At 55.5% G+C, this 110,573-nt stretch overlaps 2 protein-coding genes, 1 long non-coding RNA gene and 1 other non-coding gene across 7 annotated transcripts; 2 read left to right on the forward strand and 2 right to left on the reverse strand.

Moving 5' to 3' along the window:
• The first annotated feature begins 21,938 nt into the window (after positions 1-21,938).
• Positions 21,939-51,140, forward strand: PRKCD (protein kinase C delta). 4 transcript variants are annotated; one of them, XM_012771586.3, is made up of 19 exons: positions 22,023-22,151; positions 25,353-25,467; positions 38,075-38,197; positions 39,253-39,452; positions 40,755-40,815; positions 41,001-41,163; positions 41,259-41,290; positions 42,363-42,448; positions 42,675-42,804; positions 43,465-43,565; positions 44,187-44,397; positions 44,503-44,603; positions 44,769-44,942; positions 45,256-45,347; positions 45,932-45,994; positions 47,029-47,167; positions 47,356-47,544; positions 48,178-48,306; positions 50,735-51,140. In XM_012771586.3, exons 3-19 carry the CDS (start codon positions 38,083-38,085, stop codon positions 50,891-50,893), a joined length of 2,145 nt encoding a protein of 714 aa, XP_012627040.1. In that variant the 5' UTR covers positions 22,023-22,151; positions 25,353-25,467; positions 38,075-38,082; the 3' UTR covers positions 50,894-51,140. The 4 variants fall into 4 exon arrangements, with proteins under 4 accessions (XP_075864660.1, XP_075864666.1, XP_012627040.1 ...); XM_012771588.3 differs by having other exon boundaries at positions 44,187-44,283; XM_076008545.1 differs by lacking the exon at positions 25,353-25,467 and having other exon boundaries at positions 21,939-22,151.
• LOC105875068 (uncharacterized) lies at positions 37,212-40,485 on the reverse strand. Its single transcript, XR_001155773.3, has 4 exons — positions 40,349-40,485; positions 39,996-40,093; positions 39,287-39,418; positions 37,212-37,298 (listed from the first exon to the last, which is right to left on the reverse strand). It is a non-coding gene; the product is annotated as an uncharacterized LOC105875068 (long non-coding RNA).
• Positions 51,141-70,802: 19,662 nt separating the features above from the next.
• Positions 70,803-70,862, forward strand: LOC142875406 (U7 small nuclear RNA). Its single transcript, XR_012922763.1, has one exon. It is a non-coding gene; the product is annotated as a U7 small nuclear RNA (small nuclear RNA).
• A 2,594-nt stretch (positions 70,863-73,456) lies between these two features.
• On the reverse strand, positions 73,457-97,675 carry TKT (transketolase). The gene is made up of 14 exons (XM_012771591.2): positions 97,465-97,675; positions 87,785-87,902; positions 86,829-86,942; positions 86,003-86,100; positions 82,516-82,707; positions 80,587-80,705; positions 78,794-78,987; positions 77,924-78,088; positions 76,649-76,805; positions 76,391-76,521; positions 75,642-75,725; positions 75,424-75,517; positions 74,311-74,433; positions 73,457-73,737 (listed from the first exon to the last, which is right to left on the reverse strand). Exons 1-14 carry the CDS (start codon positions 97,569-97,571, stop codon positions 73,562-73,564), a joined length of 1,872 nt encoding a protein of 623 aa, XP_012627045.1. The 5' UTR covers positions 97,572-97,675; the 3' UTR covers positions 73,457-73,561.
• Between the last annotated feature and the right edge of the window lie 12,898 nt (positions 97,676-110,573).

The raw sequence follows: 110,573 nt of genomic DNA on the forward strand, positions 1-110,573 counted from the left end.
GTCCAGCCCTCAAGGAGCCTTGTTCTCAGGGTTGGGCCCAGTGCTTGTGGTCAGGGCAGCAGGAGCTGTACGCAGTGCCTCTGTGAGGACCTTGGAGGAATTCAATGCCAGGAAGGGTATACAGGGCACCCCCTGAGCACCAGGGTCTGCCCAAGGGTCGGTGAGCAGACACAGGGTCCTGGCTTTGCCTGCTCCTCTGGGCACTGATTTGTGCAGAGGGGGAGAGTCACCCGGGATGCCCGCACATCAGCGAGTTTCATTTCAATCCAGCCTCGCATTCCAGAGCCAGCGCTCTGGTCACAGGTGAGTGAGCTGCAATCAGGCCCTCCCGTGGCGGCGTTGGCTCCTCTAGGAGAGAGCACAAGCGTGATACCAGGCAAGCTGCGGTCTAAAAACTGGCAAGGGGAGCTCAGGGGCGGGTGACAGATATTTCTGGCTGGGGAATCAGGGAAGCTTTCCCGCAGGGGATGTTTTTAAGGTGAATCTTGAAGGACAAGAGGGCTTGGTCAAACAAAGGGAAATGCTGGGCAGAAAGGACAGTAGGAAGGAAGGCTCAGAGGAGGAAACTTGCCGAGCCAGTTGGAGAAGCAGGAGTTGGCTGTGGCTGCCCTGGAGTGCAAATGTTCTTCCATCTACCGGTCTGTGGCCAGTGCTGGGCTGGGGGCCCTGAGGACAGCAAGTTCATGGGTGTGGACATGCATATGTGACTGACTACAAATGCAGGTTTATGTGTTCACATGCATGGGAGAAAGGTGAGTGTGCATTTGCATGTGTGTGCAGGCCTAGTTGTCAGAGTCTGCTTTCAGATAGACACAGTGCGTGGGTGCTTGTATACCTGTATATGAATGGACATGCTCGTGAGTTTGTATGTGAGTGTGGATGTGAAAGCGTGAATGCAAGATCACATGTGGTGCATGCAGACATGTATGCCTGCTAGTATACAAATATGTGTGCTGGTCTGGGAGTCAGCCTTCAGGCGCTCTGATTCTGGGTCCATGGCCCCCATAAATGTAATAATGGCTGATGTCGTAGAATCTTTTCTGAGTCAGGTCCCCATGTTCCATGTATCACCTCAATTAATCCTCCCCTCAATCTTATGAGGTAGGCTTATAATAATATATAATGATCTCATGAGTTATTATCCCCATTTTACGGATTACAAAACTGAGATGAAGAAAAGTGAAGTGACTTGCTTAGGGTTACCCAGCTTGTAGGCAGCAGAGCTGGGATTGAGCCCAGGCTGTTGTACCTCAGAGACCCCCTTTATCATTTCCCACAAGCTACTTCTCAGCAGTTCAAAGAGCTCCTGGTGAGGAAGTACCCCTGGCACACTCATGGCTGGCCTGGACCTGGCACAGACTACCTGGAGCTTCTCATGTGCTGGGGGCGGGGGCGAAGGCCTGGGTTTGGGGACCCAGGGCTACATGAGTATTAATGGGAAGGTCACACAGGTGAAAGGGGGCAGCCCTTGTTTATCAAAACACCCAAAGAACTTGGGCCAGATCCTACTGAGGCCCCCAGCCTGGGCATGTGTTACATTTCCTGCCCCTTAGAACAGCAGTCCAGCTGGGAGAGTTGCCCCAGATTCTCCTGACGCAGTTTCTCAAAAGCTACTCACAAGCACCTGCCCCTGCAGACGGCCGGGGCCCCAGTATGGGGAGCAGAGTAGAGCCGGGAGCTGGGGTGTCCCTCCCTGAGCCCTGGCAGCCTGGCAGCTACTACAGCACCATCAGCTTGCATTCTTGTCTTTCTTCTTGCATTGAGGATGGGGTTACCATGTGAAAAAAACTAACCAGGTCACACAGACCATTTTCCCTACCTTTTGGAGATGGACTCATCTAAGCTCAAATACAAGTCACTTCACCCCGAGCCTGTGTTTTCTCATCTGTCAAATAGAGATGATGATAATACTTGCTCCCCACGTGGGTTGCGGTGAGAATTGAATGAAATAATGCATGTGGAGGTTGCCACACTGTCAGGCACGTAGAGTGAGCGTGCCCAACAAATAGGAGCTCTTTAGAGTCGTTTTCATCACATTTGCACCAACAGAGCCGACATCATTTCTCCCTGTGGCCTTGCAAAGGCATTTAATATTTTTAGACCTCCATCTCCCACCCCCACAGAGATTCTTTTGATCTCTTTTCTCTCCCTCCCTCTCTCTTTCTTTGTTTCTTTCCTTCCTTCTTTCCTTTTTTCTCTCTCCCTCTCCTTCCTTACTTGTTAGGCTCACTTAAATATTTTATTGAGAAATAATTCTACACCATAAAATTCGCCATTTTGAAGTGTACAATTTATTTGTTTATTTTACAAACAGACCCTCACTCTGTTGCTCGGGCTGGAGTGCAGTGGTGTGATCACAGCTCACTGCAACCTCAAACTCCTGGCCTGAAACCATCCTCCTGGCTCAGCCTCCTGTGGAGCTGGGACTACAGGCGTGCACCACCACGCCTGGCTAAATTTTTTAGTTTCTTTGTAGAGACAGGGTATTGCTATGTTGCGCAGGCTGGTCTCAAACTCCTGAGCTCAAGAGATCTTCTCACCTTAGGCTCCCGAATTGCTTGGATTACAGGCATAAGACACCACACCTGGCCCCAAAGTGGCTTTAGTATGTTTGCAGAGTTGCGCAACCACCACCACTAACTCCAGAATACATTTCATCACCCACAAAAGAAGCCTCATACTCATTAGCAGTCGCTCCCCAGCGCCCCTTCTTCCCAGCTTCTAGCAACTGCTAGTTTACTTTGTGTCTCTTTGGATTTGCCTATTCTGGATATGTCATGTAAAAAGAATCATACAAAATAGGGTCCTCTCCATCTAGATTCTTCCACTTAGCATGCATTTGCGGGTCATCCATGTTAAGCATGTATCAGCACTTCATTCCTTTTCTAAGGCTGAGTAATATTCTACCACATGAATATACCATATTTGTTTTTCCATTCATCAGTTGATGGACATGTGGGTTGACCATGATAAATAATGCTGATATGAACATTTGTGTACAGGGCTTTGTATGGACATGTGTTTTTAAGTCTTTAGGAGTGGGATTGTTGGGTCTTGTGGTGACTCTATGCTACACCGTTTGGGGAACTGCTAAGCTGTTTTCCACAGTGGCTGCACCACTTTACATTCCCACTGGCAGTGTATAAGGGTCCCAATTTTTCCACATTCTCACAAATACGTATTGGCCATCTTTTTGGTCATAGACATGCTACTGGGCATGAAGTAGTAACTCATGGCTTTGATTTGCATTTCTCTAATGACTAATAATGTTGAGTATCTTTTCATGGGCTTATTGGTCATTTGTATATTTTTCGGAGACATGTCTATTTAAATCCTTAGCCCATTTTTAAATTCTTTTGATTTTAGCCAACATTTACCTATGTTGTCAACATTCAGGGCGACAGGAAGAAGTACACAAAGCCTGGGACTCTGCTTGGGGTATGAAGGCTCTCCCTGCTCTGCCTCCCAGGGCTGTCCCATGGGGGCCTGTGTGTGAAGGAAAGGACACTGCTTCAAAAGGGGACGAGGCACAGACTGGACAAAGGCCTCAAGTTGCAGAGGCTCTGTCTGTGCAATCCTCTTGCCCAGAGGCCTGCCCTGCCACACCTGACACCAGTGTGATCGATACCTGGCAGCTAGAAGCTGACCGGGCATGGTAGCCACCCAGGCCACCAACAAAAAACCATCACCACCCAGCCAGGGCCAGCCACACAGCCCCGAGTCATCTGCAGACAGCTCTGCAGGGGAGTGATGGAGACGGTGAGGCTGCAGAGGCCTGAGCAACAGGACGACAGAAGGACTATGTTCTGCCCCACTACTGTCTGCCTTGTGCATGTCCCTGAGCATCAGCTTTCTTAATTGTGGAATGAGAGAATAATGGCATGACCTGTCGAGGCTAAAATGAGATGACGCATGCAAGGGCTTTGCACAGGTTGGGGCAGAGGAAATGTTCACTGAATAGAACTCATGTTATCTAAAAACTGAGAGGGACAAGATGACCTATAAAGGCTCTTCTCCCTTGTAGAAAAGAGAGGTGATAGGAGCCAGGGATACCCCCAGATCAGATGGAAGGAGCAAAGAAGGGGGCCAGACTCCCCTAGACCCAGCCACCTCTATGGGGAGCAGCTGCCCTGAGTTCAGGGTTACCCAAAAAGGATTTTAGAGGCAGCAGCCCTGGCTCAGACTGCCAGACCATTCTGGGAAGCCCTCTGGCCTCTGTGGCTCTCTGTCTCCACCCCGGCTTGGCCCAGCCCTCCCAGCCCACACCGCAGCAGCCAGGAGTCCTCTGGCTGATCTGCCCAGCTCATGGCCGAGGGGAAATATGTTTCCAGATAGGGTGAAAATAGATCCTTCTCCAAATATATTCATCGTGGCTAAGAAAAACAAATATCACGAGGGAAAAGAGAGCAGGGAGCAGCCATCAGACAAGGCCAGGCCTGGGCAGCTCTGGAGGGGCCAAGCTGCTGACGGGCGGGGCTGGGTTTGTGCGACGGAAGCGTGCGTGTCAGTGTGGGTGTGAGTGTGTGAGTGTGCATGGGTGAGCATGTGGGACAGTAAATGTGGGTATGCATATGAGTGCGTGTGTGTGAGTGTGTGGGGGTGTGTGGGCCTGTATGAGCGTGCGTATGCATGTTGAGTTGTGACCATGTGTGTGAGAGACTGTGTAAGTGCATTTGTGTGTAAGGTGAAAGTACGTGGCCTGTGCAAGCGTGAGTGTATGAGTACATAAGCAACGTGTGGGTGTGGGTGGTCCAAGTGCGTGCACACACAGCAGTCTGCAATGGGTGTGTGAGCACGTGTGAGTGCAAATGTGCACGATTGCATGCCTGTGCTCATGAGTGTGTGAATGGATGTGCATATATAACATGTGTGTGAGTGTATGTGAGTAAGGATGGCTGTGAGTGTGTGTGTGTGTTCCCTGTGTTGTGCAGTGTGGGCACATGTGAGCAAGTGTATGTGAGGTGTACATGCAGGTGTAACTGTGAGTTTGCAGACTGAGTATGTGAGTGTGCATGAGCATGTGTGTGCATGTGCTCCTGTGAGTGGTGTGGTACTTGTGTATTTGTGCCTTCAGTCATGTGCCAGGGGAGGCAGCCCCAAGGGAAGGGAGAATTCCCTGTGCTTAGTCACTCACGGCCCAGACACAGCCAATCTGGGAAAATATTTCAAAATAGACCTGTTTGCCTTCGTCGTGGCAACTTCCTGCTAGCCGGTGGCCAAGAAGTCTTCCTAGAGTTGCAGCTCGGTGGGGACCCCTCGGGGGCATAGGATGTTGGAACCCAAAGGGGTCTTGAAGCTCATCCCACCCCAAAGACTTTATGCTACAAATGGGGAGGCTGAGGTCAGAGTGACACAGCTGTTGAGGTCAGAGTGTGGCGTGGAAGTCGGGCCTTCTGTACCTCTGTCCAGTGTTCCTGTGCTCCCCACCAACGTGCACCTTCTGCCTCCCCAGTCATCATTCATTCATTCAGCAAATGTTTACCAGTCCTTATTAAGTGCTAGGTACCAAACAGGCCTCTAAGATACAGACAAGACCCCTACCTCAAGGAGCTCCCCCACCCCCTTAGTGTGGAGACAGTGTAAACCAATAACCAGGCTGATCAGCTAATTCCACGTCCTGATACGTGCCTGGAAGTCAGGAAGGCAGGGTGATGTGATCCCAAGGCCTACTTCAGCTAGGCACTCAGACCTCTGCAGAGTGAGTGACACTGGGGCCAAAGCCAGGTAGAGGTAGTCCACACCTCACGATTGGGTATCCCGACCCATTTGCAAACCAACTTTGTTGGGACTGATGGAGCAGTCAGGAGTGCCCCAGGTCAGGAAGCCTCAGCACTTCCCCTAATCCAGTTTTGATGGAAAGTGCTGGAGAAAAGCCTCCTGCCTGTGGGGCCTGAGGCTGCTGAGGCCCGGGAGGTACTGTTGGGGGTCATGGAAGAGCTGTCACCTTCTGCTCATGCTCTGAAGCTCTGGTCCAGCCCTCACAAAAACCACAGTGACCACTGATGTTAAATAACAGTGACTGCTGGACTGCTGGCGTTGGCTAACACTTAGCTTGTGTCAGGCACGTAGCAGGTGCTTCAGGAACATCACTGCATTTATTCTCAACATACCTTAGGAAATGGACACCGATGTCACAGGGCAGTGGCGCAGGCTCCAGCCTCTCCATTTTACAGATGAGGGAAGGAAGTTGAAGTAACTTACACAAGGTCATACCACCAGGAAAGGGTAGAGCTGCCATTCCCACCCAAGTCTGTGTGATCCCAAAGGCCAGAGCCCCTGGGCACACACCCCGCCTCTCCCCCTGCCTGACCGTCACATCTCACTGACGTGGGCCCTCCTGGCCACCTGATCCCCTGGGACCACCCTGCCTGTTCTTGGAACTCCAACTGACTTGGGCCTCATGATCTGCCATGGGGCCTTGAATTATGCCTCCATTTTCAAGGGCCACCATCAACATCATTGTCCTAACAGCACCTGCTATGGGCCAGGAGTGTCGAGACCTTGACATGCATGATCATGGTCTTCACAAGAACCTTCAAGGTTGGGCTCAGGCATCTCATCTTACAGCTGAGAAGGTACAGGAACTGGCTTGAGGTCACACAACTGGAGGAGGAGATCAAGTAACCTGGCCCTGGAGTCTGACAGTCCCCCATGCATTCCCCCGGGAGAGCTGGTGAAGAGCTCAGCCTGCTCCCCTCCTTTAAGCCTCCAAATCAGTGACTTCCTCGATTTATGTCACACACCTCGATTTATGTCAATTCGTGCCTGAGCAATGCTGCAAATGACATAAAGTGCCCAACCAGTGAGGTTACCCCAAACACTTGAAACCCCAAATGTTGGAATGGTGAATGCCAAGGGTTCTCCATGTCTGCTCCATACGCTGTGAGAGAATAAACGTAAAATAGATCAGCCCCATCTTAGCCTAGGGACTCCACACAAGGGTCTTGAGCCTTCAAAGCCCATCTATAAACTGCAGGAGCTACCTCACAGGTTTGGAGTCAGGTAAAACCGTGGTAACTTAATGTCGCCTGGCACACAGCATTTACTCAGTAAAGATTTGTGGGCTCATTGGTTAGTTGAAAATTGGCTGCATGACCCTGAGGCGCTGGTGCTGTTTGGAATCTACATGGAGGGGATGGAGATTTCAACTTCCTGGGTTTCCAGAGCATTGCTCAGAGGACCTGGGTCCTCAGCTCTCTCCCCAAGTCCCTGGTGTCTGGGCTCAGCAGACACTGGGCTCTCCCTCTGGGCACAGTAGGCAGCAGGGCAGCAGCACAGGCTCCAACCTCTCCAACTCGCAGGCAAACTGGGCAGGGGAAGCAGCAGGTTTCCTAGCCAGCAGCCCAGCACTGCAGCAGCCAAGGGAGGGAAGTGTGCACTCAATGGGGAAGTTCCTGCTGCAAACACCCAGTTGAGAAACATGGTGGGGAAAATCTATCAGGCTGTTGGTCTCCAGGGGTGGCCCAGCAAACCACTCCCTCCTCCCTTTGTTCCTCTAGCCTGGCAGTGGTAGCAGCTTCTTTTCTGTTGGTGCTACTCTCTGGGCAGCCTCTCCATTCCCTGTATGGCCTTTCCACTCTTTCATCACTTGTGTAACAGTTTCCCTACATTCAATTCCCTCTATTTGAAATACCTAGGATAGCTTCTTTTTTTTTTTTTTGAGACAGAGTCTCACCTTGTTGCCCAGGCTAGAGTGAGTGCCGTGGCGTCAGCCTAGCTCACAGCAACCTCAAACTCCTGGGCTCAAGCGATCCTCCTGCCTCAGCCTCCCAAGTAGCTGGGACTACAGGCATGTGCCACCATGCCCAGCTAATTTTTTCTCTATATATTAGTTGGCCAATTAATTTCTTTCTATTTATAGTAGACACGGGGTCTCGCTCTTGCTCAGGCTGGTTTGGAACTCCTTGAGCAATCCGCCCGCCTCGGCCTCCCAGAGTGCTAGGATTACAGGCGTGAGCCACTGCGTCTGGTCTAGAATAGCTTCTCTTTTCCTGCTGGACCCTGAAATCCAGAAAGGTGAGGTCAGCCCCTTCTCCCTTTGAAGATCTGCCTTCCTCACCTTAGCTCTAATCTTTAGATTAGCAGCCCAGTGCTAATCTTTTTGCCAACTTCCCTCTTTTTTGTATAGTCTGTCTGGGAATGCAGTGAACTTAAGGAACTTTATCAACTGGTTCTCACTAAAGTATTACTGAGTGATACTTGGGTCATACAAAAGAAGCTAGAACCTCACTGGGCCTGTCCAGAGGGGTCTGAGGCCACAAGCTGGAAACATTGCCTAAGATGTCTATCTTGCCTCTACTTTTCCCAAAGGCCAAGCCAAACAACACAGAATGGGAATGTAGCATGAAGAGATTGGGCCCCTCTGCCATAGACGCAGATCCGAGGAAGGGAAGGCCATGAAATGACTGGAGGCAAACAGGCCCAGAATGGGCATGTTCCCCTTCTGTGCACCATGGCATGGGACTGAACCAGGTGGTCCTTGAGGGCCCTTGCTGTCTGATAGTCCACAGATCTAGGTCTCTTAGAGCAAGGACATGAGTTCCCTGGGTTCTATTCTTAATTCTGATCCTCCGTGGCTTTCTGATCCCTCCTCTGTCTGGCCTTAGTGTGTCCATCTGCTCAGTGGAGAGTTTAATCAGGCTGGTCCAAGAGGGCCATGGAGGAAGATCCTGGGAACTGATTTCTCATCCACATCCAGGCCGCACACTCCAAAAGCTCCTTGCAGGAATCTGCTTCCCTCGCCATCCCTGCCCACCTGATATCTTCTCCATTCTGCTGCCCCAGGCTGGAGCCCACCCAGCCCACTTTTCCCCATAGCCCAGTCTTCACGAGCCTGTGAGCCCATCAGCCATGGCCCACACCCCCAGGAGTGATGCCAGCTGTCCAGGGCTCCACGTCTGCCTGGGCTGAGGGGCCCTTTCCCCTCAGAGGACTACAAGGTACCTCTTGTCCTGGGCAGGGGTCCACTTGAGCCCTGCCCCACCTCCCTCTCACTGTGCAGGGCTTCCTTTCCAGAGAGGAAGAGGAGAATGGACCTGTTTCTAGAAAGGTTTCTAGAAAGACTCGAAGAGAGGTGCAGACCCCTAGGAGACTGCAGGTCCTCCTCCTGTGAAAGCTGAGGTCAGGTCCTTCTAAAGCCTCTGCAGGCTCTCAGCTCTCAACCCGAGCAGGTTAAGATGCACCCACTTCCCACATTAAAACACTTTCGAATCACTTTCTAGGAGTTGAAGTGTGCTGTAGATGACAGGTTGTCCTAATATTACACTTTGCAGACATTTATTTAAACATGCAAGAATTTCAAGCTTCCTCTGACTGAGTTCTGACCCTGTGCTGTGTGATCTCAATCTACTCTTCAAAACATTGCTCTATTATTAAGCCCATTTTATGGGAGAAACAGGATACGAGAGGTCCTGCACCTTGCCCAAGGCCACACAGCCAGGGTGTGTGGCAGCACGGGTATGGTCCGCTTTGCCTCTGCTCCGGTGTGGGTCTCTCCCCACAGCCTGCCCTCTACCAGTGCCTCTCTCTCCCACCCCGTTCCTGGCTGTGCCCTGGGGTCCCTGGGGCAGGGGCTTCAGGCCTGTGGGGCTCAAGCCTCATGAGAAGAGCTCAGGGCTGCCAAACAATCTGACCTGCCGGACCAGAGCCCGCCTCCTGGCCCAGTTAGGAGCTTGGGGCCAACACCAAGGACTCCTCCCCAGGGTGAGCTGCAGGGCACATGGTTTACCTGCCAGGAGCCCGGAGGTAGGAAAGCAAACACCATAAATCATCAGGAAGCCCGTGTAAATATTTTATAGCTGGGACAGTAAATAATGCAGTTCTTTGGACACGCCCAGCCCAGTTCATCTGTCCCACATCCAGCACCTAGGACAGTCTAACTGGGCCCCTCTTCTACCTTGTATTTAAAAAAAAATACCGTGGCCCAGTGCTGGTGGCTTTCACTGTCTTCACTGACCAGCCCTTGCTCAGGCCTGGAACCCCTTTCTCCCTTCTCCTTCAGGATTCGCCTCGTCCAGGAAGCTTTCTTTTATTTCCTGGGAGGGGTCAGGGGTACCTCTGGCTCTCACAGTCCCTGGGCTTCCCCCGTTTGGGCTCTGTTCACTCTGTGTGGTCATTTCCTGACTGTCATTATGATTCCTGGTGACTTGTCTGCTCTCCCTCTGACTGTCAGCTCCAAGAGAGCAATCGTATCCCTAGGGATGGGTGCAGAGTTGGGTACACAGTAGGTGCTCAATAATGCTGGAGGATAGAATAAATGATCTTGCTGAATCCTTAAGTAAGTCTGTGATGCAGGTGTGGTGTTTATTATTCCAGTCCTACGTACTTTACAGAAAAGAAAACTGAGGCCCGAGTGAGGCCTAAGCGGCACCACTGGGATTGCCCTGAGCCTGCCTGACCCCCAGTCTAACGCCTTCTCAGTAACCCATCTGGGGATTTACCTCTTCCCCCTGAGACCTCAAGTCCCTTTGTTTCTGCTCAGGGAGGCTCTCAACCCCTCCCACAGGCTCTGGCATCCACCGGGGACGAATCCACGGCTCAAATGGCTGCAAAGGGCAAGGGAGAGTCAGGGCTTTGTCCTCGACCTGGGAAGCAATGCACAGTGAGCACCTTGGGGGCAGGAGGCCGGGTAGGGGGACCCGTGCTCCCCGGGCTCCAGAGCAGCTCTGAGAAGACAGACGTCTGGGGAGGGTCTTGGGCCCCGGGGGAGCCGGCTATGGACCGTGCTCTGACGCAGCAGCCCAGGTGCCTTCCATCCAAAGGCACCGCGCTGCTTTGAGGCCATGTCCCTAATCAGGCTATCGCAGCCCCACCGGAACCTGAGACAAGAAGACAGATGATCCTGTCTGCCTTCTCTCCATCCTGTGTCAGGCATTGAGAAGGAGGACAAAGAAATCAGGGCACAGGCAATGTGAGGTGGGACAGGACAAGGACACTTTTGCACAGGAAGCCCTGGCCTGACCCTGGCCTCAATCTTCAGCAGGAGGTGGGGTGTAGAGGCAGGGAAAATGGTTTTGACTGGTGTGTCAATTCCAGCTGGTTGCCAATGGCTCCCTGGAGCTGTGTTCAGAAGATTCTGAGCTGTGTCCCTCCAGATGCACCAAGAAGTACTGTGATCAATTAGCAGTATCTGCTTCAAGCACAGTAGCCCACTTTGCCAGCCCTTCCTTCCCCCTCTCCTCAGCTCTCAGGACAGAGCAGGCACTCAATAAAGGCTTGCAGGTTCATTGTTGATTACTAATAAGAGCAGTGCAGAAGTCATTTGGAGTTAGCATTTACTGTGGAGAGGAGAAGTAGGAATCTGTGGCCTATTTACTATTGCATCTGCAAGAGCCAGGAAGGAAATCACCGAGAAGAGAATGGGAGAGAATGACAGACAGCAAGTAAGAAGTCAAATGCTTGTAAGAACTTCCCGGCAGCGCAAACTGAGACCCTGAGCCCAGGGACAAGGGAAGTCATAGCTTAGCCCACAGTAGTCAGCAGGGACCAGGAGTTTTCCAAGGCAAATCCCAGAGATAAAACATGGCAAGAGCCTAGGCAGTGTGTCTTGTGCTGCAGGAGGCAGGGCCCAAGCAGTCTATGCCCAGCAGACTCAGCCAGGCATCCCCACTGGGCCCAGGACAGAGTGAGGGGCACACGGGTCTTGGGTGGACCAGCCCTCACAGAGCTTCCCAAGCTGTGGAGGAAGAATCTCGCAGGGGCCAGAGCAGACGAGGACAGACAGGCAGGGGTTCCCTCTGGGCTAAGAGAGTCTGGGGGTGTACCTGCCCTTGTTTCCCCTAGTCTTTCACTCCTGCTGGGACACTCCCATGAGGCCACACAGACGGGACAAGCCTCCATGGTTGGAGAATGAGCCTGGAGGGGAGCATTGTCCAGGGGCAGCTGCCAACACCTCCGAGTCAGTCGCTTGTCTCACTCCACCCAGGCCAGTTACCAGCTGTCTCACCCTTGCTCCTGCAGCTTTAGGGACAAGCCGGCCTAGTGCTTGTGAACTCTGGCCTGGAGGTCAGAGCAGTCTGGGAGCGAGGCCCAGCTCGGCCACTTCCCAGCTGTCTGACCATGGGCATATCATTTAGACCCTGGGCCTCAGTTTCTCCTACTGTTAAATGGAGCTAATGATGCTACCCACATAGTAGGGGCTTTGTGGGAAGTATGTGAGTTAAGGAACATCAAGTGTTAGTTCAAGTCCTGGTAGGTAGCAAGTGCTTGATGTGTGGGGGCTGGAGTCACCATTCTTATTTTGACTCTAACCTGCGACTAAATTTGAATTACTGTTCTTATGATTCTAATCTGAGACAAGCCCACACTCTCCACACCTTCTGCAGAGTTCAGAGTTGACCCAGACCCCCAGGGGACCCCTACCCAGATCGGTAGGCCTATAGGCTGGTTGGGAGCCCTACAGCTGGAGCTGGGCTGCCCTGAACCTGAAGGCCTGGTGCAGAACAGGAGGGGAGGGCTGGGCTCCCTGCAGCGCTGTGGCCCTGGGCCTGCTGGGCTTGGGGTGTGGGCAGAGTGACCATCCCAGGCCACCCATAATTACCTTTCGGCAGAACTCTGTGGTACGAGGCAAGGACAGCAATTTTCAGGTTTGATTTTGATGCCCAGACAGTGCCCTTGGGCAGCCTCACACCAGCTGGCTGCTGCCAGACAGGGACAAAGGTTGAGTTTGGCAGGGAGGAGGCCCTTCCAAGGAGGCTGACCTCTGAGTACAGGGTCCAGGGTTCAAGATCCCATGGTCCCCACCCTTTGCCCAGGCCCTGGGGCAGAAGCTGTTCTGGGGAGCCCGGGTAGTGGGAGAGCAGATGAGCACTCCAGGGCCTCTGAAACAGCATGGAGCAGGAGGAGCCAGGAGAAGCACAGTGGGCTTTCCGTCCTTGTCCTCCTCTGCTCTGTCCCCCTCCCCTCCTCCCCACAGCTGCTAGGCCTTGGTCTTATGTGGAAAGAGGCTGGCACGGCTTCTATTGCAGTGGTGTGGAGTGAGGGTGTCTCAAGGGCAGATTCTGAGCCTGTGCCATATCTGGAGGCCACGCATCCTGGCTTGCTCACACCTGGCCCTCCTTGCCTCCCAGCCTGCTCCCCCTACATCATGCTTCTCACGGTGAGAATGCATGCACAGATGCATCCTTGCACACTCACCCATCAGTGACAATCAGGGTGATGATGAAAGAAGTGGTGTGACTTCCCACCCCAAACTCCTCCTTCCTATAGCAGCGAGCAAGGCAGGGACCCCAGGAATCAGGCTCCAGGGGGTGGGAGGGGAGAAAGATGGTGGGTGTCTGTGTGTTAATGGACACTCAGAGGCATTAGCACGCAGGCCTGCCCCAAACTGCTTCATCATGTGCTGCTACTCCTCATTCCCTTGGGCACATTCCTACCTCTGTGTCTGATCCCCCATGGCAGAGCCTGGGTGTCTCTGGATCCCAGAGGGGCTTCTGGGTGCAGGGAGCCCTGGAGGTCCAGGCCAACCCCATCCAGCTTTACTTCCGTGGAGCTGGCCCTCCCAGCCCTGCCAAATGGAAGCCCAGGGTGCTGGGAAGCCAACAAACATGCAGTCTACAAATGTTGCTGAGCGCTGTCTCTGGGCACAAGGATGCCACCATGGGAAAGTCGGTCTTCCACTGAGCACTTACTGTATACCTGGCCCACACAAGGTGGGGGTTGTGTGTGTGGTGGCAATAGGAGTGATCAAGAGGGAAGGGCATGGCACTCAAGGGGGTGACCCTGCAGGTAGGGAATGAACAAAGACATACAGGATCTAAGGCTCAACTGCCAGAATCATGGCACCTGGAAATCCAGAGACCTATAGGCACAGGTTCTAGGAATGGAAGGTCTTCAAAGATGCCCCAGCTCCTCCTGCACTCACCCATAAGTCTGCTGGCCAGAGTCCCAGTAGCCCATGAATAAGGGCTGAGCCAGCTAACAGACCAAAGGTCAGGGGGCAAAGATTGGTGGAAAACTCTCCCTGGATTCATAGCATCTGTGCCCTTTCGTGGGGAAAATTTTGTGCTCCCAGAGCAGGCTGTCATCGGCCTTGGCACTTGCTTGGGATAAGGAAGCTGGGCATGTGGGCAGGGGGAGGTCTCTGAGTTTCCACCCATCAGGCATGGACATCACGGGCATAGGGCAGGGCACTCTGGTCCCCACCCTATTGGCTACAGGAAGCATCAGTATGAATAATCAAGGCCATGCCATCCTTTATTCATTCTTCTAAAGGTGCCTGCTGCCTCCAGGCCTTTTGCCTTACTGTTTCCACGGCATAGAGTTCTTTCTCCAGATTTTCCCCCTCTAATGTCTGCTTGGAAAAACTTTGTTTCAAGGCTTCATTTCCCATTGTCTTCAGCACAGGCCCAGGGTTTTGCATGGCATCCAAGGCCACTAAGAGTATGTATCCCCAGCTGGTCCTGGGGTAAATGCCAGCAGTAACCAGTCTCCTGTGAGTCCCATGCTCTAGCCTTCAGGCTTGCCTCCCTGCTCCCTATTATCAGCTTTGGATGCAGAAGTTCATTACCCTTGAGTCTTTGCTCAGGCTGTTCCTTCTGCCTAGTATGCTGTCTCTGCCCTCCCCCACTGCAGCTGAGGACTCCTCCTGTTCTTCCTGGCCCGGCTCCAAGGGCACCTTTCTGATGGAGCCGTCCCTGCTTTGTCAGCTCCAGCACAGGCCCAGCACACAGTGGGTGCTTCTAAGATGACTGCAGGATGGAAAGAACAATGCATTATGTTCTATTCTTGGCACTATTTGAATCCATTCATTGCTGGCAAGCCACTTTGCCTCTTGGAACCTTAGTCGCCATGTGCACAATGGTGAACTGGGGCCTGGCTGGCGTGGGGATCGGTGTGTGTGTGTGGGAGGCTGAGCAGGGGGCCAGGGCAGAAGGCCTCGATCAGGGTCTGGGAGCCCTTTACCCTCTCACCCTCTCTCTTGAAGAAAGGCTTGTGCCTGAGGGAAGAAAGTTCCTTTTTTCCTCCCTTGTACCACAGCTGTGCCGTGCACACTCACGCAGCACCCCCACTGTGGCTGTGGTTTGGCTGCTGCCTGTCTTCTCCAAAGTCTGGGCATGGGTGGAAGCTTCCTTGGGGCCTTCTCTGGATTCCAGTGGCTTGGCGTGGGTGGTGTGGAAGGAAGGGGCTTGAGGAACAGAGGGAAGATGGGGCATTTCCACTACCCCTTCCCCCTACTTCCCCCTGCCACACACACACACACACCAGCTGGCACCCAGGTGCACACACATGAACTTAGATTCCACAGAACACTCCCACCACAGCCTCTATAGCCCAGCACTCAAACCCACTGCTCCTTCCCCCCAAGTTTCCTCCTCAAACTTGCAGCTCTCCCTCCATAGAGGCACCCCAGGGCGAGAAGCATCCCCCATGCAGAGGAGCTACCCTCCTACTCGAGCAGACAGATCAGCAGGGTTGCTCTGGCAACATGAGGGAGCTAGTGTAGACATCAGCATGAACTTCCCAAGTATCCAGGTTGTGAAACCTGAGGGCAAGGTGAAAGTCTAGTTCATCTTCTTGGTTCCCCCAGACCTCCTCTACATCTGGAGACTTCTGTGATCCTGGGCCTGGTACCTGAAGCTGAGGCCTCGGTCCCAGTGCCTGGGGAAGCCTGGCATGGCTAGAGGGGAGGTGTAAGGGGCTCCACATGGGGCCCCCCTGAGGGCTCAGATTCTGTACTCCAGCCCTTGACCAAACTCCACCCCTATCCAGAAATTCCAGCGCTTTCCCTGCCCCCGACTGCTCCAGGTTGACTGTCCAGTACCCACAGGCCCTGAGGGGCTGGCCTGGGAACTGGCTGTGCTTTTGGCCCCAAGGGCTCACCATGCTGCTGCCCAGCCCTGCCTGGTGGCCTGGCCGGCTGCCTAAGCATTCTGGCCAAGATGGCCACAGATGTGCCCATAGAAGCCTGCGGGCAGAGGCAGGGCCCTGGCGTGTGAAGGTGGTGGGGTAGGCAGCAGCCTGAAGGCCAGACTGTCCTCGGGGCAGGCTCCTCCCCCACCAGCCTCGGCCTCAGCCCACTTCAGGCTGCTGGACATTGAGGGAGGAGGCATGTCTCTGCTCGGGGAGCTCCTGGCCTGGGGAAGGTGGACACAACCAGCCCAGCTGTCTCTTTCTAGAGCTGGGTGCAGGGCTGGGCCCTCTGCATCTAACATTTTTGTCTATTAATATCTTCAGGGCAGCCCCAAGGGGTGGGGATGTTGCAGATGAAGAAACTGAGGCTAAAGGAGGCTGGCACTTGCCCCAGGTCACACAGCCCATAGTTGTGGAGACTGCATGCTGGTCCTCCCCACGCTGGAGCCCTGCACTCCAGGTGTGGTCCATGCTTCTGGAGAGGCCCCAACAGTGTGGAGTGGGACGGGGGAGGGCTCATGGGAAGCAGAGGAGCTTCTGGTTAGGGGCAGGGATCTGGGAGGCTCCATGGGCTGGCAAAGAGCTTGATGGAAAGGCTTCCAGGGGCAAACAGCCTCAGCATAGGCGGGGGCCCTGTGGGGGGCAGCAGGGATGGCAGGTGGGTTGGCATAGTATTCTGGTGCCCAGGGCCTCTCACACCCCTGAAGGACCTGGGTGGAGGCTGCTGGCTGTGTGGGCCCCTGGCTCAGGCTCTGCTGGTCCAACTGGCCCAACCACTTCTCTCTGGCACTGCCCGTTGCCCCTGCTCACAGCCCTGCCAAGAGTTGTTGGCAAACCCTGGGTGAAGTCTGGGTCAGGGGCCTGGGGTCTCCCAGTCCTGGTCTCAGGGCAAGGAGGAAGGAATCCTGAGCCCCAGGCTGCTCTGCTCAGACTTTGAAGGCTTCACAGCCACCTCCTTCAGAAAGTCTGCCTTGGTCGCATCCTCAGTAAAACAATTTCCCATAAACAATGACAGTGTGGAGGGCAGGTCTGAGGAGATGCATTATCTGTGCAACTATGGGAGATTTCTACTTTCCTCTGTACAGAACAGCCAACATGTGTCATTACTTTTCTAGAATTCTGTGACTCTCTCTCCATCTCTCATACCCCACCCAGCCCCTGTGCTCACGGTCTTCTCAGAGGTGCCCAGCTAGGAGGTGGGCTGCGGTGCCCTGGACCACCCTCACGCCCAGGACCTCGGTTGCGCCACACATGAAACCGGCGTGCCCAGGTCTTCCTGACTTCCCTGAATCCGAGCGAGGTGCAGAGCGAGGGGCTGCGAAGGGCGAGGAGGAGAGGCGAGGAGGAGAAGGCGCCGCCCGGCGCCCAGGGCCCAGGTGGCGACGCCCGCCCAGTCGCCAGGTGGCTGCGGGACCGGGAATAGAGCCGGGAGTTTTATAGTGGGGCCTGCGTCACGCGGCGGGCGGGCGCCTCCGCCCGGCTCGGAAAGGCTTCCCCGGGGCGGGGCGGGGCGGGGCCTGGCGTGCCGCGGCGGAGCCGTGCCTGGGGCGCGTGTGCGCGCACTGCGGGGACCCGGCCGCGCCTGCTGTCCTTCCCACCTCGAGGGGCCGCGCTTCATACTCCTGGCCACCCCCAGCCCCACTTTCCAATAAGGCCAACTGAGTCACCGGAAGGCGAGGAAGCTAGTGAGCTCGCGGCCCTTCCCCTGGGTGACTGAACCCTGCAGGCCGCGCAGTGTGAGACCCGGCAGACCGGAGCTGAATGAGTGGGGGAGGGGTGGGCGGGACAGGGGCGGGAGGTGGAGTCTCCTGGGTCTCTATGTCAAGGGATAGCAGCCATTGGTCCCCACCACACACCAATTTAGGTGTCAGGGGGCAGAGGAGCCTGGGAAAGGGGACTCTGGCAGGGGCTGTGGTGGTCAGCGTAGGAGCAGTCCCAGGCTGCACACCCTGTGCGAACCACAGGAAAGCTCTGTGTCTTGCTCTCCCAGGTAGCACCTTCCCTTGTCTACCCCCCAGTCCTTCTCAAATTTCACCCAAACACAAATGTGTTGAGGAAGGAACTTGGAGACTATTAGCCCAGCCTCGCTAACTTTGCTTGGCAGTTAACACCAATATGGGTTGAGCTTTGCTCCTAGTGTCTCAGAAGCTGATCTCTTCCATCCTCTCAACAACCTCAGGTCAATGTTATCATCCCTATTCCACAGGAGGGAGCTGAGGCACAGTGAGGTCACAGTCCAGGGCAGGGCCAGGCTGTGAAACCTCACCATTTCAGCCTCTGGGCCTGGACTTCCCCACCATATGGCACTGCCCACAAGGCCACTGCCCTCTGAGCCTTTTTTGCCTGCCCCTCACCTAGTGCCTGAGGCTGAAATTCCTGTGGATGACAGTCTTAGTGCCTGAGGCCTGGGCATGTTCCAAGTGTCCTTCCCACCACACTACCCGCAATGGGATCCTTCCAGGCTCTGCTGTCCCCAGCAGTTGCCCTGGTGCAACATCCCTGCTGACCTGGGCCAGAAACATGAGCCCACTCTCCCTGGGCCAGGCCAGTGCTCTGAGTGTGATGAGGATGGCCCTGGCAACCAAAGCTTCAGAGACAAGGATGGCAACACAGAGAGGCAGAAAGAGAGAGAAGGTACGAGAGGCAGAGAGGCCAGGACAAGGACCAAGTCTTGGCAGTGATCAGGTGGGGGGGCCCCGTCTCCCTTCAGCTGGGTGGGCCTCAGGGACATAAAGAGGCTTTTTCTAGATTGTTAGCTGAGTCCTGGACTACCCATGATGGGGTCTTGGGGCCCCCCAGGGTTCATGACTTTTAGACAGAGCAGAAGTGGCAGCAGTCAGGCTTCTCCTCTAGACAAACTTCCGGGGAGCCCACAGAAGAACAGCCCTGGGTGGATGCTGTGGGTGGGAGTCCGGGTACTGCCTAGTGCCACCCCTGGCCCATGTCCTTGGCTGCAAACCTGGAGGAGGAGAAAAAGAAAATATCACTTCTGGCAGCTGCTATGAGCCCAGCCCTGTTCAGAGATTTACACCCCACATCACAACATGAGAGGACATCAAGGGCTCTTTCAAGGCTGACAACCTGTGACTTGGCACAATGACCATGACTATAAACCCTGGCCAGTGTGGGCCAAACCTTCACCAGGTGTCCACCCTGGCTGAAGGTCCATACATATCATCTCACTTAACCCTTATTCAGCCTCCAACATGAATCTGCCATCAGCCCCTTCATAGGTGAGGACACTGAGGCTGGGAGAGGTGTGGTCACCTACACAGGGTCACACAACCAAGGTTTGCTCCCAGGCCTCAACAGACCCTTCTTAGGTTGGTGCTAGGCAAGTTATGGGAGCACAGAGGCCAGCTCATCTGGACCCTGACCTGACCTATCCAGTGTGGCACCCAGAGGCAGCTCCAGGATACAGAGTGGCTCCTGCCAAGCTTGGCCCAGACTCTCTGGACCTCACACAGACCTGTTCTCCCTGGGAACCCTTGGAGCCAGGGCCTGTTCCTTGAAGAAAGCTCAGCTTCCATCATGGCCAGCACAGCCTTAGCCCCTCTGCCCCTTTCTGAGTATGTCATACTGCCCCTTTGAATCTCTAGAGGAGAAATATTGGCTGAGGCCAGTGTGTGCTTGCAGCCCCTGAGCTCATGAATCTGTATAATCCTGAGAACCAAGAAAGTGCTTCCTGTTATCTAACCAAATCCTTCTTGTTCCTGTAACAACACTATACTCTAAGGCAGTGGTTCTCAATAAGTGATAATTTTGCTCCCCAGGGGACATTTGGCAATGTTTGGAGATATTTTTGTCTGTCACATGTTAAGGGGAAAGGTACTATTGGCATCCAGTGGCTATAAGGCCAGGAATGCTGCTAAACACCCTGCAATGCACAAGACAGCCCCCTCAACGAAGAACGATCTGGCCCAAAGGTCAGCAGTGTTAAGATTGAGAACCCTGATGGGCTTTGGAACCAGACAAACCCTGGTTTGAATCCTGCCTCTTCCAGTTACTCACTGTGTACTCTCAGGCACGTGGCTTCACCTTTCTCTGAACTTCAGTTTGCTCATCACCAAAACTGGCACTAAACAGTGGCCCTTACCTCTTGGGGTCTTGAGGACTATTTAGACTGCACACATCCAGCACCCAGCACAGAGCCTGGTACTGGGTCGCCCCCATCAGTGATAACCATTATTCTTCATTTCTTTTTTCTAAGACAAACTGTGGGGTGTGGGAACAAAGGTCTGGTGGCTGGACCTAGAGCTCCTGAGAGTCAGCTCTCCCCCTGCATAGGGTGGGACTATTGTTTATGTTAAGGGAGAGGCTGGGTTGGTTACTGTGGACCTGAAGGAGAAGCCAGAAAGGAAACTTGATCCCAAGTGGACAAAGGTCACCTGGAGCTCACCTATACACCCTTCCCTCCAGCCCAGCCCCAGGAAAGCCATGGAGCATGGTAAATAGGGTGGGATGGGACTGGGACACAGAAAATGCTAATGAATATAGTCTCGTAGCTCAGGGAAGTGGCATGGATTGAGCATTAGGGCAGAGGGGCATTTGAGTGGACACAACCAAGACAGGTAGGGATCTGGGGGTGGGTGGGAAATGGCATTTGGGCCCAGGGAAAAGCATATTCAAAGGCCTGGTTGTGAGGAGAAAGATGTCTTTCCCAAATGGCAGTCCAGTATGGCCACAGGGGACAGCTTGCTGGACAGAGTCGATCCCAATGGGAATGGAAGACAGTCCTCAGGGTTGGGAACCTGGACAGTAACAGGTTTTCAAATTGGGTCATCTCTCCTTCCTGGGTGTAGGGTACCAGGGCTGCTCCCCCATTGTGGGAAGAGTCATTGTGTTTTTTCTCTCTCCAGCCCAGACTCTTCTCCTCGCACCTAAAACAGGATTTGGGGAGCCACACCTCTGCCAGGGCTCTCCATGCCCAGAGGTCTCACTGGACTCTTCCCATCCTGATTCCTGCAGCCCGGAACCCATCTGGTCTGGCCTCTCCGCATCCATCTTCCTCAACCTCAGCCCAGGGTCCTCCCACCTGAGGTGGCAGCCCCTCTGCTCCCCTCCAGCCTGTCCCAGCCTCTCCTCTTCCCTGGGGGAAGCCCACTTGTGCCTGTCACCCTGCCAGGTTGTAACCGACTCTGCCACCTTCCCATTGCTCCTTGAGAAGACCAAAGTCCTGGCCATGGCCTGTCTCTGTCACAGCCCCTTTCTGAGTTCAGGCCTCCTCAGGGATTGTCCCCAACTTACATCCCTTGGGTCTCAGCTGGGAAGAGCCATCTTGACAGAACCCCATCCCCTCTAGGTGGGAGGCCGGGGACCTGGAACCCTGGTTTTTGTCTCCTGGGAAGTGACATTTCTTTGGGTAAGTATTGGCTTGGCTTTCTGAGCTTTGGGGGAAGGAGAGTGGACTCCCTGGACCTCAGTTGGTACCCAGGCTTCAGGCCTAGGGGACACTCAGTGAACGAATGAATGACTTATGTATGACAACCAAGTTCCGAGTCTGGAAAGGAAGCTCAGGAGCCTGCCAGAGGCGATGGGGAGCTCTCAAAGGTGGCGCAGGAGAGCGAAGACTGGGAGATCAGGTTCGGGACCCTCCCGGAGCCGCGGGACTGACAGCGAGAGCCCTGGGTCTAACCAGCTCCCTCTTTGGGGCATGGCTGGGACCGGCAGGCCTGGCGGCGGACACCGCGCCGGGCGCGGCCGCGCTCCAGCCAACAGGAAGAAGGAGCGAGGCCAGGCGAGGCTGGCCAGCTGGGCGGTGGAGAGTCCCGGGCGTGGGCGTGGGGCGCCGGGGAACCCCCGCGGGCGCCTCCTCGGCCGGTTGTGTATGGGGGGCGCCGCCGCGGGCCTCGGCGTCTTCCTTCGTAAATGGGGGCCCCTGCGGGGGCTGGCTTGCATGCCGATGGCAAGCGGGAGGCGAAGTGCGCCGAGGAGGGCAGAGAGGCCGGGAGACCCACCCCCGCAGAGAGAGGCGGAGACACCCGGTACCCCGCTCCCAGCTGGCCGGGGCGGGGCCTCGGAGGGGCGGACCCTCGGGGGCGGGGCCGGGCCGGCACCTGGGTGAGGTCGCGCCGCCCCGCCCCCTGGCACTTCCGTGTGCCGCGGCGCCGAGCGAGAGGCGGCCGCCCGGAGCCCCCGCGCGACCCCGGCATCCGCCCGCCGCGCCGAGAGCCGGCCGTACCTCCCCGGCCGCGGGGCCCGACCCCATCGGGCCGCGCCGACCCCGTCCGTGCGCCCCGGAGCCGCGCGGGGAGCCGGACCCCCGCCGCCGCGACCCTCGGCGACTGGCCCCGCGCCCAGAGGTGAGTGAGAACCCGCCCGGGCGCGGGATCAGCGCTACCCGGAGGGCGCGCCGCCCTCCCTGCCCCCTCCCCGCTCCGGTCCCCATTTCCCGTTTCTGAAACTGAGAAACTGAGCTGCGGCCAGTGAAAGTCCCGCCGTGCGCCGAGACTCGCCGGTGCCTCTGTCCCTTCGTCCGTTTGTCCGTCCGTCCGTCTGTCCGTCTGTTAGGCAGTGGGGGCTGAGACCTTTTCGTCCGACGGCTCCCGGCCCCTCTACCCGCCTGTGTGTCCCCCGCTCCTCCGAGGGGTCTGTGCGTCCCTCCCGCGGGCCTGTGTCCGTCCGTCTGCTCCCACCCGCTGTGTTCTTCTGTCCGCCTCTCGCAGACCCGCTCCGTCGGTCCCTCGCCCTCCGCGTGCTCCATCGCCCCACCCCCACCCGGCCGCCCCCTCGATCCTGTCCTCCGGAGCCGCGCCCCCGGCCCACGCTCGCCGCCCCCTGCCTGTCCAGCCTCCTCTCCTTTTCGACCGCCTAGCCAAGGCCCGGCCGCCCGCCGGGCCTCGCCTCCCTCCTTCCCTCCCCTGGGTCCCAGCCGGCCCGACCTGCGCGGCGCCTCCTCCTGCTCTCAGTCTTGGAGCCTTTCTCCGTCTCTCGGTCGGTCTCTGGGCTGGGCGTGGCTTCAGTCTCAACCATCCTCCTTCCCGCCCCTCCGCCCCTCTGAGCCCCCAGCCCTGGTGGCCCCTACCTGGTGTGGCCGTTCCGTGCCCCCTAACCCAGATGCCGCCCCCCGTGGGGGCCCAGCCAGTGGAGGGGAGGACATGGAGGGAGCACCCTCCTCGCTGGTGGTGGAGCGGTAGGAGGTGGACATCAGCACTGCTCCCACTTCCCCAAAAGAGCCCCCCTGAACCCCTACCTAAACTGGGACGGAAGGATTTGGCACGGATTGGGGTGCCCTACCCTCTACGCAGGGACTCTGTCTCCTGGTGCTGAATTGCCTGTGTCTTGGCTTGTGGGTATGTTGCGTGTCTGTGTCTCCTGTGTTCTTTGGCACTGTGGGACTTGCCCCTGTGTGTGCATGTTCTTTTCCACATGTATGACTTGCCTGTGTGTGTGTACATCTGCTTGTGTGTCCTGAGGCTTTGTGTGTGTCCTTTGCAACTGTGTGTGTGCCGTGGCTTGGTGTGTTCTTTGTCCCCTCTGCGTGTGTGTATATCTTTGCCTGCCTGTATCTGTGTCCCTCTGTGTCTGGAAGGTTCAGTGTAGCACACTGGGTGTATCTTGGTGACCAGCTGGCCATGAATACATTAATCTGTTAATTGTGGGAGCCCCTGGTGTTGGGGTCCCAGCTCACCAGGCTAATGTATGAAAATGTCTGCATGAGTGTATTTATGGGCATGCACTCACATGTGGTTCTTCTTCTCCCTCTGCTACTAAGCTGCTGTGACCAGACAGACCTGGTCACCAAGGGAGAGGACTGGTCCTTGGGTTTCCTTGTTCTTGCTGTTGACCAAGCTGGGGTGTGGCAGGCAGGCCAGCAGGGGCAGCTGTGTGGCATGCATGTATGTGGCTGTGTGTGTGAGGCGTGGGGGTGTCTGAGTGGCTGTGCCTGGCGGTGTGGGGCCACGGTGGGAGTGTGTGACTGGTGGCAGACACATTCTGACTGTATGAAACTGCCAGGGTGTGCTTGGGGAGTGACTGTGATTGTGGGGAACTGAGAGTGCTTGGGTGTGGGTGTCAGCAGCAGGAGGGGGTGTGACAAGGTGTGTGGTGACAGTGCCAGGCGGAAGGTGAGAGCCCAGTGTGAGTGTGAGCACGTGGGACACTGGGAGGGTGTGGTGTGCACGCAGCACCCTGGGGAGGTGGTGAGAGCCAGAGGGCAAGTCTTGGAGTTTGTAGTGTTATGACCAAGACCTCGGGCTCTGGGCACAAGACAGACCTGGGCTCAAATACTTGCTGTGCCTATTAAGAGTAGGAGACCCAAGCTAGGCCTCTCAAGGCTGAGTTATCTGCAGCATGGAAAGTTGTTGTGAGGACTAGAAGTCTTGTGCCAAAGGTCCTTTAGCACAGCCTTGGCCCTTAGTGAGAGTACAGCACATGCTAAGTCTTATTTGGTGACCACAGCCCAGCTGTATGGTCCCCATTCTCCTGGGAGCTGAGGCTAATGAAAGCCCAGAGAGTTCCCAACCCAGTTTCCTGACTGTGATGTGTCTGTTGCCCCCTGTCATCCCCTTGACCAGGCTGCTTATGGGATGGAGGCCGTGCTGACTGAGCCCCCAGGACCCAGCCCTATTCAGCCCACATGACAATCCTTCCCCCACCAGGGAAAAGAGGGATGAGGGGTGATTTGGAGCTGTGACTTCAGGGCACTGACACCGTTTAGCTGGCACAGCTAATTGGAGCTTAAATTAAAATTAGAAATAATTTAAAGTACAGACAAAAAAATTAATAAAGCCTGAAAATGCCTTTGTCCCCAGGGAGTGGTGATGGGGGTCCTCAGCTGTGAGAGGGGCTCACATCTGGGGAGGAGAATCATTTATGGAGGCCTGGCCTGCAGAGAAAATGCTCAGGCCTTTCAGCCAGGAGACCCAGGGCACCTCGCTGCCTTTGCCATTCCTTCCTTCCAGAGTCTCTCCAGACATCAGTTTTTACAACTGTGTAATGGGCACAATACTGATGTAAGAATCTCCTGAACTGTAAGGTTCAAAACAAGGGATAAAAAAATGTCGCTATCCATTTGGCACTCTCAGCGTGAGTCCAACACAGGAGCTGGCGTGGCACATCACTGGAGACTTGGAGCCACCTGGGGAGAGGGATGCTAGTGTTGTCCCCATTTTCAAAATTGAGGCTCGGAGGAATTGCCCCCGGCCATAAAGTGCCCAATTTCATCCCAGGCCTCCTGAGCCTGCAGGGCAGCCTCCCGTAGATGGCAGGGTTAGGAACAGCTTTTGCTCTGTCTGTTGGCCTACTCACCAGGCTGGAAATGTTCTGAGGGCAGGGACACAGTGTTCTCTACCTCTAACATGGAGTGGACACATAGCCGGTACCCAGGAAAAGTTGGGCCCAACACCCCATTTCTAGAGAAGAGAAAGCCAAGTCCAGAGAGCCTGGGGTCTCAGGGCCCGGCGAGATGGAACTGGGCTGTGTCAGCCGTGCTGAGGTGGGCTGCCGGGGAGAGACTGTTTGGCAGTTCCTCCCAGCTCAGCTGTTTTCTTCTGTTCTTATAGGTCTGCTGAGAACTGGCCCAGGCGAGGCGAGCAGGTCTCTTTCTCTTGGTGGTTGTGTGTGGCAGCGTGGCAGCAGCAGCAAGGGCAAAGGACAAGCAGGAGCCGGGAGCCCCAGGTAGGACTGAGTCCTCTTCGACAGATGGATAGTGTGCAGGAGTGGCCTTCCTCTTTGAGCTCCTCCCCTTCCACTGTGGGGCCGGATCGGGTGGGGGACATGCATGCAGAGTCCTTGATCTGGTTGTGGGGCCTGGGTGCCCAGTGGTGGCAGCCGTTTGCCCTGCCTAGGAAGGGTCCCTGCCCACGAGGAACTCCCTGCCTAGAACCTGGCTCTGGCTCAGGGAAGGCTTTGGCCTTGGAGCTCGGAGGACTGGGGCCCACCAGTAGTTTGGAGAAAAAAGTGGTGACATGTTTTTGTCAGTTAGAGAGAAGGTGGCATATGAGCCAAGGGTTGAGGGCAGTGTATTAGCTTTTCCATGGCCTCTGGTATCTGCCTCAGACTGTCCTGATCATCCCACAAGGAAACTGAGGTTCACCCTGGGCCCACAGTGGTTGGATGCTGCGCGGGAACAGAGCGGGATCCCAGCTCCTGGCACAACTGCGCTCTCTTCCGCGCCCCAGCTCCGCTAGCCTGTCTAATGAGGGGCTCTAAACCCCTCTTTCCAGCCTCCAGGTTCAGAGGGGAGCTAGCCACAGCCTCAAGGAAGTGCTGGGGAAGGCTGCAGTCTTTCTGAGGCCCCTCATAAAGCTAGAAATCCATCCCTTTGGGGCCAGCCTTGCCCTCTTGACCTCCTGTCACAATGAAAACACCACAGTGAGTTACTCACTGGTGTCCGGGGCCCCAGTGAGCGGGTTTCTGGGGTGAGGTGCGTGCTAGGAAACCTGGAGCCTGGCAGTGACAGTAAAGGGATGGCAAAGATGGTCTTTCCTGCAGGAGTCCTCCCGATCAACCCCCCACGCCCACCCCTGCAGGCTGTCAGGCACCTATAGGTCTGGGGTGATGGCGAGTAGACCTGAGAGGGCTGGGCTCCCTAGGCCTGACTCTGGGCAGGGGGAGGTCAGGGCCCTTACCCCTGGGGTGGAAGCAGGGGCAGAATGAGAGTAGGGAAGTGGCTCACGCCTGTAATCCCAGCACTTTGGGAGGCTGAGGCAGGAGGATCACTTGAGGCCAGGAGTTTGAGACCAGCTTGGGAAACACAGCAAGACCCTGTCTCTACAAAAAAACAAAAAATTAGCCCATCGGGTCATGGTTGGGCACACCTATAGTGTCAGCTACTCGGGAGGCTGAGGTAGGAGGATCGCTTGAGCCCAGGAGTTCTGAAGCTGCAGTGAGCTATGATTGTGCCACTGTGCTCCAGACCAGGCAACAGAGCGAGACCCTGTCTCTTAAAACACAACAACAACAAAAGATCAGGGTCTTTACTGGGCCTTCTGTTTATTCAGCCCACCCCTAAACCTGGTGGGGAGGAAGCCAAGTGCCCTTGGCTGTCTGAAGGCCTCTGCCACCTGAGTTCAGGGGAGCCAGCCTTCCTGGCACTCAGTGTCTTTCCTTAAGGAGCTCAATTCTCCTTGGAGCCAGCCCACTTTCAACCCTCAAACATCACCTGTCTGGCAGGTACAGACATGCATGTGCTCATACAGGGCTACAGAAAGGCAGGCCACACTGGGCATGCATACCTGCACACGCACCACACACATGGGCACACAGGTGCACAGGTACCTACACGCACCCACCCACAGACACACTGAAACACATGCGCAGATGCTTACCTTGTTACCGTTGGCATCCATGAATTTAGACACCAGCCCCCACACACACCACACTGTGCCTATTCTGGGTCAGGAAGGGGGACCCAGGCACCTGAGGGTAAGGGTCCAGGTGTGGCTGTGATCACAGGGACTCGAGGGGGGTGGGCCACTCTGGGAAGTGAGCTCTGCCTAGACATTCAACAGCTACCTTGCCAACCTGGCCCAGGGCCCCAGCCGACCAGGGCTTGACATTGGAGATAAGGAGGTGGGGGAGCAGGGGCTGGAGGGGCCATGTGAACTACAGTGACACTGTGTGTGGCTGTTGCCACAGAGGAGGAAGTAGCCATGGACCTGAGGTGCTCATATGAGGGTGGGGTCTTGTCAACTCCTCTGGCCGCGTAGCGTCCGTGCCTGGAGAGAGTGGGGCTGCTGGGCTCTGGAAGCTGGGAAGCAGGCAGGGCACTCTTCTCCTGGAGTGGTCTGTCCACTTCTCAAGGCCTGGGCCCAGGGAAGAGGCCTGTCTGTCCGAGTCGTTTCCGGAGGCTCACTTCCTCTGGACTGCCCAGGAAGTGGTTTCAGAGTGGGACCTACCATCGCCCTGCGCGTGGCCTGCCCTCCCCCCTTGCCTGCCCAAGGAACAGTTTCTGGCCGGTGGGTTAGGCTGACTGACCAGGCTTTTCCTTGCAGAGCTCTGCCTTGTTGTGGGCTCTAGGAGAGGGGACAGGGCTGAGGCCGTGACACCCCACACACACCCCCAAAGCCTGGCTCCGTCCTGCTCTGGGACTGTGGGCCTTGGCTCAGGAGTACTGGCTCTGGTAGACATGCCCCTGGGAGTGGTGACGGCTGGGCTGCATCTCAGGGACTTGGCAGCTCCGAGAGCTGTGTGAATGAGCCTGGCAAGTGGCTTTGCCACTCAGTTCCTCAGGTGTCCGCTCTGACAAATGAGATGATGATGGCATCCATCTTCATGAGATCGTGCTGGAAATAACAGTTACTGTGGGCCGGGCGGGGCGGCTCACGCCTGTAATCCTAGCTCTCTGGCAGGCCGAGGTGGGTGGATTGCTTGAGGTCAGGAGTTTGAAACCAGCCTGAGCAAGAGCAAGACCCTGTCTCTACTATAAATAGAAAGAATTTAATTGGCCAACTAATATATATAGAAAAAAATTAGCCGGGCACGGTGGCGCATGCCTGTAGTCCCAGCTACTCAGGAGGCTGAGGAAGCGGGATTGCTTGAGCCCAGGAGTTTGAGGTTGCTGTGAGCTAGGCTGACGCCTCGGCACTCTAGCCTGGACAACAAAGCGAGACTCTGTCTCAAAAATAAATAAATAACAGTTACTGTATGCAAAGTAGCTGGCACCACTAGCACCATGCTTGGCACATTGTTAGTGTTCAGTGAGTAGAAACTGTAGTTATATAAAGCACTTAGTGCCTGGCTGATGGTGACTATTCAAAACAAAGCAAGTGGCACCAATAGGGGGTTAGTATTGTCACAGTGCCACAGGGCCAGGAGGCTGCAGAGCCCACCTGACTGAGAAGCCAGGCCTTTGGCTCCCTTGTCCCCCTTAATCTGCCTCCAGTGGCAATGCCAGAAGGTGGGGAGTGCCTGTCACTTCAGTAGGTTCCATGTCCTCTGAGGAGAAGAACTTCCAGGGGCACAGCTCCACCCACCCAGCAGCCCAGCCCCTGCCTGTGCTTCTCCCTGTCGCTCCCTTTCAAAGGGAGAAGAGCAGATGCTGTGACAAGTGCATACGGGGCAGGGAAAGCCGTCTGCAGCTGCCCGCCGCCCCTCAGCGCTCCCCCCGGCCCTTGGCCGCTCAGAGGCCAGCCGTGGTTTCAGAGACTGGCTGGGAGTGAGGGGTGGGTGGCGGAGCCCTCCTGCCAGCCCGCCTGTCCTTCTGGAGTCAGCCTTTGGGCCGGGGGAGGGGACAGGCATCTGGGATGATGAAGAGTGGGGAGAGCTAGAGATGCCCTCTACACATGTCCTTGACTCATGGCAGCTGGGGCAGGGGCCTGCCTGTCCCAGGGACTCGCAGAGGTCAGCCCAGTAAGGGTTGGGCGAGCACTGGCCTTCACTGTTTGGGGCCAGGAGGCTGGGGTGTGGCATGCAGAAGCACTAATGACAGTGGTGGGGGTGGGCGAGGGCTGGGCTGAGTGTGAGGCAGGCTGAGATTCAGGGGGAGCAGGGCTTCTGGGGGCATCAGATGGACTGGGCTGAAGCCTTGCTCGATGCTCACTGGCAGTGTGCCCTGGAGCCAGGACGGGACTGCTCCTCAGTCGCCTCCTCTGTGAAAAGGGCAGATCAGGGGGTGTCCTGTGAGACTCGGATGATGGGAAGCAGCCCTCGTGTGGGGTGGGGGGGCAGGAGGGCAGAACAGCAAGCACTGGGGCTCCTAAGGGGGTAGGAACTGGCTGTTCAGGGAACCGGAAGGGGTCGTTGTGGCTGGGCACGGGGTGAGGGAGGGCAGCCCAGAGTGAGGGAGGGCAGCCCGGAGTGAGGGAGGGCAGCCCGGAGTGAGGGAGGGCAGCCCGAGGCAGGGAGGTAGTGGGAGCAGCTGTGTGGGGGAGGCCGGGGGAAGGGTCTGGGCGTATCAGAGGGGCAGTGGCGACAGGGGGTGGCAAGATCTGCTTTACTGCGTTAAAAGCCCCATCTAGTGACTGGAGCCGAAGGACCGCGGGGCTAGAGTAGAGGGTGGGCAGCAGGGAGCTGGCAGGAGCAGAGCCCGGGGACATGGCGGTGGCCAGGATAGGGCAGGAGGTGGAAGAGGAGCGGACGTGCGGACAGACTGCACATGCAGGGGCTGGCAGCATGATGGTCTTGCTGTGTGGGGAGGGAGCTCTGTGAGCTGTTGTGGCAGTTTGTGTGCCTGCGGGGTCATTCATGTGGTGACTTTGGGAGGCAGATGGGGCCATGAGCCTAAGGTACAGGAGGGTCTGGGTCTAAGGTGGAGAACTGAGGGTCTAAAGCCTGGGCTGGGGAGGAGAGGGCTCAGCAGGCCTTCTCTGGGGAAGTCCGAGAAGCCCCAGGCACAGGGCTGAGGTGACTGTCCCTCGAAGGTCCCTGGCAAGGCACCTAAGAGGACAGGCTTGCGGTGGCTGAGCTGCTGTTTTCATAACAGCCCCGGAAGCTTTGGATCATGTCTATGGCCATGTTGGGTAAACAGGTAGAGTGGAGCAGCCAGTCGCCAGGGCCCAAGGCCGGATCAGATATCTGGTGGCGTGGGCTGTGGGCCAGGGGTGGGGGCGGGAAGAGGCTCTCAGGGTCCTTCAGTATCGGGGCTGGAGAAACCTTAGAAGTCCCCACTGTCCGGACAGGGAGTGTGGAGCCGTGAGATGGGCAGCAGCTGGCTGGGCTCTGCCAGTGGGCTCGGGCCACTTCACTCAGCCCTGTCTCTTCCCAAAGCAGGAGGCCACACAAGGCACCCCACAGTGGGGTGGCTTGAGCCTCTTTTTCCAGTGATTCAAGGAAGTTTGGAGGCCCCTATGGCTACCAGAGGCAGCTGCAGGAAGGTGATAGGGCAGGTGGAGAGAGGGCCAGGTGTGAGGATGGCAGTGGTGACATGGACAATGGCGGCAGCTTGCATGTGTTATCACTGCCTCTGTGCCAGGCCCTCTGCTCAGCACACCCCCTGGGCAGGGCTTGATTGCCCCATATTAGAGATGAGATACCAGGGCAGCTTGGCCAAGTTCTCAGGGCACCCAGGGCCCCACGTCTGAACTAGCTCTCCAGTTCCCCGGTCCGCTGCCCGGCGTGGGGTGGCGCACCACGGGATGGTGCTGCCTCCCTCCAGCTTCCTCGAGATCCCCGAAGTAGGGAGGCATCGTCTGGGCCCTGCCCACCTCCCAACCTCCCGGGGGTGGACGGCAAAAGGCTTAGTGGCCATATTGTCTTCTCCCAAACACAAAGCAATGGTTTCCTGTTGTGAGCCATCAGGAATACCACGGGGCCTCTGTGTGGGAGAGAGAGGGCTGAGGAGTGGGACCCATCTCCTGGGGGCTGACGGAGGATCTGTTCCCACCCCAAGCATGCCCTCGCCCACTGGAGGCCAGGTGGCAGTTCCAGGACTCACACTGGCAGAGCTCTCCGCTTCCCCGGGTCTGCCCCCCTGCTTTGTGGCTTTGGCCGATTTGCTCAATCTCTCTTTCAGTTTCTGCACAGTGAGGCTGGGGCTCACGGGGCTCATGCGTGCAGTGGGGGCATGGCTGTCCCCACCAGCACAGGTTCAAGCCCTCCCCTCCTCCTGTGCACCTGGCCTGTGACTGCCACCTGTGACCCCCAACCTCGTCCTCAGCCTCCGCTGACTTCCCCTGAGGGGCCCTGCGGGCAGGCGGAGGCCTGCCCAGTGCTGTGCCTGACCAGCCCACTCCTTCCTTTACACACTTTGGACTTTGCTCTGGACCAGAAGGGACTTTCTCCACTTGCCCCACTGGGGACACCCAGCCTGGCCTGACACCCAACTGCCCTTCCTGCCCCTCCTCCTCTCCCCATCCATTGTGCCGGGGACTGCACGTGGGCTTCTTGGTGCCAGACCCTAGTCAGGCCTGTGGGTTCTTCCAGACGTGTGTGTTTATTGCTGTCTGCCTGGAGCGTCTCTGTGCCATGTTATGGCTTGTGACACCCCACATGCGTGTGGATGTGGATCTTGTGTGGCTGGGTGTGGTCTGTGTGGGCCTGGATGTCTGCCGACACGTGAGAGCCGGTAAGTGGGAGTGTGTTTCTGTGCGTGCCACTGAGTCATCACAGGAGTGTGTACTATGCCTGTGGCTACAATGTGTGTGTGTGGGGGGGGGGTGTCCAGCTTCAAGTGAGGCTCCCATGTGTTTGTGTTTGGGTGTGCCCGTGTGTGCACACGTGTGCAGTTATTCTTGGAGAGGCCCACCCTGGCTTCTCACAGAGCCCCCTTGTCCTTGCAGGAACTGGCTCTCCGGCTCCTCCATGAAGGAGGCTTCGGTCCTTTCTCAGGGGTACCTGGAGCCTTCCCTCTGGCTGAGCCCAGGGTTTCCTAAATCCCAGGGCTAGTGGGGTGACTCACGCCTGTGCCTCGAGGGCTGTTCCCCCAGGAGGTCCTACCCCACACATGGTGGCAGGCCTGGGCTGTGAGCCAATGACAGCCAGGTCTAAGTCCTGCCCCTCTAGCCCTTCCAGACCCACTGGCAGGGTGGGCTGGGATGTCCCTGTTAACCCCTCAGATTGAAGGCCATCCAGCCCATGTGACCCCAGCCCCTGTCACTCCCTACCACTCACTGGCTGGGTTGAGAAAAGCTGGGGAAGACCTGGGGCTGGGGTGGGCCTTTGGGGCCCACAGCTCCCACCCTGTCATGTACAGAATCATGGCGCCATGTGGGTGCATTTTCTGGGGAAGAGCACCTCCATCTTTCATTGGATTCTTAGGATAGTGCAACCCCCTTTGCAATTGCCAAAGGTACAGTAGTGCTGCCTGGGCCCACTGCTGATTCTGTGGAATTCCTGCGGGCTTGGGGGCCTGGCAGTGGGGTTTCTGAAGTGCCCTCAGGAGCCAGGGCTGAGGAGGCCGAGCTAGGGGCAGAGATACCACCCAGAAGAAACCCAGGTCCTCAGCATGAATGAGCCCAGATACCTGCACAGGTTACCTTCCTGGGAGGTGGGGGGATCCTCCAGGCTGGCCTTTTGAACTGCCTGGAAGGACACATAGGAATTAAGGAGGAGGACATTCTGGCTGAGGGAACAGCATGGGTAAAAACTCGGGGACTTGAATTGAGGCACATGGCCCAGGGGTGGGAGTTGAGGCAGAGAGCAGGGCAGGCTGGGGTCTGGCTTTCTCCAAGGGCAGTGGGAGTCTAGGAGGTTGCAAGCTGGAGAGGAATGGACGGGGGAAGAACCAAGGGTGATGACAGCTGGCAGGGACTGCTGGGGAAGGGGAGGAGGGGCTGCTGTGTGTGTAGGGGAGGGGACGAGAAGCCCCTACCTGGGGATGAGGTGCCAGCCCTAGGGAAGGGCAGGTATGAGGAGCTCTGGGACTGGGCTGTGAGCTGAGACCATAGGTCTGGTTCTTGTCCTAGCACAGGGCTGGGTATGTGGGGACTGGCTCATGGGCTTTCGTGGAGGAGCCTCGAAGGGTCTAGCCAGGCCCTCGCTCCCACCTCGTGTTCCTCTTGCTGGCCCATTTCCTGGGTTGTGAAACCCCCGTGGCCTCCCAGCCTAGCCACCACTGCCTGCCTGCCTGGCCTGGCAGTTCCGCCATGCCTAGGCCCCACGCCCCGCCATGCTGCCAGGGCCAGCCCGGCTCCCTCCTGCCGGTCACACCACCTCCCACTCCCCATCCTGCTCCGGCCTCTGTCTCCCCCACCCCTCTGTTCACCCCTCAAGGCAATGCAGGCTGGATGGTGGCCTCCCCGCACGCACGGTCTGCGTTCTTGGAAAGGCTCCCACCTGGCTGCCACCTGCCACCTAGTCTTGCCTGGCAGCAGGTGGCACCTTTCATGGGCAGGTGCCGGTGTGTGTGGGAGAGGCCTGCATGAGGTGGCATGGAGGCATACCCCGCTCCCCAGGGGCTCTGTTCAAGGGAGCCAGACCCCAGGCCCACCGCAGTCTTTCCTTGCCCTTGCTTTGCCGGCCTCAGCCTGCCGGCCTGGTGTGCCTCCCACAGACACAGGCGCTCCCCAGGGAGCCCTCCACACCCACTCCCTCCCCCGCAGCGCGGCCCAGACCTCTCCTCTCCCTCCACTGTGGCCTGTGAGCAAGACTGAACCCAACGAAGAACTGGGGTGGAGGGGACCAGGCCAGGTCTGGGAGCCAGGAGGACCTTGGCCTCAGTTTCCCCTCTGTATAATGAGGAGGTGGACATGTCGGTCTCTGAAGACCCATCTCTTGCAGACATTTTGGCTGGTTGGCTTTTATTTTTCATCCTTGACAAAACTGTTATCAAATAAGTTATATAGAAAAACTAGAAAATGCATTCCTGGTCTTGATGGCACCCCTCGGGCCACGTCTCCCATCCTAGCCTCCTTTGTTGGAACATGCTAGCACATGCGGGGATGTACAACACACATACTTGTCCACCGGGGCCGCGCTCTGTGCCCCAGGAGCTCTGACCTCACAGTCTTTCTGGTCACCTTGAGGCCTTGCCCGCTGCCTTGCACTGGCTGGGAACAGATTTCCAATTGCCCTGCGGAAGGTGACCCGCCTACTCTGGCCTGGCCTAGCTACCACCTTTCCTTACCTCTGGGCTGCTGGGCCAGGGCAGGGTGGGCAGTACGGCCAGGAGACCCTCATTCCCTCGGGCTGGGATCCAGCTCAGCCAAGCCTCTAGGTTTTAGGAACCCGAGCCTGGTCCAAGCAGCTGGGACAAGAGGACGAGACAGCAGTTCAGGGGCGTGTTCCTCCTTCATTGCGCAAAGAAGGGGTGTCCTCAAGGTCAGGCCTGGGACCAGCCTAGGGGAATGGACAGACAGACTCCAGTTGGCGCAGGGTACTTGTCTCCTGGTGCCCTTACCTCCCTGTTTCCGCTGCCTGTGTGTGTGCGTGCGCGAGTGCTATTTCTGGCACATTTATCTATCTCCATCTCTACCCTTTTCTCTCCCTTCGTCTCTTCTTCCCAACATGGTATACTGGAAAGAACATGGGCTGTAACATCAGACAGGCCAGGATTCAAACTCTTCTACAACTGACTGGCTCTGTGACCTTGCACAAGTCACTTAGCCTCTCTGAATCTCGGTTTCTTCATCAGTAAAATATCCACCTCCTGGCCCTGCACAGGGATAAAGTAGATAATGCAAATATAAGGCTAATCTGGTACATTGTCCGCCTCAGAAAAGAACCGTCCTTCCTATAAGTGGGGAGCTGAGATTCACACCCAGACGTTTTCATTCTGAGTCCAGTGCCTGGACTTTTTAGGCCTGGCTCTGCCGCGGGTTGGTGAATTAGGAGAATGGAGGTTAGGAGCCCACGGGCAGCCAAAACAATCACCCCCACGGAGGCTGTGGGGTCCAGTCCCTGCCACCTCCATGGCCCTGCAGCGCAGCGGTGTCTGGGCTGAGCCAGTGGCCTTCCTTTGGGGCCTGTGGGCCTGGGCCGATTTGCATGGGGGCTATAAATAGTCAGCACACCTTGCTTTTGTGCTGTTGTTTCACCCCGTCTTTCCCCCACCACTGTTCAGACACTCTGCGACGTAGGTGGACAGACTCTGACTCCCTTATACAGAAGGGGGCTGTGGCCCAGAGAGGCCCAGGACCTGTCAGGCTCACACAGTGATGCAAGAATATGCCAGGGTCTGGGCAGCACAACTGGGGGCAGAGGAGGTGGCAGAACCTGGCCAGAGCCTGTGCCCTAGTTTTCGCCCTAGGAAGTTGGGGCTGGGTGATCTAACCCTAGGGTTACTGCCAGGTAGCCCCGTGGTAGCCCACAAAGACCAAGGGTCCCCTGTCCTCGTGGTACTGTGGCCTGGCTGTGCAGGTTTAGGGCTGGGGCCTGGGCCTGCTGTGGTTGTGGTTTTCCCTCCAGTGCCTCTGACTGTGAGCAGCAGCTGCCCTGAGTGTGAGCTGAGAGCGCTGGCAGGCAGCCTGAGCGGCTGGCGGGGGAGGCGGTCCTGGGCTCTGCCTCAGCCTCCTGGGGCTTCTCTGACCCTCGGCTCCTCCATGCAGGCCATCAGGGCTGGCCCCCAAGGGGACGTGGCTGGGAGGAGGAGGTGGCCAGCAGGTGTGTGGAGCACCCAGTGCCCCAGGATGAGCTGCCTATATTCCTGGAGGCTCCGATTCCCTGTCTGAGAGGCAGGATCGGTAACCAGGACTGTCTTCCCAGGCTGTTGGGCAGGTGGACTGGATGGGGTGGGCAATCTTAGAGCACTTAGTAAACTGTGATGGGAGGTGCACAGGTGAGGGGTGGGTATTGCAGTTGAGAGGAGTGGTTGTGATAAGAGGACCCCTCCCTGAGGCCTGTTGGGTTTATACTCACCCTCATCCTACACGGGCTCTGAGTTCTTGTCATCACGACAGGCCTGAACCCTGGCCCCCTGCAGCACGCTGGGTCCTTTATCTCTGTCCACCTGCCCCTCAGCCCTCGTCCTCTGAACACTCAGCAGTCACTTCCTGCCCCAGCGGGGTCTCTAGGTTCTCCAGTTAAGAAGCATGAGGCTGAGCTGAGTCTGCTGGGATCAGGCCCTGGGCATGCAGGCACAGACATGTGACAAGTGTGTGCTGTGCAGAGGGTCTGCCGATGATCGCTCCAGACCCCAGGAAGCATGCACATGAGTGCTCAATGTCTTGGACCCCCAACCAGGCAAGGCAGCAGGAGGAGCAAGACATCTTATACCCTCTCTCCTACACATGCTCGAGGCAAGGCCCGTGCAACTTGCTTTTCACTCCAACATTAACTGAGTGCCCACTATGTGCCACCCACTGCCATGGCCTTGCAGGCATATGCACGCTCCAGCCTGGGAAGGAGCCAACCAGCAGCCCACAGCTGGCTCTCCCTCCCTGCCTGCCAAGAGGTCATGGGCAGCTGGCCTAGCACACAGCACTCATTGCCCACTTGCTGGTCTCCGGCTGATGGCTTTGGGGCCTGAGCGCAGGTGTGAGCTTGCATACCCACCCTCACTCCCACTGAGTAGGAACCAGGCCCCAACTGGTGCCTCCTCTCTGCTCTGGTTGCTGGCCTCAGAGGATTGGCTGGGCCTGCTGGGCTGGGCCGCAGACTGAGGTTAGTGTTTGCCATGAGCTTGTCCAGGCTGGGAGCTTCCAGCAGACCCAGCCACCTTGTGCAGGAGCTGGAGGGAGCCCTCTCAGGGGCCGGGCAGCTGTTGTGTGTGTGCGCACGTCGGGGGGACGTGTGCCTGAATCTGCCCCTGGGTGCCGGCTTACGTTCGGGATGGAGTGAGGACATGTGCGTGCACGCAAGCACGAGAGCGTGAGTTCTCTCCAACATGGTTTCGGAGTGCCCTCGTGTGAGACCTGGGCTGGCAGCCAGTGTCCTTGTAGGTGCCGTGTTTCCCCGAAAATAAGACAGGGTCTTATATTTATTTTTCCTCAAGAAGACACCCTAGGGCTTATTTTCAGGGGATGTGTTATTTTCCCTTCAAAGCCTCAGCTCGCAGCACGCACAGGATGGCCGGGACCCGACAGGGGGAGCTGACCTTGTTGGTGGGGCTGCCCGCACCTTTCCAGTCACCTCTGGGACAGTAGCTGTCACGATGGGGCAGATGAGAAGGGCTGCTCGTCTTCTTTCCCGCTCTGCGATGAAATGCATGGGTTGTGCAGATACTCTGCGTAGCCACGCCCATCACTAGGTCTATTTTCGGGGTAGGGCTTATATTGTGCAAATGCTTAGAAATACTGCTAGGGCTTATTTTATGGGTAGATCTTATTTTCGGGGAAACACGGTAGGTGCTTGCACACCTGAGTGTCATTCATGAATGGCAACCTGAGGAGTCCCTTTGGGGTCACCTACTGGAGTGCCTCTTGTCTTGGGGAAGAGTGAGAATGGGGGAGTGGAGGAGCTGCCCTGTGTGAATGTGCAAAGTGGTTCCCCTCTCTGAAAAGTGGGGGTGTTCATCTTGGCTATGCATGTCTGCCTGAGTAGTTATGAGCAGAAACCCCCAAACTTCAAAAACCAAGAAAGGTTGCATGGGGCAGGGTGGAGGGAGGAGGGGTCACCGTCCCGCCCCCTTGGTGGGTGATGACTGGCACTGGGGTGCAGGAGCCCAGCACGTCCTAGGTACCTGGCTTGGGGTAAGTGTCCAGGGCCACTGTTCCAGCACTGGCTGGCTGTTACTGCCCAGTGGGCGCAATGTCACATCGTCCAGTTTTACCAGGGATGCCATAAATCTAGACTTACATAAAACTTCTCAAATTTTAACTTTGGCAACTAGGACTAGTGCATTTTATGCACCATGTGGGCCAAACCCGGTGGGTGGGGAGCCCTGGAGGAGTGGGTCCCTGAGCACCTCCTGTGGCTGTCCCCACTGGCTGCCTGGCCTCACCCCTCTTTGTGCACAACCCCACTGCAGGCCCCGCCATGGCGCCATTCCTGCGCATTGCCTTCAACTCCTACGAGCTGGGCACCCTGCCGGCCGAGGATGAGGCGAACCAGCCCTTCTGCGCCGTGAAGATGAAGGAGGCACTCAGCACAGGTGAGGCTGGAGGCTGGACCCCAGAGAGGGGCTGGGAATCTGGGCCTGGTGGGAGGCACTAGAGGTGCCTTGCCCTGTTCCCTGGAACCTCTGAAGGCTCCTTCTCTTCCTTGTCCTTGACTCTCTGCCCCTCCCAGCTGTGGACCCACGAAAGCAGAGACCACGGAGTCTCTAAAGTGCCTCAAACACTGGCCAAACGGAACCTTCCCTGGGGCTTGGGGTTTCCAGCGCCTCTTCCATCGGCTGTTTTACCCCACGATTTCCACATGTGCATCTGTGCCAGGCCCTGTGCTGAGCACTGAGAATGCTGTCATGCTCCAGGCCTGACCTGGCCCTGCCCCCATGGGGCTCACAGCCAGACACATGGCAAAGCAGTGAGTCCTGTGACGAGGAAGCCCAGACTCCATCTGAGCCTGGAGTCATGGAGGACTTCCTGGAGGAGGCACATATCACACACCATTCCCTCTTACTTCTGTAACTTAGCGAAGCCCTACTTGTCCCTCAGGTCTCAGTTGATCTGCCCCTTCCTCCAGGGAGCCTTCCCTGATCCTTAGACTGGGTCAGGGCACTTGACCACAGGCAGGTCTAGAACCAGCCTTGTCCTCAGTCTCATCACAGCTGTGACTTAACAGGTTACTTGAGGAACTAGTTGGTTCATTCTCCACCCAGGAGGAGGGATCTGGGAGGATGGGCACTGGGTGCAACTTCTCTCTCAGCTGTGTTTCTGGCCTCTGACACTGTGGCTGGCTCGTGGGAGCTCTCAGCAGCGTTCACTGAGTGGATGCATAAGGGAAGGTGACATTTAAGTGGACCTGGTGCTAATGGGTCACAGGAGGAGGGAACAGCAGGAGCAAAGGCCTGGAGGAGGGACCTAGCAGGCCGCCCTAGAGGCACGACAGGCAGTTCTGTGTTCTGGAAGACACTGGGGAGGCACAGCAAGCCCTCAGGGCAGGAGAGGCCCACAGAGAGGCTCTCAGGGCTGAAGGCTACAGAGGTCCAGGGAGGGAGGGACAGAGGGGCCCTGGCCTGACCTTGCCTGCCTGGCCCCACTGCAGAGCGTGGGAAGACACTGGTGCAGAAGAAGCCTACCATGTATCCCGAGTGGAAGTCCACATTCGATGCCCACATCTACGAGGGCCGAGTCATCCAGATAGTGCTGATGCGGGCAGCCGAGGAGCCGGTGTCCGAGGTGACCGTGGGCGTGTCGGTGCTGGCAGAGCGCTGCAAGAAGAACAATGGCAAGGCTGAGTTCTGGGTGAGGGGCGCGCGAGCCTCGGTCTGAGGATGTGCATGCGTGTGTGTGAGCGTGTGTGCAGGCTTGGCCAGCGAGCACAGCTGCGGGCGCTGGGCCCTGCACTGGCCACCAGGCCAGCTCTGCAGCCGACGCAGCCTGGGTTTGAGTCTTGGATCTCTGAGCCTATCTGTAAAAGGAGGAGCCACTGGGTCAGTTGTTCAGATGAAATGAGCAACCAGATCAAAGGGCTTATTGCAGAACCTGACACGGAGTAGGTACTAAAGAAAGCCATCTTCCCTACTGCGGCTACATTTTCCCTTTTAATTTTGAAAAGGCAGGATATGCACATTGTAAAACATTCTGAACTGTAGGGAAGGGTGTGTCCCTGCCCCAACACCAGGCCACCAGGTCCCCAGGCCCCCTTCTCAGAGGCACCCATTGTTCTGATTCTTTCTGGAATCTTCGCAGATATTCCAGGCCTAGGCAGGCACTGGAGGACAGCAGTGTGATGTTTAACAGGAGGGAAGTGGGAGAGGGAGGAGGCCAGTGATCCCACCCACTCACCTGCTGAAATGGAGACTCTACACATGCCCGTGTCCACCTGGCTGTGTGTTCTCGGCGGCCACAGGACCCCAGCATTGGCCCAACTCCCCTGGGCTTACCTGTGGGGCATAACCAAGATGTCTCCACCAGAAAGACCCTGTGACTACCGGAGGCTCTGGTCAGCTTCCAGCGAGGGGTGACGGGGCCAGGGCTGCACCAGCCCTCCAGAAGTCATGCAGGGACACAGGGGCCCCCGGCTGGACTATCTGTCTCTGCACTCCCCGAAGGGAGGATATCAGTCCCCAGGTCTGGGACCTGGGGGAGGCGAGGGAATAGAGGCTGGGATCCTGCCGTTAAGGCTGTGCCGTCTGTACCAGGAGCCCCCGACATAGAGAAGCAGCACAGGAGCGTTACGATGAGTGTGTCTGTCTCTGCCTGTGGACACGGGGTTAGGTCCCTCCATTCTAAGATCCTTGCCAGGGGGCAGCGGGGGTGGGGGTGGGGAGTTTCCTGTCCTACTTTGTTTCCAGGGCCCTGTGGCTGGGCTGGGTGTGGGCTGGATCCTTTCACTTCCCCAAATGTAATAATACCCATGGGTGCAGGGTGGGGGGCGGGGCCCGGGGGCGGGGCCCTGCCCACACTGGGCAGGCACGTGTCTGGCTTGGCTTGGTGGGGCTCCCTTGGCCTGGGGGACCAACCATGGGGGCGGGTTCTGAGTCTGGCCTGGCCCAGGCCCGCCCTCACTGACCTTATTGTCCCCCCCACCATGGCCCCCAACAGCTGGACCTGCAGCCTCAGGCCAAGGTGTTGATGTCTGTGCAGTATTTCCTGGAGGACGTGGGTAAGACTGCCCCACCTGGGCTGGGGCTGGAGGGCTCACCTGCCTGGTTCAGGGGCCAGAGCCCACACCAAAGTTTAGGGAAGCAGCCCCCTTCAGCAATCTGACCAGGGCCACCCTGGGAGGGACTGCAGGGGTGCAGCCCCTCCCAGACACCGGGGCTGACTTCTCCACTCCGTGGCCCCTAGATTGCAAACAGTCTATGCGTAGCGAAGACGAGGCCAAGTTTCCAACAATGAACCGCCGCGGAGCCATCAAACAAGCCAAAATCCACTACATCAAGAACCACGAGTTTATCGCCACCTTCTTTAGGCAGCCCACCTTCTGTTCTGTGTGCAAAGAATTTGTCTGGTGAGGGCTGGCTTTGCCTGCCGGTGGTGGTACAGGGAAGGGAGCCCCCCCCCCCCGCATCCCCTCATGCACCCCGCCTGGGATTTGCCTTTCAGGGGTCTCAACAAGCAAGGCTACAAATGCAGGCGTAAGTGTCTCCGCAGCCCCGGCGTGTGTACATGTGTGTGCCTGCGGGCGCACTGCCCGCGTGCATTCACGGGGAAGCCTGTGTCTCTGGGTGGGGACAGCCCTGGGATGGCTGGACAAGGGCTCCGTGTACTTGAGTGTGTGCATGTCAGAGTCTGCGTGTGCCGCAGTGTGTTCGGGGAGCATGAAGTTGGTAGGCTGAAGTGGGCCACAGGAGATACTTACACAGAAACCAGCCAAGGCTGCACATCAGGACTCTTTCCGGGAGAGGCGGCTGTGGGACCTCTGCTAGCACCCTCTGGCTGCACGTGCTGTGCGTGGGCAGGGGTGTCTCTGGGCACACGTATGGGAGCACGCCTTTCTCCGTGATGTGCATGCAGGCGCACTGTGGGCTGGCGCTGTGAGCGCGGCCTCAGGAGCCAGGCTGCCTGGGTTTCAGTCCCAGCTCTGCCACCTGCTAGCTGCAGGGCCTTCAGCAAAGTTACTTAACCTCTCTGTTCCTCGGTTTCCTCATCCGTAAACTAAGAGTAGGGTCATTGTGAAGATCAAATGGGATAAAATATGTAAAGCTGTATTTTAAGTGCCTGTCAAGAGTAAGCGTTCAATGTAAGAAGTCTGTTGTCATTGCCACACGTACCTGCTATGTGTGTAGATGTCTTTGTGTTGGGGTGTGTCCGTGTGCACGTGTGAGAGAGCTTAGATGTCTGGGGGCCTGGGACATGGGTGAGGGAGGGAGGGGGTCTCCGCCCTCAGTTCTCTCACCACAGTGCCCCGCCCCATGGCCGCTCACTTCTGCCCGCCCTCCCTGCCCACTCGGACCCCTTGAGCCTTCCCTAGTCTCTGAGACCCTGTGGATTGGCCTGTCCCTCCTGCCCTGGCCCCTCCTCCTTTGAGGGTTGATCAGAGGAGAGAAAAACCCAGCGCTGGGCCCAAGGCCTCTGTGGGGCGAGGGTGTGGGCGGTCAAGAACGGTGGCTTTGTGTGGAGGGCTGGGCTGGGCCAGCGGGCGCCAGCTCACAGCCCCTGCCCCTCCCGGTGCCTTCCATCCCCCTCCCGCGCCTGCGCCTCTTCAAGAATGCAACGCTGCCATCCACAAGAAATGCATCGACAAGATCATCGGCCGGTGCACGGGCACCGCGGCTGACAGCCGGGACACCATAGTGAGGCTGGGCCTAGGGCAGGGGGCTTGGCCAGGTGGGAGGGGTTCTCCTTCTCCCCACACCTCCCCTGGGGGTTCACCCCATCCCCATTTTTCTCAGCCCTCCCTTACCTCTCCTGTGGAGCCCGCTTGGGATCTTGCTGTGCGTGGGGTTGGGGGAGAGCTAAGGGTTGAGGAAGGACCTGGAGCTGGCATGTGACCCTTAACCTGTGGTACCCCACCCCCAGTTCCAGAAAGAACGCTTCAAAATCGACATGCCGCACCGGTTCAAGGTCCACAACTACATGAGCCCCACCTTCTGTGACCACTGTGGCAGCCTGCTCTGGGGACTGGTGAAGCAGGGACAGAAGTGTGAAGGTGTGTGCACCCAGCTCCTGGGCCGGGGGAGGCCACCCCTGCCCACCAACTCCAGCTGCTGCCTCCTGCTGCCCTCGCCTGCCACACTAGACGCAAGACAGGGCCGTGAGCTCAAAGGAAACTCATCGGGACTTGGTGTGGGCAGGGCCTCGGTAGCCCCTCCCCACTGGCCTTACTGGCTCTGCCATTTACCTGCTGTGTGGCCAGGCAGGTGGTTCCACCCCTCTGAGCTGTGTCTTCCAGCATAAGATGCGGGAGAAGTGGGACCTGGAGAGATACCATGTGGGGCAAGTGGGCAGAGGTGCTCACACTGGGCCTGGGGCACACCAACAGGCGCCCGGCCACGTTCCTCTCCGGCCGCCCCTGGCTTCATCTAGGGACAAGAGACAAGAGACACCCAAGGAAAAGCAGCCTAAGTTGTCTCAGACATTCTTTGAAGGGTTTAGAATTAGGTCCCATATCTTTTTCTTTTTTTTCTTTAAATCATGAAAGATCGGAAGTGCTCATGATGGCTTCAGATCCATTTTTTTCCTAAAGACAGGAAACCTAGCAGACCCCCTCAAAGCCCTCCTTTCCCTTGCTGTCCTGCCCTTTCCTCCACCCGCCCCCTTCCCCTGGCCGAGCCCTGAGGCTGACAGCCCCTTTTCTCCCTCATCCCAGACTGCGGCATGAACGTGCACCATAAATGCCAGGAGAAGGTGGCCAACCTCTGTGGCATCAACCAGAAGCTCTTGGCAGAGGCCTTGAACCAAGTCAGCCAGGTGAGCAGGATCATGAGGGCCTGGACACAGCAGTGGGGTCAGGGGACAATGGGGTCAGGGCTTAGCCACCTCTGGGGACCCACTGGGGGGGGTTAGAGCCAGGACCCCATTTCTGGAGGATCCAATTCAAGAATTTAAGCAGCAGAGGGAGGTGGGCTTGTTCTCATGAGAAATTAGTTATTCAAGTAGTTCTTCATTTGAGTGTGACCCTGGGGACCGCAGGATTGGGTGTTGGGATGCCCTGAACTAAGACTGTGCGGTGTGGGTGTTTGGGTGTGGGCAGGGCTTGAGGGATGCCATAGACCTTTAAGCTAAAATTCTCGAATCAATCAGAAATTAAATTAACACAAATAAATTCTATTGAATGGGTGATTGGGAAGGCAGGGTTCAATCTGCAAAATTTCTGTTTGTAATCAGTGCTTTCCAGACCAGCAAGCCTTCTCTGCTCTGTGCGGGGAGAGTGTGTGTGTGTGCACTTGGGCTCACTGCCTGGGGGGCTGGGCTGGGGCCTGCTGGGCCCCATCGGTATTGGGGGTGGGGTTATGGCTGGGGCTCTTTTCTCTGGGCTGGGAGTTCTGACCATGGAATGTCTGTCTGGCTCCCACCTCTGCCCCTCAACAGAGAGCCTCCCGGAAATCGGACTCAGTGCCTCCCGAGCCTGTTGGCATATACCAGGATTTCGAGAAGAAGACAGGAGTCTCTGGTGATGATTCGCCAGGTGAAGCTGAGCCCATTTCCACCATTGCCACCACTCGAGTGCCTGTTCCTGACCAGGTCACAGAGTGGGTCAAGTCCTCCCTCCCGCTGTCAAGGAAGGAGGAACCACCCATGGGTAGCAAGCCTCTTCTTCTCTCCTCTCACCCCAACCAGTCCTGGGCCTCAGGGGAGGGGAGTTGTGCTACTGAGACCCAAGTCTGAGGTGCCATCTCTTGGGCAGACAACAGCGGGACCTACGGCAAGATCTGGGAAGGCAGCAACAAGTGCAAGATCGATAACTTCACCTTCCACAAGGTCCTGGGCAAAGGCAGCTTTGGGAAGGTGAGTGGCTGTGAGGCCCTGGGGCCGCCTAAGGGACCAGGCTCCGGAGCCTGGGGCACCTGCTTCCTTCTGTGCCCTGGCTGGGTGGCAGAGGCTGGGGTCTGTGGGTGGGGCTGGGGCCTTTGCCCCGTCCTCCCCAGCTCAGCATCCCCGCCTGCCTGTCAGGTGCTGCTCGCAGAGCTGAAGAGCAACGGACAGTACTTCGCCATCAAGACCCTGAAGAAGGATGTGGTTCTCATCGACGACGACGTGGAGTGCACCATGGTGGAGAAGCGAGTGCTGGCGCTTGCCGGGGAGAACCCCTTTCTCACCCACCTCATCTGCACCTTCCAGACCAAGGTGCCTCAGTCTCCTGCTGTCACTGCCACACAGCACAGCCATGTGCCGCAGCCCCCTGATGCGGAGGCTGTGTCTCCCCTCAGAACCCCGGGACGGGGCCGTGTCTCCTCTTCAGGCCTCCCAAGGCAGGGCCTCCTCTTCTCCAGACTACCTAAGGCAGGACCATGTCCCGCCCACCCATGGCTCCCAGGGCAGAGTTGTCCCCTCAGCCAGGGCCCGACCCCCTGCTTCGTGTTGGGGCTTAGCCCAGGGGCCCCAGGGAGGGACCCTGCTACCTGTCTCTCTGCTCCTGCTCACCATCTTGCCACCCCAGGACCACCTGTTCTTCGTGATGGAGTTCCTCAACGGGGGCGACCTGATGTACCACATTCAAGACAAAGGCCGCTTCGAGCTCTACCGTGCCACGTACGTGAGTCCCAGTGTCGGGGAAGGGACATCGGCTCAGGGCCAGTCTGTCCTCCACTTCTTTTTCTGTCTCCCTGAAGCAGCCAGCTTGGGCTAGAGCTGGGGTCGGGGAGATTTGGCAGGAAGCCCTGGGTGGTAAGTGAGCTCCGGCTGAGGGTATGGCACCAACACGCCAGGTCCTGTCTCCGCCTTGGGCCTCAGCCAGAGCAGCCTTGCAGACGGTGCTCTGATGTGTGGTCCCCAGACTTGCATTGTGATTCTGTTCCCCATTTGCAAGCCCTCCCCAAACTAACGTGTGTATGTGTGTGCGTGTGCGTGCATGTGTGTGTGTGTGTGTGTGTGTGACGTACACATGTGCATGTCTGTGTAAATGTGTACACCCTTAGGACAGAGGATTGGCTATTGGGGCTTTCCCGCCCAGCCTGCCAGCCCCGCTTGCCTGTTCCAAGATGTGCTTGGTTGGGCCCAAGTTGTCCAGGGAGTTATTTGCAGCATTTCCTGCCCCTGGGTCTCGGGGTGAGGGCCCGATGAGAAGCAGAGGCTAGTCTCCAGAAATCCCAGGACACTGTGTCTCTCTCTCCCAGGTTTTACGCAGCTGAGATAATCTGTGGACTGCAGTTTCTACACAGCAAGAAGATCATTTACAGGTGCAGGGGTCGGGGTGGCAGGGGGTTCTGGAGTGAGGAGGCTCCAGCCAACCCCATTATATCCTTTGAAATGCTCTGAGTGGGGCCCGGTCTATCTTCAGCTTCACCTCTGCTTGGAGTCAGTCTTTAGCTGGGTGTTGGCCCAAACCTCCTATTCTGGTGCTAGAAGTTTGTGCGGCCCCTCAGCTGAGGCTGACATAGCTCTGGGACAAGGGACTCGCTGCCCATGCTGGACGCCATCGGCAGAGAGGGCAGTGCCGACCGGGTCAGCGCCTCCCTTCCTTGGAGCCGTCAGTCTCGCTCAGAAGCCCCATCGGGACAGTCTAGCTTCCACCAGAAAAGACGGCTTCCACAGATTCTCATCCTACAAATTATGGCCCCATGCTATGGTGGAATACTATATAGTCATCCAAAAGGCTGAGGCCATGCTGTGTACTGAGGTGGGATGATGCCAAGATATGTTGTCAAGTGGAAAACCAACCTTCGAGAGAGTGTGTCTCGAATATCAGCATTCAGGTTTTAAAGGTGGAGGTGAGATGCACATTGCAATCCGCTAGTCCATGCTCAGTCACTCGAAGGAGAGCCTGGCAGGGGAGCTTAGTGGAAGATGGACTTTGCACTGTTTGCCCATTTCTCATACTTGTTCCCATGTGAACAAATTATCTACTCAAATGACTAATTACATGAATATAGACATTATCCCTGCCCCTGTGGAGTCAGACAGACCTGAGCCCAGGGCCACTTCTGCTGCCGGCCAGCTAGAGGACCCTGAGCAAGTGAATTGACCTCTCCAAGCCACATTTAGGTTTCAGGGAGGAGGACGGTGTGCTCAGCATTTAGCACACAGTAGGTAGCTTGAAGGAAGCATATTTCTAGCACCTCTTTCTCCTTCTGCTGCCCTTTCCCTTCCCCATTCCCTTGTTCCCTGGGGGAGAGTCCTGGACTTATAGGCTGAAAATGAGGACATGGGGGACAGGGTTGGGGAGGAAAAGAATTGGTCCCTGGTGACCACTTCTCCTGTCCTCTCTTCTTAGGGACCTCAAACTGGACAATGTACTGCTGGACCGGGATGGCCACATCAAGATTGCCGACTTCGGGATGTGCAAAGAGAACGTATTTGGGGGGAACCTGGCCAGCACCTTCTGCGGCACCCCTGACTACATCGCCCCTGAGGTGAGCAGACTCCGCCCGGCCTCACCGTCGGACATCTTGCCTCGATAGGGCGCGGCAGGGAAGGCTTCCCGGGGCAGTGACGTCTGAGCCAACGCCCAGAGGCTGAGGAGGGCTGGCTGGGACTGGTGTTCAGGGGTCCCTCTCAGCTCCGACACCCAGCTCCTGCTGACCTGCTGCTCCCGCCCCAGATCTTGCAGGGCCTGAGGTACTCATTCTCTGTGGACTGGTGGTCCTTCGGGGTCCTTCTCTATGAAATGCTCATTGGTCAGTCCCCCTTCCATGGTGATGATGAGGACGAACTCTTCGAGTCCATCCGTGTGGACACGCCGCACTATCCCCGTTGGATTACCAAGGAGTCCAAGGACATCCTGGAGAAGGTGGGCGCCTTGGGCAGGGCCGGGCGGGGCGGGCGGGGCCGGGGTTGGCAGCCACTCGGCTGTGGGCATGCGACAGCTTCCTGTCTCTTGGAAGCACAGCCTCACTGGTGCTAACACCGTGAGCCTCACCAGGCCTAACCCGTTGGGGCATTGGGGGCAGCGTTCCCAGGAACTCCTGTCTGCGTCCATTCATGGAATCTGCCTGATGTGGAGACTCAGCGCTCAGGGTCAGGAGACAGACCTGAAGCCAAACCCTGGCTCTGCCCACCAGGGACTATCTGGTGACCCTAGGCAGGTCACTAACCCTCCCTAAGTTTCTCCTGGGTTTGTCTCCTTATCTACAAAATGGGGTTATGAGAGAACCTGCCTCACGGAGTTGTTGGGAAGAAAGAACAAAAGAATTGTGCTCACTTCTGTGCCAGGCAGATAGTAAACACTACTCACAAGTCCCACCAGCCGAGTGCCGGGTGTCCCGGCCTAGGCCCGCCGTCTGGGCGACCCGGGAGCATGGCAGGTCGGAGAGGCCTCCTTGGCCGCGCCCTGTGGCGCTGCGGGGTGGGCCTGCTGGGGATTTGCTGAAGCTCCAGTTTCCCACGGTCCGCAGCTCTAACCAGGGTCCCTGTTGGGTTGCAGCTATTTGAAAGAGACCCAAGTAGGCGGCTGGGAGTGACAGGAAACATCAAAATCCACCCCTTCTTCAAGACCATCAACTGGGCTTTGCTGGAAAAGCGGAGGCTAGAGCCGCCCTTCAGGCCCAAAGTGGTACGTGGCCCACCCTGCGCCGCCTTCCAGCCGAGTGTCGCCCACGTCGCTCACACACTTTCCTCTTCTCCCTTCTTCCCTGAGCTCCCCCGGCATGGTCAGTCACGCCTCGCCCTTGCATTCGCACCCTCTCTGTCCTGCTCCCCATTCAGCAAACACTGGGGCCGTCCTCCAGCCACCTGAGCGCGTGTTCTCTCGCACCCCTGTGTGCGGAGGGCTGTGTTTGGGAATCAGAGTTCCGATTTCACTCCCTCTCTCCGTCCATCTGTCCGGCCCATTTCCTGGTAAATACTGGGAATGCCGAGTTCCCGTTGGGCGCAGAGCCCTGTGCCAGGCTGCAGGCCAAGTGGGAGACCAGTCCCAGAGCTGGAGGAGCCCCCAGCTAGTCGGAGAGATCAGAAACTTGCACACTGATGACAATTTGTGGTACAACAGTATAAGAGATGTCACAGCCACATATGACCAGTTGCTATTGGGTGGGTTTGTGAGCAGGAGCCACATGCAAAGAACGAGGTGGGTCTGAGAGGCCCCCTTGGCAGAAGTGGGACTTGCACAGGGCCAGGGACATTAGGCTGGGCACGGGGCAGCTGGAGAGAATGCAAGAGGGATGGTTTGCACAAAGGCCCAGACTGTACAGGGGCCACCAAGCCACCACATGAGAGCAGAGGCAGGTTGGGGCCACTAAGAAGTTGGGACTTTGCGACCTTAGTTCTTCCCTCCCAGTCTCTTTCTCTCCTTTGCTTCCCGTACTCTGTCAGGACACGCTGTTCCCCTGGGGCAGCCTGCATGCCATGTCCCACATTTGTGCTTTGAGGCTACAGAATACATCCCCCTATACCAGAGATCTCAAACCCAGACGCCTCCTGGGCTGGGCATGTAATTAACAGGCTAGGTCAGCTGTAAGCACATCACACAGCCTGTGTTAAGTTTCTGGCTTTGATAGAAGGAGAGAGAGATTCCTTTCCCTACACTAAAAAACACAAGGGAGGTCCGATGACCAGCATCGGTTGGAATGGGGGGCCACTCGCAAGTGTCCAGGGGCTCTTAGCACCAAGAGTAGCCATGCCAGCAAGTGGGCCCAGTGCTGCTCTAATTGCCAGTTTTCAAAAGAAGCTAGAAATCTAGATTTTATATCACATTGCCTGATTTAAAAATATTGGCTCAAATTGCATTAAAACCCAGTGCACCCATCCTGAGCAAGAGCGAGACCCTGTCTCTACTAAAAATAGAAAAAAATTATCTGGACAACTAAAAATATATAGAAAAAATTAGCTGGGCATGACGGCCCATGCCTGTAGTCACAGCTACTCACGAGGCTGAGGCAGGAGGATCGCTTGAGCCCAGGAGTTTGAGGTTGCTGTGAGCTAGGCTGATGCCATGGCCCTCTAGCCCAGGCAACAGAATGAGACTTTGTCTCAAAACAAAAAACCAGTGCAAAGGCCGGGCTCAGTGGCTCATGCCTGTGTTCTTGGCACTCTGGGAGGCCAAGCTGGGAGGATCACTTAAGCTCAGGAGTTCAAGACCAGCCTGAGCAAGAGTGAGACCCCGCCTCTACTGGAAATATATTAAAAAAAATTAGCTGGGCATGGTGGAACACGCCTGTAGTCCCAGCTACTTGTGAGCCTGAGACAGGAGGATCACTTGAGCCCAGGAGTTGGAGGTTGCTGTGAGCTAGGCTGCTGCCACTGCACTTTAGTCAGGAGCAACAGAGCGAGACTCTGTCTCAAAACAAAAAAACCCAGTGCAAGCTAAAATGATTGTACCTGTAGCTTAGTTTGGCCTGAGGGCCACCACCTTGAGGCCTTTCTCTATTAGCATCTCATCATATCCTCAGGAGCAGGGAATCAGCAAACTTTCTTTAGACAGCCTGTTGGTAAATATTTTGAGCTTTACAGTCCAGATGGTCTCAAAGCAGCCATAGACAATACATGGACAAATGGGCATGGTTGTATACTAATAAAACTTTATTTATGGACACCGAAATTCAAATTTCACTCACTTATCATGTCATAAAATCTTCTTCTTCTTTTGATTTTTTCCAACCACTTAATAAAATGGAAGCCATTCTTAGCTTGTGGGCCCCACAAAAACAGGCAGCAGGTGAGATTTGGCCCAGAGGCTGTGGTTTGCTGGCCCCTGCTCAGGAGGTGCCACCTGCCCTTGCCCAGGCCCAGAGCCCCCTGCTTCCTTTCCTCCTCCTCTCCTGTGGGAAAACAGCATGCATCTTCCAGTGCGGGCCCTCTCAGCCGCGGGAGAGGCTCCCTTTCCTGTTCTGCGTAGGGACAGCTCTGGCTTGGCCCAGCCTGGCAGGGATTCCAGCCCTGGAGGTGGGGCCTGAAGCAACTGGAAGGCAGCCCAGGGAACTGGGAGCCTTCGGAGGGCCACTCCAAAGCGGTCCCGCTCACCCAGCCCTGCCCTCTGCTCGCAGAAGTCCGTGGGAGACTACAGCAACTTCGACCAGGAGTTCCTGTCTGAGAAGCCTCGCCTTTCCTACAGCGACAAGAACCTCATCGACTCCATGGACCAGTCTGCATTTCAAGGCTTCTCCTTCGTGAACCCCATATTCGAGCATCTCCTGGAAGGCTGAGGTTCCCAGACACGCCCCCAGCCCACTGAGGCAGAGCAGGCTGGGCGCACCCTCCATCTGCACCCACCACTCCCCACGATGAGCAGCATCGTCCCTGCGGCCATGTCCGCTGCCGCCCCGCCCCCGCCCCGCCCCCAGGGGGCCTCGGCTCCCGCCCGGCTGGGCTCTTATGGTACTTCCTCTGTGAACTCTGTGTGAATTTGCTTTCCCTCTGCCCTCAGAGGGAAATTGTAAATCCTGTGTTTCATTACTTGAATGTAGTTATCTATTGAAAACATATATTATATATATATACACACACATATATATAATAGGCTGTATATATTGCTCAGTAGAGAAAAAATGTTGGGGACTGGTGACGTGTTGATCTTTTTCAAAAAATATATATAAATATGTGAAAACAAAAAAAGGAGCACGGTCTGTTTGAACCACTAGGTTATATTATTTGTGTGTCAGTAAACACCAAATGGCACCAACCTGGCTGCTGGGGCATGTTTGTCCCAGGAAGCTGGTGGTGGCAGCTCCCACGGGGCAGCTCTGGCCTAGAAGCTAACTGAGCTGGGCCTTCATGCAAATGTGTTTGTATTTATGGGTTTCCTCTGGGCCCGGAGCAGAAGGCTTTTCTGGGTGCTACAGGGAGCCCAGGAGTCTCTGTACGGTCAGTCGTGGGACCAGCTGCGGTCCATCTGGAGAGTGAGGGGCCAGGCTGGAAGTGCAGACAAGTAGAAGACATGAGCAGAGGCTTAGAGGCTGGCCCCAGACCAGGGAGGAGGAGGAGTAAGGAAACACAGCTCAGGCTTTGGACATATCTGGATTTAAACCCCAGAGTAGCCAAAAGATGTGGATAGGTCACTTAATCATTGTAAGCCTCAGTTTCCTCATCTGTCACATGGGGACAAGGCAAGGAGACGATAGATGGAACTCCACATCACATTACTGCTTATCCCTGTTTTTGCCACAGAGAAGTCTGTATCTAGGGTCTAGAATCTATTTCTCAGGAGCCCTTGCCTACCTCGGGAAGTGGGGCAGGCAGGGTGAGCAGGAAGGGGGAAATGCTGAGGGACTGGGCAAGGTTGGCGGGCATGCCTCGCACAGGTGAGGAAACTGCCTCCAAGAGGCAGCTGGTGTCCCCTTGAGTGAGTGTAGCCGGGGACAGTGCTGGGGCAGTCATCCTGCTCTGCTGGACACCATTCTCACAACCTCTGTCTCCTGCTCTCCTGCCTCTTCATTTCGTCCCCTCCGCCTCTCCCCTACCTCTCCGTGTTCTCGTCTTGCTGTCTGGGCCACAGGTCTCAGGCAGGGCCCTCTGCTCCGGCCCCTACCCTGGAGGTGGGCGAGGCACTCCTCGCACGTGATTGGCTGGCCCTGGCGGCCGAGCAGCTGACTTCCAGCAAGTTCATTTTTCCGGGCTGAAGTACAAGTTTCCACGACTGGAGAGGGCCGATGGTACGGGGCTGGAGCTGGCTGGGGAGGGGGCTGAAAGGACGGGCTGAGCTCTTCCCAGAGAGCAAGGACGGGCTGAGCTCTTCCCAGAGAGCAAATGTTGCTCTCTCCACTCTTCTTCTTCTCGGGAAACTTTCTTCTCGGGAAACACTCCTGAATCCCTGCTTTGTGTTGGCCAGTCTGGGCACCTGGACTGCAGGGGGCCAGTCTGGGCACCAGGACTGCAGGGGACGCCTCAGAAGTGGTGTCCGTCCCCTCGGGCTCCCAGTCAGGCGGGGGAGACAGGCAGCGTGGCAGGGCTCTGCTGAGGGACACTGGGGCTGCAGGAGCCCAGAGGTGGCACCTGGGGCCCCCCTGACCTCTGCCACAACACACACGTACCCCAAAAGAAGCCCCCATGGGGCCATCCAAAGGGAGGTTAAAGGGAAACGTAGTTGGTGATTGAATTCAGAGCCTCCCACAGCCCTGAAGCTGCGAAGCAGGGCCTTGCACTGGAGCCAGTTTCCTCCCCTGTGGACCCGGGAGTTAGAGGCAGTGGAGGGTGGTGGGAAGAGCATGGAGCCGGATCGGGAGCCTGGCTTTGAATTCCACTTTGCCACCCACACACCGTGTGACCTCAATGAGTTCTTTCATCTGCCTCAATTCCCTCATCTATAAAATGGGACCATTAATCCCTGCTGCCTCGCAGGAACCCTGGCTCTGGGCGCCCCTTGTGGAACTGACACTGATACCCAGTGGTGCCAGGCAGGGCCCAGGAAAGGGCAGGGGCTGAGCCTGTGGGGTTCACCTCAAGCAGCCTGGGACAGGAAGCAGCTGCTGGGGACACTGCCAGACGCCTGGGAGGCTGTGCAGCTCCAACCCTGTTTCCAGCCTCTGGGTGGGCGCCAGGCCTGACCCAGCAGCCTCAGGAAATGCCTCTCGTGGCTGGGCCCTGAGCCACACTTGCGCTGGGGCCTGGGGGCCCCGAAGCAGACGCTGACCCCCACCTGCCAAGTAGGTGTGTGAGCAGCACCAGCTTAGCCCCACTGCAGGCAAGGGCAAAATGGAGCAACGTGCCCCACGTGGTGCTGGGCAGAGAAATGCGGCACCAGAGGGCCGGCCGGGACAGGAGCATGGGCTCTGCTGCCAGACAGTCCTGGGTTCAAATTCTGCATGTCCCTGGTTGTGTGACCTTGGGAGGTTCTTTGCCTCCCAGAGCCCCAGTTTCCTCTACTATAAAATGAAGGTACCTAGGACTAAGATGAAGTGACCTTGCAAAAAAAGAAAAGAGAAAATAAATAATATAAAATTTAAAAAAATATAAATGAAGGTGACTCTGATGATGTCTGTGATGCACGGCGTGGGCTCAGCACACGGTGAGCAGTGGCCATGGTGACCCCACCCTGCCTGCCGCACACTGGACTCCCCGGGCCTTGGACTGGACAGCAAGAGGGCAACTAAAACGCACCCATCCCGTGACCTGGCAGTCCCCTCTCAGGCGGAGCTACCCAGGAGCCTCACCCACATGGCCCAAGAGGCTTGCCCAAGATGCCCGCCACTGCATGGCTTCACTGGGAAGACCTGGAAGCAAACAGAAGGCCGAGCAGTTGGGGAGCTGGTTAAATACTTTCCTGGCGTGGAGATGGTGCACCAAAAACAGCAATTTAGAGAACCAAAGATTCAGCATGATTCCGCCCTGTGGTTCCACATGCCCGCTTGCGAGGGGACCCCAGGTCTGGGGGACAGGGCAGGGCCAGAGGAAGGAAGGATGAATGAGTGAATGAATGGATAGATGGACCGCCCAGACTACAGGCAGTGGCTCTCAAATTCAGTATGCAGTGCATACTGATGCAAGACATATATCCCCTGGGTCAAGTTCTAACTGGCAGGTCTCAGCCTTGGCTGTCACTGGAACCTGGTGCCCAGAATGCCCTGGTATAATTACATGGTGAGCTCTGGAGGGGCCCAGGCAGCAGTATTTTGAAAGTGCCCCTGTGGTACAAAGTGCACCAGCACCAGATGGGTGAGGTCACCAGCACCAGTTGGGTGAGGTCGGGAATCAGCATTCTGCCCGGTCCTCCTGCTAAAGCCAGGAAACGCTGCTCCAAACAGGCCACACCCTGGAAGGCGAAGTCACCTGCCCGTACACCCCCGCCCATAGGCAGGGAAGGAGCCCTGGCCCCCCGGGCCCCTGCCTGTGCGCGGACGTGGGTGGACTGCTGGTGGGCCCAGGAGGCACAGCGGGGAGGCCGTGCCGGGCTGGGCAGCGCCCTCTGGAGGCCGCCAGGGTCGCAGGCGCCGAGGACGGCGCAGACCGGGAGGGAGGGCCGGTGGGAGGGAGCGCAGGCTTTGTGCCAGGGTCTATGCTGGGTTTTTCACCCACCGCGTGTCACTAGTCCCCGGGGAATTATTTCAGCAAGGAGATGCTGGAGGACCATTTTGCTGAGACTCAGAGACTCAGAGTTCATGCAGCTAGACAGCCTGCCTGGCTTTTTTTAAGTTTCACTCCAGCCCCGTTTTCTGGCATCCATCCCAACATTACAGCCATATTTCCCCCATGTATTCCTTATTAAGGCCTGGATAAGCAATACTAGCTGGGAGGTCCCTGTTTCAATAGGTTCTAGTGACAGGAACCAAGGGGCACCCAGCATTTGTGGCGGGGGGGGGGGGGGGGGGGCGGGTACAGGGCTCCAGGACTCCCCACTGCTGCCTCGGCCCCACTCCCCAGGCTGCAGGTTTGCGCATCTGCAGCTCACCGTGCACCTCACTCCCTCCAAGCTGCACGGGACCTCTGGCTCCCTCCTGTGCCCTGCTGTGCCCAGCAGGTGCCCTCGGGCCACTGCCCTGTGTGAGGCTACATGCTGGTGAGCTGCGTTTGGTTTCCTCGAGGTCTTGACCACTTTCCAGGTGCTTTTTTATCTCCTTGGGATGGGGCAGGGGAGATGCACACAACTGAAAACCTGGGCGCTGGTAGCAGAGAAGGGGAGGGGGACAAAGAAGGCCCCCAAAGGTGGGAACCAGGCACAAGTAAGCACCGGCCAGATCAGGCCAGACCGTGAGGTTTGGGCCATCCCTGGGTCTGGTCATCTGCTTGAATCAGCGGTGACAGCTATAGCCCCCATGATTTTAGTCTTCAGAACTTTAATGCCCATCCCCGAATTTGGCTTCTTAAGTGGGCCTTAGAAGAACCCCACTTTCTTCTCTTCACTGCTGAGAAATACATACTCTGAGGCCCTGACATTTGCTGCTCCCCACACGTTAAGTACATGCAAAGCCCAGAGCCTTCTGGGAAGGCGCTTTTCCTTTTTCTTCTTAGGAGAGGCGAGTTTAGCCAACTACTCATTTCACCTGGGATGATGGACGCGCAAGCTGTGGGCGGGGCAGGCAGTGCTGGGCTCTGCTCCCAAATGCATGTGTTCCTTCATGGAGCAGGCGCCTGCTGTTTGGAGTTCGACAGGCATCACTTGGGAGCACCATCAGCAGGCGTGGCCGAGCCTGGCACTCGCTGCGTGTGGCCGAATGCTCACAGCAGTGGCACTCTGGGGCAAGTGTGTGCTTGTGCTTTCCCTGCCTCGTCACCTGCTAGTGCGCCTCACAACAGCCCCCTGAGACTGTTAGTCTCCCCATTTTACCAGTGAGCAGACCAAGGCTCTGAGACTTCAGGGATGTGACCCACGTCTCTGGACAGGGGGCTCCCTAGTTATCTGGGAGTTGGTTTCGTTGTCCTGTTTCCTGCAGAGACAAGCAGAGACAGTCTCCCACAGCCCACCAGGCTGTCTCAGGAACTGTCGGGGAGAACACAAGGGTCCCCTGTCCTGGTCCTCAGTGGCCCCAGGAAGAGAGGTGAGCCAGGTGGCAGGTAGGGACAGCAGAGACTAATTGGGATGGGGCACAGGCAGGCTGACTTGGAGCTGTAGGACCCTTGGACATTATGGATCTCCAGTGGGCATCTCCATGGATTCACAGTCAGGAAACTGAGGCCAGAGAGGGGACGGGGCTGGGCCAGGGTCATGTAGGGAGGTAGTGGCAGGGGGCCACTCAAAGGGAAGAGCCAAGTGTGTCCCCAGCATGCCACCTCTGGTAGAGCAGAAGCTTGGCTTCTTTTCGCCGGCTGCAAGCCCAGAGCGAGCCGGCACACAGTGGGTGGTCAGTGCATGGTGATGAACGCACACACGTGAATGGGTGAACAGGCGGTGTCCACTGAGCGCTTACTGCCCCAGCGCAGTCCTGCCCCTCGCTCTCTGCTCCCCTCCCCCTGCTCTGGTGTGGTGAAAGGGTAGGAGTTGGTAAACGCAGGAGTGGCTGCCCATCCTACCTGTGGCATTAACAGTGGCAGGTGGCCAAAGCCCAGCCTCAGAGTTGACGTCCTCTAGCTAGTGGGTGGCAGAGGCCTGCTGCCCCAGCTGAGGGTTGGGACCGAGTTCAAGAGCAAGGCAGCTGCAGCAGACCCAGCCCATCAGACACCTGCCATCAGTAGTATTGGCAAGGCCTCTCCAATCCAGCTCATGGGTTTTAAATCATGAGTTTAGAAATAGTTAAGCCGATTAGACACACTATGCATCAATAATGAGGTAAAAATAACACAAAAATAACACTTCACAAAATACTTGCATTTAATGAAAAATGGATTTTGTTAGCTTAATTGTTCTTGAATACGCTGCTTGAAAACATGATAAGTTTTTTTCTTAAAAAAAGATACCTTTAAGCCCTGGCTCAGGTTTGTCAATATCTTGACATCAGATGCCCCTGTTCACAGTGGGCCCCACTCATGCTCTGCCCGGCATGTGCCAGGAGGTGGCCGGCACCACAGGTGGAGCCCAGAGACGGATCTGGGTCTGCGCCTGCCCGCCCGTCTTAGCTGGGTGGCCCTTAGCAGGTTCCTCAGCCTCTCAGAGCCTCAGTTTCCTCGTCAGTAGCATGTGCACAATAGTACCTGCCTTGTGTTGTTCTGAGGCCAATTCATGGAAAACTCTCAGTGCAACCTGGCATGCTGTAAGTGCTCCAGAAATGCAAGGATGTTGTTCTTAACTCCATAAACACTTTACACGCCTTCATGCATGTTTGCTTCATAACAATGCTGTACATGTAAGGCATGGCTGGGCCCAGGCTCAGTAACATCCAGAACTATATGGAAAGAGACACAACTTTCCTACGCATCAGTGGGAAGCAGGGCCCTGGAACGGGAGCCAGGAGTGGCTCCTGTCCCCAAGCGCGTCCTTCACTCCCTCTCTCACCGTGGGCCACCAGCCAGCACGAGAGCAGGAAAACAAGTGTCTAAGCTTGATGGGAATAGCAAATGGGTCTCATGTGGTTTTAAGTTACGAAAAAGAAAATTTAAATGTCAAATGCCCCGGTTCTTGGCACAAACTAAAACGAGATGATATGAAAGGCGGTGATTACCCCTGAACGGAAGTCCATGGAGAGCCGCGGCCGCAGCAGCAGCAAGAACAACCGATGGCTGTGACGTGGCCCTTCTCGCCCCTGCCGCGCCTTACAGCCACGCCGTGCAGAGACCCCTCGACCCTCACAGCCTCCTCAGCACGTTGCGAGGTCCTGAGGGGCGCCCGGCGCGGGTGTGCAGCTTGCGCCGAGGGTCCTTGGGCAGCTGCGGTCCTGTGCTGCAGGCGTTCCTAGCGTGTGAGCGGTTTGGCCTTGAAGTGAAGGCTGGACTCACTGGCTCCGCGAGCGTTTGGTGAGCCCGCCGGCATGCGGGCTCTGCGGGCTGCTGGGCAGCTGGTGCAAGCAAGGAGCAGGCCTCGCAGGCTCGTGGGGGCAGGCGCGCCAGCGACTAGGGCACAGGGCACGGCGCGGGCATGAGGAGTGCCCAGCTGGCCTGTGGCGCAGAGGAAGTGCTGGCTCTTCCAGGGAGCGCAGCAGCAACCAAGGAAGAGCTCCTGGAAGAGGGGGCATGCAATCCTGAGACCCGCAGAATGAGTGGGTCCCACAGCTGGACTGGCAGAAGCTGTAAAGTCTGGTGATGCTGAGTGTCGGTGGTCTGTGAAGTGGTGGGTCCCTGCCCGCGACAGTGGGAATGCACATTGGCCCCACTGCCCTGGACAGCAGCGTGGCGCCCTCTGTGCCCACCGAAGACCAGCGACTTTACTGATGGAGTTAGTGCTGGTGGTGGCCTCGGGCCACATGGGCAAGGACATTCATGGCCATGTTGTAGCCCAAACAATTGGAAACCAGCTGAACGTCCTCAGCAGGAGACCCCGCGTTGGGATACTGGTTCGTCCACTTAACTGTCTGAGACAGCTCCCTGCTTCAAGACCAGTGAAATCTCCCACCCACACCGAGGGGAGAACAGTACAGAAGGACAGGTGCTTGTGACGCCCTTCTGAAGCTTAGAATAGCACTGAGCTCAGGGATCAGACTGCTGCATGGGGTGCAGACACGAGGGACTGAGTGTGCCTGGCCAGGACTCGGGCACCTGTCGGGCTGAGAGGCCTGGGAGGTGAGGGTACCCAAAGAGCTTGACTTCTATCTGCAATGCTTTACTTCTTTAAAAAAAATTTTTTTAAAAAAGATCTGAGCTGGTCAGAATGGCTCACACCTATAAGCTCAGCACTCTGGGAGGCCCAGGCAGGACGATTGCTTAAGGTCAGGAGTTTGAGACCAGCCTGAGCAAGAGTGAGACCCTGTCCTCTCCTAAAAACAGATAAATTAGCAGGGTCTGGTGGTGCCTGCCTGTGGTCCCAGCTACTTGGGAGGCTGAGGCAGGAGGATCCCTTGAGCCTAGGAGTGTGAGGTTGCAGTGAGTTACGATGACACCACTGCACTCTAGTCGGGGTGACAGAGCAAGACTGCCTCAAAAAAAAAGTTAAAAAAAAATATATATATATATATCTGAAGCATGGAAGAAAACCATTAGAGTTTTGCAGAGTTTGGTGGAGGGCCTGTAGCTGTTTATTTTAGTCCCTGTGCTTGTCTTTATGTTCCAAATGGTTCATAATGTTTAAAAATGCTTTTTAAAGAACAGGTAGGTGTTCTGACTCTTGACCTGACAGCTGGTTACCCAGGTGTCCTTTTATAATGATTTGTTACACTGTTCTTTTGTTCTATGTGCTTTTCTTTATGGATGTGACATTTCACAGTTTTCAAAAGTTAAAAGGAATGAGTAGGCGAGAGGCTGGGGTCAGGCAGTCCCAGGCAGAGGAGCCGGCCTGAGCAAAGGCCTGGGAGCGGCCAGAGCCGGCGTGCAGCTCCCCTCAGCTGGCCTGCGTGGATGGCGCCTGGCACTGCTGGGGCCCGGCCGGATTTAGTCCCTATTCGCCCTGCCCTGCGTGAGGCTGGATCAAGAGTGAGCTCTCGGGAGGGGGAGCCAACTGGAGGTGAGACAGTGGGTTTAATGAAGTGGTTTAACCACCGCTCGGTGCGGTAAGAGGTGGTTGCTGAGGCCTGCAGGTGCTTGTTATTGTGAGCCTGGCATTTCTTGGCGGAGGTGGCAAGCGCTGGCTGTGCTGATGGAGGAACTTGTAGCAGTAGCAGCTTGACAGCCCATCTGGGCAGAGAGGGTGGAGTGGGCCACGGCGGGGCACACAGGAGCTGGGCCCATGGAGGCGCCACTGCCCGCTCCCCAACAAGCCCCGCAGGTATTTCCGGAGGCTTTTGGAAGGCCGGAGGAGACGTAGCGTGGGCAGGGGTGATGGGAAAGGTGAGAGTTTTTCTGGAGGAAGCAAAAGAAAACTTGAAGAGAAGAGGAAAACGTTTTCTTTCTGCACAGGCGGTGGGAGGCCAGACCAAAGCACTGCGCTGCGGGCCGGTGGGCGCTGCGCCGGGCACGGGGCACCTGGCACAGGGAGGTGCTGGCGACTTCTCTGACAAGGCATCTTACTAGGAAAACAGGCATTATACAAACAGAATAGAGAATGATTCTGCCCCAGACTAAGAAACAAAGCATGACAGATAAAATCGCAGCCCTGTTCCGCCTCCCAACACACACCCACACCCACACCCACCCCCCGTTCCCTCTGTGTCCCCAGAGGGAACCACTTTTAATGTCTGGAGCATCTCTCTATACCACAGGCCAGCGGCATCCTGAACATAACCTAGAGAATTCTTTCCCACTTGTTTTTAAGCTTCAGATAAATAATGTTTGTGCTTTAGACAATCCTCCTGCCATTCACTCCCCCCACATGCTTTCGAAATTGATCTTTGCCAAGCCCTGTAGCTAAAGTGCATTTCTTTTCTTTTTCTTTCTTTCTTTTTTTTTTTGGTAACAGCTTTATTGATATATAATTCAAACACCATACAATTCACCCATTTAAACTGTACAATTTAATGAGTTTTAGTATATTCATAAAGTTGCATGACCCTCACCACGATCGATTCTAGGGCATTTTCATCACCCAGAAAGAGCCCCCACACCCTTTAGCCATCCACCCCAGTACTCCCACATTCCCAACTCTAAGCAACCTCTAATTTACTTTGTCATTATAGATTTGCATTTAAAATAAATGGAATCTTACAATATGTGGCCTTTTGTGACTGGCAAAGTGCCTTCCTTTCCATGGCGTATGGCATTCCGTCATACAAACTTAACACAGTTTATCCAAGTGTAAGTGATGTGGAATTCTGCTTTCAGCCAAGATGAAGTAAAAGGGACAATATTTACCTTCCTGCCTGAAAAACCTAAAAAAGAAAACTCAGACAAAATGGGTGAAACAGCAGTTCTGAAGACACTGCACATCCGGCAGCAAAGCACACCGATCTCTGAGAGCAGGAGCAAAGGGTCCAAGCCCTACCCGCCCCAGCGCCACTGCCCACAGGTGGTCTCCAGGCTGCAGCACGTGGAGGGAGAACCCAGGTGGAGCCCGGTGATTCCCCAAGTTGAGAAGATGAAGCTGCTAGTCCAGGAATGCCAAGGTGACTAGAATTCACGATGTACCCTACGGGGGACCGGAGCCCAGAGAGAGAGGCCTGGAGATCTGCAGAGGCACCTGCTCAGGTTTCCAGCCGAGTAGCGGCCACTGCATGTACCTGGGGAAACATCTGAATGGATTAGAGGGAGCAATCCTTAGAACTCACGCAGGGTTGGGAACAGTGCCAGAGTGGAAAACCTCATAATTAAGGGGTCACTGCATAGAGTACCCAGAGAGGTTTTTGCCTCAGTAGCAGATAAAAATTAACCCTAGACTAAAACACTGTTCTTGTCTTACCTAACAAAGCTTAGAAGCAAGACCCAAAAGGATGAAACTATTTCCAAGACATTTAACCACATCCTAGAACAAAGCCTAAGAATATTTATGAGAATACAAAAAATATCCAGTACCCAGTAAGGTAAAATTCATAATGTCTGGCACCCAATCAAAAATGTTCAGGCATGAAAAGAAATAGGAGAAATATTAATCCATTGAAACTGACCTAGAACCAACAGAAATAATGGAATTAGCAGACAAGGACATTAAAACAGTTACAACCGTATTCCATATGTTTGAAAAGTAGAGACATGCAAGATATAAAAAAGACCCAAACCACACTTCTAGAGATTTAAACTATGATGTCTGAGATGAAAAATGTGTCAGATAGGATTAATAGCAGATTAAATTTTATATTTAATTATTTATTCTTTTTTTTTTTGAGACAGAGTCTCACTTTGTTGCCCAGGCTAGAGTGAGTGCCGTGGCGTCAGCCTAGCTCACAGCAATCTCAATCTTCTGGGCTCAAGCGATCCTACTGCCTCAGCCTCCCCAGTAGCTGGGAATACAGGCATGTGCCACCATGCCCGGCTAATTTTTTGTATATATATTTTTAGTTGGTCAATTAATTTCTTTCTATTTTTAGTAGAGATGAGGTCTCACTCTCACTCAGGCTGGTTTTGAACTCCTGACCTCGAGAAATCCTCCCACCTCGGCCTCCCAGAGTGCTAGGATTATAGGTGTGAGCCACCATGCCTGGCCAGCAAATTAAATTTTAAAGATGAAAAGATTAGCAAACTTGAAATAAAAACTATCCAAAATAAAATCTAGGGAAAAAGAGAATTTTAGAAATGAACAGAGCATGGGGGGGGGGTTGTGGAACAATTTCAAGCAATCTAATATATTTGTAATTGAACTTTCTGAAGGAGGAGGGGCTGGGGTAAAAAAAAATGAGGATATAGTGGCAGGAAATTTTCCTAATTTGATGAAAACTATATAAACCCACAGATCATAGAAACTTAATGAGCCCCAAGCACATAAACACAAGGAAAACTATACCAAAGTGCATAAAAATTAAATTGCTAGGTTGGGTGCTGTGGCTTACGCCTGTAATCCTAGCACTCTGAGAGGCCGAGACAGGCGGATCATTTGGACTCAGGAGTTCAAGACCAGCCTGAGCAAGAGCAAGACCCCATCTCTACTAAAAAAATAGAAATAAATTAGCTGGACAACTAAAAAAAAATCTATATATATAAAAAAATCAGCCGGACATGGCTGCACACGCCTGTAGTCCCAGCTACCCGGGAGGCTGAGGCAGGAGGATTGCTTGAGCCCAGGAGTTTGAGGTTGCTGTGAGCTAGGCTGACATCACAGCACTCTAGCCTGGGCAACAGAGTGAGACTGTGTCTCAAAAAATAAATAAATAAATAAATAAATAAAAATAAATAAATTGCTAAAACCAGTGATAAAGAGGAAATCTTAAAAACAGCCAGAGACGGGTGGATTGCTCGAGGTCGAGGTCGGGAGTTCGAAACCAGCCTGAGCAAGAGCGAGACCCCGTCTCTACTATAAATAGAAAGAAACTAATTGGCCAACTAATATATATAGAAAAAATTAGCCGGGCATGGTGGCTCATGCTTGTAGTCCCAGCTACTTGGGAGGCTGAGGCAGCAGGATCGCTTGAGCCCAGGAGTTTGAGGTTGCTGTGAGCTAGGCTGACGCCACGGCACTCACTCTAGCCTAGGCAACAAAGCGAGACTCTGTCTCAAAAAAAAAAAAAAAAACAGCCAGAGAAAAAGTCATGTTACATGCAGAAGAACAAAAATAAAGATGACGACAAATTTCTTTTTAGTAACAATGCAAGTAAAAGACAATGCAACAACATCTTTAAAGTTCTAAAACAAAAACACTTGCCAACCTAGAATTCTATGGCAAACAAAAATATCTTTCAGCTGGGCGCAGTGGCTCACGCCTGTAATCCTAGCACTCAGAGAGGCCAAGGTGGGAGGATCGCTTGAGCTCAGGAGTTTGAGACCAGCCTGACCAAGAGTGAGACCCCTTCTCTACTAAAAATAGAAAAATTAGCCCTGCCTCATGCCTGTAGTCCCAGCTACTCGGGAGGCTGAGGCAGGAGGATCACTTGTGCCCAGGCGTTTGAGGTTGCTGTGAGCTATGATGATGCCACTGCACTCTAGTCTGGGCAACAGAGCAAGACTACCTGAAAAAAAATTTAAAATAAAAAGTCTTTCAAAAACACGGAGGTCATAGAGTTTTCCAGACATTCAAAGCTGAAATCATTCATCTCCAGCATTTATAAAAAATATTAACGGAAGTCGAAGTCCTTCAGGCAGAAGAAAAGTGATTCCAGATGGAAATATGGATCTACCCAAAGGAACAAAAAGACCAAAACAGTAACTACATGGACGACTGCTGTAGTATTGAAGCTTCAGTGAGGCCTTATCTGAAATTGCCAAGGCAGGCAAATTAGTTCCAGAGGTCACATGATTTAACATTCCATTGTATAAGTAAATGTCATTACTGTTATGAGTATACACAAGACAATAAAACTGTTTGTGTAGATAATGCGATGTAGGAAATCTTCAGCAGTGCATCTGTGCATGAAACTTTCTCAACCACAATAATGAAGTTTTCTCAGATCAATGTATTATCATTTTGCTACTCATTTCTCCAGTTACCTACTCTATTGCTCAGCAGCCATTGGTGTGGCACCTGCCCTGAACAGAGCACCGTGCCTGCCTCTGTGAAGAAAATAAAGATGAACCAGAAAATTACCCAGGCTTTAAGGATTTCGTAATCTATAACAATCTACAATGCAATCTATAATCTATTGCCATAATGGAAGGTAATAAATACAGAGGAAGGAGGGAGATAGTTCTCCCCACCAGAGATCTAAGGAAGACCATTACCTAGGTAACCCTTTGAAGCATGAGAATTTAGAAATATTTAGTTAAGAAAGGCCGCAACTTATTTTTTGTTTGTTGCAATCTCTGATGAACATATTAAATTTCTGGTTAAAATATTAAAATTTCTCCTTCTGCTTGATCCCTCTGCTGTCTTTCACTCTACTATGCTTGAAACTGGAGAGAGTGGGGGGGAGCTCAGCTAGTAAGAGGGGGAGTCTTCTTTGGGCGGGCACGTGGCGGCTTACGCCTGTAATCCTAGCACTTTGGGAGGCCAAGGTGAGAGGATTGCTTGAGGCCAAGAGTTCGAGACCAGCTTGAGCAACACAGCAAGACCCTGTCTCCACAAAAAATTAAACAATCAGCTGGGTGTAGTGTCGTGTACCTGTAGTCCCAGCTACTTAGGAGGCCAAGCCAGGAGGATCACTTGAGCCTGGGAGTTGGAGGTTGCGGTGAGCTGTGATCATGCCATTGCACTTCAGTCTGGGCGACAAAGTGAGACATTGTCTCACACACACAAAAAAGACGCCACTTTGGGCTTGCATGAAGATTTCTCAGATTTGTGGGAGATGTGAACAGGAAGACAATGGTTTGGTTTGGGAGGTCTAGGAACTGGTGGAAAGTCTGATTAATGTTATACCTCGGGTACTCTATGAGTCTATCTTTTTCGTTTGTTTTCTCTTGGTTTAGTAAACCTTTTTGGAGAACTAGCCTGTCTTGTCTGGGCTAAAGAAAGCCACAGAAAGGCTGTGTCTTGGTCATGGGACTTAGTATGAATACCTGTGGAGACACCCTGTTCTGTTCAGCCAAGTTTGGGAAACCCCTGGCCTGAAGGACATGGATTAGGGCGTGCTCATCTTTAGGGCCCCGTCAGCACAGGGCCTTGGTAACGGAAAGTACTCAACAAAATAGTGGTTGGTGAAGAGAAAAAATTCCTCTTCCTGCAAAAGTGAAATAAGAAGTCTCTTCAGTTTTTTCAGACATAGTTGGGGCCTGAATTAATGAAGTTAGCTTTGATTAACTGAGATGTAAGGTAAATGTTCATTCATTCACTCAATAGCTACTTGTTTTGGGCAAGTTCATGTATGAGCATAAAAATGTGAAGTTCCAAATGAGTGATCTCAAATGAATTTTTTGTTGAAGTAAAATGTATATAACGCAAAATTTACTATTTTTAAACATTTGTAAGTACACATTAAGTACATTTCAGGCCGGGCGTGGTGGCTCACGCCTGTAATCCTAGCACTCTGGGAGGCCGAGGCGGGTGGATTGCTCGAGGTCAAGAGTTCGAGGCCAGCCTGAGCAAGAGCAAGACCCCATCTCTACTATAAATAGAAAGAAATTAATTGGCCAACTAATATATAGAGAAAAAATTAGCCGAGCATGGTGGTGCATGCCTGTAGTCCCAGCTACTTGGGAGGCTGAGGCAGGAGGATCGCTTGAGCCCAGGAGCTTGAGGTTGCTGTGAGCTAGGCTGACGCCACGGCACTCACTCTAGCCTGGGCAACAGAGTGAGACTCTGTCTCAAAAAATAAAAGTGCATTTCATTATTGTGCAAGCATCACTACCATCCATCTCCAGAACTTTTTCATATACCCAACTGAAACTCCATACCCCTTAAAAAAAACCCGCTGTTCTCCCTCCCCCTCACCCCTGGCAACCAGCATTCTACTTTCTGTCTCTATGAATGTTTCCTATTCTATGTTCCTCATATAAGTGGAATCACACAGAACTTGTCCTTTTGTGTCTGGCTTATTTCACTTGGTATAATGTCTTTGAGGTATATCCACATAGCATGTGTCAGAATTTCAGAATTTCCTATCTTTTTAAGGCTGAATAGTACTTAATAGGCCTATATCCATGAAAGAAATTGAATTTGAAGTTAAAAACCTTCCCACACGGAAACTTTCCCACAAACCTTCCAGGTGTGGTGGAACACCTGTAGTCCCAGCTACTTGAGAGGCTGAGGCAGGAGGATTGGTTGAGCCCAGGAGTTCCAGGCTGCAGTGAGCTAGGCTGAGCAACAGAGCAAGACTCCATCTCAAAAAAAAAAAAAGTTCCATTCTAAGGTGTTCTAAGCAAAGAAGAAAAAAAAGAAAAAGAAAGAAAACTCCAGCCCCAGATGGCTTCACTGGAGAATTCTATGAGACATTTAAGGAAGGAATAATATCAATTCATCAATTCTACAAATGAGTGATATACAAGATTTTTTTTTTTTTAAACTGGATGTTATAGAGCAGAGGGCAAAATCTGCACGTATCTACTTGTTTTTTGAGACAGTCTCACTCTGCCACCCGGTCTAGAGTGCTGTGGCATCAGCTTAGGCCACAACAACCTCCAACTCCTGGGCTCAAGCGATCCTCCTGCCTCAGCCTCCTGAGATGCATGAATCTACTTAAAGGTAAAACAGGAATCCTCAGAGACATGTTGGGCATGGGACAAGCAGCTTTGGGCTCTCCTCAGATGCCTGGGATTCTGTTTCTTATTTCTCTTGAGGACACCTGGACCAAAGAGGGCAGGGCTTTCTTGTGACCTCTCAGTTATTGGTAAGGGAGCCAGGACTGGAGCCTGGGCCCAAGTCTGCCTGTCTGTCATCCCAGCCCATCTGTGTGTCTAATACCTGGAGATCGGGCCTGAGTATTACCTGAGATGTGAAGAGTCCAGTCCTCTGCAAGGTAGGGACTGTGACGATACCCTGTCTTATCAAGGAAGAAGGAAGGAAGCAGAGGCCCTTCCAATGGGTGAGGGACAGCCTGAAGCCATGCAGGGCTGGGATCTGATTCACCTATGATTGAGGGGTCCTGGTCCCCTGGTGTTCAAGGCCCTTCTCCTGACCTCATTTCACCTCTCTGTACCTGAGTCTTCTGGTCACACTAGATGTTTACTATTTCCCAAATAGGCCAGCCACCCTGCCCACACCCTTCCCCCACAGTACACGCCCAGTCAAAACCCAGTGCGCACTGCAGGCTCGGCCACGGGGCCCTCTCCTCCCGGGAGCCTTTCCTGACCACCACCTCCCAGCCCCATCCAGCTCCCTCTTGCCCTCTTTGGTCACCATTCTCTTCCTATTGCCAAACCGACGTTTGTCTTCCTCCGTCCTAAGTGCTAGGCGCTGACCCAGACTGGGGTGGGAGTAGGAGGCAGGAGAAGTGGGAGGGACGTTGAGGAACTGAGAGTAGCTGGGCTGGGGCTGGGGCGATGGCTTGAGATAAGGCGGAAGAGGCCAAGCTTCATCCACTGGGGAGCCATGGGGAGGAGGATGTGTCTGAGCAGAAGTGCCATTGCATCAGATTCTGGAAGGTTCCCTTGGGCTGCTGTGTAGAGAATGAGCTGGGGGAGGAGAGGTCAAGAGGCATCTGGCCCAGGATGAGGGCATGTGGCACTTGGGATCATTTAGGAAGTAAAATCACCAAGGGTTGGTTAACAGACACAAAAGTGCAGCTGGATAGGAGGAGTAAGTACTAGTGCACTAGAAGGCGGCCATAATCAACAACAACGTATTGTGTATTTTCAAATAGCTAGAAGAACAAATTTGGAATGTTCCCAACAAAAGGAAGTGATAAATGCTTGAGGTGTTGGATATGCTAATTACCCTGAATTAATCATTAAACATTGTATACATGTATCAAAATATCACACTGTATCTCATAAATATGTACAATTATTGTGTCAATTAAAAATTATAACCTGGGCGTGGCGGCGCACAGCTGTAATCCTAACACTTTGGGAGGCTGAGGCTGGAGGATCGCTTGAGGTCAGGAGTTTGAGACCAGCATGACCAAAGCGAGACCCCCATGTCTACTAAAACTAGAAAAATTAGCTAGCTGTGGTGGCTCACGCCTGTAGTCCCAGCTACTTGGGAGGCTGAGGCAGCAGGATTGCTTGAGCCCAGGAGTTTGAGGTTGCTGTGAGCTAGGCTGACGCCACGGCACTCACTCTAGCCTGGGCAACAAAGCAAGACTCTGTCTCAAAAAAAAACAAAAACAAACCAACAAAACTGTTCAGTTGTCCCTTCCCCCCATGAAAACACGTAAAAACATACTTGTTGAATGTTCAGATCTGAAACCACTGAAGGGAGCATAAAAAACATACCATGTACAATTTGGTAGTATACTCATAAACCCCTCCTTTGGTACTTTAATGAAGACTGATGCAGAAACAGACATTTTTGGGGGAAAGCATTTGCCAATGTTGGAAACTGCTGCTCTTTGGGAGGTGAAACCCACGTAAAGGATGGGACTCTGGGCTTTCTCCTACCTGGGGCTTGGATATGTGTTCAGGTGGAGTCAGTACCCTGCTGATGAATTTCTGCTATTTTGAGACAGAGTCTCGCTCTGTCACCCAGACTGGAGTGCAGTGGTGTGTTCACATCTTACTGTAACCTTGAACTCCTGGGCTCAAGCCTCATCCTCCTGCCTTAGCCTGCCCACTAGCTGGGAATACAGGCATGTGCCACCATGACCAATTAATTAAAAAAATGCTTTGGCCAGGTGTGGTGGCTCATGCCTGTAATACTAGCACTCTGGGAGGCCGAGGTGGGAGGATTGCTTGAGCTCAGGAGTTCAAGAAGAGCCTTAGCAAGAGCGAAAGAGCGAGATCTCATCTCTACTAAAAGAAAAAACAAAATAGAAAAATTAGCCAGGCATGGTGGTACATACCTGTAGTCCCAGCTACCTAGGAGAATCGCTTGAGCCCAGGAGTTTGAGGTTGCAAAAGTTTTATTTTTTTCTTTTTACAGACAGGGGTCTCACTATGTTGCCCAGGCTGGTTTTTGTTTTTTGTTTTTTAAAGACTGAGTCTCACTCTGTTGCCCAGGCTAGAGTGCTGTGGCATCAGCCTAGCTCACAGCAACCTCAAACTCCTGGGCTCAATCGATCCTTCTGCCTCAGCCTCCTGAGTAGCTGGGACTACAGGCATGCGCCACCATGCTCGGCTAATTTTTTCTATATATATTTTTAGTTGGCCAATTAATTTCTTTCTATTTTTAATAGAAACGAGGTCTCGCTCTTGCTCAGGCTGGTTTCAAACTCCTGACCTTGAGCGATCCTCTCACCTCAGCCTCCCAGAGAGCTAGGATTACAGGCACGACCCACCGTGCCCAGCTCTCATGCTGGTTTTGAACTCCTGTCCCCAATTGATCCTCCCGCCTCGGCCTCCCAAAGTGCTGGGATTCCAGGTGTGAGCCACTGCGTCTGGTCTCTGTTCCCTTTCTAAAGAACCCTCCCTCTTCTCATTTAAATCCCAGATATTCTCAGATTATTTTCATTTTTTTCTTAAAGTTCCAACATCCATATAGGGTGGCCCTAGGAGAGGATGAGTGAACCATGAACTTGGCAGATTTGGAGGCTGCTTTGGACTGATTTGTGTGTCCCCCCAAATCATATGTTGAAGCCCTACCCCCTAATGAGACTGCATTTGGCGATGGGACCCCTAAGGAGGTAATTTAGGCTAAATGAAGGCCTACGGGCAGGCCCTGATCTGACAGGTTAGGGTCCTTCTCAGAAGGGGCACGGCAGCAGTGAGGGCACAGCGGGAGGCGGCATCTGCAAGCCAGGAAGAGAGCCATACAGAAACCTAGCTGGCCCGCACTTGATTTTGGGTTTCCCAGCCTCCAGAACCGTGAGAAACAAATCTCTGTTGCTGAAGCTCCACAGTGTGGAGCATTTCATTACAGCAGCCCCCGGGCTGCTCCCTGAGACCCCAGTCTCCAGAGGGCAGCAGCAGGACCCTGACCCCCAGGACGGCCCTTTTGTCTTGCCAGCTGGACCAAAGTGCTCGTTCTTCCCAAGGCTGTGCCTGACCTAGGAACCAAAACCAAAAACTAGTGCCAATACAGAGCCCAGGGGGCCAGCCTGGGACAGGACACAGGGGAGCCCAGGCCCACAGGCAGAGGTCGCCCTGAAGGGCAGGAGGCAGGACAGGCTGTTTGGTTTTTCCTCCGTGGCAGGACCTCAACTCCCACCACACCCACCCACCTGGGGAGGGGATCTTCCGCGAGAGTAAGGGGACAGCCGTGGCCCCAGCCCTGCAGCAAGAGGTGTCTGTGTGGATCTCAGCCACGGGGGTTGCTGATAAAGGCTACAGAATTTCCTTTTGGGGATGACGGAGACGTTCTGGGATTGATTGTGGTGATGGTTGCATAACTCAGTGAATATAAAAAACCCCACTAAATTTGCAGTACTTGCAAAAGGTGAATTGTACGGTACGTGCATTATATCCCAATGAACAGCACAACAGGGCTGTTAATGACAATCATGACAAAGTATAACAGCTAAGTGTGCTCAGGCCACAGGCCACGCTGACTCCACCGCCAGCCCGGGCTGCTCCTGGTAGAGCCCTGTGCTTCCTGAGTGCCCGTGGTCACGCAAGCACAGTGCTAAAGGCCACTCGCCCAGCCAGGTGCCTTCATCTAAGAGGAATTCCAACTTCAGGTGTTACAGCTTTTAGAATTTGTCTAGCAGGTTTTCCCGTCCTCACCAGAAACCCCCCTGACTCCAAAAAAAACCCAAATTTCAACTTTGGAGGCCTTCCTTATCTGTCTGGCCACATGCCACCTTGTGGCCATGTGGTGTTGAGAACAGTGGCCTCGGCCTTCCCCTTTGCCGGCTGGGCTGGGAGGGCGTCCGCCAGTACCAGGAACGTCTGTCCTGGGCGATGGTGGGGCCCAGAGGCCCTGCCCGGCTGCCTGTGCCAGGAGGCGCAGCCGGGCCGAGACATGACAGCGTGGGCAGTCTTGGCTTCGCATCCGCCGACCAGGGGCTGAGGGTGGGCATCAGGGTTCTCAGGCTCCCAGAGCGCCCAGCTGCCTGGGCATCTGGCACGTTCAGCACTGGGCACGGTCTACACTCAGTCCTCCCAGCAAAAAGAGGCAGTTTCAAGGGCTCATATGGCTCCTGGGTCCTCAAGTGTCCCAGTTTCCTGTGCCTGTGGTGGCCCAGCACTGGGTCTGGTGACAGGGCCAGGGCCTCAGGAGTCCTGCTGAGCCCTCTCCTCCCTCAGAGGCTGTGTGGGCCTTGGAGAGGCCAGGCAGGCTGGGTGAGGCAGCTGCCCCTCCCACCCCCCTGCTTTGGGTTATCCAGGGGCCCCCACAGCCAACCTGCAGGCCTGGGCAAGTGCCCATGGCTTGGGTGCCCTGTCCCACCATTTGCTTCTAGAATCTTCTCTGCATGTGCCTGTAGGCTCTGGAGATGCACCAGATCTGAGCTCCAGACTGCTCCCATCATCCTGCTGGACCCAAGGCTCTTCTTCAGGGGGCTACAACACCTCTTTTGGGGACGCCAGGGGCAGTAGAGTGGAGGCTACGATCTCTGGAGTCACAGAGACCAGGGCTCCAACCCTGGTTCTGCTCCTGCATGCTGCCCTAGGTGTCACAGGGTATCTTTTCTGAGCCTCGGTGTAAAACGAGGCTCTGTTACCTCGTGTGTAAAACGGGGATAATACTCTTGTGCTGAAGCTGAAGTAAAATGTGTGCAGGCAAAGCACCAGCTTGCAGGGGTGCTCGGTGCAGCCACCTTCACCCCGCCCCAGCTCCACATGGGTGCTCAGTTGGAGGTTCTGCAGTGCCAGGGGCGGCCACCAGGTGGCCATCCCCTCCACCCTGCTCCAGGGGCTGCTGCCTGCAGACCTGTGTGGATATCCTTATTTGACATTAGAAAAGGCATGAGGCTGGGCGCGGTGGCTCTCACCTGCACTCTAGCCTGGCTAACACAGTGAGAAAAATCAGCTGGGGGTGGTGGCACCTGCCTGTAGGCCTCGGCAGGAGGATCACTTGAGTCTAGGAGTTCGAAGTTGCGGTGATGAAGCCACGGCACTCTAGCAGGGGCAACAGAGGGAAACTGTCTCACAGAAACCCCCCAAAGCAGCATTATAATGGTGTAAGGACCCAGAATTCCTGGTTGACAGCCATCCACTCCCCGTGCCCCTTCACTGGCCCCAGGCGGGGAGAGGAATTGCCAGTTTGCCCCCCCCCCCCCCCGTAGTGAGCTTCCCACAGTGCCTGCCCTGGCTGTCCACCCTGACCCAGCCTGCTAGTGCTAAGGTGGCCTCCACCGGTGCTAGCAGGCGGAGAAGAGCTGGCCCAGCGGTGAGGACTGACCACCTCGGCCCAGGCCACTTCCCTGAGATCCAGCTGTGCTAACCCACCCCTGCTCTCTGCTGGGCAGAGCCAAACCTGGCCCGATTTGAAAGGTTTGTTCTGTCCCGATTGTCAGGCAGAGAAGTGGACGTGTCTAAAACTGTGTCTCGATCCCCTGCCCAGTCCCTCCCCCACGCATAGTTTGTGCTCAGCCAGCGCAGGGCTGTGTGCAGTTGGCCTCGTGGGGCTGAGCCCAGTGGAGCCTGAGCCTCGGGGGAGAAGCAGGCTGTGGTCTGGTCACCAGGGCGAGGGAACCCGCCTGGGCGCAGCAGGGCATGGAGGGGTGGGAGCTTGGGCCTGCATGACTTTGGCTCCTGGGCCAGCTATCAAGTGCAGAGTCACTGGCCCCAGCGACAAGGCCCAGGAATCTCAAGTTGAGGGGCCGGTCCCACACACTTGGGATTGAGGACCTCGGGTCTATGGTGCCAGCTGGGAGCGGGACCCTCCAGTTTCTCCTACCACCCACAGGTCTGATGCCAACCCGAGGGTCCCCCCCTTCCCCGGGAGGGGGGCTCCCATTTCTCTGAGATGACTAGGAGGGTATGGGGAGGAGAGACAATGAGGGAATGAACCTCCCCATCCCAGGAGCCCCTGACTGCAAGACTGCAGGGCCTGGGGCAGGTGGGTGGCCCGGAGCATCCTGGACAGCTCCAGATTGAGGCGGCTCCCCAGCCTCCCCTCAGGGCCAGGCTGGCTGGGGACAAGGCGAGGAATTTGGGCTTCAGCCTCTGGCCAGGAGGCAGGCTGCCTCGAGCGTCACCTGGTGGTGCTCTGGGGACAGCAGCAGTTCTGGCGGCTGAGCGCAGACGCGAGGCCCAGGGGAGGTGGTTCCATGGTGACTTGGGGCGCGCGGGTCCTGGCCCGAGTGCAGCCCCCCATCACTCCCTCCTCCCCCAGAGTCAGCACGGATGCACCGCATCGTGGAAAAACAACACTGCGGGGCTGCTCATTTTTCTCAAAACGTATATTTACTGCTCCTCTCAGTACATCTTTGAGCACCGTTACCAACTCTCTTAGGAATGTGTAGAGCCCCTCCCCACGCGTCATACCCTCCCTAGGCCTTGGTGACGAGGCCCCTCACAGCCTGCGCAATGGCGTCCTTGTCAATACCAAACATCTTCAGCAGCTCAGCTGGCTTCCCGCTTCTCGGTACCTGGCTGACAGCCAGGCGGGTGACAGTGATGCCAGGCTCGCCCACGACGGCAGTGGACACTGCCTCACCAATGCCACCTGGGCAAAGGAAAGGAGGAGAGTCAGAAGGTGAGGCCTCAGGAAGAGCAGCGGGAGGGCCCCAGCCTTCTGCCCGTCTGAGTTCACCCCTGTAGCCAAGGATGGCAAAGGCAGCACATGTCCCACCCTCCCCACTTCCCTGGGCAGAGCAGACATCACTAATCAATCACAGTGCCCATTGTTTTTATAGGCCCAGATGCGGCCTCTAATTGTGTTTTGCAGACCATCCTCTAGGCAGCCATCATCCACAGACTAACATCTACGTTTGACCCCACAGTCTGAGCCCATCTCTTCCCTGGGACCGTAAAGGAGGAAGGGGCGCTGTTACTTGCGGAGGCTGCTCTGTGAAGGACTCATAAGCACAGAAACTGAACACCATTTTCCAAGTCCAATTCTGCACAATAACTTTAATCTTAAACTGCTCCAGGGGTCCGAGTCCTCACACAGAGCCCTGCCGGCAGCCGTGAGTTGGTGGGGTCCCCAGGCCACAGCTACCCTCTGGGGCGCAGATAAAGGAGCTGTGTCCAGCCCTGGGCTCTCTGGCCATTGCCCCCGTGCCTGGGTCCCCACTACCTTCGTAATAGTGGTCCTCCACAGTGAGGATCCTGCCCTTGGTGGCACGGGCACTGTCGAGAATGAGTTTCCTGTCCAGGGGCTTGATGGTGAAGGGGTCCAGCACACGGATGTTGATCTTCTCTGTGAGGGGAGAGGACACGGGTGTGGCTGAGGGGAGGGCTGGGCGCTGTGGCCTTTGATGGCCCCGGTGGAGGCCTGGTGGGGACGTCCCAGGGGGCACTGCTTGTCCCCTTGGCTCACGCCTGCCACCCCCTTCCCTGGCTGCTCTGCCAGCCCTGTGGCCTGTGGACTGTCCGAGAACGCCGGGCGGAATGCGTGGGCCCTCAGCGCCCTTCCCTCATCCCCTACGACATCTCTGAAGATAAAGAGGAGCCAGAAGAAAGACTCCAGGTGTCGGATCTGAGATAAGGCAGGGCTGATGGGGGAGCCGGAGCCGCAGGCAGCAAGGTGTCAGAGGGCAGGTGAGGCCGCAGTGGAACGACCTTCTCAAAGGACAAACCCAAGCCCAATACTGCGACGCCCTGGTGCCCCGGGCTGTGCTTCCCTGGCTTCTGGAACCCCCTCTCACTCTGGCCTGCCCTGCTCCAGCCCCGCTCCTGTGCGCACCTCTGCTCATTGGTCCCCACTGACTCCAGGTCACTTTCCTAGGGGGCCGTGTCCACCCTCTCCATGGTGCTCAGCACAGCTGGAACCGACACTGCTGTGTGATTCTGTTGCGGGGTCGGGGGACGATGTCCACCTCTCCTACAACATCACTAGCTAACAATATGAGCTCGAGGTAATAATAATAATACTAAGTCACATTTACCTGACCTTGAGGACAGCCTTATTGGGAAGGTGCTAGTATCTCCATTTCACAGGTGGGGAAACTGACACACGGCAATGGTAAGTAAGTTACGTGCCCCAGGGCCTTGATCTGACCACCCTGCTGGGGCATCTCAACCCTGGGGTCACGGGACAGTGGCTGTTAACATCATGCCACGCAGAGCAAGTGCTCAAAAGGTGGCTTTCATTGCTATATCATTCAGTCAGATGAAATTCTTCTCAACCCCAAGACCTAGTATCCAGTCCGTGCTTAATTGATATCATGCCAGGACCCTTTCTCCTCACCTTTCTTCAGCAGCTCAGCAGCAGCCAAGGCTTCGTGCAGGGTCACCCCAGCCCCAATCACGGTCACCTGGTCGTCCTTGCCCTTCAGGACCACCTGGGGGGACACAGGGCCACTGAGGCTCAGGCCTGGGAGTGGGTTGGGCCGCCATCACTGGGAGTCGATGCAGGGAGGGCTGAGGCTTGCTGCAGGGTCTCGCTGGGGCATGAACTGCACTGACCTTGGCTTGTCCGACCTGGAAATCCTCGTTGCTGTTATAGATGATGGCGTTTTCCGGGCGGCTGGTCCGGATGAAGCAGATGCCCTGGAACAGGGATAGAAAAACTGAGAAATACAGGACACAGCACATCCAGCCTCAGAGGGTGGAGTCGTTCTGGAGAGGCATCCCCTCCCTCGTGCAAACCTCTGCCACGCTGCTGTTCCCACAGGTTGCTGGCCAGTCACTGCATCTTGGCTATGCCCAGGGAAATGGGTCCGGCTTGCCCTCCGCAGCCTGCACCTCCCTATGCTCTCCTGCTGGGAGCTCCCGCCCATGCACAGCCCCAGACCAAAAGCAACTTCCTGCTGGGTAGACAGGCCTGCAGAGCGCCCTGTGCAGAGAAACTGGGCCACCGCGGCACTCAGTCTATGGCAGCGCAGCTCTTGATCTGGACCACATGGCTGCACTCAGTTTTCCCTGTCTTGGAGAACCCAGCTCCGGAAGGGTAGATCGGTGTCCACTGCCAGACTGGCCGCGAGGCCACCAGGATTCTCATGGGGAAAGTGTGGCGATCAAGTGGCATTGCCTACCACATGGCAGTAAGGGCTGTGTGTGTTTTGTCTTCCCTGGTCTGACTTCTACAAGCTATACAAACAGCAGGGCAAGGCCAGGAAGCACTGCTCTGGGGCAGCAAGCGACCAGCTCTGGCCTCCTTGTCTGTCCCCCTTGGGAAGAGCTAGCTGCCAGCGCGAGAGCAGCCATGGACCAACCTTCGTGTTGGCTGCCAGCTCCACCGCCTTCTCCGTCGCAACCCCATCACTTGGGTAGAAGACCGTTGACATGGGGACTGACCGAAACATGGCCAGGTCTTCCAGGGCCATCTGCGACGGCCCATCTTCCCCTAGGGCGAGGGAAAGGATAGGCTGAAGATCCTCGTCCTTGGACTGGAATCCTAGCCCAGCCCCTCCCAGACCGCCTGGTGCAAAAGCCAGGGGAGTCTCGGGCGTAAACATCATGGCCAGACTCACCGATGGACACGCCGCAGTGGGAGCCGCAGAGGTTGATGTTGCTCTCAGAGATGGCCGCCATGCGAATCTGGTCGAAGGCCCGCGTGAAGAAGGCCGCGAAAGTGCTACAGAAAGGCACTGTCCTGTTGCGTGTGGCGCAGCCCACAGCAATGCTCACCTGGGGGAGGCGGGGGGTCAGCGGCAAGCAGAGGGTGGCCAGGGAGCCTAGGGCGCCGGCAAGGCCACTGTCGGGGGCTGGAGGCTCCGTGGTCCCACTGTCCGTTAAGGCTCCTCTCCCGTGCAGGCGACACCTGCGCCCGCGGACTCTGCCGTCCGTTTCTCGTCACAGACGCCTTCGACTCGAAATAATCGTTTTAAAAGTTCTCTTCAAACTATTTTCCTTTGGAACATTTTTTTTCTAGCAACAAGCAAACCCTTTCACAGAAGGCCAGAGCTGTGCGTACACTGCCACCCCTCCTGAACGCGCCCCGGCCCCACTGCCAGCCAAGGCCTCCGTGGGGACCGGCCTCCACCCCTGCCCCTGGGTCTGAGGGCGGCAGCCCCCCACTTGCTGAGGCTGCGGGCTCCGATCCCTCACTCGGAAGGGCTGAGTGCAGTCTGCCTCCAAACCAGCTGCCTCCCCCCAGTCCCCACGCCCTGCCAGTATAGTCTGGACTCTGCAAACCAGAGACAACCTTAGCTTCAGTTGGAGGAAGAACTTTGGAGATGTCAGTGGCCCCCCAAGGGAGGAAGCTCCCTGTCCCTGTCCCTGCAAGTCAGGCTGGGTTTCTGGGCCACAAGGAAGGGATATTTTAAAAAACAGGACAAAGCATCTTTCCTTCTTTCACAACCTTAGATGCTGACAAGGGGCTGCTCCCCTGTGTGCACGTCGGGGTCCCACGGCCTATGCGAAACAGGGCTCAGCAGACGACGTGGGCTGCTAAACCCATCTCGGCTCAGCCGCCTGCCTGTGCCCACCTCCCCCAGAAGCCCTTAACCCCCCAAAAGATCCCAATCACCACCACGCAGGTCCTCCTGTGTGCACGTGCACCCCGCCCAGCTCCCGTTTACACACTCATCCCGTACGTATGGACCTGGACATAACTGGCCATTCAAGGTCAAGGGTTAATGCTGGGTCCTGGCTGTTCCTGTGGCCTCCCTGGCCCACAGCCGGCACCCGGCGCTGCACTGTAGCTGCCCAAAGGAGTGAGAGGGCTTCAGTTTTGCCCTCGCACCCCTCAGACCTTGGCCCTGCAGCTGTGGCTGGCCTGTGCCTGTCGCCCACCGGGCACCCACCATGTTCTGCTCGGCTATGTAGCACTCGATGAAGCGGTCTGGGTGCTCCTTTTTGAAGATCTCTGAGAAGGTGGAATTCTTGGTGTCTCCATCCAGGGCAACAATGCGGTCACTACCATGGCCCAGCTTGGCCAGGGCCTGCCCGTAGGCCTTGCGGGTGGCTATCTGCAGGGAAGAGAGTGGGAGGGCGCTGAATCCTGCTGCCCAGAGCATGTGCACAGCTGAGGCCTGGAGCCCTGCCTGCCTCTGGGGCCACAGCTTTTAGAAAAGGATAAAAAGAGGGACAGAAAACAGAAGCCCAACAACACAGGATGCCGTGGAGATGTCTGCCTCTTGTAAGGCTGCCAACGTCAACAGTGAGTGTCTTCGGAATCCCTGGAGCCCCTTGCCCTCAGCCAAGCTGTGAGGTATGAGCTACAAAAGGCACCCTAGCAACTCCAACTTCCACGCCCACGGTGACAGGTCTGTGACTTGCCCCACTTTGTGCAGGAGCACAGAGGGCTGGGACCCCGAGTCTAACAAAGGCTGCATCGATGGGGTCACTCTGGTGAGAGCCCTGGAGCGGGGCAGCCCTACCGAGCCTTCGCCACGCCGTAGCTCAAGCCAAGGGGAGCCCTGGGCTTCGATCTGGTCCTGCCAGCAGCTTGCTGTGTGACTGTGGGCAAGCCCTTGTCTTCTCTGAGCCTCTGCAATTAATAATTCCAGAGCTGGCCGCCCCCGTGAGGAACGGACAGGAACAAGATCTCAGGGCTCTCCCTCGCCCTAGACTGATTCTGCCCCGCCCCCAGCCCTCCAGAGGGCTCCCCTTGGCCCCAGCCTACAGCGGCCCCACCCCCAGCCAGTCCAGAAAGGCAAGGCCCCACGCTGTACCTTGTCCCCCACTTTGTAGCTTGGGGGGCTGGGCATGCGGATGTTGGTGATGTCCACCGAGGGAGCATCCTCCAGAGGGGGTGTTGCCAGGATCTTCTTTTTGCTCTGAATCTGGCTGTAGATTTCCTGGATGGTCTGTTCAGCCATGTTTTTGGGGAGGGGCTTCCCGTGCCAGGACTCCTTGTCTTCCACCCCTGCAGGCCAGCGGGGGAGGACAGGGGCGGGTCAGATGGGCGTGCCCAGACAGCCAGGAACACAGGTGCACAGTGAGCAGGCCCCAAGAGCCTGTCACTCAGGTACTGCCCGGCCCTCCGGGGCCCACACGGCGCAGGGCGGCGAGGGAGTGCGGGCGCTCCCAGCCGTGTTTCTGGCACGCTGCCCCGGCCCCTGCACCACGGGCCTGCCCACCTCCACCTGCCAGGCTGCAGAGAAGGGTCTGCTGGAGAAATTGGACTCAGTTTGCTGACCAGGTTGGGAGGGACCCGGCCCTCAGAAGGGGAAGCTGAGGCTCAGAGCAGAGTGAGCTCTGCCAGGGTCACCTGGTGTGTCTGGGCAGCAGGGTGGGCTCTAGAGCACTGGGCACGCCCGCCCATGGCGCCTTGCTGTGTGGAGCCCAGCAAGGCTTGTATCTTTCGTCCCTGCGGTCACTTCAGCCTGGGCAGAGCCAAAGACAGACTCACCCAGCAGCCCCACGCACTACTGGGAGCCCCCCAGAAACTGTGAAGTTTCCAGATTCTGCCAATAGTAATTCCCGAGGGGTCCGTGCCGCACCAGCACTGAGGCCATGACAATGTCCCAGATGTCTGGATGTCCACCCCCTCCCAGAAGGCTCCTGGTGCTGCCACACCATCTCAGATGCCACCTCTCAGACTGTGTCCGTGTATCTGGGACCCAGGAGCCGCAGCCCTGGGCAGGCAGGTGGGCAGCCAGTGGCATTTGGCAGACATGCACACCCAGGGCCCCTAGTGCCTCTGTCCTTGGGCAAGTCCCCAAACACTTCTAGCCCCATTTTCCCATCTTTAAAATGAGCACTAGCCAGGTGTGGTGGCGCATGCCTGTAGCTCCAGCTACTCAGGAGGCTGAGGCAGGAGGATCGCTAGAGCCCAGGAGTTTGAGGTTGCTGTGAGCTAGGCTGACACTGCGGCACTCTAACCCGGGCAAAAGAAGGAGACCTTGTCTCCAAAAAATAAAAATAAAATAAAACAGTGAGGGCCATCCCAGGCCCAGGGACATGGAGCCCACACCTGGGTGCTGGGGTGACTTATGGCTCCACCCCGCTCAGGCTCCATGCAGGAGCCACCTTCCAAACCCTCCGAGGCTCTTGGCCATATAGGCCTCTCCTACTTTCCTGCTGTTGGAGGAGTGCCTCCCCAGGGGAGAAGCCAGGGTTCTGCCAGGTTCTTCCCAGGTTCTGCCAGGGCTGTGTCAGCCTGCAACTGGGGCAGACAGGTGGAGTGGCAAGGACTCGCTGCCAAGTGCCAGCCAGGGCAGGGGTGTAGGGGGCTGTTTCACTCTGCATCTTTCCTCTTACCCGCAGGCAGCCTCAAGTCCCTCCTCTCCTACCTGTACACCCCCTCAGCAGAGTCCAGACCGACCAGAGTTCAAATCCTGGCTCAACCACATGGACCACTGAGTCACGTCAGAGAGCACAATATCTGCTCCCTCCCCTGGAGCCCGCTGCACCCCAAGGATGGGCACTTCCCTGGACACAAAGGGCTCAGAGCTATACAGCACCCTTCCCCCACATCAGCCCAGCCCCAGGGGTGGAGGTGGGGAAGTTCTTGCATACAAACCCGAGATCCCTCGGCCCTTGAAGGTCTTGGCAATGATGGCCGTGGGCTGGTGCTTGGCCTGGCCGAAGGCCTTGCACAGCTCCTCCACGCTGTGTCCGTCCACGATGATGGCGTGCCAGCTGGAGACAGAGGGCAGGGTGAGGGGCCGCCCAGGGAAAGGTCTGGCGTGGCATCAAGTGTCAGCCCACGCTCCACCCCCTGGCTGTGACCTGAGCCACAGGGACCAGAAAGCCTAAAATGTTCCAGTTTCCAATTTGGGCTTTTTTTCCTTTTCTTTTTCACATTATTTTGCTTCCTTTTGTTTGCCTTTGAACGGATTTTCTTCCTCTTCCCTAAGTAATTCAAAGCTTAGGTCATTTATTGTTTCTTTCATTCTTGATCTGTTCATTTCCTACTGAAAGCTGCTTTGAGGACAACGTATGGGTTTGGAATCTGTCTGCTCTTAGATTCTTGATGAATATTTTTAACCCAATTTTTCTTTGGGGAGCACATTTGATCACCCCATACATACTGAATGTGGTGCTGGCAACTTTTATACGACGAACCATGCTGTCAAACATGTTAGAAAAGAGCTGGGACAGGGCAACCTTTCTCTTTAAAAGGAATCCTTTTTGGGACTCTTTTTGGCCTAATATGGTAATAAAAATAGCAGCTAATGCGTACCTAGTGCTCATTCCGTGCAGACACTGTGTGGAGCGCACTCCACGTATTAACCCATTTAAGCCTCACAACCCCATTTCACAGACGAGTAAACTGAGACACTGAAAGTGGAGGAAGTTGTCCAAAGTCACAAAGAAAGTCAGTGACAGACAGGACTTAGGAATCTGGCTTCAGGGTCCTAGTTATGGACCCAGGTTCCAGGGTAGTTGCTATCAGAGTTATACTCTAAGTCCCCAGATTGATGTAGCCCTGCGGAGTCCCCTGAGGCATAGCGTGGCTCAGTTTACTCATCTGTCCAATAGAGAATATTTCCTCCCTCCCTTCTCTTCCTTTACAGGCCAGGCATTAGGGACGCAGACCTCTGTCTGCTGCGCCACTGCAAGGCACCCCAGCTCCCCGCCTGTGTGGTGTCATTGTGGGCCAGGGCTCACTTACAAAGGGCCTAAGAGGCCTGACTTGGGGTCGCGAAGCCCTGCACAGCCCCAGCCTGCTCCCCTCCCTGTCCCGAGCCCCCACTCCACAGCCCCCTCAGCCAGGGCAGAGCCCCCACGACAGGGCAGCTTGTGTCTGGGGCTGGGGGCAGGCATGTGAGGAGGGCCCCTCTGGCCGACACCCACAGAGCAGCCTCCCTGCTTTGCGACACCTGACAGTCCTTCCAGGTGCAAGGAGGAAGTCTGGAACCCTCTCTCATTTCGCTAGGAACCTGTTCCTCCACCCCAGGCTGGCTGGGCTGAGCACAGAGGTGGCCACCAAATTGCTGTGCAAACCTCAGCAGACGTATTTATGGATAGCCGTATGTCCTTTGGCTTCCCTGAGTGAGCCCCAGCCACACCTGTGCACCCTTCTCCCAAGAACAAAGTGAGGCTATGTGAAAAAATTGGAAAAATTAGCCAGGCGTGGTGGCGTGCGCCTGTAGCTCCAGCTACTTGGGAGGCTGAGGCTGGAGGATCACTTAACCCAGGAGTTTGAGGTTGCAGTGAGCTATGATGATGCCACTGCCCTCTAGCCTGAGTGACAGAATGATACTGTGTCTCAACAAAAAAAAAAAAAAAGAAAAAGAAAAACAACCAAACCTGGGCCTCAGCCCACAAATCGAGGTGGTAGCCTGAGCCACTAAGTCCAAATGCTCTAAGTCTGGAATTGCGAGTCACGGCGCTAAATAAGGGAGACTTTACGCGGGGCTGACTCCCCAGCTTCAGCGCCTGCTCTGCAAAGGGTGCCGCGACGCCTCCCCAGCCGCGGTCTCGCTCAAGCCCGGCCCACACGTACCCAAAGGCCTCACAGCGCTTCTGGTAGGCGTCCAGCTGATGCTGCAGCGGGGCCGGGTCGCTCTGGCCCAGCCGGTTGATGTCAAGAATGGCGACGAGGTTGTCAAGCTTGTAGATGCTGGCAAAGGCCATGGCCTCCCACACGGAGCCCTCCGACAGCTCCCCGTCGCCCAGCATGCAGTAGACGCGGTAGCTGCAGACACGAGCGGGTCAGAGGAGGGCTGGGCCCCCAGCCCCGGCCTGCTCCGCCCCGCCCCCTGCTCTCAGGGTTAGGAGCAGCCACAAGGACGTGCAGAATAGACAGGAAGGGGGCACGATTCACTGGGTCCCCGGCAGCCCACCGCAAACCCACACGCCAGGAGGAAACGGCTGTGAAGGGAGCTGTCGGGAGCCCCAGCAGTAAGTGCTGGCGGTCAGGAAACGGGAGGTCTGAGAACAGGGATCTGGCCAGAAGACCCAGAAGAATGGGGACTGGGGGTAAGGGGCACACTGCTCACACCTGGCAGGAGGGCCTGAGCCACCTGCTGCAGAGGCCAGACCCTGGCATGAAGCAGGGCCCAGGGACCCGCTGGGTGGGTGGGGGCAGGGCGGGGAGGCTGCGTCCCCTCACTAGGGGGGATGGGCACTACCTGGGGCCCTTGAGGACTCGGTGACTTACAGGATGGGCTTCCCCCAGGCCTCCAAGGCTAGTTCTGGTCCCTATGCAAGGGCCTGGCCCTTGTTCCCCCACCCCGCCCCCCGACCAAGAACAAGGGCCTGGCCCTTGTTCTACCCTGGGGCCTCTCCTCCCCTCAGCACAGGCAGTGAGCTACGGTGAAAGGAGCCCTGAGCTCAGGACAGATCACCCAGCACACAGAGCCGCCCAGGCGGAGGCAGGGGAGTGGAGGGGTGAGGCTGGGGGCAGGGAGGCAGTCCAGGGACTCTGACCCCAGCCCTGGGAGATGTGAGGAGAGGGGGGCGGCAGCAACCGGCCTAGAAAGAGGAACGCCACCTAAGCCCCTCCCCCAAGGCATGTCCAGCTGTTACTCCCAAAACATGCAAAGAGAGGAAACAGGCTCAGGATGGTGAAGCCACTAGTCTGAAGGTCCTGCTGGCGGAGGGCGGAGCCAGGGTTCAAGCAGCCTGACTGCAGCCTAGACACGCTCCTCCGTGAGGCCCGTGCACAGGCTGAGGGCGGGGGACTTGGGGACCCCCTTTTGCCCTGGCCTGGCCCGGCTGTGCGGCCGCATGGAAGCAAGCTGGTGCCTGGGCGGGCTCAGGGCGGACACAGCCACCCTCCTGCTGCCACAGAAAGGCCCTGGACGCGGCTGAGGCTCAGCTGTCCAGGCTTCCGGGTCTCCCTGCTGCGGGGCGGGGCCAAGACAGGGGGAGCAAGAGGAAGAGGATGGGACAGACAGCCAGAGCTGCCAGCATGACTCAGCACTTCCTGTGGCCACCGATGGGGCACGCTCCCTGCGTCCTCCGCCAGGCCAGGCCACTGGTTTCATGGCCAGGAGAACAAGGCCTCAGCACCCACACTTCACCAATGGACCCAGGCATTTCCCTGGTCCACCCTACTGGACCCAGGCATTTCTCAAACTGGGTTCTGTCCCAGGCTTGTCTCCTCTCTCTCCCGCAGGGTGTGAAGGGGCCCAGAGGCCCTGGGGGCTTTGGTCTGGCACAGCAGCTCCCAAAAGGGACCTCGCCGACAGGGCTGACCTGGAGAGGCCCATAGGGAACCTGGGCTGCCCCAGCCCACACCCACTTCTACAGAAGTCAGGCTGGGGCTAACAGCAGAGTCACTGCATAGCTCTGGGCTGAGGCTGGGGACAAGGCTGGCCCTATGGGGCCAACAGGCTCAGGCCAGGAGGGCGTTCTGAGGTCCTGAGGAGATGCTACGGAAGGGTTCCTATGAGCAGGAAAGGAAGGCTACAGAAACCAGGGCTAGGCCAGAGTCAGTGGCTCACGCCTGTAATCCTAGCACTCTGGGAGGCTGAGGCAGGAGGATCGCTTGAGCTCAGAAGTTCAAGACCAGCCTGAGCAAGGGCAAGACCCTGTCTCTGCCAAAAAATTAGCCAGGCATGGTAGTCCCAGCTACCCGGGAGGCTGAGGCAGGAGGATCACTTGAGCCCAGGAGTTTGAGGATGCTGTGAGCTAGGCTGACGCCACGGCATTCTAGCCCAGGCAAAATTTTCCAAAAGGCAGAATATAAAGTTATTTGTATACTATAAATTTGTGTGTTTTTTTCATGATAACAAAGGAGGAAATACAATATATTGTTAGCTTTAAATCAGGGACAGTGGTGGTATAAGAACAAGGAAAATGCTCGTTTCTTTTTAACGCCGTTCTGTATTTTTCAAACAGATGGGATGGCAGGGAGGAAGGGCGACTGGAGCCTGATCTGCTGTCAGGGTGCTGCCTCTGGGAGCCTGGCCTGCCTGATAATCCCTCACGCCCTGACCGCTCCCTGACCGCCTCCAGGGACAGTCGGGGCTGGGCCTCAGCCAGCCCTGGCCCCGGGGAACCCAGTGCTCCCCCCGCTGGCCTGTCCCATTATGTCGGGGTCGGGAAATGACCCTTCATAGGGAATTATTTCAAGCAACTGTAGGGAATAATTAACTCACATCTCTGGTTCTATGCCAAATAGAATGCTCTTAAAAACACACCCCATTCATTGTGACCTCCTCTCTTCACGGTGAATCACTTCTGGGAGTAGCTGAGTCTATTGGGCCGGGACTGAAAGCAAGAGCTGTGCTGGCAGGTGACGCAGGCCTGTGGGGCTCTGGAAGGGGCTGTGAGCCTGCTGGAGAGCCTGCACGGGAAGGGCCTGCGTGCAGAAGTGCCCCTGCACGCCTGGCCTGGGGCCACCGTCAGGCCGCTCTCCCACCCTCTGCAGCCCAATCTCTCAAATAATCGCTTCTTCCCTGCTGAGAGCTGGTGACTCACCGGTACCCCAGAGCACCCCAGGACATACGACTTCCCTTTTCCCAAGATGAAAGCAAGTGGCCCTCGGCCGGGCGCGGTGGCTCATGCCTATAATCCTAGCTCTCTGGGAGGCCAAGGCGGGCGGATTGCTCGAGGTCAGGACTTCGAAACCAGCCTGAGCAAGAGCGAGACCCATCTCTACTATAAATAGAAAGAAAATTAATTGGTCAACTAATATATATAGAAAAATTTAGCTGGGCATGGTGGCGCATGCCTGTAGTCCCAGCTACTCCGGAGGCTGAGGCAGGAGGATCGCTTGAGCCCAGGAGTTTGAGGTTGCTGTGAGCTAGGCTGACGCCACGGCACTCACTCTAGCCTGGGCAACAGAGTGAGATGAAAGAAAAGAAAGAAAGAAAGAAAAGAAAGAAAGAAAGTGGCCCAGGCTGGGCTCCTGGTACCTAGTTGGATAGGGGATGGAGGGTCCCTCTGAGACCTCCATGGCCCAGGCACCTGGGGGTAAGGCTGGACCACCGAAGAGCCCTCCCAAAACTGCCGAGGGTGGGAGTGAGGAGTAAGGCTGTTACCTGGCTTTGTCGAAGTATTTGCCCGTGTAGGCCATCCCACAAGCAGCCCCGAGTCCCTGGCCCAGGGAGCCAGTGGCCACGTCTGTGAAAGCTTGTTTCTGTCATAACAGAGGGCCATAGTTAATCACGGGGGACAGGAAGGGGCCTGGCCCCGCCAGCCTCTGGAGCCAGGGCTGCCACATGCCCACGCAGAAGGCCCTGCCCCAGGGCTGTCTCCACCTAGGGTGTGACTCCATTCAAATAACTGTAGGTGTGGGTTCAAAGACCAGCCCTGCCCACTAGAGCACTGTGTGGCCTCAGGCTGAGAAATGAACCTCTCTGAGCCTCAGTTCCCACATCACCCACCTCATAAAGTGGCCAGAAGAATTCGCAACAAAATTAACACAAAATGCTTGGCCCTAGTGGATACCCAGACCACGGTGACAGCTCTTGTGGTAACCCATGAAATCCAAACACTTTCAGAGATGCCAGCTGACAACCCAAGGAGCAAACTAGGTCGCTTCCCTGGGTTGTCACCAGCACCCAGTGGCCACTGCCTGGCTGACTCCCCAGCGGCCCTCCATGCTGCAGCTGCATCTGTTTAGCCAGGGGAGCCCTCAGGGAAGGGAAGCTGGGGAGAGGCCCTCCCCGAGGCCAACCAGGGCACCCCTGGCTGGGGACCCAAAAGAGCCTTGCCCTTCAGCAGCAGCTTGGGGTGAATACAGGGTACCCCAAAACACCTTGTTCTTTCCTTCCTTCCCTTGACACCCTCCTCTGCCTCCCAGTGGGCCCCTGCGCTTTCCCGCAGGCAGGAGCACGTGCAGGCAGGGCCGGCGGGCGAGCTTACCGGGACGGGGTGCCCGTCCAGGTCGGAGCTGATCTTCCTCAGGTTCAGCAGCTCTCCCTCCGGGAGGAAGCCAGCTTCAGCCCAGACAGCGTACAGGATGGGAGCCGCGTGGCCCTGCGGGAGGTGGGCCGCAGGGCAGTCAAAGAGGAGCTGACGTATTCGGGCTGTTCCCACCGCACGTGAGCCCCGGGCCGGGCTGGGCGGGCCAGCCGGGATAGCCGTTTCAGAGGAGGAAGTAAATGACGGCCACTTCTCCCTTTCATCCCTCGCCAGCCTCTTGGTTCGCAGCCCAGAGTCCCCACAGCTGAGGCTGGGCAGGCACCGAGGCCGGAGCCGGGGACACAGCTGAGAGGCTGGACGGAGCCAAAGTGCAGCAGGCAGCCGGCCGCCCGAGTCGCTACACTCGGACAGCCTTCTAAGCTCTAAAGCCTCCCAAGAGACCAGAGGCCTGGGGCCTGAGGCCGGCCTGGGGACAGGTGAATTTCAGCTCTGTGGCTAGGAGGGTGGGACAGGGAGCCCCCATCCAAAATCTTGCCACAGTGCAGGACTGCTCCTGCGGGGAGCAGGCCGTGGCCTCAGGGCTGCTGGCACAACACAGAGGCATGGGCAGAAAGCCACGCACTGTAACCCTGACCTACATTCCAGCCCTGCCTGTCAACACCCAACAGATCGTTTCCATTGTCCCCTACCCATTCCTGTGGGTTAAGGCCTTGTTAATACCCCACAGAAGAGCAGCCCATTAATTCAGTCCTGTATTCCTTAACCAGCTGGGCCAGCCCAGAGCAGGACAGAGAGAGGGCCAGGACGGGCGGCTGGAGGAGGCCCCGGGAGGGTTGGCCGAGGCTGGGCTTGGACTGCGGGTAGGTCTGCTGCGAGAGAGGAGGGCCTACCATACCAGGGCCATGGACCCCAGCGCCAGGCGGAGGGTGAATGGCAGTGGGCAGCGGGGCTCTTACCTTGGAGAGCACGAAGCGGTCGTTGTGAGGGTTCCGGGGGTCCTGGGACTTATAGCGCATGGTGTGGAAAAAGAGGACAGCCATGATCTCCGCGGCGCTGCAGCACGACGTGGGGTGGCTGTGGCCCAGGAGAGAAGATGCACGTATGCACGGTGGCCTGAGCCCAGCCTAGCCAGGCAGCCCAGCTTGTCAGAGGGCCACGTGCTCCTGTTCCCTGGGAGGATATGCAGGGGCCCAGGAGGCCACTGCTGGCAGCGTGGGGGATAGGCCAGCCAGTGGGTGCCAGGGGCTGTCACACCTTCCCAAGGGCACCAGCCCAGACCCTCAGAGTCATGGCAACTGAACAATCCCAGGGCTGGATTAGAATAAGAAGGAAGGAGGGGCCCAGGAGAGACAGAGCACAGAAGACCCAGCCCAAGGCCTGCCCCACGGCTGGGGGCGGCGGGTGGGGGGAGCCCTGTTCCAACCCCGCCTCTTAGCAAGAGTCTAAGGACTCAGCAACTAAGGAGCAATGGCACCCCTATGACCGACCAGTGAGCCACACCCCAGGACTCTGCCCACTTTGGGGGTCACCCTGCCCTCCCAGTCCCGGGGGTACTGGTCCTCTGAGGCCAGGGTCACCACAAACCTCTCAGAAGCCTTGACATATAAGCTTGGTAGCCTTAAAAAATGGGGCTTTGGGCTTTGTAATCACACCACTTGGCTACTGGCAGCTTCATAATGGGTATTTTGAGAGCTGGCGTAGCAACTTGGAACTAGGCTTTTGTGCAGAATTTTAAAAGCAAAACAGTCTCATCTTCTTAAAGGCTATGATCATGTGAAAATACAAACTTCTGCCTATGGACGAGGGCTGGGAGGAGGTGGACAAAAGCAAGAACATGCCCTGCAGCCCGGCAGTGGCAGGGTCAAGGGGTGCCCCCGCCTATATTAGACTCTTCCTTTAATCACTGAATGGCTAACAGAGTGCCAGGATTACACCTTAGACATGAGTCTGGTTCAGGTCTCCCAGGACCCTCTCGATGAATCCAGCCCCTGCCCAGCACGGGGCTAGAGGTTGGGCTTCCTGCCGGAAAACGTCCCCACGTCCCGGTCAGCTCTGACACTGTCTGGTCCACGTGGTTTTGTTGAGATGTCAGCCTCGGGTCACATCCTCCCAGCCTCCCCACATGCAGCTCAGCCTAGCCCTCTCACTCTGCTCTCTGAGGTCCTTCACACCAAAACATGCCTGACGCCAAAGCCAAGGGCATGCAACATCTGGAGTTCACGCCAGCCTCCCTCCGCCCGCCAGCCGGAGCCCCAGCGGGTTACGGGTGAGCCACTCTCAGTGCAGACGCGTTAGTAGAGAATCCGGAGAACTGTCCATGCTGGTTTAGTAGCCACATCCCGCACACAAGCATACTTAACCATCTCTACGAACTCCTGGTCATGGGGAAAAGACACTACACCTGAAAGAGGGAGGCGAGGACATGTAAAGAGAAACCTTTCCTGCCTGGCAGGGACCCGAATCCCGTGCTCCCGGCGCGACTCCAGCTGGAGGACGCCCCAATCGACACCGGCCAGGCTGACCTCGTACCCTTCCCGCCTCCAGGGGCAGCCCCGTTCCCGAGGAACCCGTTTCAAAAGGCACGGCCCGTTAGGAGGAAGCCTTGGTGGGAGAAGAACGAGGGTGGACGCCGGGCCAGTGTCCTGAGTGGAAAGGAGGGGGCAGGTGCAGGGCTCCGCCTGCCTTGGGAGCCGGGGCCACTCCCCCTGGACCACCAGGACAGGCGGAGCGGCACACGCACAGCCTGCATGTACTGGACGCACGCCCAGGCCCAGACAGAACGAGGAGGAGGGGACAGAGTCGGCACGAAGCGACACCACAAGTTGGGAAGTAGGAACAGCAGTTGACTTTAAGCCTCCCTTGCCAGGCCCTTGAGGGGTGAGCCTGCAGCACTTCATCCACTGCAAAGCCTGCGCCCTGCCAACTGCTGGCACCGTCTTCACACCCACAACATACAAAATAAGGGGTCCTTAGGAGCCAGGTCACCTCCCCACTTCTCCCAGAGCTTTCGAGGCTCTCCCTCTGCAAAGCGTCCCAGGTGGGGATGCAGGCAATGCCACTTGAGCCGAGTGACTGGGGCAGGGGCTTCCACTCCTGGGGCTCGGCTTCTCCACCTTGTGCAGGAGTGTCTGGGAGGCCCAGTGAGGGAAGGCATGCAAGGTGCCCAGGTCACCACCGGCCACCGCCAGCCACTGAGGGACCACTTACCAAACCTCAGTGCCTCCAGCTCCTCACACACGGCCTAGGACGTGACCCTGACACCGCCCCCCGCCCCCCGCCGCCCCTGCTGGCCACAGGCAGGGGAGATGTAGGAAATAGGGACTGAGACAGGGATCTGCAAACTAAAGCACCGAGCACAGGAGACAGTTATTTTTTCAGCTGAACCTACTAAAGGGCCCAAATGTAAGTCTGTGGCCCCAGGCCTGAGTGTTCCCTGCCATCCCAGCCTGCCTGGGCAGGACAAGCACGGGGGGGGGGGGGGGGAGGCCCCCCAGCCGGCGGTGCTGTGTGCGACACACCTGTGGGGGAAACTGGCGAGGGACGGGATGAGGGGCAGGGGGAGGGGGCTGGGTACTCGCCACGCTGCTAGTGACCGCTGACTGTGATAACGGGGTTGTAAGCAGACTTGTTCAAAAACCCTGCCTTGGCCTAAACAGTCCACTCACAATCCCAACTAGGTCAGGCTGGGAAGATAGCATGGTGAGCCTAGAGCTAGGCCCAAATCAAGTGTCTCAAAGCACACCGCCTGCCCCGCCACAAGAACACACATCCTTCCCAAAGTCCCCAGGAGGTCTCTCTCTTCCCGTGGCCCCGACTCCACCTGCTCACAGGTTTCCATGCAGGAAAAGCCAGAGAAGCTCCCTCTCCCTCTGGCTGGGCCCCTTCAAGAGATGAAAGATGTCGGCTCCTCTCCCGCCACGCACAGGACGGGCCTGACTCGCAAGGACTGGCAAGGCTTCAAGGAATGAAAACCATGGAGGCCAGGCACAACGACAGCCTTACCAAGGCAACTCCTCGTGCTTAAAAACTACAAAAGAAATAAGGAAAAACTCTCTTATGCAGAAGGAAAAAGTAAGTAAATCAGCACTTTGGGACGCCGAGGTGGGAGGATCACTCAAGGTTTGAAACCAGCCTGAGCAAGAGTGAGACCTCGTCTCTACTAAAAATAGAAATAAATTAATTGGCCAACTAATATGTATAGAAAAAATTAGCCGGGCATGGTGGTGCATGCCTGTAGTCCCAGCTACTTGGGAGACTGAGGCAGAAGGATTGCTTGAGCCCAGGAGTTTGAGGTTGCTATGAGCTAGGCTGACACCACAGCACTCTAGCCAGGGCAACAGAGTGAGACTCTGTCTCAAAAAAAAAAAGAAAAAGAAAGTGAAAAAACACAAAAGTGAAAATCAATAGCTAAGATACAACTTAAAAAATTTCAAAAATATAGTGAGCTTAAGACGGTAGAGAGAAGATGGCTGCAATCAAGGTGTAGTCCAAAAAACAAAAGAAAAACAATAAAAAAAGGAAAAGCTGGGTATGGTGGCTCACGTCTATAATCCTAGCACTCTGGGAGGCTGAACGAGGAAGATCACTTGAGCCCAGGAGTTTGAGGTTGCTGTGAGCTAGGCTGACGCCATAGCACTCTAGCCTGGGCAACAGAGTGAGTGAGACTCTGTCTCAAAAAAAAGAGGAAAGATTATAAAGAACAGAAATGTATGAAATAGGAAGCAAACACAATAAAAAGAATCAAAGCAAAAAACTAGTTCTTAAAAAAAAAATCCTAAAAATTTAGCCAATGTGTTCTATGGATACTGTAAGAAACACAGAGGTGTCCCTGCATTGCTTGCAAAGGCAAGACCTGAAAGCCACCATGTGCCCATCAAGAGCCTAATCACGCTATAGTCACAAAATGGAATACTACAGAGCAGTGAGAACAACTAAGCTGCCCCTCTCAGATCCACTATCATCCCACTAACACAACACATGGAGAAGGCACAGTGCAGAGGGTCTGTGCAACGACCATATTGTTTATGAATAGGTATCATCGTTTTTGTATACATTATAAGGAAAACAATGGAACAACAGCAACAAAAAATCAGAGTATAGTTCTTTTTTGGGCAAAGGAAAGATGAGGATGGAGGAGCACACAGGAGTTTTGAAAGTACTATAATGCCCTAGTTATTACCTGGTAGTAGCTATAAAACAGGTTCATTATTTATGGCATAGGTACATTATTTATTTTCTTTATGCATACATTTCTTTAAAAAAAAAAACTCAGGAGAGAATCCCAGGGTGGAAGGGAACACCAGAGGCTGTTCTTGTTCTTCCTGTTCCCTGAACTACCCAAGCTGCCTCCTGCCTGGAAAGAACCTCTGACTCCAGACCTCAGATTGTTTCATTCTGACTGTGACCTTGGGCTTGTAACCTCAGAGCCTCAGATTCTTCTATAAAATAGAGATAAATACAGAACCTGACTGCATAAAGGGTATGTGTAGAGGGCATGGCAAGGTGCACAGAAATCAGCAATTGCTTTGTACATATTAAGTCTAACCTCCTTCTCATTTTGAGGATGGGACCACTAAGGTCCACAGAAAGGTACTGACTTGCCAAAGGTCACACAGCCTGCCAACAACAGAGCAAGGACAAGAGCAAAATGCTAAGAAAAACTGGTGAATGGATAAACAAAATGCCATAGATACAGTCAATGGAATATTCAGCCATAAAGAAATGAAGTGCTGATTCATGCTACAACATGATGAGTTTCTAAACATGATTCTAAGAGAATGAAGTCAGGCCCAGAAACCTTCATTCTTTCCATTTATAAGAAAGGTCCCAGGCTGGGTGCGGTGGCTCATGCCTGTAATCCTAGCACTCTGGAGGATCGCTCAAGGTCAGGAGTTCAAAACCAGCCTGAGCAAGAGTCTTTACTAAAAACAGAAACAAAGTAATTGGCCAACTAAATATATATATATCGAAAAAATTAGCCGGGCATGGTGGCGCACGTCTGTAGTCCCAGCTACTCGGGAGGCTGAGGCAGAAGGATTGCTTGAGCCCAGGAGTTTGAGGTTGCTGTGAGCTAGGCTGATGCCACGGCACTCTAGCCTGGGCAACGGAGTGAGCCTCTGTCTCAAAAAAACCTAAAACAAAACAATAACAAAGAAATGTCCAGAAGAGATAAACTTAAAGAGACAGCTCACACCTGTAATCCTAGCACTCTGGGAGGCCGAGGCAGGAGGATTGTTTGAGCTCAGGAGTTCAAGACCAGCCTGAGCAAGAGTGAGACCCAGTCTTTACTAAAATAAGAAAAGAAAAAAGAAAGAAATTAGCTGGACAACTGAGAAATATATACATATAAAATTAACTAGGCATGGTAGTAGCATATACCTGTAGTCCTAGCTACTTGGGAGGCTGAGGCAGGAGGATCATTTGAGCCCACAGTTTGAGGTTGCTGTGAGCTAGGCTGATGCCACTGCACTCCAGCCCAGGCAACAGAGTGAGACTCTCTCTCAAAAAAAAAAAAAAAAAAAAAATTTAATATGTAAAGTATACCTTAAAGCTGTTAAAAGATTTGCTTTCAAAAGGAGGAAAAAGGTGATGAGAATCTTGTAGAGGAAGTTCTTAGGCACCCACACTTCCCTGTCTGGCTGTGCAGTCCTTGGAGATTACATCCAGTCCACAAGGACAACTGACCTCTGAGCAAGACCCACCTGCTGGTGGAACCACCCCAGCTCCCGACAAATCCAGCCTGCTCTGAATGCCACCCTGCCCTGCTGAGCCTGGCCACTCAGGGAGAGCAGCACCTGCCCAAGGACCCAGTTCTGTGCAGGCCTCCAAGTCAGATGTCTACCAGGGGAGTTCCTGATTTTGTGGCACCACTCTATGGTGATAGCAGGCTTGCCTAAATAGGTGAAGTCGAGGGGTCAAAGCTGAGACGGGGTCAGAGTTCAGCTGGAGTTCACAGGAAGCCAGGAGATTGTCTCAGCCATTTCCTAGGAGAGAGGGCTGTGCTTCATTCTCAGTTTCTAGAAAAAAATGACCATCAGCCCTGCTGAGGTCAGAGGTCACTCTAGGAAAGAACTAAGTTGCTCCAGGGCAGCGGGTGTCTTCATACTGAGTTGGGAAACCACTGTTGCTGGGGCAATTGCAACAGGCTTCACTCTTGCCTCAGTAAGGGCTGGGTGGGGCAGGAACCAGGGGTCCCAAGGAAGCCCAAAAAGAGAAGCAGGCCCAGAGAACCAAAGGGGTCCCGTGAGCATTCAGCCAAAGCACCCCTGGAGCCAGAATTGGATAGCATGGATGTGATCCCAGCCACTTCAAGGCCACATGGAGTACCAGGATGAAAAACCAACAGCAGGTGGCGGGACCCCAGAACCTGCTCACTCTACTCCCCCACACCATTCCTAAAGGACCAAGTTTGCAACCACCTATTAATTCATTTCTCCTTTAAAGATGGGGGAACTGAGGCCCTGGGAGAGGGAGGGCCTTTCCGACAGGGACACTGAGACCAGGAACAGAGCTGGGTTAGATTCCTCATCTTGTGCCCACCAGCCAGGTCTGGCCAGCTGTTGCCCTCCCCAAAATGTGGGTCAGAAGCCCTGGGGGACTTATTGAAAGCACAACCTCACCCCCCTTTGCATCAAGCTCGTGGTAGTGTCCTCAGCTGGCACTTGGCACCGTGTGGGTAAGGACACAGTGCAGCCCTGCTAAGTGAGAACTGAGAAATCTTTACCACTATCCGCAGCGTCTGCGCCTCTTCTGACAAGGTCGTTGGGGTTTCATGTTTTAAAAGCTTGGATGAGCAGAGCCCTTGCCACGGTTCCCTCAGCACATGGAAGGAAGATGACCCAGAGAAGCTCTGGCTACCGTGGGCGCTGCCTCACACAGGGCCCTGTGAAGGCCGGGCCTGCACCTCCAGGCCCAGCGCGCTGCCAGGCCAGTACCCCTCTCCCCGGGCCTGCTGAGGTCCCTGTGCGCAGGAACGGGAAAGATACCCAGGTCCTCACTGACAGAATGCCTGAGTCCAGCCTCAGTCGGTGGCCAGCAAAGACTGGACGGAAGTCCTATTTTACCACTAGGGCTCTGAGCCGCCCCGGAAAAGGGGCCCACATCGCCACAGAATGGTCACTTCAGCTGGGACTGCAGTCCCGCCTGGGCCGGGGCCTCAGGCCTGAGCCTTCTCTCTTGATGGAACTTGCCCACTGCAGTGAGGAAATGGCTGGCCTCAAAATAAACGTCAGGGGACCAAGACACTGCCTGTGTCTCAAGTCCTGCTTGATTATTTTTTGTGCCCACACATACACTATTGGCACACATCTTTCAAAATCTCTCTTGTGACAGGGGTTGCATAGTAATGTTACTTCCTCTAAAAAGTAAGTTTTCCCTAAGTATTTCTTCCCTGTATCTTTTGCAGGCACACACAGAGGAATCACTGTATTTTACACAGATTTTTCTCTTTTGCAAATGGATACTTCTTGAGTTCAGTGAGTTTCCCCCTATGTTTATGTTGTAACATGTTATGTTTATGTTGTAACATTTATGTTATATTTGTAAACATGCTGTAACTCTCAGGGGCCACATAGTATCTTTGCCATATGCAGTATCTTTCTGGGTGGAAATCGGATCTTACTTAACAAAGACCCGAGGACCTATCTGACACCTCACCCTTGTGGAGCCCCCTACAGTTGTAAATATTACTTCATTTCTCTCCAAGTGCCTTTCGAACTATTATCTGCCATGGCTGCACCTGACCTTCCCCTTTCCCTCCATTCTCCAGTCTGGAGCTGCTCACCTGTCTAAGAAGTATTCCAGATAATGTGAGCTGCCCAGGACAGTAGCAACAGCCACTAATTCTCAGCTTGGGCAAGTAGCTTAACATACTAACCTCAGTGTCCCCATCTATAACATGTGAATATAATAGTCTATCTCATGAAGATGCTATGTCACAACACGGATACCTACTTGGCTGCCCATTGACCCTGCAAGTACCTGCATGTCCTGTAAGATGCTCAGGTATCTAATACTATGTGGCTGGGGAATTGCTGTGTCTCTCCAGTGAGACCCTCAGATCCCCTGAAGCGGCCAAGGGAAGTAGACCCAGTCATACCGAGCAAGCAACACAAAGTGTGCAGACCGGGGGCACCGGGTATAAGCCAGGTTCCTGCCCAGATGGGAGACCCTCTCAGGTGGCAGGACTGATGTAAGCCCAGACGAGGCAACAGGTCAAGTGTGCCTGGGAGTGGGGTGGCAGGGAAATGGTTTGTGAGAGAGGTCCAATCCCTTCCAAAGCATGAGTGTATACAAAAAAAAATAAAATAAAAATCTCAATAACATATCCTGTACAAAATTGTCCAGAAGCCAGAATCTTGTCTTTGTTCTAAACACACAGCTTATTTGGGAAGGTCTCTGGAAATCACGCCCCTCCCCAGCTCTCAATACCATTTCATGAACTGAGCACACTACTGGCACTGGCCTCACACCAGGCTGCAAGTGGAGCCCTTGAAACCACCTAGTGTGGTAAGCGCCATTAGTGTCCCCATCCCGCAGAGCAGGAAGAGACTTGAGCAACTCACCGGCTGGCACCAACCACCCCACCGGACACTCCAGAAGCACACGGCGGCCCTACTGGTTATCACCATCCCGCTGCCCGCCACTTTCAGAGGCGGCTCCTTGGGGTCAACAGCCCCTCCCAGAAGGGAGGGCTGGGAAAGCACCCTGGGGGAGGGGCACCCTAGCCCCTGCCTCGGGTAACGCGCACCTGGTGGCTGGCCCTGCCCCAGGACTTCATTCCCTGCAGTCCTGGCCTGGAACTCAGTCCTTTGTTCGCTTAGCTTCCAAGTCTCCTTCCCCTCCACCTCCTCCCCTCAGGTCTGATCTTAGACCCATTCCCCCTCACAGCGGGTGCAAGGGTTCTTTCTGCATTCACGTGCCACCTTCCTCTCCCCCCCTCCCCCACGGCCGCCGGCCCTCTCAGCAGTCCCCGGCTGCAAACTTGGACCCAACGGGGGGGGGGGGGGGGGGCACGAACGTGGGCAGTAACGATACGGGTGCGTGGAGCGTGGTTTGAGGTGGGGAGAAGGCCGGGCCCAGAGTCTCCTGCAAGGTAGGGGGTTAAAACAGGCTCTCACGAGCTGGGCTGCTTGGGCTCAAATCCCAGCTCTCGCTGTGTGTAGTCCTGGGCAAGTGATTTGGGAAAGCCTCAGTTTCCCCATCTGGAAGGCGCCCACACAGGGTTGTGGAGAGACTTAGGAGGGCCGCACGTGCAGAGCGCGCGGCGGAGGGCCTTGTCCTCCGGAAGAGCAGCAGTGGCTTTCCCGGCGTGGCCGGAGACGGGCCTTGCGTTCGCGAGCCCACGCGCGAGCCACAGCGCGGCGGCCGGGCGGAGGCCGAGCCGGGCGGAGGCCGGGCCGGGCGGAGGCCCACGCGGCGGCCCGGGAAGCCGGCGGAGAGCCGGCGCAGCGGAAGGCGCCTGCGGCCGGGGCGCAGCGAGGCCACGTCTGCGCCATCTGGCCGCGCCCCGGCCAGCTCCCTCGTGGTGGCACCGCGCGGCACGAACCGGAGCCGACGGGCCCGCGGCCTCCGGAAGCGGCTGCCGCCCTGCCCGAGCCCCGCTGCGGCCGGGCGCCCGGGACCGCCCCGCACTCACCCCGAGCCCGCAGCCGTGGTGGCCTGGATGGAGCTGACGCGCAGGCGGTTGGCCGTGTCCTTCAGGGCCTGCAGCTTCTGCTGGTCAGGCTTGTGGTAGCCCTCCATGGCGCGGCCGGGCGAGGACGAGGACACGGACGCAGGCACGTACGGGTGGCGACAGCTCCGCGACTGGCGGCGGCCGAGGCCGGGTGCCGCGCGGGGGCGCGTTAAGATTCCCGGGGACCCGCCCTTGGGGGCGGGGCAGGGGCGGGGCGGGGCTCCGGATCACCCCAGGGTCCCGGCAGACGCGGGCCCCGCCCCCGGCCCGCAGCCAGCGCCGGAGGCTTCCACGCGCAGAGCCCCATCCCCGCGTCCTTGCTGGCTGCCAGGCTCGCGGGTGTCAGGCCGCACTGCCTTGCTGCTGTTAACCACGCATGCAATACAAATGATGGCAGCAGACGACAACTCCAGGTTCTAGGCCTGGCTCAGAGTTTGTTGACTTGCAAACTGCTCTGTCTCCTTCCTCCACACAGTCTTGGGTAGGATTAGGTGGGGAGGCTTCATTGGTAATCCCATTTTAGAGATAAGCAAACTGAGACTTGGCAAAGTCAATCAAGGTCACAGGGCTGGTGGGTGCCAGGCTTTGCCCTAGCAGAACAGCCCAAGCCCTGTACAGGAGGTGGGGAGTATGAAAATGAGACTGCAACAGTAGCAGCAACTATACTACTAACCAGCTAGGGTTAACTGAGAAACTGCTAGAGGCAGACCCTTCACAAATTATTCTGTTTGCTTCAGTGCCCCAGAGGGATGAGGCTCCCCAGAGTGGGTAGGGGACTGTCATCACACACACTGTCGCATGGAATCTACCCACCACAGACACCCAGTGAGGTCTGCACTGTCTACACCTGTTTTCAGAGGAGAGAGCTCTATTTGACAAAGAGATAAAGGTAAGCCCCTCAAATGGATGGCCACGCAGGGGGCTGAGCCCCTGAAAGAGCCCAGTGGCCAGGCCAGCCTATGACTTCTCTGTGTCCTCTGCACAGCCCATCCCCAGAGCTCCGGGCTGTGACACAATGGACGGATTCCAAGTGAGTCCCCCAGCTGGCTCCCAGGTGCCGCTGTGCTGGCCTGCCTCCCAGACGCCCAATCAGACCCCAAGTATGCCCTGCGCAGTGCCTGGCTCCTGCTGGCCCAGCCCACCCAGGCTGGCCCCTTGGCGTCCATCTGGCTGGTGAGGACTACCTGCTGGGATTGCAGGGAGGAGGACCAGGTGTGCCACCTCCCGAGGCCTGTCTGGTAAAAGAGGCAAGCCCTTGAAAACCTTTCAGAGCTCTATGCCTGACTTTTCGCAAGATGGCACCGAAGGCAAAGAAGGAAGCTCCGGCCCCTCCCACAGCCCAAGCCAAAGCAAAGGCTTTGAAGGCCAAGAAGGCAGTGCTAAAAGGCGCTGGCCACAAAAAAAAGAAGATCCGCATGTCACTCACCTCCAGCGGCCAAAGACACTGCGGCTCCGGAGGCAGTCCAGACGTCCTCGGAAGAGCCCCCAGGAGAAACAAGCTTGACCCTCTGCCATCACCAGGTTCCCCTGACCACTGAGTCTGCCACGGAGAAGATACAGGACAGCAGCACACTTGTGTTCACTGTGGATGTCAAAGCCAATGAGCACCAGATCGAACAGGCTGTGAAGAAGCTCCGTGACATTGATGTGGCCAAAGTCAACACCCTGATCAGGCCTGATGGAGAGAAGAAAGCATATGTTCGACTGGCTCCCGATTACGATGCTTTGGACGTTGCCAACAAAATTGGGATCATCTAAACCTAATTCTAAATATATATATCTTCTCACCTTAAAAAAAAAAAAAGAAAAACTCTATGCCTTCCAATCCTGTGGCCCTTAGGATAGTGGCTCCCTATTCCAAACCTCAACTTCTCCATCTGCCCAATGGGACTAATCCTTGCCACTCAGCATTTATCCTGGTCTCCGAGGATGTCACATGGCTCTGGGGACTTAGCAGTGATGGAAAGAAAATTGCCCACCTCCCCCGGGCTCCTAGGGACCTCAGGGCAGCTTCCCCTCATCCTAGGATTCCACGTGACTGGCCTGGGTTTTCAGTTCCTTCTCATAACTCCCTTAGCCGTTGTTATTAGAATCATGTTGGGGCACTTTAGGCCTCAGGAGCAGGTCTTAGAAAACAGAATCTCTCTCTGACCTTCTCCTGCCCTCCTTTCACCTGCTCCTTTTTCTCCCCAAGGCAGGAACCTTTCCCACCTTTCAGTCTTGGAGCTGACCATAAAGAAATTCTCTCACCTACCTTGTCTGATTATAGGTAGCTCACAACCCCATTTCAGAAGGGGTCCTGCGCCACAGGAATGCTACGCAGAGAGGCCAAGAGGAATCCGAACAGACAGGCCTTGCGGAGTTTCCCCACTCCATCTGTTAGTATTAGAACTAGTATTGGTAAAGCACGTGCCCTTTCGTCTAATCACATTTCTACACAGTTGTCCATGCTTCAATTATGCCTATCGATGAAGTCTCAATAAAAAGCCCAAGAGGCTAGGCTTGGTGGCTGATATCTGTAATCCTAGCACTCTGGAAGATCGCTTGAGGTCAGGAGTTCAAGACCAGCCTGAGCAACAGTGAGACCCTGTCTCTACCAAAAATAGAAAAAATTAGCTGGGTGTGGTGGTGCACAAGGACAAGGTTTACAGAGCTACTGGATAGCTGAACATGTGGAGACTTACAGGAAGGTGAATAAGAACTCATCCACATGACAGGGCGCGGTGGCTCACGCCTGTAATCCTAGCATTCTGAGAGGCCAAGGCAGGAGGATTGCTTGAGGCCAGGAGTTCAAGACCAACCTGAGCAAGAGTGAGACCCCATTTCTACCAAAATAGAAAAAATTAGTTGGGCACAGTGGTGCACACCTGTAGTCCCAGCTACTCCGGAGGCTGAGGCAGGATCACTTGAGCCCGGGAATTTGAGGTTGCAGTGAGCTGTGATGATGCCCCTGCACTCTACCCAGGGCAGCAGAGCAAGACTGTCTCAAAACAACAATAACAACAACAAAAAACTCATCCACATGTCGGGAGGGTGGTACATACTCCAATTCCAGGGAGAAAGACTCTCCTGCCTCAGGACTCTTCCAGACCTCCCCTCTTCATCTGGTTCATTTCTTTTTTTTGAGACAGGGTCTCACTCTGCCTGGGCTAGAGTGCCATGGCGTCAGCCTAGCTCACAGCAGCCTCAAACTCCTGGTTGCAAGCGATCCTCCTACCTCAGCCTCCTGAGTAGCTGGGACTACAGGCATGTGCCACCATGCCCGGCTAATTTTTTCTATATATTTTTAGTTGGCCAATTAATTTCTTTTGGTTTTTAGTAGAGACGGGGTCTCACTCTTGCTCGGGCTGGTCTCGAACTCCTGAGCTCAAAGGATCTGCCAGCCTTGGCCTCCCAGAGTGCTAGGATTACAGATGTGAGCCACCAGGCCTGGCCCATCTTTTTCCTTTCTATCCTTTAAAATATCCTTAAAATATTTCCCAGAGCTCTGTGAGCCTCCAGTAAATTTATCAAACCCAAAGAGGGGGTCGTGGGAACCCCAACTTGAAGCTGGTTGGTCAGAAGTTCTGGAGGAAGGACAAGGCCGTCTTATGGGACTAGCTCTCAACCTGTGGTTACTGAGGCCATCTCCAGGTAGACTTGAGTCAGCGGAATGCTTGCTTGGTGTAGGGAGAAGCCTCCACACGTCTGGTCACAGAAGTCTTGTGTTGGCTGGTGTGGCGCGAGAACACAGGGAAGCACAGAGAGAAAACAGTTTGCGTTTTCCCACTTTCACGCAGCCCAGGTCACCCGAGGTTCCAGCCACATTGCAGGAGCTTTTAGTCTTCCCCAAGGTCAGCTTCAGAACCAGAACCCTGGGCTGGCTGCAGGTGTGGCCAGCAGGCTATTTGTCCATGGTTGTCCCCCCATTGCCAGGTCCTGGGTCTTTATTCAGACACGCACTTCCTCGGTCACGTGGCACTTGGGAGGGAGCCCTTGGATTGCGCCTGGCTTCCAGGTGACGTCTGGCTCCTTCCTGCCCTCACACCCATCCTCTTTCAGCCTCCTGCTTGGTCTCCTGTGGCTGCCAGAGAAGACTCCTGTTGCTCTGCAGCTTAGCCCCACACTGCTGTCCCTCTGCCCTTAGAATCAAATTCAGCCCCCTATCCCTACCCACTCCAGTCACTCTGGCCTTTGTTTTCCTTACAAACCCAACTCACTCCCACCTAGAGGTTTGCAGATGCTGCTCGCTGAGCCAGCAGAGCCCTTCTCGAGGGTCTTCGCATGGCCTGGACCCAAGCAGCCCCTCTCACCGGTCCCACTGCCTGTCCTAGTCTCTGAGGGGCTCCGCTCCCACCTGCGTCACCTTATGTCAGCTCCAGGAGAGTGGCATGCGTCTCTTGTCCCTGGCTGTATCCCCAGGGATGACAACTGTGTCTCATGTATGGTAGGCTCAATAAATGCCTGCAGAATCAAGGCACGAGTGTCAAGTGATGTGCCCAAGGTCACACAGCCACAAATGCCAGGGCCTCCCCCAAGGAGAGAGGGCCTCAGGGGAGGGAATGTGGCCCCCAGACCGGGCCCCCCCGACTCCAGCCTTCCCAGGAGCCGAGACACAAAGGTGCTCTGTCGGAGGGTGGGAGGTGGCGCACAGGTCCTGCTGCCAGTACCAGGTGCCAGCAGGGGCCACCGTGACCTGAGAGCAGAGCCGCGTGCCAGAGTCTGAGCTGTCCCCCGGGACCCATGTAGCACCCAGGGGGAGGGGCACCCTTAGGGGAGTCAGGACAGGGCGGGTCCCCGTATAAAAGTCCCCCACAGCTGGCTGCCTGGGGAACTCCAGAATCACGAAATGAAACATGTAGGAAATTAGGGTGCTGAGGGGGTGGCATACAGCCTAGCATTGCTATTGCGGTGGCTTTTGAGCACCGGGACAGTGCTGGTGGGTTGCCACGGCTGCCTGGGGCAGCATGCGGGCGGCAGTTCTGAGCTCACTCCAGCAGGGAATGCCAGGCCCGGTCAGCAGGCAGGGGCCCCGGTACGGGAGACGGGCCGTGAGGGCCACGCGTGTCCCTCTGTGGGTGCTGCGGGACCCCGAGGGGCTGTGCTGGGGCGAGGCGCGGGGAAGCCCAGGTTGCAGGAGCGGACACGCACATGCTCACGCCGTCGCTCCGACTCCCATCCCGTCACGCACACTCGCACTCTCACACGCACAGTGACGCTCGCTCACACCGTCGCACGGCCACACTCACACTCAGGCCTGCACACTTCCGTGTCCGCAGGCACACTCTCGCTCACGCTCTCAGTCACGTCCCCGTGCTGGCGCTCACACCCGCACGCTCCCACTGCGCACGCTCACGTCCACACTCTCTCACACTCTCGCACCTGTGCTTCACACACGCACGCGTCCTCAGTCACACTCACGCCCGCACGCTCTCCCGCGCACGCTCACGTCCACACTCTCTCACACTCTCGCACCTGTGCTTCACACACGCACGCGTCCCAGTCACACTCACACCCGCACGCTCTCCCGCGCACGCTCACGTCCACACTCTCTCACACTCTCGCACCTGTGCTTCACACACGCACGCGTCCTCAGTCACACTCACACCCGCACGCTCTCCCGCGCACGCTCACGTCCACACTCTCTCACACTCTCGCACCTGTGCTTCACACACGCACGCGTCCTCAGTCACACTCACACCCGCACGCTCTCCCGCGCACGCTCACGTCCACACTCTCTCACACTCTCGCACCTGTGCTTCACACACGCACGTCCTCAGTCACACTCACCCCCGCACGCTCTCCCGCGCACGCTCACGTCCACACTCTCTCACACTCTCGCACCTGTGCTTCACACACGCACGCGTCCTCAGTCACACTCACGCCCGCACGCTCTCCCGCGCACGCTCACGTCCACACTCTCTCACACTCTCGCACCTGTGCTTCACACACGCACGCGTCCTCAGTCACACTCACACCCGCACGCTCTCCCGCGCACGCTCACGTCCACACTCTCTCACACTCTCGCACCTGTGCTTCACACACGCACGCGTCCTCAGTCACACTCACACCCGCACGCTCTCCCGCGCACGCTCACGTCCACACTCTCTCACACTCTCGCACCTGTGCTTCACACACGCACGCGTCCTCAGTCACACTCACACCCACACGCTCCCACCGCGCACGCTCACGTCCACACTCTCTCACACTCTCGCACCTGTGCTTCACACACGCACGCGTCCTCAGTCACACTCACACCCGCACGCTCTCCCGCGCACGCTCACGTCCACACTCTCTCACACTCTCGCACCTGTGCTTCACACACGCATGCGTCCTCAGTCACACTCACACCCGCACGCTCTCCCGCGCACGCTCACGTCCACACTCTCACACTCTCGCACCTGTGCTTCACACACGCACGCGTCCTCAGTCACACTCACACCCGCACGCTCTCCCGCGCACGCTCACGTCCACACTCTCTCACACTCTCGCACCTGTGCTTCACACACGCACGCGTCCTCAGTCACACTCACACCCGCACGCTCTCCCGCGCACGCTCACGTCCACACTCTCTCACACTCTCGCACCTGTGCTTCACACACGCACGTCCTCAGTCACACTCACCCCCGCACGCTCTCCCGCGCACGCTCACGTCCACACTCTCTCACACTCTCGCACCTGTGCTTCACACACGCACGCGTCCTCAGTCACACTCACACCAGCACGCTCTCCCGCGCACGCTCACGTCCACACTCTCTCACACTCTCGCACCTGTGCTTCACACACGCACGCGTCCTCAGTCACACTCACACCCGCACGCTCTCCCGCGCACGCTCACGTCCACACTCTCTCACACTCTCGCACCTGTGCTTCACACAGCACGCATCCTCAGTCACACTCACACCCGCACGGTCTCCCGCGCACGCTCACGTCCACACTCTCTCACACTCTCGCACCTGTGCTTCACACAGCACGCGTCCTCAGTCACACTCACACCCGCACGCTCTCCCGCGCACGCTCACACTTGCCGGCTCTCACGGCCTCTCACTGCTCCGGGCGCCTGCCCTGCCTGCTTGGGGCCTCGGCCTCCTGTGGCCCCTTCTCAACCTCCCAGGAAGCCGGTGCTTTCTCCAAGGCCCCGGGAGGCAGAGCGCTCGCTGTGTTAACCCTGGGCACCGGGCCGCACTCTCAGACACGAGTGTGTGTGCCTCTGGTTGGGAGCTCTGCACTCAGGGACGTTCTGCAGGAAGCGTCCCCGCAAGCACGTCTGCATGGTGGGGCATGGTGCTGGAGAGGCCGAGCAGCCCGGTGCCATCTCGCCAGACCAGTGCCAGTCCGCCCGCCCTGAGAAAAGGGGTTCCGGTAAACCATATTGACTTGGGGGCAGAAACTGGAAGGGCCTGTGGGGAAATGTAGCTCCTGAGTGGTCCCAAAGACCAGACAGGACAGTCCTCTGGCCAGATTGTGAGACTGGCCTGAGCAGCTCCCTGGGCACCACATCTGACCTTCAGAGTCAGAATCTCTGCAGTGGAGCCTAGGACTCTCTGCATTTAAATAAGACCCTCAGACAATCCTGTTTTGGGGTTGTAAGAACTCTCTAGAGAAAAACACTGGCAAGACTGTCAGGACCTCAGGTTCTGCAGCTGGACAGACCCGGGTTCAACGCCTTGCTAGGTGTCCACGGGAGTGAGTGAGCACTTGCAGTGCAGAGATGTCTGTGATCCATGGTTAACGAAATATAAGTAAGGTGTAGAACAGCAGGCAAGTGATCCTATTTCTGTCAAAAATAGATAAAAGTTTGTCTATAGCATGGAGAGACAACTCCTTAGTGAGGATGGCCCTAGGCTATCGCTCTTCTGTTGATCTGTCTTGCTGCTGCGTTTGTCTTCCCAAACCTTGTTCAGGCTGTGATTTCTGAGTTTGCAGAAGCAGGCTCTCAGATCACCCACAGGTGCAACTAATGGCTCTGCACACAGAGGCCCCGCGTTTCTTTTCTAGCCCAGCCCTGTATCAGAAATCGTGTGCAAGGCGACAGCTGTTTTGCCTTAATCCTCACTGTGGTAGTTATTACTTATGACTTTTCTCCACCTGGTAATCTGTTGTTGTAAATATACTGCCGAAGCTTTGCAATGGCGCACCTAAGTGTAAACCTTCCATCTGAAACATCGCCCTGATTCAGCGGGCAGTAGCTCAACGACTCCGTCACCCCTCTTCCTATAGGTGTGGAAGGGTAATATTGACAGGGGGAAATACGTAACAGAAGAAATGGCTTCATAGAATAACAGAAAATGTTTTATGTTTCTTTTTTTATTTCTTTCTATTTTTTTTTGAGACAGAGTCTCGCTTTGTTGCCCAGGCTAGAGTGAGTGCCGTGGCGTCAGCCTAGCTCACAGCAACCTCAAACTCCTGGGCTCAAGCAATCCTCCTGCCTCAGCCTCCCAAGTAGCTGGGACTACAGGCATGTGCCACCATGCCTGGCTAATTTTTTTTCTAGATATATTAGTTGGCCAATTAATTTCTTGCTATTTATAGTAGAGACGGGTCTCGCTTTTGCTCAGGCTGGTTTTGAACTCCTGACCTCGAGCAATCCACCCGCCTTGGCCTCCCAGAGAGCTAGGATTACAGGCGTGAGCCACCGAGCCCAGCCTGTTTTATGTTTCTTCACAACATCCCCTACTCTTTGGGAGAAGTAGGACCTGCATCCCTGCCTCTGGCCAGGATGGGAGAGGCAGGGAAGTGTCTTTTGTTCTTTGTGCCACAGGAGATGCCTCAAGGGAAGTGTCTGGGTGGGGGTCACAAGATCATCTTAGTCAAAGATGGGATTGATCAAATCCTTTAAAAGCTTTGTACTGATGCTTAGAAGGGGTAGTTGGTGCTTTGAGATGGAAGTCTACCATCCTCCTCTTAGCTGGTAAATTAATAAACTCCTCTTTCCTTCCCAAACCATTTGTCCTTGTTCTTTTGACATGGCCCTAGGGACAAGTGCTGAACTTTTGGTAACAGATATTTGTTGTCAACTATCTTTTAGTGCCAGATATTTAACTGTTTATCTTGAATGCATGGGTATCTTTCATTCTTTTACACTTTACTCTAAAAAGAAAAATTTATTTTAAATATTGAAAAAATAGGCCAGGCACGGTGGCTCACGCCTGTAATCCTAGCACTCTGGGAGGCCGAGGCGGGAGGATTGCTCAAGGTCAGGAGTTCAAAACCAGTTTGAGCAAGAGTGAGACCCCATCTCTACTATAAATAGAAATAAATTAATTGGCCAACTAATATATATAGAAAAAATTAGCCGGGCATGGTGGTGCATGCCTGTAGTCCCAGCCACTCCGGAGGCTGAAGCAGAAGGATTGCTTGAGCCCAGGAGTGTGAGGTTGCTGTGAGCTAGGCTGACGCCATGGCACTCACTCTAGCCTGGGCAACATAGTGAGACTCTGTCTCAAAAATAAATAAATAAATATTGAAAAAATAAATACATAAATAAAAACAGGCCGGGGTGTGGTGGCTCACACTAGTAATCACAGCACTTTGGGAGGCCAAGGTGGGAGGATTGCTCAAGGCTATGAGTTCGAGACAATTGTGAGCAACATAGCAAGACCCTGTCTCTACAAAAAATTTGAAAAATTAGCCAGGTGTGGTGGCATATATCTGTAGTCTCACCTACTCAGGAGGCTGAGCCAGGAGGATCTCTTGAGCCCAGGAGTTTGAGGTTGCAGTAAGCTATGACCATGCCTCTGCACTCTAGCCCAGGCTACAGGGCAAGACCCTGTCTTAAAAAATAATAACGATACTAATAAAATAATAAATAAATAAAAGTATATGTGTGCATTTGTGCGCTTGTGCATGCTTGCGTGTTGGTAAGTTCACAGGGGCAAACTAGAGTCTGTAGCGATAGGCTCCAAGCCGTGGGGGACTTGCGGGGTGGGACTGAGGAGGACTCTCAGTTTCTTCTTCTGTTAGAATCTAGTGGCATTGCACATAGTTGACTTTTATAATTAGAAAAAATGCAAAATCAAATTGCATCTTGAAGAAAATACTGTTGAGGCTGGGGGAGGGTGCATTTTTATGAACGCACATTTTCTCTTCATTTCCCATGATTATGTAAAGGCGTTCCTGTGTTTCATAAGCCAGGCTGCTTTGCTGGGTGTTTTTGGGTTGGGAGCAACCCCCCGGCAGTGGGTGCTCAATGGTGTGGCCTCTCCCGCCCTTGCTTTGCTATCCACATGAAACTCAGGGCAAAGCTATCCTGATGTGCTCCTGCACGTCCACTGAGTGGGCACCGATGAGGCGTGAAGGGGCCCCCGGCAGCTGCGCTCCTGAGTGACAGTGCTGGGCATCGCTTTGGCAGGGCTGGGCCCACGTGTGTGCTCCTTGGGGCACGCTTGGGCCAGCCGCTGAGAGCCCCATGCCAGCACAGCACTTGCAGTGCAGCCGACATCCAAGGCTGGGTCTGCAGGACGCTGACTCTGACTCACGTCCAGGGCTCAGCACCTGCAGGGGCCTGGGGTGAGGCCTTGGGGGGAGTGTCCAGCCTGACACCCCCTGTGCCTAGTCGAGGGCCCACTCATGGGCACCTGATAGAGGCTTGGAGGCTGATTGAGTTTTAATAAATTTGTCCTTTCAATGCCTGAAATTTCCTTGTAGAAGAATTTTTGGGAAATGCCTCTTTTGATAATGTTGCCTCAGGAAGGTGAGGACATAATTGGTTCAGATCATTCACAGAACCTCTATTTCTCTTGCATTGAATTTTTTTAAAAAAACACTTTTAACTTCTGATTATAGAAGTAAAACATACTCGTTGGAAAAACCTAAGAAGTACAGAAAATTTAAAAGTAAGCTAAAATCAGGCGTAATTCCATCCAATGAGGACCACTGTTAAAGTCATTTTTTCATTTGACAAATGTTGATTTATTATAATTTTTATGAAGAAAATAAGGCTGGGTGCAGTGGCTCATGCCTGTAATCCTAACGCTTTTGGAGTCCGAGGTTGGAAGATTGCTTGAGGCCAGAAGTTTGAGACCAGCTGAGCAACATAGCCAGACATTGTCTCTACAAAAACTAGAAAAAAACTTAGCCGGGCATGGTGGCGCATGCCTGTAGTCACAGCTACTCTGGAGGCTGAGGCAGGAGGATGGCTAGAGCCCAGGAGTTTGAGGTTGCTGTGAGGTATGATTGGGCCACATAACAGGCCAGGAGTTTGAGACCAGCCTGAGCATCACAGTGAAACATATCTCAAAAAAAAAAAAAAAAAAAAAAGGAAAGAAAAAAAAGAAAAGAAAAGAAGGCCATAGCCATAACTGAGGGGCTGGAGAGGGACTCTGGAGTGGGGGAGTGGGGGTGGGGCACAGCTGCATCCCACGTGGTCAGGCAAAGCTGAGAAAAGGTAGTCCTTGTTCAATCTGCTTGCTATTATGGATTCTTTCTTTCTTTCTTTATTTTTATTTTTGGGAGCAGAGTCTCACTCTGTTGCCCAGGCTATAGTGCCGTGGCATCAGCCTAGCTCACAGCAACCTCAAACTCCTGGGCTCAAGCGATGCTCCTGCCTCAGCCTCCCGAGTAGCTGGGACTACAGGCATGTACCACCATGCCCGGCTAATTTTTCTATATATATTAGTTGGCCAATTAATTTCTTTCTATTTATAGTAAAGACAAAAAAATCCAGGGCCGGGCACAGTGGCTCACGCCTGTAATCCAGGCACTCTGGGAGGCCAAGGCGGGCGTTTTGCTCCAGGTCAGGAGTTTGAAACCAGCCTGAGCAAGAGCGAGACCCTGTCTCTACTATAAATAGAAAGAAATTAATTGGTCAACTAATATATATAGAAAAAATTAGCCAGGCATGGTGGCGAATGCCTGTAGTCCCAGCTACATGGGAGGCTGAGGCAGGAGGATTGCTCGAGCCCAGGAGTTTGAGGTTGCTGTGAGCTAGGCTGACGCCACAGCACTCCCTTGAGCCTGGGCAACAAAGCGAGACTCTGTCTCAAAAAAATAAATAAATAAAAATAAAAAATAAATAAATACATTGTCAGGACATAAAATATACCATTTTCTCTTACACTTTCCCATTAACATTTCAAAATTTTTAAAAAACATTGTTTTTACTAGCTGTGTATTGTCCCATCACAGGGCTGTCCTCATTTATTAACCATCCCTTATCATTTCCTGAACCAGAGGAAACAGGAAACTACTGGGTGAGAGGGTCGCCACCCTTCCAGAGCTCTGGATGCACATGCGGCAAAGAGAGAGAAAGTCCGGCTCTGCCACTCCATCACCTCTGCCTGTTACTGGCGCGGTCCCACTGTGGGCGTGGCAGAGCGACGGGAGGGAGGCGTCCAAAACCTGCGTGGCCCTGGGTAGATCCCTGCCCTTCTTTTGAGCCTCCCCTTCCTCACATCTGTAAAATGGGTTTATTCTGGCAACACACAGAGGCTGAGTTTTCCCTTCGTGCCAGGCGGGTGTGGCAGGTCAGAGCCCGGGGCGCGAGGGGGAGCATTCCCTGTCTGGGAAAAGCAAATGCTGCGGCACACCCCAGGGCCTGGGCCCGGGCGAGAGCCGCGTGAGAGGGGCCCGAGGGTGAGGAGCGGGGCCCTGGAGGCAGGAGAGAAACTCGCCGGCTCCTCGACTTTGCCGGGACTAGCTCCCCCAGGCACACCTGGCTTTCTCCCCTCTTTCCTTTCCCATTTATTGGCTTTAAAAAAAATCACAACTTTATTCAGATATAATGAATATACCTTGAAATTTCACCCTTTTAAATTGTGCAGTTCAGTGATTTTTGGTATTGATAGGGGAAAAGCAACCCAAGTGTATTTCATGCTCTCATACACTCAACACAACACAGAACATTTCTGTGACCCCCGGCAGCCAAGACGCGTGGCGATTTCTCCCTACCACGGAGCCTTGCAGTGGACACCACTTGGGCATCTTCTAATCCAGCTCAATCCTGACACTATCCACCTGGAGACACCGTCAGATCCCATAGGTTAAGGGCTCAGTTCCACAATAGTGTCCCCTACTTCATCTTTGGTTTTTATTTATTTATTTATTTATTTATATTTTTTTTCAAGAGGAGGTTTATTTTCTGGCTAGCCAGG

Source organism: Microcebus murinus, chromosome 1 (genome assembly GCF_040939455.1).
Source record: "Microcebus murinus isolate Inina chromosome 1, M.murinus_Inina_mat1.0, whole genome shotgun sequence".
In the NCBI taxonomy this organism is placed as follows: domain Eukaryota; kingdom Metazoa; phylum Chordata; class Mammalia; order Primates; family Cheirogaleidae; genus Microcebus; species Microcebus murinus.

Excerpts from the sequence above, each read along its gene's own strand:
- PRKCD (XM_076008545.1), top strand. The coding sequence starts at position 38,083 with ATGGCGCCATTCCTGCGCATTGCCTTCAACTCCTACGAGCTGGGCACC. Across the intron at positions 44,604-44,768 it reads GCAAAGGCAGCTTTGGGAAG|GTGCTGCTCGCAGAGCTGAA; the intron begins GTGAGTGGCTGT and ends CCTGCCTGTCAG. Across the intron at positions 45,348-45,931 it reads TTCGAGCTCTACCGTGCCAC|GTTTTACGCAGCTGAGATAA; the intron begins GTACGTGAGTCC and ends TCTCTCTCCCAG.
- TKT (XM_012771591.2), bottom strand. The coding sequence starts at position 97,571 with ATGGAGGGCTACCACAAGCCTGACCAGCAGAAGCTGCAGGCCCTGAAG. Across the intron at positions 78,988-80,586 it reads CAAGGGCCGAGGGATCTCGG|GGGTGGAAGACAAGGAGTCC; the intron begins GTTTGTATGCAA and ends GCTGGCCTGCAG. Across the intron at positions 74,434-75,423 it reads TGCTGAGCTGCTGAAGAAAG|AGAAGATCAACATCCGTGTG; the intron begins GTGAGGAGAAAG and ends CTCCCCTCACAG.